Below are 144,179 nucleotides of genomic sequence, written 5' to 3'. Positions count from 1 at the left end.
TGGATGGATAAAAAGGAAACAAGAGGGCTGTCTCTAGAGAGTAGAACCGGAGAAGGGGGCCTCTTGGGCTTTTCTCTCTATGTCCTCTATACATTTTTATTTTTCCCAATGACCGTTTACACATTTTCTATGTGTAAAATAGAATAACATATTCTATGCCACAACAACACATTCTATGAATGTATTTTCAGTATTAAATAGTAAAGTAAAACAGAAAATTTAGCAAGCCAAATGCTAGAGGGTGGCTTTCGTGTTTTTGCTCCATAATTTTGAAAGCCCAAAATTGTGAAAATCTTACTAACTTAGAAATTGTTTCACTAGATTACAGAGGGTTAGCAAAGTGACTTTTAAGAGCAGACTGTATCCAGAGAGAAACAATTATGTGAGGTTTCCAAACTAAGATGAGTACAAGTTCATAAGTCAAATAAGGAACCCTGAGACAATATTGAAGCAAACACAGCGCAGATCGACCTCCAAAATAATCACACACACGTACAGAGATGAAATCAAATTAAAGCAGACATAGATTATTTAATTGGGGCACAAATTGTTTCCTTTGACTCATCGTGGAAAAGATGGATACTGCACGTCTTTTAAGACCTAGCAGAATTTGCACCGCATCTCTCCTGCTGTACTCAAGTGCTACCAATTCAGCCTGCTACAATTAGTAGCAGCCTGAAACCTGCCCAGATCTAAGGGTAGGGAACACAGATCACACCTCTTGATGGGAAGCGTATTCGATCCAGTTGCTGCTGTAACAGATATCACAAACTCAGTTGTTCAAAACAACAAATTTATTTATAATCTTAAAGTTCTGAAAGTCGGAAGTCCCATAAAGTTCTGCAAGTCGGAAGTCCAAAATGGGTCTCGCTGGGCTAAAATCAAGATGCCAACAGAGCTGCATTCCTTCTGGAGGCTCTAGAGGAGAACCTGTTCTTTGAGTTTACAAAAGTTTTAGAGGCTTCGTGCAATTCATGTCTCCTGGCCTTTTCCAGCAATGGCAGAATTCCAAACTTTGTTCCTGTCACCACCTCTCCTTCCCTGACTCTCCTGCTTCCGTCTTTCTCTGATAAGAAAACTTGGGATAGTAAAGTTGAACAGTGGGCATAATCTGATTTCAAGATCCTGAACTTAATCACATTTGCATAACCCCTATTGTTTCGAACGGAAACACATTCATGGTTCCAGGTTTTAGGACACGGAAATCCTTAGGGGGCACCATTCTGCCAACCACAGGGAGATGAGCAAAAGATCTGAGGCCATGTTTTAAAATTGCTATAAATGACAAAGAAACCATGATTTGCATATTCGTCAAGGACATTTTTCTAACAAACATTTGGAAGAGATTTCCAGTGCAAATTATACTTTCTTGCAGCTTAAAACTGGAAGAATTGGGATAAGAATAATGAATTTCCTTATTTCATTCTTGTTCCCTTGGGGTATGTAGGGGATACCTTACCATTAGGGGGAACACCTTGAGAGAAATATCTTAGGAGTAGGGACTCCTCCCTGCCCAAGGACAACTCTACTATCTCAGGAGATAAGACAGAGAATGTGTTTTCCCCCCAACCCAGACCAAGATGAGAGGGCTTTAACTCTTTCTTGCTCACTCTCTAATTTCTCTCATTCTTAAGAAAGGGACCTAGTTGGTAAGACATGGCTAGAGAATTACTACAGAATGAACTTCAAAGTAGGGTTAAACTGGCCTCTATCAGGGCCAACAGTTAATAGCATGACTTTCATAAAAGGACTCAAATTTTAGATTTTTGAAATAAACTACAGTAATTCGTACATTCCTGTGTTGGGTCTTAAACATGTTAGTTAAATGTAAATATTTAAAATATATCAATATTTGTCTAATATTTTAATATACCGTGCCCTTAAAAGTATGGGTCCAGGCTTTGCTAACCTCTGAGAAGTCGTTATTGGACAATGAAAACTGAAGGAGGTCCAAAACTATATTCTAGATATGTGCCCTATAAATAAAACACTTATTTTCTATGTTCTTCAGGATACTTATTAACTTTTACCAGATATAGGTGGTCAAGAAAACTTAAATGAACTATAAATATAAGGAACTTCGTTTCTTAATCAACATGCAGTACAAACCAAAAATTAGGAGGACAAGGTCAGCACTGTCCAACTCTTGGGTCAAAGAATAACATGAAAACTGCAAAAGGACAAAACTTAAAAATCATCATTAAGAACATTTTATATACATATATATATATATATATACACACATATATATATACTTCTAGATTACAACAATTAGACTCTGAGAAAAATTGATAGTCTTGAAGGCATAGCTTTAAAATTCAACGAAAAATCAAAAGGCAATATGCTTATATTTACTGAAAGCTTATCGTGGGTAGTACTTGCATCTAAGTATACTTCATTTAATCTTTTATTTTCTTTCTTTCTTTTTTTTTTTTTGTATGGGCAGGCAAACTAGGAATCAAACCGGGGTCTCCGGCATGGCAAGCTAGAACTCTGCCTGCTGTTCATTGCATCTTTCTTGTACTTATCAGGAACGTACTCTTATTTTCCCTTAATAGTACTTATGAGGTTGGTACCTTGTTTGCCCTGATCTTTTTGAAATGTTCAGCAGCATAACCATCCATTAAATGTTCTAAGTATGCATGTTTCCAAGAACTATTTGGCACTTTTAAACTAAATACCGACAATACATGCTAAAGTTTACCATATGGAAGCATTTTAATAAAGAGATGAATAATTGATGTTCTCTAGCCTGTAAAATTTCAGACGTGATTATGATACAGATGGTGGGTGCATCTCCTATTTTGATGGTAACTAATAAAACCAGTTAAAATGGATTGCATTAAATACCAAACATGACACATAAACAGAGCACGATACTTATACAGAGTCGAGCGCCTCAGTTTTAGATTGGAGGTGGGAGTCAACTGCAGTGTGTGTTGCCACAGTTCACGAAGCAGCGCCAAGTTGTTCCAACAACTGGTAAGTGGGATTGAACAAGTAAGGGCATTTATATTTCAACATTACTAAAACATAGCACCAATAAAGATCAGTTGGGCACATCGATGGTTGACAGGAAAATCCATCATTAATCATTTGTATGCTGTGGGCTTACAAGTATAATATGGTTGGATTGAGAGGCAAATATTTTAATGTAATGAAGAAACGACTTGCTGAGACAGGATAAGTGAAACCTATGACAGTTGCAAGAGTAGATACATACTCTAGAACTCCAATGATTTGGAAGATGATTTCTAAAATTAGTAAAAAAAAAAAAAAAGAGGTTGTTCTTATGAGCTCAAACAAAATTTCTTTAAAGACAAAAAGGTGGCTGCAGTTAAGTGCTAGGTGAAGACTTTCATGAGTTAGTGTCAGTTTCAATAGGACATATTACCCTCAACAACTCTTAAAGATATCTTTTTTAAAGTGACTGACTAGGTGTAAAATCAAGCCTGTAATCTGTCTGAAACACTTAGAACAATGATTACACTTGTATGGCTTCTCCCCTGTATGAATTCTTAAATGAGTCACAAGGGTTGGTTTCTGTGTAAAGGTTTTCCCACATTAACCGCATTTAAAAGGCTTCTCTTTAGTGTGAGTTCTCTGGTGCAAAGTAAGAGCTGTCAGTTGAAAAAAACTTTTCCCACAACTCTCACATCTATGAGGTTTTTCACCTGTATGAGTTGTCACATTTTTTTTAAGACTGCATCTAAGACGAAAATTCTTGCCACACTCTGGGCTTTTATAAGTTTCAACTTCAGAATGCCTTTTTTGATGCGCTCTAAGCGATGCCTGTCGAATGAATTGCATTTTACATACAGTGCACTGATAGGGTCTCTCCCCTGTGTGAAGTCGTTGGTGTCTAGAAAGATCTGAAATACGAAGGGAACTATACCCACATTCAGGGCACTTATGAAGTACTTTGCCTGAATGGGATTTCTGGTTCCCCAAAACGTGTGAATTCTGAGCAAAACAGTCTACACTCTGAGAATTAAGGGGTTTCCGACGTGGATACTTTTTTACTCGGGGACTAGGACTGAGAGCTTCTTCCAGGTTAGAGACCTCAGGTTTTTCTCCTAGAAAGTAGCTCTGATCATCTACAAGCTTTGTGAAATCTGAGTGTAGATCGTCTGAGTGGATTTCATGTTGATATTTGAAGTGTTTGTAACATTTTTGTGAAATGGGGTCATGGATAGGGGTATTCTCTAAGGTAAAAATAAATGAATATGTATCCTCTAGCTCTATCTGTTTTGAAGTATTTTCTTCATTTTCTCTCTCGTGATGAAAGCCTAAAAGAAAAACAGAAATTGCAGATGCCATCAGGTAGAAAGTGACGGAGTAACATGTATTGGGTTAACCTCTAGTGGAAAGATAGGAACTCCTAGAGAGTATCTCAAAGTTCTTGACCCTGAATAAGGCTGAACTTTTCTTTGCTTCTTTCTCTGGTGTTTAATGGACAATTTCTTACCTGTCTGAGAGTCAAGAAAGTGTGTCACTTCTCTGGAATTCTGTAAATCCTTCTCCAATGAGTATTCACCGTTGTCCAATGGGAAGCTCATGTTAGGATTTTGAATTGGATAGCCTGGTGAAAATAAAAATGGATAGTCTTGAATGCATAGCTTTAAAATTGAACGAAAAATCAGAAGGCAATATGCTTATATTTATTGAAAGCTTATCGTGGGTAGTACTTGCATCTAACTATACTTCATTTAATCTTTTCTTTTTTTACTTCCTTTTTTTTTCTTTTTTATGGGCAGGCAAACTAGGAATCAAACCGGGGTCTCTGGCATGGCAAGCGAGAACTGTGCCTACTGTTCATTGCATCTTTCTTGTACTTATTAGGAAAATTCTCTTATTTTCCCTTAATAGTACTTATGGGGTTGGTACCTTGATTGCCCTTATCTTTTTGAAATGTTCAGAAGCATATCCATCCATTAAATACTCTAACTATGTTCATGTTTCCAAGATCAATTTGGCACTTTTAAACTAAATACCGACAATATATGTTAAAGTTTACCATATGCAAGCATTTTAAAAAAGAGATGAATAATTGATGTTCTCTAGCCTGTAAAATTTCAGACATGTGATTATGATACAGATGGTGGGTGCATCTCCCATTTTGATGGTAACTAATACAACCAGTTAAATGGATTGTGTTAAATACCAAAAATGACACATAAACAGAGCACGATGCTTGTACAGAGTCGAGTGCCTCAGTTTCAGGTTGGAGGTGGGAGTCAATTGCAGTGTGTGTTGCCACAGTTCGTGAAGCAGCGCCAAGTTGTTCCAACAACTGGTAAGTGGGATTGAACAAGTAAGGTCATTTATATTTCAACATTACTAAAACATAGCACCAATAAAGATCAGTTGGGTACATCCATGGTTACAGGATAATCCATCATTACTCATTTATATGCTGTGGGCTTACAACTATAATATGGTTGGCTTGAGAGGCAAACATTATAATGTAATGAAGAAACGACTTGCTGAGACAGGATAAGTCAAACCTATGACAGTTGCAAGAGTAGATAAATACTCTGGCACTCATATGATTTGGAAACCGATTTCTAAAATTAGTAAAAAAAAAAAAAGAGGTTGTTCTTATAAGCTCAAACAAAACTTCTTTTAAGGGAAAAAATTTGCTGCTGTTAAGTGGTAGGTGAAGACTTTCATGAGTTAGTGTCAGTTTCAATAGGACATATTACCCTCAACAACTCTTAAAGATATCTTTTTTAAAGTGAATGACTTGGTGTACAATCACGCCTGTCCTCTGTCTGAAACATTTAGAACAATGATTACACTTGTATGGCTTCTCCCCTGTATGAATTCTTAAAAGAGTCACAAGGCTTGGCTTCTGTGTAAAGGTTTTCCCACAGTAACTGCATTTAAAAGGCTTCTCTTTAGTGTGAGTTCTCTGGTTCAAAGTAAGAGCTGTCAGTTGAACAAAACTTTTCCCACAACTCTCACATCTATGAGGTTTTTCACCTGTATGAGTTGTCACATGTCTTTTAAGACTGGATCTATGACGAAAATTCTTGCCACACTCTAGGCATTTATAAGTTTCAACTTCAGAATGTCTGTTTTGATGCACTGTAAGGTATGCCTGCTGAGCGAATTGCTTTTTACATACAGTGTACTCATAGGGTCTCTCCCCTGTGTGAATTCGTTGGTCTCTAGAAAGGACTGAAATACGAAGGAAACTTTCCCCACATTCAGGGCACTTGTGAAGTTCTTTGCCTAAATGGGATTTCTGGTTCCCCAAAACTTGTGAATTCTGAGCAAAACAGTCTACACTCTGAGAATTAAGGGGTTTCACACCTCGACACTTTTGTACACGGAGACTAGATTTGAGAGCTTCTTCCAGGTTAGAGACCTCAGGTTTTTCTCCTACAAAGTAGCTCTGATCATCTACAAGCTTTGTGAAATCTGAGTGTAGATCGTCTGGGTGGATTTCATGTTGATATTTCAAGTGTTTGTAATATTTTTCTGAAATGGGGTCATGGATAGGGGTACCCTCTAAGGTAAAAATAAATGAATATTTATCCTCGAGCTTTATCTGTTTTGAAGTATTTTCTTCATTTTCTCACTCGAGAAGAAAGCCTGAAAGAAAAACAGAAATTGCAGGTGCCATCAGGTAGAAAGTGAGCGAGTTACATGCATTGGGTTAACCTCTAGTGGAAAGATAGGAACTCCTAGAGAGTATCTCAAAGAGCTTGACCCTGAATAAGGCTGAACTTTAATTTCCTTCTTTCTCTGGTGTTTAATGGACAATTTCTTACCTGTCTCAGAGTGAAGAAAGTGTGTCACTTCTCTGGAATTCTGTAAATCCTTCTCCAATGAGTATTCACCGTTGTCCAATGGGAAGCTCATGTTAGGATTTTGAATTGGATAGCCTGGTGAAAATAAAAATGGATAGTCTTGAATGCATAGCTTTAAAATTGTACGAAAAATCAGAAGGCAATATGCTTATATTTACTGAAAGGTTATCATGGGTAGTACTTGCATCTAACTATACTTCATTTAAACTTTTCTTTCCTTGCCTTCTTTTTTTTTTTTTTTTTTTTTTTTTTTTTATGGGCAGGCAAACTAGGAATCAAACCGGGGTCTCTGGCATGGCAAGCGATAACTGTGCCTGCTGTTCATTGCATCTTTCTTGTACTTATTAGGAAAATACTCTTATTTTCCCTTAATAGTACTTATGGGGTTGGTACCTTGATTGCCCTTATCTTTTTGAAATGTTCAGAAGCATATCCATCCATTAAATACTCTAACTATGTTCATGTTTCCAAGAACTATTTGGCACTTTTAAACTAAATACCGACAATATATGTTAAAGTTTACCATATGCAAGCATTTTAATAAAGAGATGAATAATTGATGTTCTCTAATTGTAAAATTTCAGACATGTGATTATGATACAGATGGTGGGTGCATCTCCCATTTTGATGGTAACTAATACAACCAGTTAAAATGGATTGTGTTAAATACTAAAAATGACACATAAACAGAGCACAATGCTTGTACAGAGTCGAGTGCCTCAGTTTCAGGTTGGGGCTGGGCGTCAATTGCAGTGTGTGTTGCCACAGTTCATGAAGCAGCGCCAAGTTGTTCCAACAACTGGTAAGTGGGATTGAACAAGTAAGGTCATTTATATTTCAACATTACTAAAACATAGCACCAATAAAGATCAGTTGGGCACATCCATGGTTACAGGATAATCCATCATTACTCCTTTATATGCTGTGGGCTTACAACTATAATATGGTTGGCTTGAGAGGCAAACATTATAATGTAATGAAGAAACGACTTGCTGAGACAGGATAAGTCAAACTTATGACAGTTGCAAGAGTAGATAAAAACACTAGCAGTCATATGATTTGGAAGATGATTTCTAAAATTAGTAAAAAAAAGAGGTTGTTCTTATAAGCTCAAACAAAACTTCTTTTAAGAGAAAAAAGTTGCTGTGGTTAAGTTCTAGGTGAAGACTTTCATGAGTTAGTGTCAGTTTCAATAGGACATATTACCCTCAACAACTCTTAAAGATATCTTTTTTAAAGTGACTGACTTGGGGACTTCCTGGAAGATGGCGGCTTAGTAAGACGCGCGGATCTTAGTTTCTTCTCCAGGACACCTACTAGGGGAGTAGAAACGATACAGAAAGCGCCCAAAGCCACAACAGAGATAAAAAAGACAGCGTACCCCATCCTGGAACGGCTGGCTGGCTGAGAGAAGCAGCTCGGGTGAGATCGCCGAGGCGCGGGCCTTACCGGGCGGGGTGGCAAGCGGCCGGAGTTACTCCCTTCCCCCTTTCCGGGCCGGCTGGGAGAATTGGAGAGGTGGTCCCCTGAAACCAAGGCGACTGGCGCCCACACCACGCGCAGCCCCCGGACCAACTGAGAGAATTGGATCGGAAACCCCCAGGCCTCGGAGAACGGTGACCCCGTGACTCCCGGGGAACGTGCACTCTCTCGGGCGGGCCGCTGCCGCTGGCACCCTCCCGCCACGCTTGTTGCCCAGGGCTGACTAGGAAATTCGGACGGGCTCTTTCCCTGGCTGCGGCGACCAGCAACCCTCCCTGCGTTCGGACACCCTCCCTGCATTCGGACCCCGGGCCGGCTCAAGCCGCTTCGGCTAGCGAACCCCCAGGACGGCGAGAGTTTTCCAAAGTTTAAGGTCCCACAGCACCTTTTACTGGTGGGACCCGCAGACAAACGTGTGCCACGAGCGCCACCTACTGGGCAGGATAAGAAAAACAGAACCCAGAGATTTCACAGAAAAATATTACAACCTTGCTGGGTCCAACACCAAGAGAAATCTGAATAAATGCCCAGACACCAGCAGCAGAAGATAACTGTCCACGCTCAAAAGATTGAGAATATGGCTCAGTCAAAGGAACAAACCAATAGCTCAAATGAGACACAAGAGCTGAGACAACTAATGCTGAATATACGAACAGAAATGGAAAACTTCTTCAAAAATGAAATCGATAAATTGAGGGAGGACATGAAGAGGACATGGGCTGAACATAAAGAAGAAATAGAAAAACTGAAAAAACAAATCACAGAACTTATGGAAGTGAAGGATAAAGTAGCAAACATAGAAAAAATAATGGATAGCTACAATGATAGATTTAAAGAGACAGAAGATAGAATTAGTGATTTGGAGGATGGAACATCTGAATTCCAAAAAGAAACAGAAACTATAGGGAAATGAATGGAAAAATTTGAACAGGGTATCAGGGAACTCAAGGACAATATGAACCGCACAAATATACGTGTTGTGGGTGTCCCAGAAGGAGAAGAGAAGGGAAAAGGAGGAGAAAAACTAATGGAAGAAATTATCACTGAAAATTTCCCAACTCTTATGAAAGACCTAAAATTACAGATCCAAGAAGTGCAGCACACCCCAAAGAGATTAGACCCAAATAGGCGTTCTCCAAGACACTTACTAGTTAGAATGTCAGAGGTCAAAGAGAAAGAGAAGATCTTGAAAGCAGCAAGAGAAAAACAATCCATTACATACAAGGGAAACCCAATAAGACTTTGTGTAGATTTCTCAGCAGAAACCATGGAAGCTAGAAGACAGTGGGATGATATATTTAAAATACTAAAAGAGAAAAACTGCCAACCAAGACTCCTATATCCAGCAAAATTATCCTTCAAAAATGAGGGAGAAATTAAAACATTCTCAGACAAAAAGTCACTGAAAGAATTTGTGACCAAGAGACCAGCTCTGCAAGAAATACTAAAGGGAACACTAGAGTCAGATACAAAAAGACAGAAGAGAGAGATATGGAAAAGAGTGTAGAAAGAAGGAAAATCAGATATGATATATATAATACAAAAGGCAAAATGTTAGAGGAAAATATTATCCAAACAGTAATAACACTAAATGTCAATGGACTGAATTCCCCAATCAAAAGACATAGATTGGCAGAATGGATTAAAAAACAGGATCCTTCGATATGCTGTCTACAGGAAACACATCTTAGACCCAAAGATAAACATAGGTTGAAAGTGAAAGGTTGGGAAAAGATATTTCATGCAAATAACAACCAGAAAAGAATAGGAGTGGCTATACTAATATCCAACAAATTAGACTTCAAATGTAAAACAGTTAAAAGAGACAAAGAAGGACACTATATACTAATAAAAGGAACAATTAAACAAGAAGACATAACAATCATAAATATTTACGCACTGAATCAGAATACCCCAAAATACGTGAGGAATATACTGCAAACACTGAAAAGGGAAATAGACTCATATACCATAATAGTTGGAGACTTCAACTCACCACTCTCATCAAGGGACAGAACATCTAGACAGAGGATCAACAAAGAAATAGAGAATCTGAATATTACTATAAATGAACTAGACTTAATAGACATTTATAGGACATTACATCCCACAACAGCAGGATACACCTTTTTCTCAAGTGCTCATGGATCATTCTCAAAGATAGACCATATGCTGGGTCACAAAGCAAGTCTCAACAAATTTAAAAAGATTGAAATCTTACACAACACTTTCTCGGACCATAAAGGAATGATGTTGGAAATCAATAATAGGCAGAGTGCCAGAAAATTCACAAATACGTGGAGGCTCAACAACACACTCCTAAACAACGACTGGGTCAAAGAAGAAATTGCAAGAGAAATTAGCAAATACCTCGAGGCGAATGAAAATGAAAACACAACATATCAAAATTTATGGGACGCAGCAAAGGCAGTGCTAAGAGGGAAATTTATTGCTCTAAATGCCTATATCAGAAAAGAAGAAAAGGCAAAAATTCAGGAATTAACTATCCATTTGGAAGAACTGGAGAAAGAACAGCAAGCTAACCCCAAAGCAAGCAAAAGGAAAGAAATAACAAAGATTAGAGCACAAATAAATGAAATTGAAAACATGAAAACAATAGAGAAAATCAATAAGGCCAGAAGTTGGTTCTATGAGAAAATCAATAAGATTGATGGGCCCTTAGCAAGATTGACAAAAAGAAGAAGAGAGAGGATGCAAATAAATAAGATCAGAAATGGAAGAGGAGACATAACTACTGACCTCACAGAAATAAAGGAGGTAATAACAGGATACTATGAACAACTTTACGCTAATAAATACAACAATTTAGAGGAAATGGACGGGTTCCTGGAAAGACATGAACAACCAACTTTGACTCAAGAAGACATAGATGACCTCAACAAACCAATCACAAGTAAAGAAATTGAATTAGTCATTCAAAAGCTTCCTAAAAAGAAAAGTCCAGGACCAGATGGCTTCACATGTGAATTCTACCAAACGTTCCAGAAAGAATTAGTACCAATTCTCTTCAAACTCTTCAAAAAAATCGAAGTGGAGGGAAAACTACCTAATTCATTCTATGAAGCCAACATCACCCTCATACCAAAACCAGGCAAAGATATTACAAAAAAAGAAAACTAAAGACCAATCTCTCTAATGAATACAGATGCAAAAATCCTCAATAAAATTCTAGCAAATCGTATCCAACAACAACAACACATTAAAAGAATTATACATCATGACCAAGTAGGATTCATCCCAGGTATGCAAGGATGGTTCAACATAAGAAAATCAATTAATGTAATACACCATATCAACAAATCAAAGCAGAAAAATCACATGATCATCTCAATTGATGCAGAGAAGGCATTCGACAAGATTCAACATCCTTTCCTGTTGAAAACACTTCAAAAGATAGGAATACAAGGGAACTTCCTTAAAATGATAGAGGGAATATATGAAAAACCCACAGCTAATATCATCCTCAATGGGGAAAAATTGAAAACTTTCCCCCTAAGATCAGGAACAAGACAAGGATGTCCACTATCACCACTATTATTCAACATTGTGTTGGAGGTTCTAGCCAGAGCAATTAGACAAGAAAAAGAAATACAAGGCATCAAAATTGGAAAGGAAGAAGTAAAACTATCACTGTTTGCAGACGATATGATACTATACGTCGAAAACCCGGAAAAATCCACAACAAAACTACTAGAGCTAATAAATGAGTACAGCAAAGTAGCAGGTTACAAGATCAACATTCAAAAATCTGTAGCATTTCTATACACTAGCAATGAACAAGCGGAGGGGGAAATCAAGAAACGAATCCCATTTACAATTGCAACTAAAAGAATAAAATACCTAGGAATAAATTTAACTAAAGAGACAAAAAACCTATATAAAGAAAACTACAAAAAACTGCTAAAAGAAATCACAGAAGACCTAAATAGATGGAAGGGCATACCGTGTTCATGGATTGGAAGACTAAATATAGTTAAGATGTCAATCCTACCTAAATTGATTTACAGATTCAATGCAATACCAATCAAAATCCCAACAACGTATTTTTCAGAAATAGAAAAACCAATAAGCAAATTTATCTGGAAGGGCAGGGTGCCCCGAATTGCTAAAAACATCTTGAGGAAAAAAAACGAAGCTGGAGGTCTCGCGCTGCCTGACTTTAAGGCATATTATGAAGCCACAGTGGTCAAAACAGCATGGTATTGGCATAAAGATAGATATATCGACCAATGGAATCGAATAGAGTGCTCAGATATAGACCCTCTCATCTATGGACATTTGATCTTTGATAAGGCAGTCAAGTCAACTCACCTGGGACAGAGCAGTCTCTTCAATAAATGGTGCCTAGAGAACTGGATATCCATATGCAAAAGAATGAAAGAAGACCCATCTCTCACACCCTATACAAAAGTTAACTCAAAATGGATCAAAGATCTAAACATTAGGTCTAAGACCATAAAACAGTTAGAGGAAAATGTTGGGAGATATCTTATGGATCTTACAACTGGAGGCGGTTTTATGGACCTTAAACCTAAAGCAAGAGCACTGAAGAAGGAAATAAATAAATGGGAACTCCTCAAAATTAAACACTTTTGTGCATCAAAGAACTTCATCAAGAAAGTAGAAAGACAGCCTACACAATGGGAGACAATATTTGGAAATGATATATCAGATAAAGGTCTAGTATCCAGAATTTATAAAGAGATTGTTCATCTCAACAACAAAAAGACAGCCAACCCAATTACAAAATGGGAAAAAGACTTGAACAGACACCTCTCAGAAGAGGAAATACGGATGGCCAAGAGGCACATGAAGAGATGCTCAATGTCCCTGGCCATTAGAGAAATGCAAATCAAAACCACAATGAGATATCATCTCACACCCACCAGAATGGCCATTATCAACAAAACAGAAAATGACAAGTGCTGGAGAGGATGCGGAGAAAGAGGCACACTTATCCACTGTTGGTGGGAATGTCAAAGGGTGCAACCACTGTGGAAGGCAGTTTGGCGGTTCCTCAAAAAGCTGAATATAGAATTGCCATACGACCCAGCCATACCATTGCTAGGTATCTACTCAAAGGACTTAAGGGCAAAGACACAAACGGACATTTGCACACCAATGTTTATAGCAGCATTATTTACAATTGCAAAGAGATGGAAACAGCCAAAATGTCCATCAACAGAAGAGTGGCTAAACAAACTGTGGTATATACATACGATGGAATATTATGCAGCTTTAAGACAAGATAAACTTATGAACCATGTAATAACATGGATGGACCTAGAGAATATTATGCTGAGTGAATCCAGCCAAAAACTAAAGGACAAATACTGTATGGTCCCACTGATGTGAACGGACATTCGAGAATAAACTTGAAATATGTCATTGGTAACAGAGTTCAGCAGGAGTTAGAAACAGGGTAAGACAATGGGTAATTGAAGCTGAAGGGATACAGACTGTGCAACAGGACTAGATACAAAAACTCAAAAATGGACAGCACAATAATACCTAATTGTAAAGTAATCATGTTAAAACACTGAATGAAGCTGCATCTGAGCTATAGGTTTTTGTTTTGTTTTGTTTTGTTTTGTTTTGATTTTACTATTATTACTTTTATTTTTTTCTCTATATTAACATTCTATATCTTTTTCGGTTATGTTGCTAGTTCTTCTAAACCAATGCAAATGTACTAAGAAATGATGATCATGCATCTATGTGATGATGTTAAGAATTAATGATTGCATGTGTAGAATGGTATGATCTCTAAATGTTGGGTTAATTTCTTTTTTCCGTTAATTAAAAAAAAAAAAAGAGAAGGGATAATTGGAGATGAAGGGATACAGACTGTACAACGGGACTGGATATAAAAACTCAGAAATGGACAGCACAATACTACCCAATTGTAATGCCATTATGTTAAAACACTGAATGAAGCTGCATGTGAGGTATAGGTTTTTTGTTTTTGTTTTTTTGTTTTTTTTTCTTTCTATTATTGTTTTAATTCTTATTCTGTTGTCTTTTTATTTCTTTTTCTAAATTGATGCAAATGTACTAAGAAATGATGAATATGCAACTATGTAATGTTATTAAGAATTACTGATTGTACATGTAGATTGGAATGATTTCTAATTGTTTTGTTAATTCTTTTTTTAATTAATAAAAAAAAAAAAGTGACTGACTTGGTGTACAATCAAGCCTGTCCTCTGTCTGAAACATTTAGAACAATAATTACACTTGTATGGCTTCTCCCCTCTATGAATTCTTAAAAGAGTCACAAGGTTTGGCTTCTGTGTAAAGGTTTTCCCACAGTAACTGCATTTAAAAGGCTTCTCTTTAGTGTGAGTTCTCTGGTGCAAAGTAAGAGCTGTCAGTTGAACAAAACTTTTCCCACAACTCTCACATCTATGAGGTTTTTCACCTGTATGAGTTGTCACATGTCTTTTAAGACTGGATCTATGACGAAAATTCTTGCCACACTCTAGGCATTTATAAGTTTCAACTTCAGAATGTCTTTTTTGATGCATTCTAAGGTATGCCTGTCGAGTGAATTGCTTTTTACATACAATGCACTCATAGGGTCTCTCCCCTGTGTGAAGTCGTTGGTGTCTAGAAAGATCTGAAATACGAAGGGAACTATACCCACATTCAGGGCACTTATGAAGTACTTTGCCTGAATGGGATTTCGGGTTCCCCAAAACGTGTGACTTCTGAGCAAAACAGTCTACACTCTGAGAATTAAGGGGTTTCACACCTCGACACTTTTGTACACGGAGACTAGATTTGAGAGCTTCTTCCAGGTTAGAGACCTCAGGTTTTTCTCCTACAAAGTAGCTCTGATCATCTACAAGCTTTGTGAAATCTGAGTGTAGATCGTCTGGGTGGATTTCATGTTGATATTTCAAGTGTTTGTAATATTTTTGTGAAATGGGGTCATGGATAGGGGTACCCTCTAAGGTAAAAATAAATGAATATTTATCCTCGAGCTTTATCTGTTTTGAAGTATTTTCTTCATTTTCTCACTCGAGAAGAAAGCCTGAAAGAACATCAGAAATTGCAGGTGCCATCAGGTAGAAAGTGAGCGAGTTACCTGTATTGGGTTAACCTCTAGTGGAAAGATAGGAACTCCTAGAGAGTATCTCAAAGAGCTTGACCCTGAATAAGGCTGAACTTTTCTTTGCTTCTTTCTCTGGTGTTTAATGGACAATTTCTTACCTGTCTGAGAGTCAAGAAAGTGTGTCACTTCTCTGGAATTGTGTAAATCATTCTCCAATGAGTATTCAACGTTGTACAATGGGAAGCTCATGTTAGGATCTTGAATTGGATAGCCTGGTGAAAATAAAAATGGATAGTCTTGAATGCATAGCTTTAAAATTGAACGAAAAATCAGAAGGCAATATGCTTATATTTACTGAAAGCTTATCGTGGGTAGTACTTGCATTGAACTATACTTCATTTAATCTTTTCTTTTCTTTCCTTCTTTTTTTTTTTTTTTTTTTTTTTTATGGGCAGGCAAACTAGGAATCAAACCGGGGTCTCTGGCATGGCAAGCGATAACTGTGCCTGCTGTTCACTGCATCTTTCTTCTACTTATTAGGAAAATACTCTTATTTTCCCTTAATAGTACTTATGGGGTTGGTACCTTGATTGCCCTTATCTTTTTGAAATGTTCAGAAGCATATCCATCCATTAAATACTCTAACTATGTTCATGTTTCCAAGAACTATTTGGCACTTTTAAACTCAATACCGACAATATATGTTAAAGTTTACCATATGCAAGCATTTTAATAAAGAGATGAATAATTGATATTCTTTAGCCTGTAAAATTTCAGACATGTGATTATGATACAGATGGTGGGTGCATCTCCCATTTTGATGGTAACTAATACAACCAGTTAAAATGGATTGTGTTAAATACTAAAAATGATACATAAACGGAGCACAATGCTTGTACAGAGTCGAGTGCCTCAGTTTTAGGTTGGGGGTGGGAGTCAATTGCTGTGTATATTGCCACAGTTCATGAAGCAGCGCCAAGTTGTTCCAACAACTGGTAAGTGGGATTGAACAAGTAAGGTCATTTATATTTCAACATTACTAAAACATAGCACCAATAAAGATCAGTTGGGCACATCCATGGTTACAGGATAATCCATCATTAATCATTTATATGCTGTGGGCTTACAACTATAATATGGTTGGCTTGAGAGGCAAACATAATGTAATGAAGAAACGACTTGCTGAGACAGGATAAGTCAAACCTATGACAGTTGCAAGAGTAGATAAATACTCTAGCACTCATATGATTTGGAAGATGATTTCTAAATTTAGTAAAAAAAAAAGAGGTTGTTCTTATAAGCTCAAACAAAACTTCTTTTAAGGGAAAAAATTTGCTGCTGTTAAGTGCTAGGTGAAGACTTTCATGAGTTAGTGTCAGTTTCAATAGGACATAATACCCTCAACAACTCTTAAAGATATCTTTTTTAAAGTGAATGACTTGGTGTACAATCACGCCTGTCCTCTGTCTGAAACATTTAGAACAATGATTACACTTGTATGGCTTCTCCCCTGCATGAATTCTTAAAAGAGTCACAAGGCTTGGCTTCTGTGTAAAGGTTTTCCCACAGTAACTGCATTTAAAAGGCTTCTCTTTAGTGTGAGTTCTCTGGTGCATAGTAAGAGCTGTCAGTTGAACAAAACTTTTCCCACAACTCTCACATCTATGAGATTTTTCACCTGTATGAGTTGTCACATTTTTTTTAAGACTGCATCTATGACGAAAATTCTTGCCACACTCTAGGCATTTATAAGTTTCAACTTCAGAATGTCTTTTTTGATGCGCTCTAAGGTATGCCTTTCGAGCGAATTGCTTTTTACATACTGTGCACTCATAGGGTCTCTCCCCTGTGTGAAGTCCTTGGGGTCTAGAAAGGTCTGAAATACGAAGGAAACTTCCCCACATTCAGGGCACTTGTGAAGTTCTTTGCCTGAATGGGATTTCTGGTTCCCCAAAACTTGTGAATTCTGAGCAAAACAGTCTACACTCTGAGAATTAAGGGGTTTCACACCTCGACACTTTTGTACACGGAGACTAGATTTGAGAGCTTCTTCCAGATTAGAGACCTCAGGTTTTTCTCCTAGAAAGTAGCTCTGATCATCTACAAGCTTTGTGAAATCTGAGTGTAGATCGTCTGGGTGGATTTCATGTTGATATTTCAAGTGTTTGTAATATTTTTGTGAAATGGGGTCATGGATAGGGGTACCCTCTAAGGTAAAAATAAATGAATATTTATCCTCGAGCTTTATCTGTTTTGAAGTATTTTCTTCATTTTCTCACTCGAGATGAAAGCCTAAAAGAAAAACAGAAATTGCAGGTGCCATCAGGTAGAAAGTGAGCGAGTTACATGTATTGGGTTAACCTCTAGTGGAAAGATAGGAACTCCTAGAGAGTATCTCAAAGAGCTTGACCCTGAATAAGGCTGAACTTTTCTTTGCTTCTTTCTCTGGTGTTTAATGGACAATTTCTTACCTGTCTGAGAGTCAAGAAAGTGTGTCACTTCTCTGGAATTCTGTAAATCCTTCTCCAATGAGTATTCAACGTTGTACAATGGGAAGCTCAGGTTAGGATTTTGAATTGGATAGCCTGGTGAAAAGAAAAATGGATAGTCTTGAATGCATAGCTTTAAAATTGAACGAAAAATCAGAAGGCAATATGCTTATATTTACTGAAAGCTTATCGTGGGTAGTACTTGCATCTAAGTATACTTCATTTAAACTTTGCTTTCCTTTCCTTCTTTTTTTTTTTTTTTTTTTTTTTTATGGGCAGGCAAACTAGGAATCAAACCGGGGTCTCTGGCATGGCAAGCGAGAACTGTGCCTGCTGTTCATTGCATCTTTCTTGTACTTATTAGGAAAGTACTCTTATTTTCCCTTAATTGTACTTATGGGGTTGGTACCTTGTTTGCCCTTATCTTTTTGAAATGTTCAGAAGCATATCCATCCATTAAATACTCTAACTATGTTCATGTTTCCAAGAACTATTTGGCACTTTTAAACTCAATACCGACAATATATGTTAAAGTTTACCATATGCAAGCATTTTAATAAAGAGATGAATAATTGATGTTCTCTAGCCTGTAAAATTTCAGACATGTGATTATGATACAGATGGTGGGTGCATCTCCCATTTTGATGGTAACTAATACAACCAGTTAAAATGGATTGTGTTAAATACTGAAAATGACACATAAACAGAGCACGATGCTTGTACAGAGTCGAGTGCCTCAGTTTCAGGTTGGGGCTGGGCGTCAATTGCAGTGTGTGTTGCCACAGTTCATGAAGCAGCGCCAAGTTGTTCCAACAACTGGTAAGTGGGATTGAACAAGTAAGGTCATTTATATTTCAACATTACTAAAACATAGCACCAATAAAGATCAGTTGGGCACATCCATGGTTACAGGATAATCCATCATTACTCATTTATATGCTGTGGGCTTACAACTATAATATGGTTGGCTTGAGAGGCAAACATTATAATGTAATGAAGAAACGACTTGCTGAGACAGGATAAGTCAAACCTATGACAGTTGCAAGAGTAGATAAATACTCTGGCACTCATATGATTTGGAAACCGATTTCTAAAATTAGTAAAAAAAAAAAAAAGAGGTTGTTCTTATAAGCTCAAACAAAACTTCTTTTAAGGGAAAAAATTTGCTGCTGTTAAGTGGTAGGTGAAGACTTTCATGAGTTAGTGTCAGTTTCAATAGGACATATTACCCTCAACAACTCTTAAAGATATCTTTTTTAAAGTGAATGACTTGGTGTACAATCACGCCTGTCCTCTGTCTGAAACATTTAGAACAATGATTACACTTGTATGGCTTCTCCCCTGTATGAATTCTTAAAAGAGTCACAAGGCTTGGCTTCTGTGTAAAGGTTTTCCCACAGTAACTGCATTTAAAAGGCTTCTCTTTAGTGTGAGTTCTCTGGTTCAAAGTAAGAGCTGTCAGTTGAACAAAACTTTTCCCACAACTCTCACATCTATGAGGTTTTTCACCTGTATGAGTTGTCACATGTCTTTTAAGACTGGATCTATGACGAAAATTCTTGCCACACTCTAGGCATTTATAAGTTTCAACTTCAGAATGTCTGTTTTGATGCACTGTAAGGTATGCCTGCTGAGCGAATTGCTTTTTACATACAGTGTACTCATAGGGTCTCTCCCCTGTGTGAATTCGTTGGTCTCTAGAAAGGACTGAAATACGAAGGAAACTTTCCCCACATTCAGGGCACTTGTGAAGTTCTTTGCCTAAATGGGATTTCTGGTTCCCCAAAACTTGTGAATTCTGAGCAAAACAGTCTACACTCTGAGAATTAAGGGGTTTCACACCTCGACACTTTTGTACACGGAGACTAGATTTGAGAGCTTCTTCCAGGTTAGAGACCTCAGGTTTTTCTCCTACAAAGTAGCTCTGATCATCTACAAGCTTTGTGAAATCTGAGTGTAGATCGTCTGGGTGGATTTCATGTTGATATTTCAAGTGTTTGTAATATTTTTCTGAAATGGGGTCATGGATAGGGGTACCCTCTAAGGTAAAAATAAATGAATATTTATCCTCGAGCTTTATCTGTTTTGAAGTATTTTCTTCATTTTCTCACTCGAGAAGAAAGCCTGAAAGAAAAACAGAAATTGCAGGTGCCATCAGGTAGAAAGTGAGCGAGTTACATGCATTGGGTTAACCTCTAGTGGAAAGATAGGAACTCCTAGAGAGTATCTCAAAGAGCTTGACCCTGAATAAGGCTGAACTTTAATTTCCTTCTTTCTCTGGTGTTTAATGGACAATTTCTTACCTGTCTCAGAGTGAAGAAAGTGTGTCACTTCTCTGGAATTCTGTAAATCCTTCTCCAATGAGTATTCACCGTTGTCCAATGGGAAGCTCATGTTAGGATTTTGAATTGGATAGCCTGGTGAAAATAAAAATGGATAGTCTTGAATGCATAGCTTTAAAATTGTACGAAAAATCAGAAGGCAATATGCTTATATTTACTGAAAGGTTATCATGGGTAGTACTTGCATCTAACTATACTTCATTTAAACTTTTCTTTCCTTGCCTTCTTTTTTTTTTTTTTTTTTTTTTTTTTTTTTATGGGCAGGCAAACTAGGAATCAAACCGGGGTCTCTGGCATGGCAAGCGATAACTGTGCCTGCTGTTCATTGCATCTTTCTTGTACTTATTAGGAAAATACTCTTATTTTCCCTTAATAGTACTTATGGGGTTGGTACCTTGATTGCCCTTATCTTTTTGAAATGTTCAGAAGCATATCCATCCATTAAATACTCTAACTATGTTCATGTTTCCAAGAACTATTTGGCACTTTTAAACTAAATACCGACAATATATGTTAAAGTTTACCATATGCAAGCATTTTAATAAAGAGATGAATAATTGATGTTCTCTAATTGTAAAATTTCAGACATGTGATTATGATACAGATGGTGGGTGCATCTCCCATTTTGATGGTAACTAATACAACCAGTTAAAATGGATTGTGTTAAATACTAAAAATGACACATAAACAGAGCACAATGCTTGTACAGAGTCGAGTGCCTCAGTTTCAGGTTGGGGCTGGGCGTCAATTGCAGTGTGTGTTGCCACAGTTCATGAAGCAGCGCCAAGTTGTTCCAACAACTGGTAAGTGGGATTGAACAAGTAAGGTCATTTATATTTCAACATTACTAAAACATAGCACCAATAAAGATCAGTTGGGCACATCCATGGTTACAGGATAATCCATCATTACTCCTTTATATGCTGTGGGCTTACAACTATAATATGGTTGGCTTGAGAGGCAAACATTATAATGTAATGAAGAAACGACTTGCTGAGACAGGATAAGTCAAACTTATGACAGTTGCAAGAGTAGATAAAAACACTAGCAGTCATATGATTTGGAAGATGATTTCTAAAATTAGTAAAAAAAAGAGGTTGTTCTTATAAGCTCAAACAAAACTTCTTTTAAGAGAAAAAAGTTGCTGTGGTTAAGTTCTAGGTGAAGACTTTCATGAGTTAGTGTCAGTTTCAATAGGACATATTACCCTCAACAACTCTTAAAGATATCTTTTTTAAAGTGACTGACTTGGGGACTTCCTGGAAGATGGCGGCTTAGTAAGACGCGCGGATCTTAGTTTCTTCTCCAGGACACCTACTAGGGGAGTAGAAACGATACAGAAAGCGCCCAAAGCCACAACAGAGATAAAAAAGACAGCGTACCCCATCCTGGAACGGCTGGCTGGCTGAGAGAAGCAGCTCGGGTGAGATCGCCGAGGCGCGGGCCTTACCGGGCGGGGTGGCAAGCGGCCGGAGTTACTCCCTTCCCCCTTTCCGGGCCGGCTGGGAGAATTGGAGAGGTGGTCCCCTGAAACCAAGGCGACTGGCGCCCACACCACGCGCAGCCCCCGGACCAACTGAGAGAATTGGATCGGAAACCCCCAGGCCTCGGAGAACGGTGACCCCGTGACTCCCGGGGAACGTGCACTCTCTCGGGCGGGCCGCTGCCGCTGGCACCCTCCCGCCACGCTTGTTGCCCAGGGCTGACTAGGAAATTCGGACGGGCTCTTTCCCTGGCTGCGGCGACCAGCAACCCTCCCTGCGTTCGGACACCCTCCCTGCATTCGGACCCCGGGCCGGCTCAAGCCGCTTCGGCTAGCGAACCCCCAGGACGGCGAGAGTTTTCCAAAGTTTAAGGTCCCACAGCACCTTTTACTGGTGGGACCCGCAGACAAACGTGTGCCACGAGCGCCACCTACTGGGCAGGATAAGAAAAACAGAACCCAGAGATTTCACAGAAAAATATTACAACCTTGCTGGGTCCAACACCAAGAGAAATCTGAATAAATGCCCAGACACCAGCAGCAGAAGATAACTGTCCACGCTCAAAAGATTGAGAATATGGCTCAGTCAAAGGAACAAACCAATAGCTCAAATGAGACACAAGAGCTGAGACAACTAATGCTGAATATACGAACAGAAATGGAAAACCTCTTCAAAAATGAAATCGATAAATTGAGGGAGGACATGAAGAGGACATGGGCTGAACATAAAGAAGAAATAGAAAAACTGAAAAAACAAATCACAGAACTTATGGAAGTGAAGGATAAAGTAGCAAACATAGAAAAAATAATGGATAGCTACAATGATAGATTTAAAGAGACAGAAGATAGAATTAGTGATTTGGAGGATGGAACATCTGAATTCCAAAAAGAAACAGAAACTATAGGGAAATGAATGGAAAAATTTGAACAGGGTATCAGGGAACTCAAGGACAATATGAACCGCACAAATATACGTGTTGTGGGTGTCCCAGAAGGAGAAGAGAAGGGAAAAGGAGGAGAAAAACTAATGGAAGAAATTATCACTGAAAATTTCCCAACTCTTATGAAAGACCTAAAATTACAGATCCAAGAAGTGCAGCACACCCTAAAGAGATTAGACCCAAATAGGCGTTCTCCAAGACACTTACTAGTTAGAATGTCAGAGGTCAAAGAGAAAGAGAAGATCTTGAAAGCAGCAAGAGAAAAACAATCCATTACATACAAGGGAAACCCAATAAGACTTTGTGTAGATTTCTCAGCAGAAACCATGGAAGCTAGAAGACAGTGGGATGATATATTTAAAATACTAAAAGAGAAAAACTGCCAACCAAGACTCCTATATCCAGCAAAATTATCCTTCAAAAATGAGGGAGAAATTAAAACATTCTCAGACAAAAAGTCACTGAAAGAATTTGTGACCAAGAGACCAGCTCTGCAAGAAATACTAAAGGGAGCACTAGAGTCAGATACAAAAAGACAGAAGAGAGAGATATGGAAAAGAGTGTAGAAAGAAGGAAAATCAGATATGATATATATAATACAAAAGGCAAAATGTTAGAGGAAAATATTATCCAAACAGTAATAACACTAAATGTCAATGGACTGAATTCCCCAATCAAAAGACATAGATTGGCAGAATGGATTAAAAAACAGGATCCTTCGATATGCTGTCTACAGGAAACACATCTTAGACCCAAAGATAAACATAGGTTGAAAGTGAAAGGTTGGGAAAAGATATTTCATGCAAATAACAACCAGAAAAGAGTAGGAGTGGCTATACTAATATCCAACAAATTAGACTTCAAATGTAAAACAGTTAAAAGAGACAAAGAAGGACACTATATACTAATAAAAGGAACAATTAAACAAGAAGACATAACAATCATAAATATTTACGCACTGAATCAGAATACCCCAAAATACGTGAGGAATATACTGCAAACACTGAAAAGGGAAATAGACTCATATACCATAATAGTTGGAGACTTCAACTCACCACTCTCATCAAGGGACAGAACATCTAGACAGAGGATCAACAAAGAAATAGAGAATCTGAATATTACTATAAATGAACTAGACTTAATAGACATTTATAGGACATTACATCCCACAACAGCAGGATACACCTTTTTCTCAAGTGCTCATGGATCATTCTCAAAGATAGACCATATGCTGGGTCACAAAGCAAGTCTCAACAAATTTAAAAAGATTGAAATCTTACACAACACTTTCTCGGACCATAAAGGAATGATGTTGGAAATCAATAATAGGCAGAGTGCCAGAAAATTCACAAATACGTGGAGGCTCAACAACACACTCCTAAACAACGACTGGGTCAAAGAAGAAATTGCAAGAGAAATTAGCAAATACCTCAAGGCGAATGAAAATGAAAACACAACATATCAAAATTTATGGGACGCAGCAAAGGCAGTGCTAAGAGGGAAATTTATTGCTCTAAATGCCTATATCAGAAAAGAAGAAAAGGCAAAAATTCAGGAATTAACTATCCATTTGGAAGAACTGGAGAAAGAACAGCAAGCTAACCCCAAAGCAAGCAAAAGGAAAGAAATAACAAAGATTAGAGCACAAATAAATGAAATTGAAAACATGAAAACAATAGAGAAAATCAATAAGGCCAGAAGTTGGTTCTATGAGAAAATCAATAAGATTGATGGGCCCTTAGCAAGATTGACAAAAAGAAGAAGAGAGAGGATGCAAATAAATAAGATCAGAAATGGAAGAGGAGACATAACTACTGACCTCACAGAAATAAAGGAGGTAATAACAGGATACTATGAACAACTTTACGCTAATAAATACAACAATTTAGAGGAAATGGACGGGTTCCTGGAAAGACATGAACAACCAACTTTGACTCAAGAAGACATAGATGACCTCAACAAACCAATCACAAGTAAAGAAATTGAATTAGTCATTCAAAAGCTTCCTAAAAAGAAAAGTCCAGGACCAGATGGCTTCACATGTGAATTCTACCAAACGTTCCAGAAAGAATTAGTACCAATTCTCTTCAAACTCTTCAAAAAAATCGAAGTGGAGGGAAAACTACCTAATTCATTCTATGAAGCCAACATCACCCTCATACCAAAACCAGGCAAAGATATTACAAAAAAAGAAAACTAAAGACCAATCTCTCTAATGAATACAGATGCAAAAATCCTCAATAAAATTCTAGCAAATCGTATCCAACAACAACAACACATTAAAAGAATTATACATCATGACCAAGTAGGATTCATCCCAGGTATGCAAGGATGGTTCAACATAAGAAAATCAATTAATGTAATACACCATATCAACAAATCAAAGCAGAAAAATCACATGATCATCTCAATTGATGCAGAGAAGGCATTCGACAAGATTCAACATCCTTTCCTGTTGAAAACACTTCAAAAGATAGGAATACAAGGGAACTTCCTTAAAATGATAGAGGGAATATATGAAAAACCCACAGCTAATATCATCCTCAATGGGGAAAAATTGAAAACTTTCCCCCTAAGATCAGGAACAAGACAAGGATGTCCACTATCACCACTATTATTCAACATTGTGTTGGAGGTTCTAGCCAGAGCAATTAGACAAGAAAAAGAAATACAAGGCATCAAAATTGGAAAGGAAGAAGTAAAACTATCACTGTTTGCAGACGATATGATACTATACGTCGAAAACCCGGAAAAATCCACAACAAAACTACTAGAGCTAATAAATGAGTACAGCAAAGTAGCAGGTTACAAGATCAACATTCAAAAATCTGTAGCATTTCTATACACTAGCAATGAACAAGCGGAGGGGGAAATCAAGAAACGAATCCCATTTACAATTGCAACTAAAAGAATAAAATACCTAGGAATAAATTTAACTAAAGAGACAAAAAACCTATATAAAGAAAACTACAAAAAACTGCTAAAAGAAATCACAGAAGACCTAAATAGATGGAAGGGCATACCGTGTTCATGGATTGGAAGACTAAATATAGTTAAGATGTCAATCCTACCTAAATTGATTTACAGATTCAATGCAATACCAATCAAAATCCCAACAACGTATTTTTCAGAAATAGAAAAACCAATAAGCAAATTTATCTGGAAGGGCAGGGTGCCCCGAATTGCTAAAAACATCTTGAGGAAAAAAAACGAAGCTGGAGGTCTCGCGCTGCCTGACTTTAAGGCATATTATGAAGCCACAGTGGTCAAAACAGCATGGTATTGGCATAAAGATAGATATATCGACCAATGGAATCGAATAGAGTGCTCAGATATAGACCCTCTCATCTATGGACATTTGATCTTTGATAAGGCAGTCAAGTCAACTCACCTGGGACAGAGCAGTCTCTTCAATAAATGGTGCCTAGAGAACTGGATATCCATATGCAAAAGAATGAAAGAAGACCCATCTCTCACACCCTATACAAAAGTTAACTCAAAATGGATCAAAGATCTAAACATTAGGTCTAAGACCATAAAACAGTTAGAGGAAAATGTTGGGAGATATCTTATGGATCTTACAACTGGAGGCGGTTTTATGGACCTTAAACCTAAAGCAAGAGCACTGAAGAAGGAAATAAATAAATGGGAACTCCTCAAAATTAAACACTTTTGTGCATCAAAGAACTTCATCAAGAAAGTAGAAAGACAGCCTACACAATGGGAGACAATATTTGGAAATGATATATCAGATAAAGGTCTAGTATCCAGAATTTATAAAGAGATTGTTCATCTCAACAACAAAAAGACAGCCAACCCAATTACAAAATGGGAAAAAGACTTGAACAGACACCTCTCAGAAGAGGAAATACGGATGGCCAAGAGGCACATGAAGAGATGCTCAATGTCCCTGGCCATTAGAGAAATGCAAATCAAAACCACAATGAGATATCATCTCACACCCACCAGAATGGCCATTATCAACAAAACAGAAAATGACAAGTGCTGGAGAGGATGCGGAGAAAGAGGCACACTTATCCACTGTTGGTGGGAATGTCAAAGGGTGCAACCACTGTGGAAGGCAGTTTGGCGGTTCCTCAAAAAGCTGAATATAGAATTGCCATACGACCCAGCCATACCATTGCTAGGTATCTACTCAAAGGACTTAAGGGCAAAGACACAAACGGACATTTGCACACCAATGTTTATAGCAGCATTATTTACAATTGCAAAGAGATGGAAACAGCCAAAATGTCCATCAACAGAAGAGTGGCTAAACAAACTGTGGTATATACATACGATGGAATATTATGCAGCTTTAAGACAAGATAAACTTATGAACCATGTAATAACATGGATGGACCTAGAGAATATTATGCTGAGTGAATCCAGCCAAAAACTAAAGGACAAATACTGTATGGTCCCACTGATGTGAACGGACATTCGAGAATAAACTTGAAATATGTCATTGGTAACAGAGTTCAGCAGGAGTTAGAAACAGGGTAAGACAATGGGTAATTGAAGCTGAAGGGATACAGACTGTGCAACAGGACTAGATACAAAAACTCAAAAATGGACAGCACAATAATACCTAATTGTAAAGTAATCATGTTAAAACACTGAATGAAGCTGCATCTGAGCTATAGGTTTTTGTTTTGTTTTGTTTTGTTTTGTTTTGATTTTACTATTATTACTTTTATTTTTTTCTCTATATTAACATTCTATATCTTTTTCGGTTATGTTGCTAGTTCTTCTAAACCAATGCAAATGTACTAAGAAATGATGATCATGCATCTATGTGATGATGTTAAGAATTAATGATTGCATGTGTAGAATGGTATGATCTCTAAATGTTGGGTTAATTTCTTTTTTTCCGTTAATTAAAAAAAAAAAAAGAGAAGGGATAATTGGAGATGAAGGGATACAGACTGTACAACGGGACTGGATATAAAAACTCAGAAATGGACAGCACAATACTACCCAATTGTAATGCCATTATGTTAAAACACTGAATGAAGCTGCATGTGAGGTATAGGTTTTTTGTTTTTGTTTTTTTGTTTTTTTTTCTTTCTATTATTGTTTTAATTCTTATTCTGTTGTCTTTTTATTTCTTTTTCTAAATTGATGCAAATGTACTAAGAAATGATGAATATGCAACTATGTAATGTTATTAAGAATTACTGATTGTACATGTAGATTGGAATGATTTCTAATTGTTTTGTTAATTCTTTTTTTAATTAATAAAAAAAAAAAGTGACTGACTTGGTGTACAATCAAGCCTGTCCTCTGTCTGAAACATTTAGAACAATAATTACACTTGTATGGCTTCTCCCCTCTATGAATTCTTAAAAGAGTCACAAGGTTTGGCTTCTGTGTAAAGGTTTTCCCACAGTAACTGCATTTAAAAGGCTTCTCTTTAGTGTGAGTTCTCTGGTGCAAAGTAAGAGCTGTCAGTTGAACAAAACTTTTCCCACAACTCTCACATCTATGAGGTTTTTCACCTGTATGAGTTGTCACATGTCTTTTAAGACTGGATCTATGACGAAAATTCTTGCCACACTCTAGGCATTTATAAGTTTCAACTTCAGAATGTCTTTTTTGATGCATTCTAAGGTATGCCTGTCGAGCGAATTGCTTTTTACATACAGTGCACTCATAGGGTCTCTCCCCTGTGTGAAGTCGTTGGTGTCTAGAAAGATCTGAAATACGAAGGGAACTATACCCACATTCAGGGCACTTATGAAGTACTTTGCCTGAATGGGATTTCGGGTTCCCCAAAACGTGTGACTTCTGAGCAAAACAGTCTACACTCTGAGAATTAAGGGGTTTCACACCTCGACACTTTTGTACACGGAGGCTAGATTTGAGAGCTTCTTCCAGGTTAGAGACCTCAGGTTTTTCTCCTAGAAAGTAGCTCTGATCATCTACAAGCTTTGTGAAATCTGAGTGTAGATCGTCTGGGTGGATTTCATGTTGATATTTCAAGTGTTTGTAATATTTTTGTGAAATGGGGTCATGGATAGGGGTACCCTCTAAGGTAAAAATAAATGAATATTTATCCTCGAGCTTTATCTGTTTTGAAGTATTTTCTTCATTTTCTCACTCGAGAAGAAAGCCTGAAAGAAAAACAGAAATTGCAGGTGCCATCAGGTAGAAAGTGAGCGAGTTACATGTATTGGGTTAACCTCTAGTGGAAAGATAGGAACTCCTAGAGAGTATCTCAAAGAGCTTGACCCTGAATAAAGCTGAACTTTTCTTTGCTTCTTTCTCTGGTGTTTAATGGACAATTTCTTACCTGTCTGAGAGTCAAGAAAGTGTGTCACTTCTCTGGAATTGTGTAAATCATTCTCCAATGAGTATTCAACGTTGTACAATGGGAAGCTCATGTTAGGATTTTGAATTGGATAGCCTGGTGAAAATAAAAATGGATAGTCTTGAATGCATAGCTTTAAAATTGAACGAAAAATCAGAAGGCAATATGCTTATATTTACTGAAAGCTTATCGTGGGTAGTACTTGCATTGAACTATACTTCATTTAATCTTTTCTTTTCTTTCCTTCTTTCGTTTTTTTTTTTTTTTTTTATGGGCAGGCAAACTAGGAATCAAACCGGGGTCTCTGGCATGGCAAGCGATAACTGTGCCTGCTGTTCACTGCATCTTTCTTCTACTTATTAGGAAAATACTTTTATTTTCCCTTAATAGTACTTATGGGGTTGGTACCTTGTTTGACCTTATCTTTTTGAAATGTTCTGAAGCATATCCATCCATTAAATATTCTAACTATGTTCATGTTTCCAAGAACTATTTGGCACTTTTAAACTAAATACCGACAATATATGTTAAAGTTTACCATATGCAAGCATTTTAATAAAGAGATGAATAATTGATGTTCTTTAATTGTAAAATTTCAGACATGTGATTATGATACAGATGGTGGGTGCATCTCCCATTTTGATGGTAACTAATACAACCAGTTAAAATGGATTGTGTTAAATACTAAAAATGACACATAAACAGAGCACAATGCTTGTACAGAGTCGAGTGCCTCAGTTTTAGGTTGGGGGTGGGAGTCAATTGCTGTGTATATTGCTACAGTTCATGAAGCAGCGCCAAGTTGTTCCAACAACTGGTAAGTGGGATTGAACAAGTAAGGTCATTTATATTTCAACATTACTAAAACATAGCAGCAATAAAGATCAGTTGGGCACATCCATGGTTACAGGATAATCCATCATTAATCATTTATATGCTGTGGGCTTACAACTATAATATGGTTGGCTTGAGAGGCAAACATAATGCAATGAAGAAACGACTTGCTGAGACAGGATAAGTCAAACCTATGACAGTTGCAAGAGTAGATAAATACTCTAGCACTCATATGATTTGGAAGATGATTTCTAAATTTAGTAAAAAAAAAAGAGGTTGTTCTTATAAGCTCAAACAAAACTTCTTTTAAGGGAAAAAATTTGCTGCTGTTAAGTGCTAGGTGAAGACTTTCATGAGTTAGTGTCAGTTTCAATAGGACATATTACCCTCAACAACTCTTAAAGATATCTTTTTTAAAGTGAATGACTTGGTGTACAATCACGCCTGTCCTCTGTCTGAAACATTTAGAACAATGATTACACTTGTATGGCTTCTCCCCTGTATGAATTCTTAAAAGAGTCACAAGGCTTGGCTTCTGTGTAAAGGTTTTCCCACAGTAACTGCATTTAAAAGGCTTCTCTTTAGTGTGAGTTCTCTGGTTCAAAGTAAGAGCTGTCAGTTGAACAAACTTTTCCCACAAGTCTCACATCTATGAGGTTTTTCACCTGTATGAGTTGTCACATGTCTTTTAAGACTGGATCTATGACGAAAATTCTTGCCACACTCTAGGCACTTATATGTTTCAACTTCAGAATGTCTTTTTTGATGCACTCTAAGGTATGCCTGTCGAGCGAATTGCTTTTTACATACAGTGCCCTCATAGGGTCTCTCCCTGTGTGAATTCGTTGGTGTCTAGAAAGGTCTGAAATACGAAGGATACTTTCCCACATTCAGGGCACTTGTGAAGTTCTTTGCCTGAATGGGATTTCTGGTTCCCCAAAACTTGTGAATTCTGAGCAAAACAGTCTACACTCTGAGAATTATGGGGTTTCACACCTCGACACTTTTGTACACGGAGACTAGATTTGAGAGCTTCTTCCAGGTTAGAGACCTCAGGTTTTTCTCCTACAAAGTAGCTCTGATCATCTACAAGCTTTGTGAAATCTGAGTGTAGATCGTCTGGGTGGATTTCATGTTGATATTTCAAGTGTTTGTAATATTTTTGTGAAATGGGGTCATGGATAGGGGTACCCTCTAAGGTAAAAATAAATGAATATTTATCCTCGAGCTTTATCTGTTTTGAAGTATTTTCTTCATTTTCTCACTCGAGAAGAAAGCCTGAAAGAAAAACAGAAATTGCAGGTGCCATCAGGTAGAAAGTGAGCGAGTTACATGTATTGGGTTAACCTCTAGTGGAAAGATAGGAACTCCTAGAGAGTATCTCAAAGAGCTTGACCCTGAATAAGGCTGAACTTTTCTTTGCTTCTTTCTCTGGTGTTTAATGGACAATTTCTTACCTGTCTGAGAGTCAAGAAAGTGTGTCACTTCTCTGGAATTGTGTAAATCATTCTCCAATGAGTATTCAACGTTGTCCAATGGGAAGCTCATGTTAGGATTTTCAATTGGATAGCCTGGTGAAAATAAAAATGGACAGTCTTGAATGCATAGCTTTTAAATTGAACGAAAAATCAGAAGGCAATATGCTTATATTTACTGAAAGCTTATCGTGGGTAGTACTTGCATCTAACTATACTTCATTTAATCTTTTCTTTTCTTTCCTTCTTTTTTTTTTTTTTTTTTTTATGGGCAGGCAAACCAGGAATCAAACCGGGGTCTCTGGCATGGCAAGCGAGAACTGTGCCTACTGTTCTTTGCATCTTTCTTGTACTTATTAGGAAAATACTCTTATTTTCCCTTAATAGTACTTATGGGGTTTGTACCTTGTTTGACCTTATCTTTTTGAAATGTTCTGAAGCATATCCATCCATTAAATATTCTAACTATGTTCATGTTTCCAAGAACTATTTGGCACTTTTAAACTAAATACCGACAATATATGTTAAAGTTTACCATATGCAAGCATTTTAATAAAGAGATGAATAATTGATGTTCTCTAGCCTGTAAAATTTCAGACATGTGATTATGATACAGATGGTGGGTGCATCTCCCATTTTGATGGTAACTAATACAACCAGTTAAATGGATTGTGTTAAATACCAAAAATGACACATAAACAGAGCACGATGCTTGTATAGAGTCGAGTGCCTCAGTTTTAGGTTGGAGGTGGGAGTCAATTGCAGTGTGTGTTGCCACAGTTCATGAAGCAGCGCCAAGTTGTTCCAACAACTGGTAAGTGGGATTGAACAAGTAAGGTCATTTATATTTCAACATTACTAAAACATAGCACCAATAAAGATCAGTTGGGCACATCCATGGTCACAGGATAATCCATCATTAATCATTTATATGCTGTGGGCTTACAACTATAATATGGTTGGCTTGAGAGGCAAACATAATGTAATGAAGAAACGACTTGCTGAGACAGGATAAGTCAAACCTATCACAGTTGCAAGAGTAGATAAATACTCTAGCACTCATATGATTTCGAAGATGATTTCTAAAATTAGTAGAAAAAAAGAGTTTGTTCTTATAAGCTCAAACAAAACTTCTTTTAAGGGAAAAAATTTGCTGCTGTTAAGTGCTAGGTGAAGACTTTCATGAGTTAGTGTCAGTTTCAATAGGACATATTACCCTCAACAACTCTTAAAGATATCTTTTTTAAAGTGAATGACTTGGTGTACAATCACGCCTGTCCTCTGTCTGAAACATTTAGAACAATGATTACACTTGTATGGCTTCTCCCCTGTATGAATTCTTAAAAGAGTCACAAGGCTTGGCTTCTGTGTAAAGGTTTTCCCACAGTAACTGCATTTAACAGGCTTCTCTTTAGTGTGAGTTCTCTGGTGCAAAGTATGAGCTGTCAGTTGAAAAAAACATTTCCCACAACTCTCACATCTATGAGGTTTTTCACCTATATGAGTTGTCACATATCTTTTAAGACTGAATCTATGACGAAAATTCTTGCCACGCTCTAGGCATTTATAAGTTTCAACTTCAGAATGTCTGTTTTGATGCACTGTAAGGTATGCCTGCTGAGCGAATTGCTTTTTACATACAGTGCACTCATAGTGTCTCTCCCCTGTGTGAATTCGTTGTTCTCTAGAAAGGTCTGAAATACGAAGGAAACTTTTCCCACATTCAGGGCACTTGTGAAGTTCTTTGCCTGAATGGGATTTCTGGTTCCCCAAAACTTGTGAATTCTAAGCAAAACAGTCTACACTCTGAGAATTAAGGGGTTTCACACCTCGAAACTTTTGTACACGGAGACTAGATTTGAGAGCTTCTTCCAGGTTAGAGACCTCAGGTTTTTCTCCTAGAAAGTAGCTCTGATCATCTACAATCTTTGTAAAATCTGAGTGTAGATCGTCTGGGTGGATTTCATGTTGATATTTCAAGTGTTTGTAATATTTTTGTGAAATGGGGTCATGGATAGGGGTACCCTCTAAGGTAAAAATAAATGAATATGTATCCTCTAGCTTTATCTGTTTTGAAGTATTTTCTTCATTTTCTCTCTCGAGATGAAAGCCTAAAAGAAAAACAGAAATTGCAGATGCCATCAGGTAGAAAGTGAGCGAGTTACATGTATTGGGTTAACCTCTAGTGGAAAGATAGGAACTTCTAGAGAGTATCTCAAAGAGCTTGACCCTGAATAAGGCTGAACTTTTCTTTGCTTCTTTCTCTGGTGTTAAATGGACAATTTCTTACCTGTGTGAGAGTCAAGAAAGTGTGTCACTTCTCTGGAATTCTGTAAATACTTCTCCAATGAGTATTCAACGTTGTACAATGGGAAGCTCATGTTAGGATTTTGAATTGGATAACCTGGTGAAAATAAAAATGGATAGTCTTGAATGCATAGCTTTAAAATTGAATGAAAAATCAAAAGGCAATATGCTTATATTTACTGGAAGCTTATCGTGGGTAGTATTTGCATCTAAGTATACTTCATTTAATCTTTTCTTTTCTTTCCTTCTTTTTTTTTTTTTTTTTGTATGGGTAGGCAAACTAGGAATCAAATCGGGGTCTCCGGCATGGCAAGCTAGAACTGTGCCTGCTGTTCATTGCATCTTTCTTGTACTTATTAGGAAAGTACTCTTATTTTCCCTCAATAGTACTTATGAGGTTGGTACTTGTTTGCCCTTATCTTTTTGAAATGTTTAGAAGCATATCCATCCATTAAATATTCTAAGTATGTTCATGTTTCCAAGAACTATTAGGCACTTTTAATCTAAATGCTGACAATATATGCTAAAGTTTACCATATGCAAGCATTTTAATAAAGAGATGAATAATTGATGTTCTCCAGCCTGTAAAATTTCAGACATTTGATTATGATACAGAGGGTGGGTGCATCTCCTCTTTTGATGGTAACTAATACAACCAGTTAAAATGGATTGCGTTAAATACTAAAAATGATACATAAACAGAGCACGATGGTTGTACAGAGTCGAGTGCCTCAGTTTTGGTTAGGGGTGGGAGTCAATTGCTGTGTATATTACCACAGTTCATGAAGCAGCGCCAAGTTTTTCCAACAAGTGGTAAGTGGGATTGAAGAAGTAAGGTCATTTATATTTCAACATTACTAAAACATAGCACCAATAAAGATCAGTTGGGCACATCCATGGTTGACAGGATAATCCATCATTAATCATTTATATGCTGTGGGCTTACAACTATAATATGGTTGGCTTGAGAGGCAAACATTTTAATGTAATGAAGAAACGACTTTCTGAGACAGGATAAGTCAATTCTATGACCGTTGCAAGAGTAGATAAATACTCTAGCACTCATATGATTTGGAAGATGATTTCTAAAATTATGGAAAAAAAGAGGTTGTTCATATAAGTTCATACAAAACTTCTTTCAAGACAAAAAGGTTGCTGTGGTTAAGTGCTATGTGAAGACTTTGATGAGTTAGTGTCAGTTTCAATAGGACATATTTCCCTCAAAAACTCTTAAAGATATCTGTTTTGAAGTGAATGACTTGGTGTACAATCACGCCTGTCCTCTGTCTGAAACATTTTGAACAATGATTACACTTGTATGTCATCTCCCTTGTATGAATCTCAAATGAGTCACAAGGCTTGGCTTCTGTGTAAAGGTTTTCCCACAATAACTGCATTTAAAAGGCTTCTCTTTAGTGAGAGTTCTCTGGTACAAAGTAAGAGCTGTCAGTTGAAAAATCTTTTCGCACAACTCTCACATCTATGAGGTTTTTCACCTGTATGAGTTGTCACATTTTTTTTAAGACTGCATCTATGACGAAAATTCTTGCCACACTCTAGGCATTTATAAGTTTCAACTTCAGAATGCCTTTTTTGATGCGCTCTAAGGTATGCCTGTCGAGCGAATTCTTTTTACATACAGTGCACTCATAGGGTCTCTCCCCTGTGTGAAGTCCTTGGGGTCTAGAAAGGTCTGAAATACGAAGGAAACTTCCCCACATTCAGGGCACTTGTGAAGTTCTTTGCCTGAATGGGATTTCTGGTTCCCCAAAACTTGTGAATTCTGAGCAAAACAGTCTACACTCTGAGAATTAAGGGGTTTACCACCTGGACACTTTTGTTCATGGGGACTGGAATTGAGAGCTTCTTCCAGGTTAGAGACCTCAGGTTTTTCTCCTAGAAAGTAGCTCTGATCATCCACAAGCTTTGTGAAATCTGAGTGTAGATCGTCTGGGTGGATTTCATGTTGATATTTCAAGTGTTTGTAATATTTTTGTGAAATGGGGTCATGGATAGGGGTCTCCTCTAATGTAAAAATAAGAAATATGTATCCTCTAGCTTTATCTGTTTTGAAGTATTTTCTTCATTTTCTCTCTCGAGATGAAAGCCTAAAAGAAAAACAGAAATTGCAGATGCCATCAGGTAGAAAGTGAGTGAGTTACATGTATTGGGTTAACCTCTAGTGGAAAGATAGGAACTCCTAGAGAGTATCTCAAAGAGCTTGACCCTGAATAAGGCTGAACTTTTCTTTGCTTCTTTCTCTGGTGTTTAATGGACAATTTCTTACCTGTCTGAGAGTCAAGAAAGTGTGTCACTTCTCTGGAATTCTGTAAATCCTTCTCCAATGAGTATTCACCGTTGTCTAATGGGAAGCTCAAGTTAGGATTCTCAATTCGATATCCTGGTGAAAATAAAGACGGGAAGTACGATAATGAGCCACCACGGGAGACTTCTGGTTGATTCCTTGGACTATTGCCCCTTCAACATCTAATAACTTCACAATTGCAATTACTTCACCTTATCTTCCCACATGCGTTTTATTTTTTGAAATACAGGAGCAAAACCAAAAATCAGGACTAGTTTCCTCTATTCTATGGAAGGAGTGTGAATCAATTCTACACTTAGATTAGTGTGCTGAATTATTTCTACATTTATTTAGAATATATAATTCCTGAGGTTAAGCCAAAACAAAGTTTGTCATGTTAAAACTGAAAAAACTTTACGTTAAAGAGCACCAAGGAAAGAAATGTAGAAGTGGGTGTAATGAAACTGCTTACTGGAATATTTTCATGTAAGAGAACCTCAAGTTAAAATGATAACTAAACAGGGTTGGCAACCAGCAAGACCTGTCTTTATATGTTTGTTTCACCTGAAGACTATGGTGATTTTTCTTAAATTAGCCTGCATAATTACCAACGAGTGCTCTGATTATCAATCTAGAAAAAACAAAGATATTTTCCCACCAGTCACTCTCCCCTCGTGTCTTACACCATCCCTCTCCTCATTGAGACCAGATGAGTCTTATACCCTCTTTTCCAAATCCCTTCTGCATCTCTGGAAAAGTTTACTGGTCTGAAATGAAATAGTGGTTGGAAAATGCTAATTTTAGGACCTACTTTTGTAGGAAAATATTTATACATTAATATTATTCACTAATATCAGCAAGTAAGTTTGGCTAATGTTATTCCAAGGGCAATTTTTGACTTCCACACACTTTATCAAAACATAGGAAGTGGAGTAAAATACATTATTTCATAGTTTCACGGACAAAAGGTAATATATTAGATTTCCAGGAAAATAAAATGAATTACAGAGAAAGTACTCTTACATTCACTGTTTTGTTAATGCTTGGATTTCAAAGCTAAGCATTGGATGGAAGAGGACCGTGCTTCAGGTAAAGTAAGACTAGAGGTCATAGATGAAAGAAAGCTGCCATCTAGTAAAAGTGTGAGAGAATTGAATCATGGGACAGTGGAAATTATCAAAGTATTAGGGTGGCAGAAACTGGGAGGCGTAGAATATCCCATTATGACAGACACAGCAAAACACAGTCCAGAGCTACAGGAACTGTCCATATGGCTATTCCCATCCCTCACAGTATGGATATGAAGCAAGTGATGCTGTAGATTTAATTGAACACCCACTGGAAAATCAGACCCACAGAACTGCGCCTTGGGTGAAAGATTAGGTATAAGACCGCGTCAATGATGAAAAGTAGCCCTAGAGTCAGAATCTATGAGAAATAAGACCAGGAGTATCCTTCCTGGGAAGCAGCGTCTCATGGATTTCTCATAAGCTTCTGCCCTCAGGTCCATGTGCTATACTCAGGACAGCACATGTCCTGTCAAAGAAGGACATCAGACAAACTCAAAGAAGCCTGAGAACTTTCTACCTTAGTTCTTCTGTCCCAGCTTCCATAGAGCCTGGCCACAAATTGGGTGCATCAGGGCAGTGCCATGCCCTAGATGCATAGAACATGTGCCCAAACTTGAGCTTCTAATGGATGTTAACCTAAGGTACTTTTCAGTTCTATGCTAATCTACTCAGTGTTGCCTGCGTGACATTCGGTTCCATGGGCATCAGGTATATCCCAGCCTCAACTCCCTGGACTATTAAAGCCCTACTCCTGAAACTACACTGATTTCCAATCCCCTACTTATACTCCCAGCACTTATCAACTAGGCTACTTTCTATTGCCCTTTGAACAATCTCACACTTTTCTGACCCCAGTATCTGTATGCTACTATTATACACTGAATAAAGTACCATCACTATACACTCTCAAACATTAGGGACTCCCAAATTAATAGGCTAAGCCCTTGATCTTGAGGCTTGCTCTTATGAAACTTATTTCTGTAATGGAGAAGCTAAGAATACCTATAATTATGTGTAAGAGTGACTCCCAGAGAACGCTGTTGTTGCTCAGATGTGGTCACTCACTCTCTAAGCACAACTCTCCAAGTAAAATCATTACCCTCCTCCCTACATGGGACATGATGTCCAGGGGTGTGAGTCTCTCTGGCAACGTGGGATTGACAATGCCTACATGACCAAAACAGGGAAAAGAAATGTAACAAAACAAGGTATCAGTGGCTAAGAGATTTCAAATCAAGTCGAGTGGCTATTCTGGACATTACTCCTGTGCAAGCTTCAGCTAGATATTGCTGACTGCCATGGTATGCCGAGCCCCAACCTGTAAACCTTAAGGAATATCCAGGGATATATCAGAGACTCGTCTTACAAATGTTTCACTCAATACGTTTATTTTTCTGAAACCTAAAGCCTCCAGATGGTTCCTAGGCCCGATAAACCAGGAGTTACCAGTCTCTAGAAGAACATCATCCAGTTGGATGCCCCTACCCCATAATGTCAACAGCCCTTTTCAACATGAAGAAGTTAGAATGGACATTGTCCCAATATTTCTAAAGCTTGTGAGAAGGATCAAAGGAGGAGTTGCAATAGAGATGACAGGATTTTTTAAATGAGTGTGACTGCTGAATCATTTAAATGATAATTCCTTTCAGTCTCCAGGGTCTTGGAGCAGTTAGAGGGAAATACCTGAATTTGTGGAACTGTAACCTATGCCAAATGCTGAGATTTGTTCTATAACTCCTTATTAAAATGTACTTTGAAATTTACCGCTTTTTTGTATATATGTTCTATTTTACAATTAAAAAAATGTTTGAAAATACCATCACTAAAGTATAATCAAGGAACACTCCTTAGATGGTGTTTACAGGGTGGTGCGACGGTGGCCCAGTGGTAGAATTCTCACTGCCATGCTGGAGGCCCCGGTTCGATTCCTGGTACCTGCCCATGCAACAAATAAAAGGTGTTTGCAGATGTTCGTCCAACTTCTGCCTGCCAATATGGTGAAAATAGCCATGGTTCTTCTCATAAGAGAAAGATGAAACGGTTTGATGATAATACGCAGTATCATCAAACAGACAAATCATCTGACAGACATCTAGACAGGGACACTCTCATACACTGTGGTGGGTGCGTATGCTGGTACAATACTTTTGGAGGACAATTTGACAATATCTACTTAATTCTCAATGCATTGGCCAACTAATCAATTGATCCCCCTTCTAGCATTTGACCCTATCGACACATGCACCTAGAAGGATACTCACTGCATGTTTTATAGCTTAGTTCCAGGATTTTAGGTTTAATATTGAATGACAGTCAGAAGCGAAATCTCCATGTGTACTTCTGCCGGCGAGGCTCTTCTCATTAGCCTCTATGTCAGCCAGTCTGTGTTGGCCCAATAACCACTGCAGTGACAAGTTATTTTTACAGCAGCAGAGGTAAGAGAATTTATTTGCTCGTCAGAAGATAAAAATGAGGGCCTCAAAGATGGAAGCCAAAGCCCCTTTCCTGACATTCAATAATATTTTCTGTCTTTCACTCAAAACATCCACTAGAATATTAGTTTTCCAGTGATGATAATGCGTTGCCCAGGGTATACACTGCTTGACTTAATAAATGGAAGGAAAGAAAGAAAACACTAGCAGAAACATGGAAGCATGGGGTGTGTGACTTTTAAAATATATTCACAAATTCTTTGCTGTTCCTCACTTCAGGAGGTGAACCTTAATTCTCCTTCCATTACATGTTTTTGGGACTCAGTAATTCTCTCCTAATGAACCGAATATGGAAGAAGTGATGTCGTATTGAGACTCGGCTATAAAAGGCACTGCTGCTACGTCATTTGTCTCCCTTGGATTGCTGGCTTTGGGAGAAGGTGTGCGCTATGTCGTTGAGGACACTAGAGCAATTTATGGAAGGGCCCTCACACCAAGGCACTGAGACCTCCTGCCAACATCAGAGTGGAGAGCCAACTTCTGAATGGCTGCCCCAACCTAGTTAATCTTTCAGATGACTGCAGAACCTACTGTTCTCATGACAGTAAACAAGTTGCCTCTACTTTATAAAAATGTAGAAGCCTTAAACTAACGTTTGAGTAATTTATTATGCAGCAATAGATATCTAATACCAGAAGGGAAGAAGCAATCTGAGTTGAACAGAGAAGGTGCTTTGACTATGAATATCCCCGCCCCCGCAACATGCTCAGGTAATATCTTTAACATAATTCCATTAACAGAGACTCTGTGCCATTAAGTTGCCAATGGGCCATGAAAAAAAACACACTGGGTATTTGGATAGCTTACCATACATCACTTACTCCAGCAGGATAATCTGAAGAAATTAAAGCTACAAGAGTCTTCTGATACTTTTCAGACAGCCTTGTTCTCTCTCTATTCTGCTTTAAAATATTTTTTAACTTTTTAATGGTATAGTGCAATATATATACAAAGCAAAGAAACAAAAAAAGCGATAGTTTTCAAAGCGCTATTCCACAAGTAGTTACAGGACATATCCCAGAATTTGTCATGGGCTACTGTATGATTCTCTTGCATTTTTCCTTTCAGCTGCTCCAGAATATAGGAGGCTAGAAGGCTCAGATTTTTTTTTTATCATCACAATCGATTTTTTTTCTTTTTTTGAGAAAAATAACCTATATATATACAAAAAAGGCAATAAGTTTCAAAGCACAGCACCACAATTGGTTGTACAACATATTTCAGAATTCGGTATGGGTTACAATACTGGAGACTAAAAGAATTATCAATACAATGATTCAGCAATCATATTCATTTGTCAAACCCTAACTTCTCTGCATAATTCCACTATCAACTTTGATCTTTCTACCACTTTTTAGGGGTATTTGGACTATGCTCATTCTACCTTTTTCATGTTAGAAGGGCTGTCAATAAGGGGTTGGGAGATGGAACTTGCTGGTGTGCTGGAAAGGCTGGCCCTTTTAGGTTTCAGGACTTATCTGGTCCAGGGACCCATCTGGAAGTGGTAGGTTTCTGGAATGTTACCCTAATGTATGGAACCTTTGTAGAATCTTATATATTGCCCTAGGTGTTCTTTAGGATTGGCTGGAATGGTCCTGGTTGGGGTTTGGCAAGTTATGATAGGTACCAACATCTAACTGAAGTTTGAGTAAGAGTGATCTCTAGAGTAGCCTCTAGACTCTACTTGAACTCTCGCAGCCACTGATACCTTATTTGTAATACTTCTTTTCCCCCTTTTGGTCAGGATGGCATTGTTGATCCCACAGTGCCATGGCCAGGCTCATCCCTGGGAGTCATCTTCCATGTCACCAGACAGACTTTCACCCTTGGATGTCATGTCTCACGTAGGGGAGGGGGCATCAATTTCACTTACAGAGTTGGGATTAGAGAGAGTGAAGCCACATCTGAGCACCAAAAGAGGTCCTCCAGAAGTAACTCTTAGGCATACCTATAGGTGGTCTAAGCTTCTCTGCTGCCTACATAAGCGTCACAAGAGGAAGCCTCAGGATCAAGGGCATGGCCTATTGATTTGGGTGTCCCTAAAGTCTGACACAGTATCAGGGGATTCCCTGTTGGTAAGGTTTAATAGTTCCATATTTATCTCCTATCGCTCAAGGGTCTTTGCCATTACTTTTTGATTATCTGCTTACTATAATCTAGGATGTATTCAGGCATTGCATTAACCTATACGGGATTAAAGGACCTCTTTCTTATTCTGGGCTTCCTGTGTTTCTATTGTTCAAATGAGCTATACAGATAGGTTGAGTTAGATTATGCACTACAGAAAATTTCAGTTCCAGACCAAATAAACCTTTCTTCCTATGGTCTTAAAGAGTATGTGTGGTTCTAAAATATAGACAATGTCTTCCTTACCCCTATGTTCTGAATTACGTTAACACCAACCTGATCGGCTTTCGTTCTTATCTCTGAATATCAGGTTATAACTATATAAAACAGCCTCTCAAAATCTAGAAACAATAATTACCACTCGGGACTTAATGTGTCTGCTCTAAAAGCTTACAATCCAGGCCCCTCTTTACTTACAAACATTTTCTAAAGGACACCATACCATTGTTGTTCTTTTGTTTCTGGCTCATTTTGCTTCACCAAATGTCCCACCACATGCTCATTCACACCGTTGCACGCCTCAAGACTTCATTCCCTTTTGTAGAAGCACAACTTTCATTCATAAGTACACACCATCGTTCACCAATCTACTTCTCCCGTCAGTGCATGCTTCAGCCACCTGCACTCATTAGGCATCATATATAGTGCCCGAGTCCACAGTCCATCAAAATTCTCAATTTTAGATAATTTCATTGTTCCCAAGCGAAAGAAAACCAATGAACACACGCTTACTAAATAGGAAAACTAAACCTCCTAACTCTTGTCCCTCATCCCATTATTTACCTCTGCTATTGCTGTGGTAGGGCTGATGGTTTCCTTCTGAAAACAGTCCATAGCATGCAATAGCAGTTTCCCCCCTGTACCTTGGACTTCAACTCTCTTTGTATACACGAATCATACTTTTGCAAGAAGTAATTCTTGCAAAAACAAATTTATATTTCTAGCATTAATCAGTGGGACAGGTAGATCTATACAATCGCTTTCAAACTTGTTCTTCTGCAATACGGTAACATTACTTATGGACGCACTAGAGAACCACCTTCACATCCATCTATTCCCTTACACTGGAGTTCAACCTCATTAGATAACCGTTCATCCATCTCTACCTTCTATGTATCTCTAAGTCCCCTATATTGTGTATTAAAAGCCTCTGATTCTATTTTTATGATGGTCATAAGAGTGGAATCATCCAGTTTCTATCCTTTAGTGTCTGCCTTATTTCATTCAGCATTATGTCCTCAAGGCTCATCCATCTTGTCAGGTGCTTCAAGAAGTCATTTCGTCTTACTGCTGCATAATTTTCCAACGTATGTATATACCACATTGTGTTGACCCCCTCGTCCGTTGATGGGCATTTGGTTTGCTTCCATCTTTTGACGATAGTGAACAATGCTGCTATGAATAATGCTGCAGCGCAGGTATAGGCACAGGTTGGGAATGTTAAGTTGGGGTTTGTGAACGTGGGCGCCCAGTGGCCATGGTGTGGTGGTAGTTGTGGGAGTGCACAGGTCTGGGGGGCATAGCCGTGGTGGATGCTGGTGTAGGGCATGGGGCCCTTTGTGCGCCCGTGTAGAGCTGTGACAGCAGGTCAGCATTATGCCTTCGTGGAGAGGGGCAGATGTGACCTGACTTCGCAGGTTATCTCTTTCTCAGAGCTGGAAAGTGTGACTGAAGACCGTGCGCATGCACAGGTCTAGGAGTGCTGGAAACTAATATTCCCAGAGCTGAAGGATGTGATTGGGGGTGCAGGCACATGCGCGGGTCTAGGAGTACCCTAAACTGACTCGCAGAGATCCAGGGGAGGCGGGGTGAGGCTCTGAGCCTCTATGGGTGGGGGATGGGTGTAACCTGAGTATGAAGGTATGTGCTGTCAGTTTTATGCACTGGCAACAGCCTGCAGGCTACGGCGGGAGGGGGGCGGTAGTGCTCAGGAGGGGTGCAGGAGAGGTGGATTGGGCTGCACTTGGGATGGGGGTGTGGGGCAGGCATGCGCGCTGGGGGTTGGTGGGGCAGGGGCACTTGGAGAGTAGGGAGTGGGGGCGGGTGACAGGGTTCACATCTGTGGGGTGTGAGGTGAGTCGTGGGTTGGAGGGCGGTGATGGCAAGGGTAGCCTGCTCAAGGAACACGGCCTGGCTTACTTGCTAGTCTCCCTGTCTGTGCACTTCCGCAGGCTCCGCGCCTCTGCGCCTTCACTCCAGCTTTCTGCTTCTCAGTTCCTCAGCCTCTGCAACCAGGGCTCCCACATATGGTGCAGAAAGCTCTCCCAGGTCAGCTGCACTCTTGAATTGCCCTCTCAGTCACCTTCCCATCCCTTCTCTAACTTTTTCTGTGGAGCAGGCCTGAACTCGAGTTACCCTTTTAGGCCATCTCCCTGGAACTCCTTCTGCTTTAAATTTTCATTGCGTATATTCTTCACCATCAGAAAGATAAAAATTTGACGTTTTGCATAGACCTTTATGGTGAAACCTTACCAACTGAGATGAAAAAGCAAATACTTCACACTGAAAACATGTCCCAGTTTCATTATAGTACTTTTGAACCCCACATTTTCAAAAGCATAATGTATTTTATATTTTTAGGATTAGCACTTCTGTTGATTTCTAATGACTACAGACATTTTGATATTACTGCATATCTGTAGCAAGCAGAAGTGTCCAGTTGAGTTCCCACGAGGTTTCCTTTCTTTGTTTTAAACTAATGTCTTTCATAGATTATTTTCTGTTGCACAAATGGAATTCTTCACAGGTTGCATTACATTCAGCTCAGTTCCTTTTCCTAGTCAGCTGTTTAGTTAGGCAAGGGTATTTCCTAGTATTCGTATTTTATAGGCTTCCTGCTAGTAATCCCTTCAAACTCTTGAACGTGTTTTCTCTTCCTTTTTGATGCTCCCATTACCTAATATCTTAAGTTTTCACCCTGCAGCATTTCAGCGATCTTGTTTCTAACTTACTAAGTGTTCCTGTATATAAGGAGGACAGCAATACTCTTAATTTAAAAGCATAACCTCCTATGGCTAGATCTCTGTATATTTATCCAATCTTTGAATGCTAATTCATTATTTTAACACACCATAGACCCTAATATTACAGATTTCTTGAATTACCTCTATTAACTCTTGTCTTTCCTATCTCTATTGGAACCTTTCACAGTGAGAGGAGTCTAACTATAGGAAATGTTTGTACAGATGATTGTTAATGTGCTTCACATGCTCTCATTTCTCAGGAATATATATTTCTTCATACAATGTCTTGCTCCCAACAAAGGGATAAAAGGATTTAGCTTAGGTTTTTTGTTCATCAGTATGCAAATCCTTTAGTTATTTACTAATGGAGGATGTTTCCAAGATATATTTTTACCATGGTCCTTTTTGCAGGCAGGTATACACCTATATACATACATACATACATACATACATACATGCATGCATACATCTGTCAATCTATGCACACACACACACACACACACACACACACACACACACACAGTCATTCCATATATAGCAAACAACCTAGCTTTCAGCTGACAGGAAACATAATCTAGTAATTTGTCCCATTATTTCAAAAAATTTTTTCCATTCTACCACTATTCTATGCTTTCCATTCACTCTATATCACAAGAGATTCATTTACCACATCAAAGAAATGGTCATTTAAAAACACAGTAGTAGTTGAAGTCATTATGTAATAATGGAACAGTAAGTCTTACAGCATTTTGCAAAGCATAAAAATCAGTTTAAACCACAATGACAAAGGGGCCATCCATTATCACTCTCCAAACAGTATTTTTTACGTGTTTAATTAAGTCCTTCTTACTCTCACTTGTGTATGAAATACATGAAATTCCCCCACGCTTTGTTGAGTGAAGTATAAAATCAAGATTCATGTTGGTGTCTGGCATCATGTGTGATCTTTATACGTGGCACTGTTGCTAATCAGTCAATGTGGAGAATTGTAACGCACATGCAGAAAAACTTATATTAAAGGTTACCACCTGAGTTCTTCCACTTGTTGCGGACAAAAATATGGGGTTTTAAAAACTCTTAAATACACTATGAAATGTAGGGTCTGTAAAGATTGGAATATCAATGACAACATTTTAGATAATTCCCCTTTGATTACAGTATCTGTACATAGGTACCTGTTGGATTTTCCTCTTTATTACCTCTATTTAAAACAAGAGAGACTTCCAGAGAAGATGGTGGCTTAGTAAGAAGCGCGGATCTTAGTTCCTCCTCCAGAACAGCTACTAGGGAAGTAGAAAAGATACAGAACAGTTCCTGGAGCCACGATAAAGATCAAAAAGACAGCGTACCCCATCCTGGAATGGCTGACTGGCTGGGAGAACCCGCCCCAGTGAGATCGTCGAGGGGCGCGGCCTTCCCCGGGCCGGGGCGGCAAGCAGCCGGAGTCCCTTCCTTCCTCCTTCCCGGGCCAGCTGGGAGAAGTGGACAGGCGGTCCCCTCAAGCCGCGGCGGCTGGCAACCCCCCCACATGCGGCCCCCAAACCAACTGGGAGAATTGGATCGGAGATCCCCAGACTGTGGAGAATGGTGAACGGGGTCCCTTCCAGACACGTGACTTCCCGGTCCGGCTTGGAACGGTGCACTCTCCCGGGCCGCGGCGGCTGGTGCCCTCCCGCCACGCTTGGCGCTCCGGGCAGACTAGGAGATTCAGAGGGGCGCTCTCCCGGGCTGCGGCGGCCGGCGACCCTCCCTGCGTTCGGATCCCCGGGCCGGCTGGCACTCTTCCAAGCCGCTTCGGCTGGCGAACCTCCCCCACTGCGAGAGTTTTCCAAAGTTAAAGGAGCCACAGCAGCTTTTACTGGTGGGACCCGCAGACAAACGTGTGCCACAAGCGCCACCTACTGGACAGGATGAGAAAAACAGAACCCAGAGATTTCACAGAAAGATCTTTCAACCTGCAGGGTCCAACACCCAGGGAAATATGACTAAATGCCCAGACGCCAGCAGAAGATAATGGATCACGTTCAGAAAATTGAAAATATGGCCCAGTCAAAGGAGCAAACCAATAGTTCAAAGGAGATACAGGAGCTGAGACAACTAATGCTGAATATATGAACAGAAATGGAAAACCTCTTCAAAAACGAAATCGATAAATTGAGGGAGGACATGACAAAGAAATGGGTTGAACAAAAAGAAGAAATAGAAAAACTGAAAAAACAAATCGCAGAACTTATGGAAGTGAAGGATAACGTAGAAAAGATGGAAAAAACAATGGATACCTACAATGATAGATTTAAAGAGACAGAAGATAGAATTAGTGATTTGGAGGATGGAACATCTGAAGTCCAAAAAGAAACAGAAACTATAGGGAAAAGAATGGAAAAATTTGAACATTTTTCAAAAGGGAACTGAAGGACAATATGAACCGCACAAATATATGTGTTGTGGGTGTCCCAGAAGGAGAAGAGAAGGGAAAAGGAGGAGAAAACCTAATGGAAGAAATTATCACTGAAAACTTCCCAACTCTTATGAAAGACCTAAAATTACAGATCCAAGAAGTATAGCGCACCCCAAAGAGAATAGACCCAAAAAGGCGTTCTCCAAGACACTTACTAGTTAGAATGTCAGAGGTCAAAGAGAAAGAGAGGATCTTGAAAGCAGCAAGAGAAAAACAATCCATCACATACAAGGGAAACCCAATAAGACTATGTGTAGATTTCTCAGCAGAAACCAGGGAAACTAGAAGACAGTGGGATGATATATTTAAATTACTTAAAGAGAAAAACTGCCAACCAAGACATCTATATCCAGCAAAATTGTCCTTCAAAAATGAGGGAGAAATTAAAACATTCTCAGACAAAAAGTCACTGAGAGAATTTGTGACCAAGAGTCCAGATCTCCAAGAAATACTAAAGGGAGGAATAGAGTCAGATACAAAAAGACAGAAGAGAGAGGTATGGAGAAGGGTGTAGAAAGAAGGAAAGTCAGATAGGATATATATAATACAAAAGGCAAAATGGTAGAGGAAAATATTATCCAAACAGTAATAACACTAAATGTTAATGGACTGAATTCCCCAATCAAAAGACATAGACTGATTATCTTACCCTGTTTCTAACTCCTGCTGGACTCTGTTACCAATGACATATTTCAAGTTTATTGGAGCGGAAGGGATACAGACTGTGCAACAGGACTAGATACAAAAACTCAAAAATGGACAGCACAATAATACCTAATTGTAAAGTAATCCTGTTAAAACACTGAATGAAGCTGCATCTGAGCTATAGGGTTTTTTGTTGTTGTTTTTTACTATCATTACTACTTTTATTTCTTTTCTCTATATTAACATTTTATATCTTTTTCTGTTGTGTTGCTAGTTTCTCTAAACTGATGCAAATGTACTAAGAAACGATGATCATGCATCTACGCGATGATGTTAAGAATTACTGAGAGCATAGGTAGAACGGTATGATTTCTAAATGTTGTGTTAATTTCTTTTTTTATTTTTATTTTTTTTCTTTTTTTCTTTCTTTCCGTTAATAAAAAAATAAAAAAATTAAAAATAAAATAAAAAAAAGACATAGACTGGCAGAATGGATTAAAAAACAGGATCCTTCTATGTGCTGTCTACAGGAAACACATCTTAGACCCAAAGATAAACATAGGTTGAAAGTGAAAGGTTGGGAAAAGATATTTCATGCAAATAACAACCAGAAAAGAGCAGGAGTAGTTAAACTAATATCCAACAAATTAGACTTCAAATGTAAAACAGTTAAAAGGGACAAAGAAGGACACTATCTACTAATAAAAGGAACAATTAAACAAGAAGACATAACAATCATAAATATTTATGCACCGAACCAGAATGCCCCAAGATATGTGAGGAATACACTGCAAACACTGAAAAGGGAAATAGACACATATACCATAATAGTTGGAGACTTCAATTCACCACTCTCATCAATGGACAGAACATCTAGACAGAGGATCAATAAAGAAATAGAGAATCTGAATATTACTATAAATGAGCTAGACTTAACAGACATTTATAGGACATTACATCCCACAACAGCAGGAGACACCTTTTTCTCAAGTGCTCATGGATCATTCTCAAAGATAGACCATATGCTGTGTCACAAAGCTCGCCATGTGTAAGTTTTCTGCAAAGTGGTAAAATATAAAGAACTGACTGTTTCAATCTTATGCTATGTGCTCATGTATAAAGAACTCACTATGTGTCAGTGGTGTGCTAAGTTTTAAAGTATAAAGGACTCACTATGTGTCAGTCTGGTGCTTGGTAATAAAGTACAAAACACTCACTGTATGTCAGTACTGTGCTAAGTGTTAAAGTATAAAGAAATCACTGTCAAAAGTCCTAAAGCGTAAAGAACTTACCATGGGTCAGGTTTGGGCCAAGCATGAAAGAAAGAATGCTGAACAAGAAGATAACTTATTTTCTCTTTTGTCAAGCATGGCCCTTGCCTCTTTCAAGGTTTCTCTTAATCATAGGGCCTTATCTTTGGTGTTGATGATTTTTTTATTCATTCATCATCTTAGGGTTAAACTCCACTTGGTGTCTTCTTTAGATTGGGGCCACTGGACAAGATTCCCTCCCCCTAGGGACTTTCTGTATCTCAGAAGGTTTGAGTGCTGCTAAACTTTATCCCACACATGCTACGATAAAAGGCTGCTTGCCTGAGCATATTCTCTGGTGTTTAAAAGGTGGACATTATGACCGAAACTTTTACCTCATTTCTGACTTTGATACGATGTCTCTGCTGGGTGAATTTCTATGATGAATTTATAGATTCATGAATTTATAGACGGTTTATGCTAAGAGTGGAACTTTTCCCACACCAAAAACATCTGTATTGTTTATCATATTAGTGATATGCGTGGGTTTTCTCTTCAGTGTGAATATGCTGGTGCTTAATGAGGGCAGACCTAATTCTGAAAATTTCCCTACATTCCTAGGTATTTAAAACATTTCTCTCCCATAAAACTGCTCTTGTGATGGCCATAAGATTCTGAAGCTCTCATTTATAAACTCATTCATTCCTTTGTCCCTTGGCACATCTTTATGGGGTTTTACAACACTCCGTGCATACTCCTTTGACTCTTCATTTTCCGGGAGCATTTACTCTGGCCTGCACAGATACTACTTTGTCACGTGGTGCTTGTAATTCTAATGCTGGCACATCATTCCCAGTGTCACTTCTGAGTTTTAACCTTGTTGGAATAAACAGAAGAATCAGTCATGCCTGTCCCAGTACAAGGAAACCACAGGGATTGTGAGAATAGCGAGACCAATGTCATAATTTATAGGAAAAACTGATATCTAATCCCATCCAGACAAGATGGCACAGACCCGATTCTCTCAGCACATCCCTGATAAGCACTACCGGAAACGCTATAAAGAAGTCAAACCACAACCAGAGGAGAAATCTTAAAACTGGTAAAGGAGGGTCAACTGGTTTGGAACCCCAGCACGGCAAGAGTAACGTGGCACCAACTAACATGAAGAAGACACTCCAGATCCAGTGTTTTCTGATACTTAGCAATGCCCGAGAACACCACCCCAGTATGATTTTGCTTGCGCGGTACAAAAGGGAATCATTGTGAAAACATCAACCAAGCCTGAAACCTTTGGACCAGCAGGCCAACCTGGAGGCCAGCCCACAGAAAAGGTCAGAAGATGTACTCTCCTTCTACACTGGGTCTGAGACACCCAATGTAGGAGATTGTCATGTAAACTCTCAGAACTAGTGAATGGATCCCAGAGACCTTGAGGCCTGAGATTCCCAACCCAGCACAGGGGACAAAGTCATGGCAAAGGATCTAACAAGAGGCCCAGCCACAAGCTGTGGCTCAACCCAGGAAGTCTTTTTTTCCCTTCAGGTGTGAGTCTCCCCTTATCCACTGAGAGGTATCCGGGTGCCGGGACGGGGGAAAAAATCTTCCACCCCCAACCTTACACAGAACGTACAAGGACCAGAGGGAACATCAGTAGAAATAGTGAAAACAAGAAGGCCAATATTAACACCACAGAGGCACTGAAACAATTAAACTGTCCTCTGCATCATGGCCCAAGGTCGTGGGAAGGAACTTGCATGCTCTGCTAAAACAGGGTGTCTGCAACTGTAAATTTACATCATACACGAATCCAAGAACGACATCACTTGGGTGAGCATAGTTATCCTGGCCAAATGGAATAAAACTGGAAATCAATAACAGAAAAGCGAGGGCAAACGTCGCTATAAATTCGAAAAGGGAGAAATACACTTCCAGGTAATCTGTAATTCAAACAGGACATCACAATGACATTAAAACATACAGAGAAGAGAAAGAAAACAATAGTATAATATACGAAAATATGGAGAAAGTACCTAGAGCCATGCTTAGAAAGAAACGTACTGCCTTAAATGTTCACATTAGAAAGGAGGGAGGCCCCACTGAACTACGTTCTTACAACAATAAACTAGAACAAGCAAGCAAAAAACCTAACGGTAACAGAAGTAAGGAGAGATCACAATATAAGTCAAAAACGAGAGGAAATGAATGAAACCAAAGACTTTCTTTTGGCAGAACAAAATCAATAAAATCAATAAACTTTGAACCAAAATAAAAAAAAAGAGAGGGTACAAATCAAAAGTAACATGAAAAAAATGGAAGATATCACTACAATTTCTATTAAGAAAAGAATAATAAGGGATTACTACAAACAGATTTATCCTCACATGTTTGATAAGTTAGACGAAATGGGCCAATTCCTCAGAAATTCCCAACTACGAGAATTTCACTAGTATGAAATAGATAACCTCAACATCAGCGTATATATTAAAGAAATTTAATTTACAATTGACAAGGTCCTGGAAAAGAAATCCCCATGCTCACATGGTGTCCTTGGCAAATTCTTCAAAGCCTTAAAGAATTAAATCCAATTTTATACAACTTTTATAAAACATAGAAGGGGAGACGATCTGATACATACAGGATTTCTATGCTGAACGTTACAATTCTAAGAAGTAAACAAAGATGACCTCAAAGGGAAAGGGGCATGGTTACCTAGAGAGGCGATGGTCTCACGGACTTCTCGCATGACACCAATGTAGAGAACCTTCTGAGCGTGGTTCAGTATCTTCCACTCTTCCCGGGTAAAATATATGGCCACATCTTCAAATGTCAACGATTTCTAAAGAAGAGAATGGACTTTAGTGCAGGACCTTCCTCTCCCATAACAGTCCCGTCACCTGTCTCTAGTATGTGAAAGGCCAGAAAACTGAAGGAAGTATGTCAAGGATTTCCAAGACAAAGAGAAAGCAGAAAAGAAGGATCCAAAGGGATGCGTAAGCAGCCTGGGAGATCTTCATTCTCGTGATGACAATCCTAGCTGTCCAGGAGAGACCATGTGGAAGTAACAACGAACTTGCCTGAGAGCACCTGCTGAGCACAGGCAATTTCAAATGCTGATAAGGGAATGAACTGGAAAGTATTGCTCACCTGGGATTCAGGCAAGGTGGAATGCCATTCCATCTTCAACTGGTTGGTGCTCCTCTGTTCAGAAAGGGCCAGGATCAGTTCAGAAAGCCCTGCAGGAGATACAAAAGAGCTTGAGGAAATTCCTCTCTTTTTTGTTCATGAACATCTTGAACTGATTTCTACAACAGAGAATATCCAGACTCTTTCAGTAAAGGTGTTACATATTCACACGTGCGTGTGTAGTGCCCAGAAGTGTCCATCTCATTGGACATAAGAACCAAATATCTATCAACCCATAGAAATGAATCCCCCGTTGGCTCTTTCCCTTTTTCTCCCGAAAGTAATTAATTAATGCAAATACAATATTTGTACCTATCATGACCTGAAACGTTCTGTGATTTGGGCAACATTTAGAGGTGTTTGAAAAGGAAGAACTGCTGCCTACAGTGGAAAGTAGGAAATGCGGGACACTTTTCCTTTTATTGCTTTGTTTCCAGGTGCACCCCGCTATTCCTATTCTATCTCTAGGGGTATTTCTGATCCCAATTCTTCATCTCCCTTTTAAGGACAGGGTGTCTGCAAAACTTCCTGATAGGGCTTATCTTCTCCAATATACTAAGGAGCAGGTTATATGGTGTTAAGTTGTGTGGCTTGGGTATTTTGGGATCCTCACCAATCTCCTGTTGCTGGACTCCTGTACTCCCACCTTGGAGATGTCATAATTGACAACATGGCTGAGCACACAGAAAACACCCACGACATTCAAGCTGAACCAAATACTACCACCGCGCCAAGGAGCTGATCATTCTAAGGAAGCTCCTCACCTCTTTCTCCTGCAGGTTCTGTTTCTTTGTGAGGATTTGGGTCCAGCTTTTCCCGCTCTAGTCTGTATATATTCCAAATTTCTTCGTCCTGTTGCACACCCACTGGTTGGAACTTTGCCTTATGCCTCTTGAACCCAGGGACCTCTGCTGCTACCCCCAAGGGCACTGCCTGCATCCCCAGCTCATGGACCGTATCCTAGAAACAATCCTCATCTTCATTACCACAAAGCCACATTTGGTTTTGGAATGGTGGTGGAGGGGAAACACATTACAGTCCACAGTTGGGAAATGTGAGGCACTAAAGGAAGTAACTAAAAAACAGAAGACACACCAAGCCACCTTTTCCCCACAAAGGTCTATACTCACAAACTGCGGAAATTGGCATAAAGTGAAGCAAACTGTGGAGAACGCCAGACCTGCCACCTGCTGCCCCACCTCTGGGCCCTCAGCCACAGCTCAGCCCCCTAGCAGGCAGAAAGCAATTATTTTTTCTATGGCCATGATCAACCCTGCCGGAAGTTTAGAAACATGTGAACTGACACTCATTGGGTATAAGAGGAGCATTGAGTTCATGCAACTATTTATTTCTGTACTTCTTAGAACAACTTCCAAATGTCAGCGGGCACAATGGGTTTAAAGGAATGTCTGGTTCCTTGATGCCCACAGCAGCTTTAGAGCTATACGGATACTTTCCATGGTTTTGTATAAGCGTAGGCTGATGTCTCTGAGTCTGAAGTGACGTGTTGTGTCATGATACCATAAGCCAGGGTCAAGGAAATGTTTCTTCAGCTGCAGCGATAGATATTATTGATGCTTACCCCTTCCCGCACTCACCTCACTCCCGCCAACCCACGGGGTTACTCTTCCTCTACATGGAAACTCGAGTATCGCCCATAGGCACGCTGCAGGCAGGCAGCCTCCGAGTGTGTATCAGCCACACCCCCGGGTTCTATCTGCTCATAGGGTAGACTGAGGTTGCCTCAGGAGGTTAGAAGTGAGGCAGGTGCCTGGGTACCTGCTTGGGAAGACAGATCCACTGGCACTCAGGCCGAACGCCGCCGTGCAATGACGGTGCCACCGTCCATGAATGATGATGCCACCCACTGAAAATAAATGATTGAGTCCCGCACAGCCCCCATCCCCGCCACACTGCTGCCCCAGAGGCTGCCAAGGACGAGGTCCACCCCCATCTTCAGTGTTCTCTGAGAGAACTCAAAGAGAAAGTTTCCTCAGACAGTCTGTCCCGGCTTCCGTGGGGACCACGTCCCCTTTCCTCAGTCTCCACTACAAAGTTCACCCCCTCCCCTCTTGTGTGGGGAGCGATGCTGTGCGCCCTGCCCCTCTCTGGGAGTCCGTATCCCAGACCCACCGGTTCTGGCGAGCCCAGTGCCCAGGGTGAGGCAGCACACGTGCCTTGGTGAATCCGGCCTCAGCCGACCCCTCCCTCCCTACCGGGGATCCTGCTTCGAATCACCTTTCTTGGGTCGAGATTAAAGGAACTGATTCGTTGTCGGGGCCTTGGTGGCAGCTGCTGCCTTCCGTCTGCTCGTGGAGTCTCAGTGCAGCAGATGAGGAACCACCCTGAGGCTCCTTCACCTCCTTCGGAAAGGGTCTCCAGGCCCTCCTACAGCTAGAGGAGGCCTGGACACTGCTCTTTCCGTAGAAGACTGCGAGAATAGCGACGCTAGGGTTGCAGGCTCCTAGCCCGGCCCTGAAACCTACAGTGCGTCCACACTGTCCTGGCCAGGCGAAGAGCAGCGACGGGAGGCGTGAAGTTCCAGCATCCTCCTGGGCCAGTGCCAGTCCCCGGATGTTGTGGGTCCCGCGAGAAAACATGGGCTGGTTGGGAGGGGCCTCCCCGCCACTGCGCGTGCGCACTGTGCCTTTCGGTGGTATTGGAGAGCAGGAGCTGCCCCCCACCTCCCACCCCCCACCCCGATCTCCATCTCCTCCTCGAGGCAGATTGGGGGACGTGAGACCCCTCCTGAGAGCATGACTGTCATCACCCCTCTCCAGGAAAAAAAATCATAAACACCGAAACCCTTGCCCTGCTAACTTGCAAAACTATCCATTGAAGGTGACACCTGCTAACCCATTTTCCAGGTTTTCTTCACCCCTCTGTGGTGATACACGTTTCCACGTCCCTTATCTTAAAACCCCCACCTCCTTATGTATATTCATAAGAAGCTCCTTGCAAGTCAAATTCCTGTTTTAAGAACCAGCTCTAAGTAGCCTTAGCCACGCAGGAGGACATAAATACTAATTACAACCCTGATCTGAAAGTTACCTTTGCTTCATTACAATCATTAAAATCATGCCGGTAGGAGGGATTTAACTGCCATATGTGTAACATGTGTCACATATAGAAGCAGGATTTAGCATGACTTAGCCCTGCTCATGCTCTCCTAGAAACTGTCCATGATATTTTCCTCTCCTCACCCTGTTCCTTTCCCTGCCCCCAAGCCAACTCTCAAATTAGGAGACAAAAACCCATATGCTTAGCAGCTGGGGGAGCCTGATCTGAGGGCCATCTCTAGGCTCCTTGCTTTGGCAACTTCGTAAAGAACCTTATTCTCTCCCCGAAATCGTGGCGTCACGTGTTAGTTATTGTGCACATCGGGCAGAAGGGCCGGTTACGGCGGCCACGATTTTGGCGACCGTGAAGGGGCTGGGCAGTTTAGAGACCCAAGTGCGAAGCTCTACGGCCCTGTGTGGCAGACCCTTCCAGCCTTGTGTGGTCCCCTAGACTACTTCATCTAGAGGCTCGCCCACTTCATCCCCACGACTTCGTTGTCCATTTGCGCAACTCTATTTCGCCAGCGAAATTGTGTCAGGAAAGGATGTCTTTGGGTGAGTTAATCTTTCATCTTGATCTGGTGTTCATAGAGTCCCCATCTCACTAGGAATTGGGAAGTCGCACCTCTCCTGACTTGTCGGGACATAACTAGGATTGTGGGTTCAAGTCCCACCTTAGTGCGGTCTGACTGTCTGCTTAACAGTATGGACTGCTCTATTACTTCAGTTGGCCATGGGATCTAGCCCTGCTGATCCTGAGTGTTGATTCCTGTGTGTTTCCAATCCCTTTTCCAAGAGGGTGTCCACGCTGTTAAGAAACTGCTACGTTAAACCGTTTGCCTAGACTGAGACCATCTGAAAGTGCACCAAAATCTTGTAACCAGTAACTATGAGAACTCTTAGCAGTGCTGAAAGTAAATGCCCACTAAAATATATTCTGGATAGCTGGTCAGTTTACAGATGAGTCTTTGAAAGAGAAAAGAAGGAATTTTTTTTCAGGTTTTTTTTCTGCAAACCTACATGGCCTCGATATACATTAGAGTCTGGGGGGAAATGTCCAATGGAAGGATCTCTAAATGATAACACCATTTTACGACTCGAATTATACTGCAAAAGAGAGGAAAATGGCATGAGATCTCCTATATCCAATCATTTGTGACATTATGTCAAAGTAAAAATTTTCAAAAAACTTCTCAAATTTTGGTACAAAAAGAAGATGAAGAACAGGGACTTAAAATAGGGAAAGGTCAGGGCAAAACTTCTTGGATGTGTCCACATAAAAGAAAGAGGGGTTTCTAGATTCTTTCCCTGGTGAAGGTTTCTCTCTCGGAGGCATTTAGACTGTTCCTCAGCTCCCCAACTCCTTTCCCCGGGGAACAGGAGGAAGGTGAGGCGCCCTCGCCCCAAAGTGAATCCTCATCAGGTTCTTCTCCCAGCAAAGAAGGAATGGGCTCCCTACCCCACATCCAACAGGGTACAGATTTCCACCTAGGCGCCCCCCAACCCCAGGCAAGGCAATTTCTGCTCAGGCAGGTCCCCACCAGACTAGATGAACAGGGGCATTCAAGAGGATTCATTTTCACGCATACCCCCTTTTTTTCTCTCTATACTGCAAAAATAGCATAACCTCACACTGTGATAACCTGAGTAAAATCGAAAATGTTTATTCCACAGTATTTGCAACCTATAAAACCACCTTGGCAGACATTGAAGCACTTTTTTAAATAAGTATGAAAATCTCCACATTTTCTCTAGCACTTGCATCTTTCTGCTTATTATTTATTTTGAATCTGTAGCGTTTGTTGAAATGTTTCCATATAGCATATATTGTATTCAAAGTAAACAATCCATGTTTCACAATATCCTCACTTAGCAATACAATCATCATCACCCTCAATTTTAGACAATTTCCATTGCTCCAAAGGGAAAAATAACAGATAGACATATCCACAGCAAACAGAAAATCCCCAACTCCCCTTAACTGTTGTCTCCAACCCCCCCCAATTATTTACCCAAGTATTGTCGTGGGCCTAGTGATGTATTCCTGTAAATATAGATCATACCATGCAGAAAGTAGGTTTCCCCACATACCGTTCTATTACTGACTTTCTGGTCAAGTGTTGTGCTTTTGGAGTAGTTCATTCAATAACTCACTTATATTTGTAGTGCTAATCAGTGAGGGTACATGGCTCCAACAACCCCTTCCAATCATATTCTCATTCACTAGGGCACGATTACTCATAAACCCACTAATGAACTACTGTCACCTCTATCCATTCCCATACTTTCAAATTCAAACTCATTTACTAGTCTGTACATTTTAGGTAACGGTTCCCCCTTATGTAGCTTCTGTCTATCTCTAGGTCCCCTATATTTTACATTTTAACACTCCGCGTTGACCTTTTCCAGAGGATTCATATTAGTGAGATCGTACAGTATCTATCCATTTCTGTCTGGCTTATTTCGCCTAGTACTACGTCTTCAAGGATCATCCATGTATTCATATGCTTCAGGACTTCATTTCTTCTTACTGCTGCACAATATTCCATCATATGTACGTACCACATTTGTTTCTCCATTCTGTCTTGATGGACACATGGGCTGTTTCCATCTCTTGACAACTGTGAATAATATCGAGGCATTTGTAAGCATTCTTCCTACCCCGGAAGAAAACGTGGCTGGTAAATGAGAAAGCCAAAGTAGAAAGCGGGACTTTTCCACGAATTACAACCCAACAGCGCGGTTCAGGCTCCAGGAGCAATACTACTCAGCTTCTGAGCTACATTGGAACCCCAGTGAATACAGTGACTGAGCCAAATTAGACCAATATAAAAGTTTCATAATGAGAGGGCTGCAGAGGCGGGCCCCAAACCAAAAAAAATGGTAAGAAAAATCCAAAACATACTGCAGGGGCCAAAAGAGAACCCCCTCGTTTTACTTCAGAGAATTGTTGAGGCTGTTCAGCCAGATACTGACACAGACCCAGAACATCCCGATAACATGAGACTACTAAGTGTGACTTTCATCAACCAGAGGGCCCCAGACATCAGAAACAAAAGTGCAGAAATCGGGGGCGGGCCACGGTGGCTCAGCAGGTAAGACTGCTTGCCTGCCATGCCCGAGGACCCGGGTTCGATTTCTGGTGCCTGCCCATGTAAAAAAAAAAAGAAAGAAAAGTGCAGAAATCGGAAGGAGAGCTAGGAATGCCAATCTCACAGCTAATTGAGACCGTCTTCAAGGTTCTCAATAATAGTGATCAATTCCAGGAAACACAACTGAAGCAGCGATGGACCTAGTAGGCTGGTTTCAATAATGGGAATTCATTAAGTTTCAAGTTCACGGTTCTAAGGCTGTAATAATGTCCAAACTGAGGCATGCAGGGAAAGATTCCTTGATTCAGGAGAGGCCGATTCATGCAGAACACCTCTGTCAGCTGGGAGGGCACGTGGCTGGGATCTGCTCATCCTTTGGCTTTTGGTTTCAAACAGCTTCCTCAGGGATGGTTTCGTTCTGCATCGCCAAATGTCTCTTTGTTGGCTCTGAACTCTTTCCAAAATGTTGTCCCTTTCAAAGGACTCCGGTAAACGAATCAAGACCCACTCTAAACGGGCAGACTTCCTATCTCTATCTAATCAACCGCTCAGACCCACTATTGGGTGTGTCAGTCTCCCTGGAAACAATCTAATGGAGTCCTATTCTATGATATTGAATCAGGATTAAGGAAAGATGTCCTTCTTGGGTACATAACAGTTTCAAACCAGCGCAGGTACTTTTCTCCTTTAGCCAAAACATCACCATTTCCCACCAGGTACCCCAGATATTTATCCTGGGTGAAAAAGACCTGTGGACTTTCTTATCGGGAAAGGAGCTGCTCACTTCGTCTTAATTTGAAAGCTAGGGGTGCTATCTCCAAAGCCTCCAGCAGTAGTAGGACTTTCTGGAGCCTCAAATAACAAACCATTCTTACAGACCCTTGAATGCCAGATGGGAAATACATCTCTAAAACGCAGTTTTGTCTACATGCCTGAATGTCCTGGGCCTCTGCTTGGTTGAGACCTCTAGTCAAAGTAAATGCACAGGTGTTATACATCTTTTGTCAAATTTGTTCCCATGATTTTCATATTTTTCATGCCATTGTAAATGATATTTTTATTTTATTTCAATGTCTTCCCATTTATTGCTAACATACAGAGATACAATTATTTTAATATAATGATCTTGTATCCTCCAACCTTGCTAAACTTATGTTGTTAGTTATAATTGTGGTTTTGAAGGTTCCTTAGGATTTTCTAGATAAACATTTCAACCAGGAGCATATAGGGTTTTCCTTCATCCTTTCCAGTTGGGAACTGTTTCTTTTTTTTCCCTCCTTGTAATGGAAAAGATTAACGTCTAAAAAATACAGAATCTTCCACTCATGGTACACATCTACGTCTACTTAATTTTTTATTTGCTTTTATCAGAATTTTGTAGATTTCTGCATTTAGTTCTTGCACATTTTCTTAGATTTACTATTGTGCTGTTTTAAATGATACTGCTTTTGAAATTTTCCAACTTCTTGTGCGTTGTTCATATATAATAAGATATATTTTAGTATATTTATCCTGTATCCTGTATAACTGCTAAACTTAGGTCCTGATTCTATTAGCTTTTTGTAACATCTTTTAGGATTTTCGGTGTAGACAGTGAAGTCATCTATGAATACAGTCCGCTTTATTTCCTTTCCTTTACAAACTGTATGCTTTTTCATTCTTTTTTCTTGTTGAACCACTGCCTGTGACATCCAGCATGATGGTGAATCACAGTGCTGAGAACAGAGATCTTTGCCTTATGCCTAATCTTATGGGGAAAAAGTCAATACTTCTATTCCAAGCTTGCTGAGAGTTTTTATTAGTAATTGTTGTTGAATTATATCAAATACTTTTTCTACATCTCTTGAGATGTTTTTTCTTCCTTAATCTGTTGATCTAATGATTTGCATTCATTGGTATCTGAATTAAAATTTTCATTTTGACTTAATTGTAGGTTCACATGCAGTAGTGTGAAATAATATGGATACTCTTTTACCATTCACCCAATACTAACATCTTACAGAAATACTGTGCAATATTTATTGAGGATGTTGGCACTGATACAGTCAAGATCCAGAAGAGTTCCTTTATCACAAAGATTCCTTGTGTTGCCCAAGATCCAGAACCACACTCATCTCTTTCCTCACAGCCCTGACCCTAACTACTGGAAACCACTAGTATGGTCTCCAATTCTGTAATTTTGTCATCACAAGTATGATATATAAATTAAGTCGTTCAGAATGTAACCTTAGGGGGTTGGCTTTTTTTTACTCATCATAATTCTCTGTATGTGCATTCACAGTGATGCATATATCAGTAGTTTATTCTTTTGTAATTGTTGAGTAGTGCTCCATGACAGCTAAATTAAGTGGTTAAAGTTAACGTAGAATGGAACCACTGAAGGATGTTTCAGAGAACAGAAGGAATAACGTGGATATTGGTGAGCCACCAGGAGCCCTGGCACCTGAGACTTGTTGCACAATAGCATGGGTGAGGGTACACTTTATACAATTTACAGCCCCACCTGGACTCAGGCCGAACGCTGCCCTGCAATGGTGACGCCACCATCCATCAATGATGATGCCACCTCCCAATCTAAATAAGTGGTTGTATCCTGCCTAGCCCCCAGCCCCGCCAAGCTGCGGCCCCAGAGGCTGCTAAGGACACAGGAGACCTCTCTATCTGAAGTGTCCTCTGACAGAACACAAAGGGAAAATTAAAGTCCCTATTTCCTCCAGACCGCCTTTCTCAGTTTCTGTGGGGGCCACTTCTCCCTTCCTCAGTCTCTACTGCAAAGTCACCCTCTCCTGCCACTGTGGGGAGTGAAGCTGTGCGCCCCTGCTCCTCTGAGGGAGGCAGTATTCCAGACACACTGTCTGGCAGGGGCCTTGGAGAATCAGGCCGGCACTCGGCCCCTCCCTCATTCCCTGGGATCTCTCCTCAAACCACCATTCTTGAGTCGCAGTTTACGGACCGGGCACCAAACGGTAAAGATCTGATTCAAGGTCGAGGGGCTTGTCTTCTTCAGTCTTTAACAAGGTGCACATTCTGACAGAAACTTTTCCCATATACCTGGCATTTAAAGGGAATCTTTCCTGCATGAGTTCTTTGATGTGCATGGAGGTTTATGGTATGACTGAAGCTTTTCCAACACCAGGAGCATCTATATGGTTTTATTCTTTGGTGTGTCATTAAGTGCTTATTTAGATATAAACTACAACTAAAACCTCTAAAACATTATTGACACTTATGGGGTTTCTCTTCCGTGTGAACTCCCTGGTGCTTAATAATTTCCACCTAACTTCCACCTAACTGTGGAGTCTAAGTACAGCAGAAGTGGGGCTGCCACAGGGCTTCTTCACTTCACTGAGAAGCCGGTCTCCCTCAGAAATCGTCTCCAGGCCCACCTCCAGGCTAGAATAGGCCCAGAACCAGCTCCCTCTGTGGATGCGATGGAAAATTCCAACTCCAGGGCCTTGGGCTTCTAGCTTAGCCCTTAGGGGCGCAGGGTGTCCTTACTGTATCTGCCCCATAAAAGGCAGCTACCAGAGGTGTGAGGTCCTAGCATCCTCCTGGGGAATGGCCATCCGTGGTTGTTGTGGGGCCCACGAGAATATGCACGTTGGTTGGGACCGCCTCCCCACTGTGCTTGCTCTCTGTGCTCCCTTCCTTCCTGGGGGCCCTCCAAGAGAACTGGCGCTGTCACTCAGGGGCTTATAGGATGCCTCCTCCTGAAGGAAGCCGATTGTTTCCCATCAGTCCCTGGCTAGATCAGAGCCACAACTTCAATTTTTCAAAGCTATTATGCTCTGCAGGAGCTTCACTCACAACTATGTTCCTGTTTGATTCCTCTCAGCTAGGCATGTTTTAATCTTGTGAAGTAGCCAACATCCACAACAATTCCCTTCAGAGAACCCACGAAAATCATGCCTTCCACCAGTGGATATGTCTGTGACTTTCCACAGGGTGTGGAGTTGCCATAAATGTCAGGAAAATGGGGAAAACTTCAGAATTAAATCAATATTATTAAGCACCAGGGAATGAACACTGAGCAGAAACTAGATACATGCCAACTATGTTTTAAGAGGTTTAGTTTATAACTTAATAAGCATCTAATGAGACGCCAAGGAACATAACCCTAGAATTGTTCCTGCTGTGGGAAAAGCTTCAGTCACACCACAAATCTTCATGTATATCAAAAAATTCACATAGGAGAGAAGTCCATCAAATGCCAGGAATGTGGGGAAAGCTTCAGAATTAGGACTGAAATTATTAAGCACCAAGGCGTTTACACGGAAGAGAAGCCCCATATGTGTCAATAATGTTTTAGAGGTGTTAGTTGTCGTTTATATCTTAATAAGCACTTCATGACACACCAAAGAATAAAATCATATAGATGCCCCTGGTGTTGGTAAAGCTTCAGTCATACCACAAACCTCCATGCACATCAAAGAACTCACGCAGGAAAGATTCCCTTTAAATGCCAGGTATATGGGAAAAGTTTCTGTCAGAATGTGCACCTTGTTAAAGACTGGAGAAGACATTTATTGAGCCACCTTATTTTTGTGACATATGCAGGAGAAAAATTTGCAGGCTTTTGAGCCTTCTGAGACTCCAGAAAGTCCACAGGGAATAGGAAGTTTGCCTAGTGCCTACAGTCTAAAAAAAAGTCACCAAGTGGAGGTTGACCCTAAAGATGATGAAAGAATAAAAAATCATCCAAGCACTTAAACATAAAGATCTGTTATTAACAGAGACCTAGAGAGATGCAAAGGTCATTCTTGAGAAAAAGTAAATAAGTTGCCTGTCTTGTTCAGCCTCGCAACTTCAGCACCTAACACAAACGCGACACATAGTTTGTCCTTTATAAATAAATACGTAAATAAAGACACTATATCTATCAAAGAGCAGAACCTGCTCTGGCCATCTGAAAATTAGCTCTCAGTTTCCTCAAGTTCAGTGATCTTCATTTCCAGGGCGTCAGATAGTCAACACATACACGACACCCATGAGTCCTTGTCTCATTCTCTAGCAAGAGGAATAGAAGAGAAGAGTATTCCGTTCCTTTACAGGGAGCTCAGAGAGAACTAGTAATTGGAGACAGCTGCTCTGGCTGTCATTCTAATTGTACAAACTTCCAAGGCCAGGGCTCTGGGGACTTTACTCTGGTATAGGAAGGGATTCATAAGGTGCTATGGGAGAAGCACCTCCACGCAGCTTGCCTCTCCACCCATCGCACAATACAGCAGTGTCTGCTATTCAGGACTTCCAAGTAGTAGTGGCCTGAATGTTAACAGAGACCACCTGGGGGCCTTGCAAGAATGGGACACTTCCCGTTAATTCTCTCAAAACTGAGATTTTTGACATTATAGAATGTCAAAACCTGCTCTCGAAGGAAGCTAGAAATCTTCCTCACTCAGGGCCCACCACACATACTCAGGCAATGCTGTTTGACAGCTACTAAGATGTGCGTCATGAAAAGAAAATACTCTTCAAGCAAATTAGGAGAATAGAAGTTATGTAACATTATTGTTCCCGTAATCTTGGACTGATGATAGCATTTGGGTGTAAATGTATACTGAGAATCTAAGGGATTAAGGGAGAGGGATATAAGTATGCGTTTTGCCATGGGTCTTTCTTTTTTTGCGTGTGTATGCTGTATGGCGGGGTCACATTTCATTATTCTTCCATGTGAGTATCCTGTTATTGCAGCACCATTTGTTGAGTTTTGTTTGTTGGTTGGTTTTGTGGGTTTCTTTGTTTTGTTTGTCACTGATGATGTGTTGTTGCCATGGTAATCCTGCTTGTCATGGGATGTACGTGGGCCAGGAATCGAACCCAGGTCTGCCGCATGGCAGGCAAGAATTCTACCACTGAGCTACCTTTGACCCCCCTTTCCTGTGTTTTTTAAGCACAGAAGAATTTGTGTGTGTGTGTGAGGGGGTTGGTTTGTTCATTCCTAACATCTCTCAGAGCACTGGTATGGGACACCGGCTAGAGGGACATTGATTTAGTTAAGCCTTCAGCATTATAGTTTAATACTCAATGTCTTAATGGTAAATTGAGTTGTTAGGACAAAAACCAGAACCTACGTCACCTGACTCACAATCAAATGTCTTTTCCTCCACACTAAACCAGCCTTGCTGGTAGCAGAGAAACGTAACCATTCCTCAAATTAGGAAGTCGAATCTTAGGATGTTATGCTAAGCATTGGTGTTAGAGCTCAGCCAGAATCTGCGCGTCCACTTCTTAGGAGATGTGGAAAATTCCCTGCACAAGCCCAAGGAGAGGCTTTCACTTCTCCAAGTTCAAATCACCCAGTACTGTTTGGCATCTTCTCTTGTATCCACTAGGGTATCCAAGTGCTTTAGCAATAACAGTCTCTTTAACTTCCAGCAGCTTCCACAAATGGAGAAAGGGCATTCTAATGTATTTCTAAAGTACAATAAAAATAATCATAAGAATGTGAAATAAAAAGTCAGATACATGTAAATCATAAGACTAATTTCTGATATTGTTATTAGATTCAGTAGATTTAAAGGTGCACTTTCAACTTACTCCAAGTTTCCAAATGCTTCAACTCAATGTCTGAATTCACATTTGGGGGGTCCAAAAAGAAGCAATTCCCACACCAACACGTGAGTGTTGAGTCACACTTTGAATAGCACTGCTCAGACTCTGGTGGAGTGATGTGACATAAAAAGGAAAGGGTGTGCAGTTTTAGTGTTGGCAGATTCAATAAATATTTGTCATCAGAATGACATGAAATTCTTCTATGACAGCATTCCGAATTGCTTTATAGAAACTGTAGCATGCATTCATGGGGAATCAAGAGATTTGCACTGTAGTTGATTCACGCCCTTGGCCTTCATTCAGTTGTCACTGTTGGGAGTGAGTGGGGGGCAGTCCGAGTAAATACTCACAGCGTAGACCCAGCTCTGACTGATAGAGGTGGTATTGGGGGAACTGATGGTCAAAAATGTGAGCCACTTGATGACCCGTGTCCCTGGGATACATTTATTGTGACTGGAAAATTTCTAACTGGGTAAATGTGTGAGAACAGTATCAGAATGTACAGCTTGTGGAATCATTCCATAAGCACCCTTATCAAAACCCAGTCTTAGTTGGAGTCCCATCCTCTGCATCCCTATTCTTTGTTTTCTGCATTGCAGCCTCATCCCCATGTTAAAAAGAAGAGGGAGGTGGGAGGGAGTTTGGGCCCTCTTCCAGGTATGCATTTCACTCCGGTATAAGCCAGTGAGTTGCCTTTTCGGGGGGTTCATGGATTTCTTGAAGTCCATCTGGGTGAAACTAATGGGATTGGCTCTAGGCCTAGACCTGTCCTTCAACCAGACAAGCACCACTTTTAAACCTTTTCTAATATTGAAACCGAAAGAAAGATGTTCTTAGATCCAAGTGTATTGTAATCCCTCCTCCTCATCCAAAACAAATTTGAAAATACCCAGTTAAGTGATCTACCTGTAGTTCCAGTTCCAGCATTCCATCTGTAAAGATCTTGCACATGAAGATGCTTTCCCTGCTTATAATTCAGATAAACATGACCAAACTGTGTCCACCTTCTCTTTTATCCAATAGTTTTATGTCAGTCTGAGGTGGACATTACCCTCCTCAAACATTCACCTGCCTTCTTCATTTGAAAACGGGTTACCCATTGGGAACCAACTTAAATGTATATTAATAGGGACTGGTTGAATAAATTGAGAATCCATTCCATGGACTATGCGGCAGCCACTGAAAACAACTTGGTGAATTTCTGCGGGCTAGTGTGCAAAGATGGCCAATATAGATAAAATGAAGAAAACCAGCCTGTAGTACAATGTATATAATATGGTCTTACTTTTGAAAAAAACTGGAAAATATCTTTTTATGCTTAACTATCTGGATGGATAAAAAGGAAACAAGAGGGCTGTCTCTAGAGAGTAGAACCGGAGAAGGGGGCCTCTTGGGCTTTTCTCTCTATGTCCTCTATACATTTTTATTTTTCCCAATGACCGTTTACACATTTTCTATGTGTAAAATAGAATAACATATTCTATGCCACAACAACACATTCTATGAATGTATTTTCAGTATTAAATAGTAAAGTAAAACAGAAAATTTAGCAAGCCAAATGCTAGAGGGTGGCTTTCGTGTTTTTGCTCCATAATTTTGAAAGCCCAAAATTGTGAAAATCTTACTAACTTAGAAATTGTTTCACTAGATTACAGAGGGTTAGCAAAGTGACTTTTAAGAGCAGACTGTATCCAGAGAGAAACAATTATGTGAGGTTTCCAAACTAAGATGAGTACAAGTTCATAAGTCAAATAAGGAACCCTGAGACAATATTGAAGCAAACACAGCGCAGATCGACCTCCAAAATAATCACACACACGTACAGAGATGAAATCAAATTAAAGCAGACATAGATTATTTAATTGGGGCACAAATTGTTTCCTTTGACTCATCGTGGAAAAGATGGATACTGCACGTCTTTTAAGACCTAGCAGAATTTGCACCGCATCTCTCCTGCTGTACTCAAGTGCTACCAATTCAGCCTGCTACAATTAGTAGCAGCCTGAAACCTGCCCAGATCTAAGTGTAGGGAACACAGATCACACCTCTTGATGGGAAGCGTATTCGATCCAGTTGCTGCTGTAACAGATATCACAAACTCAGTTGTTCAAAACAACAAATTTATTTATAATCTTAAAGTTCTGAAAGTCGGAAGTCCCATAAAGTTCTGCAAGTCGGAAGTCCAAAATGGGTCTCGCTGGGCTAAAATCAAGATGCCAACAGAGCTGCATTCCTTCTGGAGGCTCTAGAGGAGAACCTGTTCTTTGAGTTTACAAAAGTTTTAGAGGCTTCGTGCAATTCATGTCTCCTGGCCTTTTCCAGCAATGGCAGAATTCCAAACTTTGTTCCTGTCACCACCTCTCCTTCCCTGACTCTCCTGCTTCCGTCTTTCTCTGATAAGAAAACTTGGGATAGTAAAGTTGAACAGTGGGCATAATCTGATTTCAAGATCCTGAACTTAATCACATTTGCATAACCCCTATTGTTTCGAACGGAAACACATTCATGGTTCCAGGTTTTAGGACACGGAAATCCTTAGGGGGCACCATTCTGCCAACCACAGGGAGATGAGCAAAAGATCTGAGGCCATGTTTTAAAATTGCTATAAATGACAAAGAAACCATGATTTGCATATTCGTCAAGGACATTTTTCTAACAAACATTTGGAAGAGATTTCCAGTGCAAATTATACTTTCTTGCAGCTTAAAACTGGAAGAATTGGGATAAGAATAATGAATTTCCTTATTTCATTCTTGTTCCCTTGGGGTATGTAGGGGATACCTTACCATTAGGGGGAACACCTTGAGAGAAATATCATAGGAGTAGGGACTCCTCCCTGCCCAAGGACAACTCTACTATCTCAGGAGATAAGACAGAGAATGTGTTTTCCCCCCAACCCAGACCAAGATGAGAGGGCTTTAACTCTTTCTTGCTCACTCTCTAATTTCTCTCATTCTTAAGAAAGGGACCTAGTTGGTAAGACATGGCTAGAGAATTACTACAGAATGAAATTCAAAGTAGGGTTAAACTGGCCTCTATCAGGGCCAACAGTTAATAGCATGACTTTCATAAAAGGACTCAAATTTTAGATTTTTGAAATAAACTACAGTAATTCGTACATTCCTGTGTTGGGTCTTAAACATGTTAGTTAAATGTAAATATTTAAAATATATCAATATTTGTCTAATATTTTAATATACCGTGCCCTTAAAAGTATAGGTCCAGGCTTTGCTAACCTCTGAGAAGTCGTTATTGGACAATGAAAACTGAAGGAGGTCCAAAACTATATTCTAGATATGTGCCCTATAAATAAAACACTTATTTTCTATGTTCTTCAGGATACTTATTAACTTTTACCAGATATAGGTGGTCAAGAAAACTTAAATGAACTATAAATATAAGGAACTTCGTTTCTTAATCAACATGCAGTACAAACCAAAAATTAGGAGGACAAGGTCAGCACTGTCCAACTCTTGGGTCAAAGAATAACATGAAAACTGCAAAAGGACAAAACTTAAAAATCATCATTAAGAACATTTTATATACATATATATATATATATACACACATATATATATACTTCTAGATTACAACAATTAGACTCTGAGAAAAATTGATAGTCTTGAAGGCATAGCTTTAAAATTCAACGAAAAATCAAAAGGCAATATGCTTATATTTACTGAAAGCTTATCGTGGGTAGTACTTGCATCTAAGTATACTTCATTTAATCTTTTATTTTCTTTCTTTCTTTTTTTTTTTTTGTATGGGCAGGCAAACTAGGAATCAAACCGGGGTCTCCGGCATGGCAAGCGAGAACTCTGCCTGCTGTTCATTGCATCTTTCTTGTACTTATCAGGAACGTACTCTTATTTTCCCTTAATAGTACTTATGAGGTTGGTACCTTGTTTGCCCTGATCTTTTTGAATGTTCAGCAGCATAACCATCCATTAAATGTTCTAAGTATGCATGTTTCCAAGAACTATTTGGCACTTTTAAACTAAATACCGAGAATACATGCTAAAGTTTACCATATGCAAGCATTTTAATAAAGAGATGAATAATTGATGTTCGCTAGCCTGTAAAATTTCAGACATGTGATTATGATACAGATGGTGGGTGCATCTCCTATTTTGATGGTAACTAATAAAACCAGTTAAAATGGATTGTATTAAATACCAAATATGACACATAAACAGAGCACGATACTTATACAGAGTCGAGCGCCTCAGTTTTACGTTGGAGGTGGGAGTCAACTGCAGTGTGTGTTGCCACAGTTCACGAAGCAGCGCCAAGTTGTTCCAACAACTGGTAAGTGGGATTGAACAAGTAAGGGCATTTATATTTCAACATTACTAAAACATAGCACCAATAAAGATCAGTTGGGCACATCCATGGTTGACAGGAAAATCCATCATTAATCATTTGTATGCTGTGGGCTTACAAGTATAATATGGTTGGATTGAGAGGCAAATATTTTAATGTAATGAAGAAACGACTTGCTGAGACAGGATAAGTGAAACCTATGACAGTTGCAAGAGTAGATACATACTCTAGCACTCCAATGATTTGGAAGATGATTTCTAAAATTAGTAAAAAAAAAAAAAAGAGGTTGTTCTTATGAGCTCAAACAAACTTCTTTAAAGACAAAAAGGTGGCTGCAGTTAAGTGCTAGGTGAAGACTTTCATGAGTTAGTGTCAGTTTCAATAGGACATATTACCCTCAACAACTCTTAAAGATATCTTTTTTAAAGTGAATGACTTGGTGTACAATCACGCCTGTCCTCTGTCTGAAACATTTAGAACAATGATTACACTTGTATGGCTTCTCCCCTGTATGAATTCTTAAAAGAGTCACAAGGCTTGGCTTCTGTGTAAAGGTTTTCCCACAGTAACTGCATTTAAAAGGCTTCTCTTTAGTGTGAGTTCTCTGGTTCAAAGTAAGAGCTGTCAGTTGAACAAAACTTTTCCCACAACTCTCACATCTATGAGGTTTTTCACCTGTATGAGTTGTCACATGTCTTTTAAGACTGGATCTATGACGAAAATTCTTGCCACACTCTAGGCATTTATAAGTTTCAACTTCAGAATGTCTTTTTTGATGCATTCTAAGGTATGCCTGTCGAGCGAATTGTTTTTTACATACAATGCACTCATAGGGTCTCTCCCCTGTGTGAAGTCGTTGGAGTCTAGAAAGATCTGAAATACGAAGGGAACTATACCCACATTCAGGGCACTTATGAAGTACTTTGCCTGAATGGGATTTCGGGTTCCCCAAAACGTGTGACTTCTGAGCAAAACAGTCTACACTCTGAGAATTAAGGGGTTTCACACCTCGACACTTTTGTACACGGAGACTAGATTTGAGAGCTTCTTCCAGGTTAGAGACCTCAGGTTTTTCTCCTACAAAGTAGCTCTGATCATCTACAAGCTTTGTGAAATCTGAGTGTAGATCGTCTGGGTGGATTTCATGTTGATATTTCAAGTGTTTGTAATATTTTTGTGAAATGGGGTCATGGATAGGGGTACCCTCTAAGGTAAAAATAAATGAATATTTATCCTCGAGCTTTATCTGTTTTGAAGTATTTTCTTCATTTTCTCACTCGAGAAGAAAGCCTGAAAGAAAAACAGAAATTGCAGGTGCCATCAGGTAGAAAGTGAGCGAGTTACATGTATTGGGTTAACCTCTAGTGGAAAGATAGGAACTCCTAGAGAGTATCTCAAAGAGCTTGACCCTGAATAAGGCTGAACTTTTCTTTGCTTCTTTCTCTGGTGTTTAATGGGCAATTTCTTACCTGTCTGAGAGTCAAGAAAGTGTGTCACTTCTCTGGAATTCTGTAAATCCTTCTCCAATGAGTATTCAACGTTGTACAATGGGAAGCTCATGTTAGGATTTTGAATTGGATAGCCTGGTGAAAATAAAAATGGATAGTCTTGAATGCATAGCTTTAAAATTCAACGAAAAATCAGAAGGCAATATGCTTATATTTACTGGAAGCTTATCGTGGGTAGTACTTGCATCTAACTATACTTCATTTAATCTTTTCTTTTCTTTCCTTCTTTTTTTTTTTTTTTTTTATGGGCAGGCAAACTAGGAATCAAACCGGGGTGTCTGGCATGGCAAGCGAGAACTGTGCCTGCTGTTCATTGCATCTTTCTTGTACTCATTAGGAAAATACTCTTATTTTCCCTTAATAGTACTTATTGGGTTGGTACCTTGTTTGCCCTTATCTTTTTGAAATGTTCAGAAGCATATCCATCCATTAAATACTCTATGTTCATGTTTCCAAGATCTATTTGGCACTTTTAAACTAAATACCGACAATATATGTTAAAGTTTACCATATGCAAGCATTTTAAAAAAGAGATGAATAATTGATGTTCTCTAGCCTGTAAAATTTCAGACATGTGATTATGATACAGATGGTGGGTGCATCTCCCATTTTGATGGTAACTAATACAACCAGTTAAATGGATTGTGTTAAATACCAAAAATGACACATAAACAGAGCACGATGCTTGTACAGAGTCGAGTGCCTCTGTTTTAGGTTGGAGGTGGGAGTCAATTGCAGTGTGTGTTGCCACAGTTCCTGAAGCAGCGCCAAGTTGTTCCAACAACTGGTAAGTGGGATTGAATAAGTAAGGTCATTTATATTTCAACATTACTAAAACATAGCACCAATAAAGATCAGTTGGGCACATCCATGGTTACAGGATAATCCATCATTAATCATTTATATGCTGTGGGCTTACAACTATAATATGGTTGGCTTGAGAGGCAAACATAATGTAATGAAGAAACGACTTGCTGAGACAGGATAAGTCAAACCTATGACAGTTGCAAGAGTAGATAAATACTCTAGCACTCATATGATTTAGAAGATGATTTCTAAATTTAGTAAAAAAAGAAAGAGGTTGTTCTTATAAGCTCAAACAAAACTTCTTTTAAGGGAAAAAATTTGCTGCTGTTAAGTGCTAGGTGAAGAGTTTCATGAGTTAGTGTCAGTTTCAATAGGACATAATACCCTCAACAACTCTTAAAGATATCTTTTTTAAAGTGAATGACTTGGTGTACAATCACGCCAGTCCTCTGTCTGAAACATTTAGAACAATGATTACACTTGTATGGCTTCTCCCCTCTATGAATTCTTAAAAGAGTCACAAGGTTTGGCTTCTGTGTAAAGGTTTTCCCACAGTAACTGCATTTAAAAGGCTTCTCTTTAGTGTGAGTTCTCTGGTGCAAAGTAAGAGCTGTCAGTTGAACAAAACTTTTCCCACAACTCTCACATCTATGAGGTTTTTCACCTGTATGAGTTGACACAGGTCTTTTAAGACTGGATCTATGACGAAAATTCTTGCCACACTCTAGGCATTTATAAGTTTCAACTTCAGAATGTCCTTTTTGATGCACTCTAAGGTATGCCTGTCCAGCGAATTGCTTTTTACATACAGTGCACTCATAGGGTCTCTCCCCTGTGTGAATTTGTTGGTGTCTAGAAAGGTCTGAAATACGAAGGAAACTTCCCCACATTCAGGGCAGTTGTGAAGTTCTTTGCCTGAATGGGATTTCTGGTTCCCCAAAACTTGTGAATTCTGAGCAAAACAGTCTACACTCTGAGAATTAAGGGGTTTCACACCTCGACACTTTTGTACACGGAGAATAGATTTGAGAGCTTCTTCCAGGTTAGAGACCTCAGGTTTTTCTCCTACAAAGTAGCTCTGATCATCTACAAGCTTTGTGAAATCTGAGTGTAGATCATCTGGGTGGATTTCATGTTGATATTTCAAGTGTTTGTAATATTTTTGTGAAATGGGGTCATGGATAGGGGTACCCTCTAAGGTAAAAATAAATGAATATTTATCCTCGAGCTTTATCTGTTTTGAAGTATTTTCTTCATTTTCTCACTCGAGAAGAAAGCCTGAAAGAAAAACAGAAATTGCAGGTGCCATCAGGTAGAAAGTGAGCGAGTTACATGTATTGGGTTAACCTCTAGTGGAAAGATAGGAACTCCTAGAGAGTATCTCAAAGAGCTTGACCCTGAATAAGGCTGAACTTTTCTTTGCTTCTTTCTCTGGTGTTTAATGGGCAATTTCTTACCTGTCTGAGAGTCAAGAAAGTGTGTCACTTCTCTGGAATTCTGTAAATCCTTCTCCAATGAGTATTCAACGTTGTACAATGGGAAGCTCATGTTAGGATTTTGAATTGGATAGCCTGGTGAAAATAAAAATGGATAGTCTTGAATGCATAGCTTTAAAATTCAACGAAAAATCAGAAGGCAATATGCTTATATTTACTGGAAGCTTATCGTGGGTAGTACTTGCATCTAACTTACTTCATTTAAACTTTTCTTTTCTTTCCTTCTTTTTTTTTTTTTTATGGGCAGGCAAACTAGGAATCAAACCGGGGTGTCTGGCATGGCAAGCGAGAACTGTGCCTGCTGTTCATTGCATCTTTCTTGTACTTATTAGGAAAATACTCTTATTTTCCCTTAATAGTACTTATTGGGTTGGTACCTTGTTTGCCCTTATCTTTTTGAAATGTTCAGAAGCATATCCATCCATTAAATACTCTATGTTCATGTTTCCAAGAACTATTTGGCACTTTTAAACTAAATACCGACAATATATGTTAAAGTTTACCATATGCAAGCATTTTAAAAAAGAGATGAATAATTGATGTTCTCTAGCCTGTAAAATTTCAGACATGTGATTATGATACAGATGGTGGCTGCATCTCCCATTTTGATGGTAACTAATACAACCAGTTAAATGGATTGTGTTAAATACCAAAAATGACACATAAACAGAGCACGATGCTTGTACAGAGTCGAGTGCCTCAGTTTTAGGTTGGAGGTGGGAGTCAATTGCAGTGTGTGTTGCCACAGTTCGTGAAGCAGCGCCAAGTTGTTCCAACAACTGGTAAGTGGGATTGAACAAGTAAGGTCATTTATATTTCAACATTACTAAAACATAGCACCAATAAAGATCAGTTGGGCACATCCATGGTTACAGGATAATCCATCATTAATCATTTATATGCTGTGGGCTTACAACTATAATATGGTTGGCTTGAGAGGCAAACATTATAATGTAATGAAGAAACGACTTGCTGAGACAGGATAAGTCAAACCTATGACAGTTGCAAGAGTAGACAAATACACCAGCACTCATATGATTTGTAAGATGATTTCTAAAATTAGTAAAAAAAAGAGGTTGTTCTTATAAGCTCAAACAAAACTTCTTTTAAGGGAAAAAATTTGCTGCTGTTAAGTGCTAGGTGAAGACTTTCATGAGTTAGTGTCAGTTTCAATAGGACATATTACCCTCAACAACTCTTAAAGATATCTTTTTTAAAGTGAATGACTTGGTGTACAATCACGCCTGTCCTCTGTCTGAAACATTTAGAACAGTGATTACACTTGTATGGCTTCTCCCCTGTATGGATTCTTAAAAGAGTCACAAGGCTTGGCTTCTGTGTAAAGGCTTTCCCACAGTAACTGCATTTTAAAGGCTTCTCTTTAGTGTGAGTTCTCTGGTGCAAAGTAAGAGCTGTCAGTTGAAAAAAACATTTCTCACAACTCTCACTTCTATGAGCTTTTTCACCTATATGAGTTGTGACATGTCTTTTAAGACTGGATCTATGACGAAAATTCTTGCCACACTCTAGGCATTTATAAGGTTCAACTTCAGAATGTCCTTTTTGATGCACTCTAAGGTATGCCTGTCCAGCGAATTGCTTTTTACATACAGTGCACTCATAGGGTCTCTCCCCTGTGTGAAGTCGTTGGTGTCTAGAAAGGTCTGAAATATGAAGGAAACTTTCCCCACATTCAGGGCACTTGTGAAGTTCTTTGCCTGAATGGGATTTCTGGTTCCCCAAACTTGTGAATTCTGAGCAAAACAGTCTACACTCTGAGAATTAAGGGGTTTCACACCTCGAAACTTTTGTACACGGAGACTAGATTTGAGAGCTTCTTCCAGGTTAGAGACCTCAGGTTTTTCTCCTAGAAAGTAGCTCTGATCATCTACAAGCTTTGTGAAATCTGAGTGTAGATCGTCTGGGTGGATTTCATGTTGATATTTCAAGTGTTTGTAATATTTTTGTGAAATGGGGTCATGGATAGGGGTACCCTCTAAGGTAAAAATAAATGAATATTTATCCTCGAGCTTTATCTGTTTTGAAGTATTTTCTTCATTTTCTCACTCGAGAAGAAAGCCTAAAAGAAAAACAGAAATTGCAGGTGCCATCAGGTAGAAAGTGAGCGAGTTACATGTATTGGGTTAACCTCTAGTGTAAAGATAGGAACTCCTAGAGAGTATCTCAAAGAGCTTGACCCTGAATAAGGCTGAACTTTTCTTTGCTTCTTTCTCTGGTGTTTAATGGACAATTTCTTACCTGTCTGAGAGTCAATAAAGTGTGTCACTTCTCTGGAATTCTGTAAATCCTTCTCCAATGAGTATTCAACGCTGTACAATGGGAGGCTCATGTTAGGATTTTGAATTGGATAGCCTGGTGAAAATAAAAATGGATAGTCTTGAATGCATAGCTTTAAAATTCAACGAAAAAACAAAAGGCAATATGCTTATCTTTACTGCAAGCTTATCGTGGGTAGTATTTGCATCTAAGTATACTTCATTTAATCTTTTCTTTTCTTTCCTTCTTTTTTTTTTTTTTTTGTATGGGTAGGCAAACTAGGAATCAAACCGGGGTCTCCGGCATGGCAAGCTAGAACTGTGCCTGCTGTTCATTGCATCTTTCTTGTACTTATTAGGAAAGTACTCTTATTTTCCCTCAATAGTACTTATGAGGTTGGTACTTGTTTGCCCTTATCTTTTTGAAATATTCAGAAGCATAACCATCCATTACATATTCTAAGCATGTTAATGTTTCCCAGAACTATTTGGCACTTTTAATCTAAATACTGACAATATATGCTAAAGTTTACCATATGCAAGCATTTTAATAAAGAGATGAATAATTGATGTTCTCTAATTGTAAAATTTCAGACATTTGATTATGATACAGAGGGTGGGTGCATCTCCTATTTTGATGGTAACTAATACAACCAGTTAAAATGGATTGCGTTAAATACTAAAAATGACACATAAACAGAGCACGATGCTTGTACAGAGTCGATTGCCTCAGTTTTAGGTTGGGGGTGGGAGTCAATTGCAGTGTGTGTTGCCACAGTTCATGAAGCAGCGCCAGGTTGTTCCAACAACTGGTAAGTGGGATTGAACAAGTAAGGTCATTTATATTTCAACATTACTAAAACATAGCACCAATAAAGATCAGTTGGGCACATCCATGGTTGGCAGGATAATCCATCAGTAATCATTTATATGCTGTGGGCTTACAACTATAATATGGTTGGCTTCAGAGGCAAACATTATAATGTAATGAAGAAACGACTTGCTGAGACAGGATAAGTCAAACCTATGACAGTTGCAAGAGTAGATAAATACTCTAGCACTCATATGATTTGGAAGTTGATTTCTAAATTTAGGAAAAAAAAGAGGTTGTTCATATAAGTTCATACAAAACTTCTTTCAAGACAAAAAGGTTGATGTGGTGAAGTGCTATGTGAAGACTTTCATGAGTTAGTGTCAGTTTCAATTGGACATATTTCCCTCAACAACTCTTAAAGATATCTTTTTTGAAATGAATGACTTGGTGTACAATCATGCCTGTCCTCTGTCTGAAACATTCTGAACAATGATTACACTTGTATGTCATCTCCCCTGTATGAATTCTCAAATGAGTCACAAGGCTTGGCTTCTGTGTAAAGGTTTTCCCACAGTAACTGCATTTAAAAGGCTTCTCTTTAGTGAGAGTTCTCTGGTACAACGTAAGAGCTGTCAGTTGAAAAATCTTTTTGCACAACTCTCAGATCTGTTAGGTTTTTCACCTGTATGAGTTGTCACATGTCTTTTAAGACTGGATCTATGACGAAAATTCTTGCCACACTCTAGGAATTTGTAAGTTTCAACTTCAGAATGCCTTTTTTGATGCGCTCTAAGGTATGCCTGTCGAGCGAATTGTTTTTACACACAGTGCACTCATAGGGTCTCTCCCCTGTGTGAATTCGTTGGTGTCTAGAAAGGTCTGAAATACGAAGGAAACTTACCCCACATTCAGGGCACTTGTGAAGTTCTTTGCCTGAATGGGATTTCTGGTTCCCCAAAACTTGTGAATTCTGAGCAAAACAGTCTACACTCTGAGAATTATGGGGTTTACCACCTGGACACTTTTGTTCATGGGGACTGGGATTGAGAGCTTCTTCCAGGTTAGAGACCTCAGGTTTTTCTCCTAGAAAGTAGCTCTGATCATCCACAAGCCTTGTGAAATCTGAGTGTAGATCGTCTGGGTGGATTTCATGTTGATATTTCAAGTGTTTTTAATATGTTTGTGAAATGAGGTCATGGATAGGGGTTCCCTCTAATGTAAAAATAAGGAATATGTATCCTCTAGCTTTATCTGTTTTGAAGTATTTTCTTCATTTTCTCTCTCGAGATGAAAGCCTAAAAGAAAAACAGAAATTGCAGGTGCCATCAGGTAGAAAGTGAGCGAGTTACATGTATTGGGTTAACCTCTAGTGGAAAGATAGGAACTCCTAGAGAGTATCTCAAAGAGCTTGACCCTGAAAAAGGCTGAACTTTTCCTTGCTTCTTTCTCTGGTGTTTAATGGACAATTTTTTACCTGTCTGAGAGTCAAGAAATTGTGTCACTTCTCTGGAATTCTGTAAATCCTTCTCCAATGAGTATTCACCGTTGTCTAATGGGAAGCTCAAGTTAGGATTCTCAATTCGATATCCTGGTGAAAATAAAGACGGAAAGTACGATAATGGGCCACCACGGGAGACTTCTGGTTGATTCCTTGGACTATTGGCCCCTCAACATCTTATAACTTCACAATTACAATTACTTCACCTAAACTTCCCACATGCGTTTTATTTTTTGAAATATGGGAGCAAAACCAAAAATCAGGACTAGTTTCCTCTATTCTATTGAAGGAGTGTGAATCAATTCTACACTTAGATTAGTGTGCTGAATTATTTCTACATTTATTTAGAATATATAATTCCTGAGGTTAAGCCAAAACAAAGTTTGTCATGTTAAAACTGAAAAAACTTACGTTAAAGAGCACCAAGGAAAGAAATGCAGAAGTGGGAGTAATGAAACTGCTTACTGGAATATTTTCATGTAAGAGAACCTCAAGTTAAAATGATAACTGAACAGGGTTGTCAACCAGCAAGACCTGTCTTTATATGTTTGTTTCACCTGAAGACTATGGTGATTTTTCTTAAATTAGCCTGCATAATTACCAACGAGTGCTCTGATTATCAATCTAGAAAAAACAAAGATATTTTCCCACCAGTCACTCTCCCCTCGTGTCTTACACCATCCCTCTCCTCATTGAGACCAGATGAGTCTTATACCCTCTTTTCCAAATCCCTTCTGCATCTCTGGAAAAGTTTACTGGTCTGAAATGAAATAGTGGTTGGAAAATGCTAATTTTAGGACCTACTTTTGTAGGGAAATATTTATACATTAATATTATTCACTAATATCAGCAAGTAAGTTTGGCTAATGTTATTCCAAGGGCAATTTTTGACTTCCACACACTTTATCAAAACATAGGAAGTGGAGTAAAATACATTATTTCATAGTTTCACGGACAAAAGGTAATATATTAGATTTCCAGGAAAATAAAATGAATTACAGAGAAAGTACTCTTACATTCACTGTTTTGTTAATGCTTGGATTTCAAAGCTAAGCATTGGATGGAAGAGGACCGTGCTTCAGGTAAAGTAAGACTAGAGGTCATAGATGAAAGAAAGCTGCCATCTAGTAAAAGTGTGAGAGAATTGAATCATGGGACAGTGGAAATTATCAAAGTATTAGGGTGGCAGAAACTGGGAGGCGTAGAATATCCCATTATGACAGACACAGCAAAACACAGTCCAGAGCTACAGGAACTGTCCATATGGCTATTCCCATCCCTCACAGTATGGATATGAAGCAAGTGATGCTGTAGATTTAATTGAACACCCACTGGAAAATCAGACCCACAGAACTGCGCCTTGGGTGAAAGATTAGGTATAAGACCGCGTCAATGATGAAAAGTAGCCCTAGAGTCAGAATCTATGAGAAATAAGACCAGGAGTATCCTTCCTGGGAAGCAGCGTCTCATGGATTTCTCATAAGCTTCTGCCCTCAGGTCCATGTGCTATACTCAGGACAGCACATGTCCTGTCAAAGAAGGACATCAGACAAACTCAAAGAAGCCTGAGAACTTTCTACCTTAGTTCTTCTGTCCCAGCTTCCATAGAGCCTGGCCACAAATTGGGTGCATCAGGGCAGTGCCATGCCCTAGATGCATAGAACATGTGCCCAAACTTGAGCTTCTAATGGATGTTAACCTAAGGTACTTTTCAGTTCTATGCTAATCTACTCAGTGTTGCCTGCGTGACATTCGGTTCCATGGGCATCAGGTATATCCCAGCCTCAACTCCCTGGACTATTAAAGCCCTACTCCTGAAACTACACTGATTTCCAATCCCCTACTTATACTCCCAGCACTTATCAACTAGGCTACTTTCTATTGCCCTTTGAACAATCTCACACTTTTCTGACCCCAGTATCTGTATGCTACTATTATACACTGAATAAAGTACCATCACTATACACTCTCAAACATTAGGGACTCCCAAATTAATAGGCTAAGCCCTTGATCTTGAGGCTTGCTCTTATGAAACTTATTTCTGTAATGGAGAAGCTAAGAATACCTATAATTATGTGTAAGAGTGACTCCCAGAGAACGCTGTTGTTGCTCAGATGTGGTCACTCACTCTCTAAGCACAACTCTCCAAGTAAAATCATTACCCTCCTCCCTACATGGGACATGATGTCCAGGGGTGTGAGTCTCTCTGGCAACGTGGGATTGACAATGCCTACATGACCAAAACAGGGAAAAGAAATGTAACAAAACAAGGTATCAGTGGCTAAGAGATTTCAAATCAAGTCGAGTGGCTATTCTGGACATTACTCCTGTGCAAGCTTCAGCTAGATATTGCTGACTGCCATGGTATGCCGAGCCCCAACCTGTAAACCTTAAGGAATATCCAGGGATATATCAGAGACTCGTCTTACAAATGTTTCACTCAATACGTTTATTTTTCTGAAACCTAAAGCCTCCAGATGGTTCCTAGGCCCGATAAACCAGGAGTTACCAGTCTCTAGAAGAACATCATCCAGTTGGATGCCCCTACCCCATAATGTCAACAGCCCTTTTCAACATGAAGAAGTTAGAATGGACATTGTCCCAATATTTCTAAAGCTTGTGAGAAGGATCAAAGGAGGAGTTGCAATAGAGATGACAGGATTTTTTAAATGAGTGTGGCTGCTGAATCATTTAAATGATAATTCCTTTCAGTCTCCAGGGTCTTGGAGCAGTTAGAGGGAAATACCTGAATTTGTGGAACTGTAACCTATGCCAAATGCTGAGATTTGTTCTATAACTCCTTATTAAAATGTACTTTGAAATTTACCGCTTTTTTGTATATATGTTCTATTTTACAATTAAAAAAATGTTTGAAAATACCATCACTAAAGTATAATCAAGGAACACTCCTTAGATGGTGTTTACAGGGTGGTGCGACGGTGGCCCAGTGGTAGAATTCTCACTGCCATGCTGGAGGCCCCGGTTCGATTCCTGGTACCTGCCCATGCAACAAATAAAAGGTGTTTGCAGATGTTCGTCCAACTTCTGCCTGCCAATATGGTGAAAATAGCCATGGTTCTTCTCATAAGAGAAAGATGAAACGGTTTGATGATAATACGCAGTATCATCAAACAGACAAATCATCTGACAGACATCTAGACAGGGACACTCTCATACACTGTGGTGGGTGCGTATGCTGGTACAATACTTTTGGAGGACAATTTGACAATATCTACTTAATTCTCAATGCATTGGCCAACTAATCAATTGATCCCCCTTCTAGCATTTGACCCTATCAACACATGCACCTAGAAGGATACTCACTGCATGTTTTATAGCTTAGTTCCAGGATTTTAGGTTTAATATTGAATGACAGTCAGAAGCGAAATCTCCATGTGTACTTCTGCCGGCGAGGCTCTTCTCATTAGCCTCTATGTCAGCCAGTCTGTGTTGGCCCAATAACCACTGCAGTGACAAGTTATTTTTACAGCAGCAGAGGTAAGAGAATTTATTTGCTCGTCAGAAGATAAAAATGAGGGCCTCAAAGATGGAAGCCAAAGCCCCTTTCCTGACATTCAATAATATTTTCTGTCTTTCACTCAAAACATCCACTAGAATATTAGTTTTCCAGTGATGATAATGCGTTGCCCAGGGTATACACTGCTTGACTTAATAAATGGAAGGAAAGAAAGAAAACACTAGCAGAAACATGGAAGCATGGGGTGTGTGACTTTTAAAATATATTCACAAATTCTTTGCTGCTCCTCACTTCAGGAGGTGAACCTTAATTCTCCTTCCATTACATGTTTTTGGGACTCAGTAATTCTCTCCTAATGAACCGAATATGGAAGAAGTGATGTCGTATTGGGACTCGTCTATAAAAGGCACTGCTGCTACGTCATTTGTCTCCCTTGGATTGCTGGCTTTGGGAGAAGGTGTGCGCTATGTCGTTGAGGACACTAGAGCAATTTATGGAAGGGCCCTCACACCAAGGCACTGAGACCTCCTGCCAACATCAGAGTGGAGAGCCAACTTCTGAATGGCTGCCCCAACCTAGTTAATCTTTCAGATGACTGCAGAACCTACTGTTCTCATGACAGTAAACAAGTTGCCTCTACTTTATAAAAATGTAGAAGCCTTAAACTAACGTTTGAGTAATTTATTATGCAGCAATAGATATCTAATACCAGAAGGGAAGAAGCAATCTGAGTTGAACAGAGAAGGTGCTTTGACTATGAATATCCCCGCCCCCGCAACATGCTCAGGTAATATCTTTAACATAATTCCATTAACAGAGACTCTGTGCCATTAAGTTGCCAATGGGCCATGAAAAAAAACACACTGGGTATTTGGATAGCTTACCATACATCACTTACTCCAGCAGGATAATCTGAAGAAATTAAAGCTACAAGAGTCTTCTGATACTTTTCAGACAGCCTTGTTCTCTCTCTATTCTGCTTTAAAATATTTTTTAACTTTTTAATGGTATAGTGCAATATATATACAAAGCAAAGAAACAAAAAAAGCGATAGTTTTCAAAGCGCTATTCCACAAGTAGTTACAGGACATATCCCAGAATTTGTCATGGGCTACTGTATGATTCTCTTGCATTTTTCCCTTCACCTGCTCCAGAATATAGGAGGCTAGAAGGCTCAGATTTTTTTTTTATCATCACAATCGATTTTTTTTCTTTTTTTGAGAAAAATAACCTATATATATACAAAAAAGGCAATAAGTTTCAAAGCACAGCACCACAATTGGTTGTACAACATACTTCAGAATTCGGTATGGGTTACAATACTGGAGACTAAAAGAAATATCAATACAATGATTCAGCAATCATATTCATTTGTCAAACCCTAACTTCTCTGCATAATTCCACTATCAACTTTGATCTTTCTACCACTTTTTAGGGGTATTTGGACTATGCTCATACTACCTTTTTCATGTGAGAAGGGCTGTCAATAAGGGGTTGGGAGATGGAACTTGCTGGTGTGCTGGAAAGGCTGGCCCTTTTAGGTTTCAGGACTTATCTGGTCCAGGGACCCATCTGGAAGTGGTAGGTTTCTGGAATGTTACCCTAATGTATGGAACCTTTGTAGAATCTTATATATTGCCCTAGGTGTTCTTTAGGATTGGCTGGAATGGTCCTGGTTGGGGTTTGGCAAGTTATGATAGGTACCAACGTCTAACTGAAGTTTGAGTAAGAGTGATCTCTAGAGTAGCCTCTAGACTCTACTTGAACTCTCGCAGCCACTGATACCTTATTTGTAATACTTCTTTTCCCCCTTTTGGTCAGGATGGCATTGTTGATCCCACAGTGCCATGGCCAGGCTCATCCCTGGGAGTCATCTTCCATGTCACCAGACAGACTTTCACCCTTGGATGTCATGTCTCACGTAGGGGAGGGGGCATCAATTTCACTTACAGAGTTGGGATTAGAGAGAGTGAAGCCACATCTGAGCACCAAAAGAGGTCCTCCAGAAGTAACTCTTAGGCATACCTATAGGTGGTCTAAGCTTCTCTGCTGCCTACCTAAGCGTCACAAGAGGAAGCCTCAGGATCAAGGGCATGGCCTATTGATTTGGGTGTCCCTAAAGTCTGACACAGTATCAGGGGATTCCCTGTTGGTAAGGTTTAATAGTCCCATATTTATCTCCTATCGCTCAAGGGTCTTTGCCATTACTTTTTGATTATCTGCTTACTATAATCTAGGATGTATTCAGGCATTGCATTAACCTATACGGGATTAAAGGACCTCTTTCTTATTCTGGGCTTCCTGTGTTTCTATTGTTCAAATGAGCTATACAGATAGGTTGAGTTAGATTATGCACTACAGAAAATTTCACTTCCAGACCAAATAAACCTTTCTTCCTATGGTCTTAAAGAGTATGTGTGGTTCTAAAATATAGACAATGTCTTCCTTACCCCTATGTTCTGAATTACGTTAACACCAACCTGATCGGCTTTCGTTCTTATCTCTGAATATCAGGTTATAACTATATAAAACAGCCTCTCAAAATCTAGAAACAATAATTACCACTCGGGACTTAATGTGTCTGCTCTTAAAGCTTACAATCCAGGCCCCTCTTTACTTACAAACATTTTCTAAAGGACACCATACCATTGTTGTTCTTTTGTTTCTGGCTCATTTTGCTTCACCAAATGTCCCACCACATGCTCATTCACACCGTTGCACGCCTCAAGACTTCATTCCCTTTTGTAGAAGCACAACTTTCATTCATAAGTACACACCATCGTTCACCAATCTACTTCTCCCGTCAGTGCATGCTTCAGCCACCTGCACTCATTAGGCATCATATATAGTCCTCAAGTCCACAGTCCATCAAAATTCTCAATTTTAGATAATTTCATTGTTCCCAAGCGAAAGAAAACCAATGAACACACGCTTACTAAATAGGAAAACTAAACCTCCTAACTCTTGTCCCTCATCCCATTATTTACCTCTGCTATTGCTGTGGTAGCGCTGATGGTTTCCTTCTGAAAACAGTCCATAGCATGCAATAGCAGTTTCCCCCCTGTACCTTGGACTTCAACTCTCTTTGTATACACGAATCATACTTTTGCAAGAAGTAATTCTTGCAAAAACAAATTTATATTTCTAGCATTAATCAGTGGGACAGGTAGATCTATACAATCGCTTTCAAACTTGTTCTTCTGCAATACGGTAACATTACTTATGGACGCACTAGAGAACCACCTTCACATCCATCTATTCCCTTACACTGGAGTTCAACCTCATTAGATAACCGTTCATCCATCTCTACCTTCTATGTATCTCTAAGTCCCCTATATTCTGTATTAAAAGCCTCTGATTCTGTTTTTATGATGGTCATAAAAGTGGAATCATCCAGTTTCTATCCTTTAGTGTCTGCTTATTTCATTCAGCATTATGTCCTCAAGGCTCATCCATCTTGTCATGTGCTTCAAGAAGTCATTTCGTCTTACTGCTGCATAATTTTCCAACGTATGTATATACCACATTGTGTTGACCCACTCGTCCGTTGATGGGCATTTGGTTTGCTTCCATCTTTTGACGATAGTGAACAATGCTGCTATGAATAATGCTGCAGCGCAGGTATAGGCACAGGTTGGGAATGTTAAGTTGGGGTTTGTGAACGTGGGCGCCCAGTGGCCATGGTGTGGTGGTAGTTGTGGGAGTGCACAGGTCTGGGGGGCATAGCCGTGGTGGATGCTGGTGTAGGGCATGGGGCCCTTTGCGCGCCCGTGTAGAGCTGTGACAGCAGGTCAGCATTATGCCTTCGTGGAGAGGGGCAGATGTGACCTGACTTCGCAGGTTATCTCTTTCTCAGAGCTGGAAAGTGTGACTGAAGACCGTGCGCATGCACAGGTCTAGGAGTGCTGGAAACTAATATTCCCAGAGCTGAAGGATGTGATTGGGGGTGCAGGCGCATGCGTGGGTCTAGGAGTACCCTAAACTGACTCGCAGAGATCCAGGGGAGGCGGGGTGAGGCTCTGAGCCTCTATGGGTGGGGGATGGGTGTAAAGTGGGTATGAAGGTATGTGCTGTCAGTTTTATGCACTGGCAACAGCCTGCAGGCTACGGCGGGAGGGGGGCGGTAGTGCTCAGGAGGGGTGCAGGAGAGGTGGATTGGCCTGCACTTGGGATGGGGGTGTGAGGCAGGCATGTGCGCTGGGGGTTGGTGGGGCAGGGGCACTTGGAGAGTAGGGAGTGGGGGCGGGTGACAGGGTTCACATCTGTGGGGTGTGAGGTGAGTCGTGGGTTGGAGGGCGGTGATGGCAAGGGTAGCCTGCTCAAGGAACACGGCCTGGCTTACTTGCTAGTCTCCCTGTCTGTGCACTTCCGCAGGCTCCGCGCCTCTGCGCCTTCACTCCAGCTTTCTGCTTCTCAGTTCCTCAGCCTCTGCAACCAGGGCTCCCACATATGGTGCAGAAAGCTCTCCCAGGTCAGCTGCACTCTTGAATTGCCCTCTCAGTCACCCTCCCATCCCTTCTCTAACTTTTTCTGTGGAGCAGGCCTGAACTCGAGTTACCCTTTTAGGCCATCTCCCTGGAACTCCTTCTGCTTTAAATTTTCATTGCGTATATTCTTCACCATCAGAAAGATAAAAATTTGACGTTTTGCATAGACGTTTATGGTGAAACCTTACCAACTGAGATGAAAAAGCAAATACTTCACACTGAAAACATGTCCCAGTTTCATTATAGTACTTTTGAACCCCACATTTTCAAAAACATAATGTATTTTATATTTTTAGGATTAGCACTTCTGTTGATTTCAAATGACTACAGACATTTTGATATTACTGCATATCTCTAGCAAGCAGAAGTGTCCAGTTGAGTTCCCACGAGGTTTCCTTTGTTTGTTTTAAACTAATGTCTTTCATAGATTATTTTCTGTTGCACAAATGAAATTCTTCACAGGTTGCATTACATTCAGCTCGGTTCCTTTTCCTAGTCAGCTGTTTAGTTAGGCAAGGGTATTTCCTAGTATTCGTATTTTATAGGCTTCCTGCTAGTAATTCCTTCAAACTCTTGAACGTGTTTTCTCTTCCTTTTTGATGCTCCCATTACCTAATATCTTAAGTTTTCATCCTGCAGCATTTCAGCGATCTTGTTTCTAACTTACTAAGTGTTCCTGTATATAAGGAGGACAGCAATACTCTTAATTTAAAAGCATAACCTCCTATGGCTAGATCTCTGTATATTTATCCAATCTTTGAATGCTAATTCATTATTTTAACACACCATAGACCCTAATATTACAGATTTCTTGAATTACCTCTATTAACTCTTGTCTTTCCTATCTCTATTGGAACCTTTCACAGTGAGAGGAGCCTAACTATAGGAAAGGTTTGTACAGATGATTGTTAATGTGCTTCACATGCTTTCATTTCTCAGGAATATATATTTCTTCATACAATGTCTTGCTCCCAACAAAGGGATAAAAGGATTTAGCTTAGGTTTTTTGTTCATCAGTATGCAAATCCTTTAGTTATTTACTAATGGAGGATGTTTCCAAGATATATTTTTACCATGGTCCTTTTTGCAGGCAGGTATACACCTATATACATACATACATACATACATACATACATACATGCATACATCTGTCTATCTATGCACACACACACACACACACACACACACACACACACACAGTCATTCCATATATAGCAAACAACCTAGCTTTCAGCTGACAGGAAACATAATCTAGTAATTTGTCCCATTATTTCAAAAAATTTTTTCCATTCTACCACTATTCTATGCTTTCCATTCACTCTATATCACAAGAGATTCATTTACCACATCAAAGAAATGGTCATTTAAAAACACAGTAGTAGTTGAAGTCATTATGTAATAATGGAACAGTAAGTCTTACAGCATTTTGCAAAGCATAAAAATCAGTTTAAACCACAATGACAAAGGGGCCATCCATTATCACTCTCCAAACAGTATTTTTTACGTGTTTAATTAAGTCCTTCTTACTCTCACTTGTGTATGAAATACATGAAATTCCCCCATGCTTTGTTGAGTGAAGTATAAAATCAAGATTCATGTTGGTGTCTGGCATCATGTGTGATCTTTATACGTGGCACTGTTGCTAATCAGTCAATGTGGAGAATTGTAACGCACATGCAGAAAAACTTATATTAAAGGTTACCACCTGAGTTCTTCCACTTGTTGCGGACAAAAATATGGAGTTTTAAAAACTCTTAAATACACTATGAAATGTAGGGTCTGTAAAGATTGGAATATCAATGACAACATTTTAGACAATTCCCCTTTGATTACAGTATCTGTACATAGGTACCTGTTGGATTTTCCTCTTTATTACCTCTATTTAAAACAAGAGAGACTTCCAGAGAAGATGGTGGCTTAGTAAGAAGCGCGGATCTTAGTTCCTCCTCCAGAACAGCTACTAGGGAAGTAGAAAAGATACAGAACAGCTCCTGGAGCCACGACAAAGATCAAAAAGACAGCGTACCCCATCCTGGAATGGCTGACTGGCTGGGAGAACCCGCTCCAGTGAGATCGTCGAGGGGCGCGGGCTTCCCTGGGCCGGGGCGGCAAGCAGCCGGAGTCCCTCCTTTCGTCCTTCCCGGGCCAGCTGGGAGAAGTGGACAGGCGGTCCCCTCAAGCCGCGGCGGCTGGCGACCCCCCCACATGCGGCCCCCAAACCAACTGGGAGAATTGGATCGGAGATCCCCAGACCGTGGAGAATGGTGAACGGGGTCCCTTCCAGACACGTGACTTCCCGGTCCGGCTTGGAACGGTGCACTCTCCCGGGCCCTCCCACCACGCTTGGCGCGCCGGGCAGACTAGGAGATTCAGAGGGGCGCTCTCCCGGGCTGCGGCGGCCGGCGATCCTCCCTGCGTTCGGATCCCCGGGCCGGCTGGCACTCTTCCAAGCCGCTTCGGCTGGTGAACCTCCCCCACTGCGAGAGTTTTCCAAAGTTAAAGGAGCCACAGCAGCTTTTACTGGTGGGACCCGCAGACAAACGTGTGCCACAAGCGCCACCTACTGGACAGGATGAGAAAAACAGAACCCAGAGATTTCACAGAAAGATCTTTCAACCTGCAGGGTCCAACACCCAGGGAAATATGACTAAATGCCCAGACGCCAGCAGAAGATAATGGATCACGTTCAGAAAATTGAAAATATGGCCCAGTCAAAGGAGCAAACCAATAGTTCAAAGGAGATACAGGAGCTGAGACAACTAATGCTGAATATATGAACAGAAATGGAAAACCTCTTCAAAAACGAAATCGATAAATTGAGGGAGGACATGACAAAGAAATGGGTTGAACAAAAAGAAGAAATAGAAAAACTGAAAAAACAAATCGCAGAACTTATGGAAGTGAAGGATAACGTAGAAAAGATGGAAAAAACAATGGATACCTACAATGATAGATTTAAAGAGACAGAAGATAGAATTAGTGATTTGGAGGATGGAACATCTGAAGTCCAAAAAGAAACAGAAACTATAGGGAAAAGAATGGAAAAATTTGAACATTTTTCAAAAGGGAACTGAAGGACAATATGAACCGCACAAATATATGTGTTGTGGGTGTCCCAGAAGGAGAAGAGAAGGGAAAAGGAGGAGAAAACCTAATGGAAGAAATTATCACTGAAAACTTCCCAACTCTTATGAAAGACCTAAAATTACAGATCCAAGAAGTATAGCGCACCCCAAAGAGAATAGACCCAAAAAGGCGTTCTCCAAGACACTTACTAGTTAGAATGTCAGAGGTCAAAGAGAAAGAGAGGATCTTGAAAGCAGCAAGAGAAAAACAATCCATCACATACAAGGGAAACCCAATAAGACTATGTGTAGATTTCTCAGCAGAAACCAGGGAAACTAGAAGACAGTGGGATGATATATTTAAATTACTTAAAGAGAAAAACTGCCAACCAAGACATCTATATCCAGCAAAATTGTCCTTCAAAAATGAGGGAGAAATTAAAACATTCTCAGACAAAAAGTCACTGAGAGAATTTGTGACCAAGAGTCCAGATCTCCAAGAAATACTAAAGGGAGGAATAGAGTCAGATACAAAAAGACAGAAGAGAGAGGTATGGAGAAGGGTGTAGAAAGAAGGAAAGTCAGATAGGATATATATAATACAAAAGGCAAAATGGTAGAGGAAAATATTATCCAAACAGTAATAACACTAAATGTTAATGGACTGAATTCCCCAATCAAAAGACATAGACTGATTATCTTACCCTGTTTCTAACTCCTGCTGGACTCTGTTACCAATGACATATTTCAAGTTTATTGGAGCGGAAGGGATACAGACTGTGCAACAGGACTAGATACAAAAACTCAAAAATGGACAGCACAATAATACCTAATTGTAAAGTAATCCTGTTAAAACACTGAATGAAGCTGCATCTGAGCTATAGGGTTTTTTGTTGTTGTTTTTTACTATCATTACTACTTTTATTTCTTTTCTCTATATTAACATTTTATATCTTTTTCTGTTGTGTTGCTAGTTTCTCTAAACTGATGCAAATGTACTAAGAAACGATGATCATGCATCTACGCGATGATGTTAAGAATTACTGAGAGCATAGGTAGAACGGTATGATTTCTAAATGTTGTGTTAATTTCTTTTTTTATTTTTATTTTTTTTCTTTTTTTCTTTCTTTCCGTTAATAAAAAAATAAAAAAATTAAAAATAAAATAAAAAAAAGACATAGACTGGCAGAATGGATTAAAAAACAGGATCCTTCTATGTGCTGTCTACAGGAAACACATCTTAGACCCAAAGATAAACATAGGTTGAAAGTGAAAGGTTGGGAAAAGATATTTCATGCAAATAACAACCAGAAAAGAGCAGGAGTAGTTAAACTAATATCCAACAAATTAGACTTCAAATGTAAAACAGTTAAAAGGGACAAAGAAGGACACTATCTACTAATAAAAGGAACAATTAAACAAGAAGACATAACAATCATAAATATTTATGCACCGAACCAGAATGCCCCAAGATATGTGAGGAATACACTGCAAACACTGAAAAGGGAAATAGACACATATACCATAATAGTTGGAGACTTCAATTCACCACTCTCATCAATGGACAGAACATCTAGACAGAGGATCAATAAAGAAATAGAGAATCTGAATATTACTATAAATGAGCTAGACTTAACAGACATTTATAGGACATTACATCCCACAACAGCAGGAGACACCTTTTTCTCAAGTGCTCATGGATCATTCTCAAAGATAGACCATATGCTGTGTCACAAAGCTCGCCATGTGTAAGTTTTCTGCAAAGTGGTAAAATATAAAGAACTGACTGTTTCAATCTTATGCTATGTGCTCATGTATAAAGAACTCACTATGTGTCAGTGGTGTGCTAAGTTTTAAAGTATAAAGGACTCACTATGTGTCAGTCTGGTGCTTGGTAATAAAGTACAAAACACTCACTGTATGTCAGTACTGTGCTAAGTGTTAAAGTATAAAGAAATCACTGTCAAAAGTCCTAAAGCGTAAAGAACTTACCATGGGTCAGGTTTGGGCCAAGCATGAAAGAAAGAATGCTGAACAAGAAGATAACTTATTTTCTCTTTTGTCAAGCATGGCCCTTGCCTCTTTCAAGGTTTCTCTTAATCATAGGGCCTTATCTTTGGTGTTGATGATTTTTTTATTCATTCATCATCTTAGGGTTAAACTCCACTTGGTGTCTTCTTTAGATTGGGGCCACTGGACAAGATTCCCTCCCCCTAGGGACTTTCTGTATCTCAGAAGGTTTGAGTGCTGCTAAACTTTATCCCACACATGCTACGATAAAAGGCTGCTTGCCTGAGCATATTCTCTGGTGTTTAAAAGGTGGACATTATGACCGAAACTTTTACCTCATTTCTGACTTTGATACGATGTCTCTGCTGGGTGAATTTCTATGATGAATTTATAGATTCATGAATTTATAGACGGTTTATGCTAAGAGTGAAACTTTTCCCACACCAAAAAGATCTGTATTGTTTATCATATTAGTGATATGCGTGGGTTTTCTCTTCAGTGTGAATATGCTGGTGCTTAATGAGGGCAGACCTAATTCTGAAAATTTCCCTACATTCCTAGGTATTTAAAACATTTCTCTCCCATAAAACTGCTCTTGTGATGGCCATAAGATTCTGAAGCTCTCATTTATAAACTCATTCATTCCTTTGTCCCTTGGCACATCTTTATGGGGTTTTACAACACTCCGTGCATACTCCTTTGACTCTTCATTTTCCGGGAGCATTTACTCTGGCCTGCACAGATACTACTTTGTCACGTGGTGCTTGTAATTCTAATGCTGGCACATCATTCCCAGTGTCACTTCTGAGTTTTAACCTTGTTGGAATAAACAGAAGAATCAGTCATGCCTGTCCCAGTACAAGGAAACCACAGGGATTGTGAGAATAGCGAGACCAATGTCATAATTTATAGGAAAAACTGATATCTAATCCCATCCAGACAAGATGGCACAGACCCGATTCTCTCAGCACATCCCTGATAAGCACTACCGGAAACGCTATAAAGAAGTCAAACCACAACCAGAGGAGAAATCTTAAAACTGGTAAAGGAGGGTCAACTGGTTTGGAACCCCAGCACGGCAAGAGTAACGTGGCACCAACTAACATGAAGAAGACACTCCAGATCCAGTGTTTTCTGATACTTAGCAATGCCCGAGAACACCACCCCAGTATGATTTTGCTTGCGCGGTACAAAAGGGAATCATTGTGAAAACATCAACCAAGCCTGAAACCTTTGGACCAGCAGGCCAACCTGGAGGCCAGCCCACAGAAAAGGTCAGAAGATGTACTCTCCTTCTACACTGGGTCTGAGACACCCAATGTAGGAGATTGTCATGTAAACTCTCAGAACTAGTGAATGGATCCCAGAGACCTTGAGGCCTGAGATTCCCAACCCAGCACAGGGGACAAAGTCATGGCAAAGGATCTAACAAGAGGCCCAGCCACAAGCTGTGGCTCAACCCAGGAAGTCTTTTTTTCCCTTCAGGTGTGAGTCTCCCCTTATCCACTGAGAGGTATCCGGGTGCCGGGACGGGGGAAAAAATCTTCCACCCCCAACCTTACACAGAACGTACAAGGACCAGAGGGAACATCAGTAGAAATAGTGAAAACAAGAAGGCCAATATTAACACCACAGAGGCACTGAAACAATTAAACTGTCCTCTGCATCATGGCCCAAGGTCGTGGGAAGGAACTTGCATGCTCTGCTAAAACAGGGTGTCTGCAACTGTAAATTTACATCATACACGAATCCAAGAACGACATCACTTGGGTGAGCATAGTTATCCTGGCCAAATGGAATAAAACTGGAAATCAATAACAGAAAAGCGAGGGCAAACGTCGCTATAAATTCGAAAAGGGAGAAATACACTTCCAGGTAATCTGTAATTCAAACAGGACATCACAATGACATTAAAACATACAGAGAAGAGAAAGAAAACAATAGTATAATATACGAAAATATGGAGAAAGTACCTAGAGCCATGCTTAGAAAGAAACGTACTGCCTTAAATGTTCACATTAGAAAGGAGGGAGGCCCCACTGAACTACGTTCTTACAACAATAAACTAGAACAAGCAAGCAAAAAACCTAACGGTAACAGAAGTAAGGAGAGATCACAATATAAGTCAAAAACGAGAGGAAATGAATGAAACCAAAGACTTTCTTTTGGCAGAACAAAATCAATAAAATCAATAAACTTTGAACCAAAATAAAAAAAAAGAGAGGGTACAAATCAAAAGTAACATGAAAAAAATGGAAGATATCACTACAATTTCTATTAAGAAAAGAATAATAAGGGATTACTACAAACAGATTTATCCTCACATGTTTGATAAGTTAGACGAAATGGGCCAATTCCTCAGAAATTCCCAACTACGAGAATTTCACTAGTATGAAATAGATAACCTCAACATCAGCGTATATATTAAAGAAATTTAATTTACAATTGACAAGGTCCTGGAAAAGAAATCCCCATGCTCACATGGTGTCCTTGGCAAATTCTTCAAAGCCTTAAAGAATTAAATCCAATTTTATACAACTTTTATAAAACATAGAAGGGGAGACGATCTGATACATACAGGATTTCTATGCTGAACGTTACAATTCTAAGAAGTAAACAAAGATGACCTCAAAGGGAAAGGGGCATGGTTACCTAGAGAGGCGATGGTCTCACGGACTTCTCGCATGACACCAATGTAGAGAACCTTCTGAGCGTGGTTCAGTATCTTCCACTCTTCCCGGGTAAAATATATGGCCACATCTTCAAATGTCAACGATTTCTAAAGAAGAGAATGGACTTTAGTGCAGGACCTTCCTCTCCCATAACAGTCCCGTCACCTGTCTCTAGTATGTGAAAGGCCAGAAAACTGAAGGAAGTATGTCAAGGATTTCCAAGACAAAGAGAAAGCAGAAAAGAAGGATCCAAAGGGATGCGTAAGCAGCCTGGGAGATCTTCATTCTCGTGATGACAATCCTAGCTGTCCAGGAGAGACCATGTGGAAGTAACAACGAACTTGCCTGAGAGCACCTGCTGAGCACAGGCAATTTCAAATGCTGATAAGGGAATGAACTGGAAAGTATTGCTCACCTGGGATTCAGGCAAGGTGGAATGCCATTCCATCTTCAACTGGTTGGTGCTCCTCTGTTCAGAAAGGGCCAGGATCAGTTCAGAAAGCCCTGCAGGAGATACAAAAGAGCTTGAGGAAATTCCTCTCTTTTTTGTTCATGAACATCTTGAACTGATTTCTACAACAGAGAATATCCAGACTCTTTCAGTAAAGGTGTTACATATTCACACGTGCGTGTGTAGTGCCCAGAAGTGTCCATCTCATTGGACATAAGAACCAAATATCTATCAACCCATAGAAATGAATCCCCCGTTGGCTCTTTCCCTTTTTCTCCCGAAAGTAATTAATTAATGCAAATACAATATTTGTACCTATCATGACCTGAAACGTTCTGTGATTTGGGCAACATTTAGAGGTGTTTGAAAAGGAAGAACTGCTGCCTACAGTGGAAAGTAGGAAATGCGGGACACTTTTCCTTTTATTGCTTTGTTTCCAGGTGCACCCCGCTATTCCTATTCTATCTCTAGGGGTATTTCTGATCCCAATTCTTCATCTCCCTTTTAAGGACAGGGTGTCTGCAAAACTTCCTGATAGGGCTTATCTTCTCCAATATACTAAGGAGCAGGTTATATGGTGTTAAGTTGTGTGGCTTGGGTATTTTGGGATCCTCACCAATCTCCTGTTGCTGGACTCCTGTACTCCCACCTTGGAGATGTCATAATTGACAACATGGCTGAGCACACAGAAAACACCCACGACATTCAAGCTGAACCAAATACTACCACCGCGCCAAGGAGCTGATCATTCTAAGGAAGCTCCTCACCTCTTTCTCCTGCAGGTTCTGTTTCTTTGTGAGGATTTGGGTCCAGCTTTTCCCGCTCTAGTCTGTATATATTCCAAATTTCTTCGTCCTGTTGCACACCCACTGGTTGGAACTTTGCCTTATGCCTCTTGAACCCAGGGACCTCTGCTGCTACCCCCAAGGGCACTGCCTGCATCCCCAGCTCATGGACCGTATCCTAGAAACAATCCTCATCTTCATTACCACAAAGCCACATTTGGTTTTGGAATGGTGGTGGAGGGGAAACACATTACAGTCCACAGTTGGGAAATGTGAGGCACTAAAGGAAGTAACTAAAAAACAGAAGACACACCAAGCCACCTTTTCCCCACAAAGGTCTATACTCACAAACTGCGGAAATTGGCATAAAGTGAAGCAAACTGTGGAGAACGCCAGACCTGCCACCTGCTGCCCCACCTCTGGGCCCTCAGCCACAGCTCAGCCCCCTAGCAGGCAGAAAGCAATTATTTTTTCTATGGCCATGATCAACCCTGCCGGAAGTTTAGAAACATGTGAACTGACACTCATTGGGTATAAGAGGAGCATTGAGTTCATGCAACTATTTATTTCTGTACTTCTTAGAACAACTTCCAAATGTCAGCGGGCACAATGGGTTTAAAGGAATGTCTGGTTCCTTGATGCCCACAGCAGCTTTAGAGCTATACGGATACTTTCCATGGTTTTGTATAAGCGTAGGCTGATGTCTCTGAGTCTGAAGTGACGTGTTGTGTCATGATACCATAAGCCAGGGTCAAGGAAATGTTTCTTCAGCTGCAGCGATAGATATTATTGATGCTTACCCCTTCCCGCACTCACCTCACTCCCGCCAACCCACGGGGTTACTCTTCCTCTACATGGAAACTCGAGTATCGCCCATAGGCACGCTGCAGGCAGGCAGCCTCCGAGTGTGTATCAGCCACACCCCCGGGTTCTATCTGCTCATAGGGTAGACTGAGGTTGCCTCAGGAGGTTAGAAGTGAGGCAGGTGCCTGGGTACCTGCTTGGGAAGACAGATCCACTGGCACTCAGGCCGAACGCCGCCGTGCAATGACGGTGCCACCGTCCATGAATGATGATGCCACCCACTGAAAATAAATGATTGAGTCCCGCACAGCCCCCATCCCCGCCACACTGCTGCCCCAGAGGCTGCCAAGGACGAGGTCCACCCCCATCTTCAGTGTTCTCTGAGAGAACTCAAAGAGAAAGTTTCCTCAGACAGTCTGTCCCGGCTTCCGTGGGGACCACGTCCCCTTTCCTCAGTCTCCACTACAAAGTTCACCCCCTCCCCTCTTGTGTGGGGAGCGATGCTGTGCGCCCTGCCCCTCTCTGGGAGTCCGTATCCCAGACCCACCGGTTCTGGCGAGCCCAGTGCCCAGGGTGAGGCAGCACACGTGCCTTGGTGAATCCGGCCTCAGCCGACCCCTCCCTCCCTACCGGGGATCCTGCTTCGAATCACCTTTCTTGGGTCGAGATTAAAGGAACTGATTCGTTGTCGGGGCCTTGGTGGCAGCTGCTGCCTTCCGTCTGCTCGTGGAGTCTCAGTGCAGCAGATGAGGAACCACCCTGAGGCTCCTTCACCTCCTTCGGAAAGGGTCTCCAGGCCCTCCTACAGCTAGAGGAGGCCTGGACACTGCTCTTTCCGTAGAAGACTGCGAGAATAGCGACGCTAGGGTTGCAGGCTCCTAGCCCGGCCCTGAAACCTACAGTGCGTCCACACTGTCCTGGCCAGGCGAAGAGCAGCGACGGGAGGCGTGAAGTTCCAGCATCCTCCTGGGCCAGTGCCAGTCCCCGGATGTTGTGGGTCCCGCGAGAAAACATGGGCTGGTTGGGAGGGGCCTCCCCGCCACTGCGCGTGCGCACTGTGCCTTTCGGTGGTATTGGAGAGCAGGAGCTGCCCCCCACCTCCCACCCCCCACCCCGATCTCCATCTCCTCCTCGAGGCAGATTGGGGGACGTGAGACCCCTCCTGAGAGCATGACTGTCATCACCCCTCTCCAGGAAAAAAAATCATAAACACCGAAACCCTTGCCCTGCTAACTTGCAAAACTATCCATTGAAGGTGACACCTGCTAACCCATTTTCCAGGTTTTCTTCACCCCTCTGTGGTGATACACGTTTCCACGTCCCTTATCTTAAAACCCCCACCTCCTTATGTATATTCATAAGAAGCTCCTTGCAAGTCAAATTCCTGTTTTAAGAACCAGCTCTAAGTAGCCTTAGCCACGCAGGAGGACATAAATACTAATTACAACCCTGATCTGAAAGTTACCTTTGCTTCATTACAATCATTAAAATCATGCCGGTAGGAGGGATTTAACTGCCATATGTGTAACATGTGTCACATATAGAAGCAGGATTTAGCATGACTTAGCCCTGCTCATGCTCTCCTAGAAACTGTCCATGATATTTTCCTCTCCTCACCCTGTTCCTTTCCCTGCCCCCAAGCCAACTCTCAAATTAGGAGACAAAAACCCATATGCTTAGCAGCTGGGGGAGCCTGATCTGAGGGCCATCTCTAGGCTCCTTGCTTTGGCAACTTCGTAAAGAACCTTATTCTCTCCCCGAAATCGTGGCGTCACGTGTTAGTTATTGTGCACATCGGGCAGAAGGGCCGGTTACGGCGGCCACGATTTTGGCGACCGTGAAGGGGCTGGGCAGTTTAGAGACCCAAGTGCGAAGCTCTACGGCCCTGTGTGGCAGACCCTTCCAGCCTTGTGTGGTCCCCTAGACTACTTCATCTAGAGGCTCGCCCACTTCATCCCCACGACTTCGTTGTCCATTTGCGCAACTCTATTTCGCCAGCGAAATTGTGTCAGGAAAGGATGTCTTTGGGTGAGTTAATCTTTCATCTTGATCTGGTGTTCATAGAGTCCCCATCTCACTAGGAATTGGGAAGTCGCACCTCTCCTGACTTGTCGGGACATAACTAGGATTGTGGGTTCAAGTCCCACCTTAGTGCGGTCTGACTGTCTGCTTAACAGTATGGACTGCTCTATTACTTCAGTTGGCCATGGGATCTAGCCCTGCTGATCCTGAGTGTTGATTCCTGTGTGTTTCCAATCCCTTTTCCAAGAGGGTGTCCACGCTGTTAAGAAACTGCTACGTTAAACCGTTTGCCTAGACTGAGACCATCTGAAAGTGCACCAAAATCTTGTAACCAGTAACTATGAGAACTCTTAGCAGTGCTGAAAGTAAATGCCCACTAAAATATATTCTGGATAGCTGGTCAGTTTACAGATGAGTCTTTGAAAGAGAAAAGAAGGAATTTTTTTTCAGGTTTTTTTTCTGCAAACCTACATGGCCTCGATATACATTAGAGTCTGGGGGGAAATGTCCAATGGAAGGATCTCTAAATGATAACACCATTTTACGACTCGAATTATACTGCAAAAGAGAGGAAAATGGCATGAGATCTCCTATATCCAATCATTTGTGACATTATGTCAAAGTAAAAATTTTCAAAAAACTTCTCAAATTTTGGTACAAAAAGAAGATGAAGAACAGGGACTTAAAATAGGGAAAGGTCAGGGCAAAACTTCTTGGATGTGTCCACATAAAAGAAAGAGGGGTTTCTAGATTCTTTCCCTGGTGAAGGTTTCTCTCTCGGAGGCATTTAGACTGTTCCTCAGCTCCCCAACTCCTTTCCCCGGGGAACAGGAGGAAGGTGAGGCGCCCTCGCCCCAAAGTGAATCCTCATCAGGTTCTTCTCCCAGCAAAGAAGGAATGGGCTCCCTACCCCACATCCAACAGGGTACAGATTTCCACCTAGGCGCCCCCCAACCCCAGGCAAGGCAATTTCTGCTCAGGCAGGTCCCCACCAGACTAGATGAACAGGGGCATTCAAGAGGATTCATTTTCACGCATACCCCCTTTTTTTCTCTCTATACTGCAAAAATAGCATAACCTCACACTGTGATAACCTGAGTAAAATCGAAAATGTTTATTCCACAGTATTTGCAACCTATAAAACCACCTTGGCAGACATTGAAGCACTTTTTTAAATAAGTATGAAAATCTCCACATTTTCTCTAGCACTTGCATCTTTCTGCTTATTATTTATTTTGAATCTGTAGCGTTTGTTGAAATGTTTCCATATAGCATATATTGTATTCAAAGTAAACAATCCATGTTTCACAATATCCTCACTTAGCAATACAATCATCATCACCCTCAATTTTAGACAATTTCCATTGCTCCAAAGGGAAAAATAACAGATAGACATATCCACAGCAAACAGAAAATCCCCAACTCCCCTTAACTGTTGTCTCCAACCCCCCCCAATTATTTACCCAAGTATTGTCGTGGGCCTAGTGATGTATTCCTGTAAATATAGATCATACCATGCAGAAAGTAGGTTTCCCCACATACCGTTCTATTACTGACTTTCTGGTCAAGTGTTGTGCTTTTGGAGTAGTTCATTCAATAACTCACTTATATTTGTAGTGCTAATCAGTGAGGGTACATGGCTCCAACAACCCCTTCCAATCATATTCTCATTCACTAGGGCACGATTACTCATAAACCCACTAATGAACTACTGTCACCTCTATCCATTCCCATACTTTCAAATTCAAACTCATTTACTAGTCTGTACATTTTAGGTAACGGTTCCCCCTTATGTAGCTTCTGTCTATCTCTAGGTCCCCTATATTTTACATTTTAACACTCCGCGTTGACCTTTTCCAGAGGATTCATATTAGTGAGATCGTACAGTATCTATCCATTTCTGTCTGGCTTATTTCGCCTAGTACTACGTCTTCAAGGATCATCCATGTATTCATATGCTTCAGGACTTCATTTCTTCTTACTGCTGCACAATATTCCATCATATGTACGTACCACATTTGTTTCTCCATTCTGTCTTGATGGACACATGGGCTGTTTCCATCTCTTGACAACTGTGAATAATATCGAGGCATTTGTAAGCATTCTTCCTACCCCGGAAGAAAACGTGGCTGGTAAATGAGAAAGCCAAAGTAGAAAGCGGGACTTTTCCACGAATTACAACCCAACAGCGCGGTTCAGGCTCCAGGAGCAATACTACTCAGCTTCTGAGCTACATTGGAACCCCAGTGAATACAGTGACTGAGCCAAATTAGACCAATATAAAAGTTTCATAATGAGAGGGCTGCAGAGGCGGGCCCCAAACCAAAAAAAATGGTAAGAAAAATCCAAAACATACTGCAGGGGCCAAAAGAGAACCCCCTCGTTTTACTTCAGAGAATTGTTGAGGCTGTTCAGCCAGATACTGACACAGACCCAGAACATCCCGATAACATGAGACTACTAAGTGTGACTTTCATCAACCAGAGGGCCCCAGACATCAGAAACAAAAGTGCAGAAATCGGGGGCGGGCCACGGTGGCTCAGCAGGTAAGACTGCTTGCCTGCCATGCCCGAGGACCCGGGTTCGATTTCTGGTGCCTGCCCATGTAAAAAAAAAAAGAAAGAAAAGTGCAGAAATCGGAAGGAGAGCTAGGAATGCCAATCTCACAGCTAATTGAGACCGTCTTCAAGGTTCTCAATAATAGTGATCAATTCCAGGAAACACAACTGAAGCAGCGATGGACCTAGTAGGCTGGTTTCAATAATGGGAATTCATTAAGTTTCAAGTTCACGGTTCTAAGGCTGTAATAATGTCCAAACTGAGGCATGCAGGGAAAGATTCCTTGATTCAGGAGAGGCCGATTCATGCAGAACACCTCTGTCAGCTGGGAGGGCACGTGGCTGGGATCTGCTCATCCTTTGGCTTTTGGTTTCAAACAGCTTCCTCAGGGATGGTTTCGTTCTGCATCGCCAAATGTCTCTTTGTTGGCTCTGAACTCTTTCCAAAATGTTGTCCCTTTCAAAGGACTCCGGTAAACGAATCAAGACCCACTCTAAACGGGCAGACTTCCTATCTCTATCTAATCAACCGCTCAGACCCACTATTGGGTGTGTCAGTCTCCCTGGAAACAATCTAATGGAGTCCTATTCTATGATATTGAATCAGGATTAAGGAAAGATGTCCTTCTTGGGTACATAACAGTTTCAAACCAGCGCAGGTACTTTTCTCCTTTAGCCAAAACATCACCATTTCCCACCAGGTACCCCAGATATTTATCCTGGGTGAAAAAGACCTGTGGACTTTCTTATCGGGAAAGGAGCTGCTCACTTCGTCTTAATTTGAAAGCTAGGGGTGCTATCTCCAAAGCCTCCAGCAGTAGTAGGACTTTCTGGAGCCTCAAATAACAAACCATTCTTACAGACCCTTGAATGCCAGATGGGAAATACATCTCTAAAACGCAGTTTTGTCTACATGCCTGAATGTCCTGGGCCTCTGCTTGGTTGAGACCTCTAGTCAAAGTAAATGCACAGGTGTTATACATCTTTTGTCAAATTTGTTCCCATGATTTTCATATTTTTCATGCCATTGTAAATGATATTTTTATTTTATTTCAATGTCTTCCCATTTATTGCTAACATACAGAGATACAATTATTTTAATATAATGATCTTGTATCCTCCAACCTTGCTAAACTTATGTTGTTAGTTATAATTGTGGTTTTGAAGGTTCCTTAGGATTTTCTAGATAAACATTTCAACCAGGAGCATATAGGGTTTTCCTTCATCCTTTCCAGTTGGGAACTGTTTCTTTTTTTTCCCTCCTTGTAATGGAAAAGATTAACGTCTAAAAAATACAGAATCTTCCACTCATGGTACACATCTACGTCTACTTAATTTTTTATTTGCTTTTATCAGAATTTTGTAGATTTCTGCATTTAGTTCTTGCACATTTTCTTAGATTTACTATTGTGCTGTTTTAAATGATACTGCTTTTGAAATTTTCCAACTTCTTGTGCGTTGTTCATATATAATAAGATATATTTTAGTATATTTATCCTGTATCCTGTATAACTGCTAAACTTAGGTCCTGATTCTATTAGCTTTTTGTAACATCTTTTAGGATTTTCGGTGTAGACAGTGAAGTCATCTATGAATACAGTCCGCTTTATTTCCTTTCCTTTACAAACTGTATGCTTTTTCATTCTTTTTTCTTGTTGAACCACTGCCTGTGACATCCAGCATGATGGTGAATCACAGTGCTGAGAACAGAGATCTTTGCCTTATGCCTAATCTTATGGGGAAAAAGTCAATACTTCTATTCCAAGCTTGCTGAGAGTTTTTATTAGTAATTGTTGTTGAATTATATCAAATACTTTTTCTACATCTCTTGAGATGTTTTTTCTTCCTTAATCTGTTGATCTAATGATTTGCATTCATTGGTATCTGAATTAAAATTTTCATTTTGACTTAATTGTAGGTTCACATGCAGTAGTGTGAAATAATATGGATACTCTTTTACCATTCACCCAATACTAACATCTTACAGAAATACTGTGCAATATTTATTGAGGATGTTGGCACTGATACAGTCAAGATCCAGAAGAGTTCCTTTATCACAAAGATTCCTTGTGTTGCCCAAGATCCAGAACCACACTCATCTCTTTCCTCACAGCCCTGACCCTAACTACTGGAAACCACTAGTATGGTCTCCAATTCTGTAATTTTGTCATCACAAGTATGATATATAAATTAAGTCGTTCAGAATGTAACCTTAGGGGGTTGGCTTTTTTTTACTCATCATAATTCTCTGTATGTGCATTCACAGTGATGCATATATCAGTAGTTTATTCTTTTGTAATTGTTGAGTAGTGCTCCATGACAGCTAACTTAAGTGGTTAAAGTTAACGTAGAATGGAACCACTGAAGGATGTTTCAGAGAACAGAAGGAATAACGTGGATATTGGTGAGCCACCAGGAGCCCTGGCACCTGAGACTTGTTGCACAATAGCATGGGTGAGGGTACACTTTATACAATTTACAGCCCCACCTGGACTCAGGCCGAACGCTGCCCTGCAATGGTGACGCCACCATCCATCAATGATGATGCCACCTCCCAATCTAAATAAGTGGTTGTATCCTGCCTAGCCCCCAGCCCCGCCAAGCTGCTGCCCCAGAGGCTGCTAAGGACACAGGAGACCTCTCTATCTGAAGTGTCCTCTGACAGAACACAAAGGGAAAATTAAAGTCCCTATTTCCTCCAGACCGCCTTTCTCAGCTTCTGTGGGGGCCACTTCCCCCTTCCTCAGTCTCTACTGCAAAGTCACCCTCTCCTGCCACTGTGGGGAGTGAAGCTGTGCGCCCCTGCTCCTCTGAGGGAGGCAGTATTCCAGACACACTGTCTGGCAGGGGCCTTGGAGAATCAGGCCGGCACTCGGCCCCTCCCTCATTCCCTGGGATCTCTCCTCAAACCACCATTCTTGAGTCGCAGTTTACGGACCGGGCACCAAACGGTAAAGATCTGATTCAAGGTCGAGGGGCTTGTCTTCTTCAGTCTTTAACAAGGTGCACATTCTGACAGAAACTTTTCCCATATACCTGGCATTTAAAGGGAATCTTTCCTGCATGAGTTCTTTGATGTGCATGGAGGTTTATGGTATGACTGAAGCTTTTCCAACACCAGGAGCATCTATATGGTTTTATTCTTTGGTGTGTCATTAAGTGCTTATTTAGATATAAACTACAACTAAAACCTCTAAAACATTATTGACACTTATGGGGTTTCTCTTCCGTGTGAACTCCCTGGTGCTTAATAATTTCCACCTAACTTCCACCTAACTGTGGAGTCTAAGTACAGCAGAAGTGGGGCTGCCACAGGGCTTCTTCACTTCACTGAGAAGCCGGTCTCCCTCAGAAATCGTCTCCAGGCCCACCTCCAGGCTAGAATAGGCCCAGAACCAGCTCCCTCTGTGGATGCGATGGAAAATTCCAACTCCAGGGCCTTGGGCTTCTAGCTTAGCCCTTAGGGGCGCAGGGTGTCCTTACTGTATCTGCCCCATAAAAGGCAGCTACCAGAGGTGTGAGGTCCTAGCATCCTCCTGGGGAATGGCCATCCGTGGTTGTTGTGGGGCCCACGAGAATATGCACGTTGGTTGGGACCGCCTCCCCACTGTGCTTGCTCTCTGTGCTCCCTTCCTTCCTGGGGGCCCTCCAAGAGAACTGGCGCTGTCACTCAGGGGCTTATAGGATGCCTCCTCCTGAAGGAAGCCGATTGTTTCCCATCAGTCCCTGGCTAGATCAGAGCCACAACTTCAATTTTTCAAAGCTATTATGCTCTGCAGGAGCTTCACTCACAACTATGTTCCTGTTTGATTCCTCTCAGCTAGGCATGTTTTAATCTTGTGAAGTAGCCAACATCCACAACAATTCCCTTCAGAGAACCCACGAAAATCATGCCTTCCACCAGTGGATATGTCTGTGACTTTCCACAGGGTGTGGAGTTGCCATAAATGTCAGGAAAATGGGGAAAACTTCAGAATTAAATCAATATTATTAAGCACCAGGGAATGAACACTGAGCAGAAACTAGATACATGCCAACTATGTTTTAAGAGGTTTAGTTTATAACTTAATAAGCATCTAATGAGACGCCAAGGAACATAACCCTAGAATTGTTCCTGCTGTGGGAAAAGCTTCAGTCACACCACAAATCTTCATGTATATCAAAAAATTCACATAGGAGAGAAGTCCATCAAATGCCAGGAATGTGGGGAAAGCTTCAGAATTAGGACTGAAATTATTAAGCACCAAGGCGTTTACACGGAAGAGAAGCCCCATATGTGTCAATAATGTTTTAGAGGTGTTAGTTGTCGTTTATATCTTAATAAGCACTTCATGACACACCAAAGAATAAAATCATATAGATGCCCCTGGTGTTGGTAAAGCTTCAGTCATACCACAAACCTCCATGCACATCAAAGAACTCACGCAGGAAAGATTCCCTTTAAATGCCAGGTATATGGGAAAAGTTTCTGTCAGAATGTGCACCTTGTTAAAGACTGGAGAAGACATTTATTGAGCCACCTTATTTTTGTGACATATGCAGGAGAAAAATTTGCAGGCTTTTGAGCCTTCTGAGACTCCAGAAAGTCCACAGGGAATAGGAAGTTTGCCTAGTGCCTACAGTCTAAAAAAAAGTCACCAAGTGGAGGTTGACCCTAAAGATGATGAAAGAATAAAAAATCATCCAAGCACTTAAACATAAAGATCTGTTATTAACAGAGACCTAGAGAGATGCAAAGGTCATTCTTGAGAAAAAGTAAATAAGTTGCCTGTCTTGTTCAGCCTCGCAACTTCAGCACCTAACACAAACGCGACACATAGTTTGTCCTTTATAAATAAATACGTAAATAAAGACACTATATCTATCAAAGAGCAGAACCTGCTCTGGCCATCTGAAAATTAGCTCTCAGTTTCCTCAAGTTCAGTGATCTTCATTTCCAGGGCGTCAGATAGTCAACACATACACGACACCCATGAGTCCTTGTCTCATTCTCTAGCAAGAGGAATAGAAGAGAAGAGTATTCCGTTCCTTTACAGGGAGCTCAGAGAGAACTAGTAATTGGAGACAGCTGCTCTGGCTGTCATTCTAATTGTACAAACTTCCAAGGCCAGGGCTCTGGGGACTTTACTCTGGTATAGGAAGGGATTCATAAGGTGCTATGGGAGAAGCACCTCCACGCAGCTTGCCTCTCCACCCATCGCACAATACAGCAGTGTCTGCTATTCAGGACTTCCAAGTAGTAGTGGCCTGAATGTTAACAGAGACCACCTGGGGGCCTTGCAAGAATGGGACACTTCCCGTTAATTCTCTCAAAACTGAGATTTTTGACATTATAGAATGTCAAAACCTGCTCTCGAAGGAAGCTAGAAATCTTCCTCACTCAGGGCCCACCACACATACTCAGGCAATGCTGTTTGACAGCTACTAAGATGTGCGTCATGAAAAGAAAATACTCTTCAAGCAAATTAGGAGAATAGAAGTTATGTAACGTTATTGTTCCCGTAATCTTGGACTGATGATAGCATTTGGGTGTAAATGTATACTGAGAATCTAAGGGATTAAGGGAGAGGGATATAAGTATGCGTTTTGCCATGGGTCTTTCTTTTTTTGCGTGTGTATGCTGTATGGCGGGGTCACATTTCATTATTCTTCCATGTGAGTATCCTGTTATTGCAGCACCATTTGTTGAGTTTTGTTTGTTGGTTGGTTTTGTGGGTTTCTTTGTTTTGTTTGTCACTGATGATGTGTTGTTGCCATGGTAATCCTGCTTGTCATGGGATGTACGTGGGCCAGGAATCGAACCCAGGTCTGCCGCATGGCAGGCAAGAATTCTACCACTGAGCTACCTTTGCCCCCCCCTTTCCTGTGTTTTTTAAGCACAGAAGAATTTGTGTGTGTGTGTGAGGGGGTTGGTTTGTTCATTCCTAACATCTCTCAGAGCACTGGTATGGGACACCGGCTAGAGGGACATTGATTTAGTTAAGCCTTCAGCATTATAGTTTAATACTCAATGTCTTAATGGTAAATTGAGTTGTTAGGACAAAAACCAGAACCTACGTCACCTGACTCACAATCAAATGTCTTTTCCTCCACACTAAACCAGCCTTGCTGGTAGCAGAGAAACGTAACCATTCCTCAAATTAGGAAGTCGAATCTTAGGATGTTATGCTAAGCATTGGTGTTAGAGCTCAGCCAGAATCTGCGCGTCCACTTCTTAGGAGATGTGGAAAATTCCCTGCACAAGCCCAAGGAGAGGCTTTCACTTCTCCAAGTTCAAATCACCCAGTACTGTTTGGCATCTTCTCTTGTATCCACTAGGGTATCCAAGTGCTTTAGCAATAACAGTCTCTTTAACTTCCAGCAGCTTCCACAAATGGAGAAAGGGCATTCTAATGTATTTGTAAAGTACAATAAAAATAATCATAAGAATGTGAAATAAAAAGTCAGATACATGTAAATCATAAGACTAATTTCTGATATTGTTATTAGATTCAGTAGATTTAAAGGTGCACTTTCAACTTACTCCAAGTTTCCAAATGCTTCAACTCAATGTCTGAATTCACATTTGGGGGGTCCAAAAAGAAGCAATTCCCACACCAACAAAGTGTGAGTGTTGAGTCACACTTTGAATAGCACTGCTCAGACTCTGGTGGAGTGATGTGACATAAAAAGGAAAGGGTGTGCAGTTTTAGTGTTGGCAGATTCAATAAATATTTGTCATCAGAATGACATGAAATTCTTCTATGACAGCATTCCGAATTGCTTTATAGAAACTGTAGCATGCATTCATGGGGAATCAAGAGATTTGCACTGTAGTTGATTCACGCCCTTGGCCTTCATTCAGTTGTCACTGTTGGGAGTGAGTGGGGGGCAGTCCGAGTAAATACTCACAGCGTAGACCCAGCTCTGACTGATAGAGGTGGTATTGGGGGAACTGATGGTCAAAAATGTGAGCCACTTGATGACCCGTGTCCCTGGGATACATTTATTGTGACTGGAAAATTTCTAACTGGGTAAATGTGTGAGAACAGTATCAGAATGTACAGCTTGTGGAATCATTCCATAAGCACCCTTATCAAAACCCAGTCTTAGTTGGAGTCCCATCCTCTGCATCCCTATTCTTTGTTTTCTGCATTGCAGCCTCATCCCCATGTTAAAAAGAAGAGGGAGGTGGGAGGGAGTTTGGGCCCTCTTCCAGGTATGCATTTCACTCCGGTATAAGCCAGTGAGTTGCCTTTTGGGGGGGTTCATGGATTTCTTGAAGTCCATCTGGGTGAAACTAATGGGATTGGCTCTAGGCCTAGACCTGTCCTTCAACCAGACAAGCACCACTTTTAAACCTTTTCTAATATTGAAACCGAAAGAAAGATGTTCTTAGATCCAAGTGTATTGTAATCCCTCCTCCTCATCCAAAACAAATTTGAAAATACCCAGTTAAGTGATCTACCTGTAGTTCCAGTTCCAGCATTCCATCTGTAAAGATCTTGCACATGAAGATGCTTTCCCTGCTTATAATTCAGATAAACATGACCAAACTGTGTCCACCTTCTCTTTTATCCAATACTTTTATGTCAGTCTGAGGTGGACATTACCCTCCTCAAACATTCACCTGCCTTCTTCATTTGAAAACGGGTTACCCATTGGGAACCAACTTAAATGTATATCAATAGGGACTGGTTGAATAAATTGAGAATCCATTCCATGGACTATGCGGCAGCCACTGAAAACAACTTGGTGAATTTCTGCGGGCTAGTGTGCAAAGATGGCCAATATAGATAAAATGAAGAAAACCAGCCTGTAGTACAATGTATGTAATATGGTCTTACTTTTGAAAAAAACTGGAAAATATCTTTTTATGCTTAACTATCTGGATGGATAAAAAGGAAACAAGAGGGCTGTCTCTAGAGAGTAGAACCGGAGAAGGGGGCCTCTTGGGCTTTTCTCTCTATGTCCTCTATACATTTTTATTTTTCCCAATGACCGTTTACACATTTTCTATGTGTAAAATAGAATAACATATTCTATGCCACAACAACACATTCTATGAATGTATTTTCAGTATTAAATAGTAAAGTAAAACAGAAAATTTAGCAAGCCAAATGCTAGAGGGTGGCTTTCGTGTTTTTGCTCCATAATTTTGAAAGCCCAAAATTGTGAAAATCTTACTAACTTAGAAATTGTTTCACTAGATTACAGAGGGTTAGCAAAGTGACTTTTAAGAGCAGACTGTATCCACAGAGAAACAATTATGTGAGGTTTCCAAACTAAGATGAGTACAAGTTCATAAGTCAAATAAGGAACCCTGAGACAATATTGAAGCAAACACAGCGCAGATCGACCTCCAAAATAATCACACACACGTACAGAGATGAAATCAAATTAAAGCAGACATAGATTATTTAATTGGGGCACAAATTGTTTCCTTTGACTCATCGTGGAAAAGATGGATACTGCACGTCTTTTAAGACCTAGCAGAATTTGCACCGCATCTCTCCTGCTGTACTCAAGTGCTACCAATTCAGCCTGCTACAATTAGTAGCAGCCTGAAACCTGCCCAGATCTAAGGGTAGGGAACACAGATCACACCTCTTGATGGGAAGCGTATTCGATCCAGTTGCTGCTGTAACAGATATCACAAACTCAGTTGTTCAAAACAACAAATTTATTTATAATCTTAAAGTTCTGAAAGTCGGAAGTCCCATAAAGTTCTGCAAGTCGGAAGTCCAAACTGGGTCTCGCTGGGCTAAAATCAAGATGCCAACAGAGCTGCATTCCTTCTGGAGGCTCTAGAGGAGAATCTGTTCTTTGAGTTTACAAAAGTTTTAGAGGCTTCGTGCAATTCATGTCTCCTGGCCTTTTCCAGCAATGGCAGAATTCCAAACTTTGTTCCTGTCACCACCTCTCCTTCCCTGACTCTCCTGCTTCCGTCTTTCTCTGATAAGAAAACTTGGGATAGTAAAGTTGAACAGTGGGCATAATCTGATTTCAAGATCCTGAACTTAATCACATTTGCATAACCCCTATTGTTTCGAACGGAAACACATTCATGGTTCCAGGTTTTAGGACACGGAAATCCTTAGGGGGCACCATTCTGCCAACCACAGGGAGATTAGCAAAAGATCTGAGGCCATGTTTTAAAATTGCTATAAATGACAAAGAAACCATGATTTGCAGATTCGTCAAGGACATTTTTCTAACAAACATTTGGAAGAGATTTCCAGTGCAAATTATACTTTCTCGCAGCTTAAAACTGGAAGAATTGGGATAAGAATAATGAATTTCCTTATTTCATTCTTGTTCCCTTGGGGTATGTAGGGGATACCTTACCATTAGGGGGAACACCTTGAGAGAAATATCTTAGGAGTAGGGACTCCTCCCTGCCCAAGGACAACTCTACTATCTCAGGAGATAAGACAGAGAATGTGTTTTCCCCCCAACCCAGACCAAGATGAGAGGGCTTTAACTCTTTCTTGCTCACTCTCTAATTTCTCTCATTCTTAAGAAAGGGACCTAGTTGGTAAGACATGGCTAGAGAATTACTACAGAATGAACTTCAAAGTAGGGTTAAACTGGCCTCTATCAGGGCCAACAGTTAATAGCATGACTTTCATAAAAGGACTCAAATTTTAGATTTTTGAAATAAACTACAGTAATTCGTACATTCCTGTGTTGGGTCTTAAACATGTTAGTTAAATGTAAATATTTAAAATATATCAATATTTGTCTAATATTTTAATATACCGTGCCCTTAAAAGTATGGGTCCAGGCTTTGCTAACCTCTGAGAAGGCGTTATTGGACAATGAAAACTGAAGGAGGTCCAAAACTATATTCTAGATATGTGCCCTATAAATAAAACACTTATTTTCTATGTTCTTCAGGATACTTATTAACTTTTACCAGATATAGGTGGTCAAGAAAACTTAAATGAACTATAAATATAAGGAACTTCGTTTCTTAATCAACATGCAGTACAAACCAAAAATTAGGAGGACAAGGTCAGCACTGTCCAACTCTTGGGTCAAAGAATAACATGAAAACTGCAAAAGGACAAAACTTAAAAATCATCATTAAGAACATTTTATATACATATATATATATATATACACACATATATATATACTTCTAGATTACAACAATTAGACTCTGAGAAAAATTGATAGTCTTGAAGGCATAGCTTTAAAATTCAACGAAAAATCAAAAGGCAATATGCTTATATTTACTGAAAGCTTACCGTGGGTAGTACTTGCATCTAAGTATACTTCATTTAATCTTTTTTTTTCTTTCTTTCTTTTTTTTTTTGTATGGGCAGGCAAACTAGGAATCAAACCGGGGTCTTCGCCATGGCAAGCTAGAACTGTGCCTGCTGTTCATTGCATCTTTCTTGTACTTATTAGGAACGTACTCTTATTTTCCCTTAATAGTATTTATGTGGTTGGTACCTTGTTTGCCCTTATCTTTTTGAAATATTCAGAAGCATAACCATCCATTAAATGTTCTAACTATGTCATGTTTCCAAGAACTATTTGGCACTTTTAAACTAAATACCGACAATATATGCTAAAGTTTACCATATGCAAGCATTTTAATAAAGAGATGAATAATTGATGTTCTCTAGCCTGTAAAATTTCAGACATTTGATTATGATACAGAGGGTGGGTGCATCTCCTATTTTGATGGTAACTAATACAACCAGTTAAAATGGATTGCGTTAAATACTAAAAATGACACATAAACAGAGCACGATACTTATACAGAGTCGAGCGCCTCAGTTTTAGGTTGGGGGTGGGAGTCAACTGCAGTGTGTGTTGCCACAGTTCATGAAGCAGCGCCAAGTTGTTCCAACAACTGGTAAGTGGGATTGAACAAGTAAGGGCATTTATATTTCAACATTACAAAATCATAGCACCAATAAAGATCAGTTGGGCACATCCATGGTTGACAGGAAAATCCATCATTAATCATTTATATGCTGTGGGCTTACAAGTATAATATGGTTGGATTGAGAGGCAAATATTTTAATGTAATGAAGAAACGACTTGCTGAGACAGGATAAGTGAAACCTATCACAGTTGCAAGAGTAGATAAATACTCTTGAACTGCTATGATTTGGAAGATGATTTCTAAAATTAGTAAAAAAAAGAGGTTGTTCTTATGAGCTCATACAAAACTTCTTTAAAGACAAAAAGGTTGCTGCGGTAAGTGCTAGGTGAAGACTTTCATGAGTTAGGGTCAGTTTCAATAGGACATATTTCCCTCAACAACCCTTAAAGTTATCTTTTTTAAAGTGACTGGCTTGGTGTACAATCAAGCTTGTCCTCTGTCTGAAACATTTAGAACAATGATTACACTTGTATGGCTTCTCCCCTGTATGAATTCTTAAATGTGTCACAAGGGTTGACTTCTGTGTAAAGGTTTTCCCACAGTAACTGCATTTAAAAGGCTTCTCTTTAGTGTGAGTTCTCTGGTGCAAAGTAAGAGTTGTTAGTTGAAAAAAACTTTTCCCACAACTCTCACATCTATGAGGTTTTTCACCTGTATGAGTTGTCACATGTCTTTTAAGACTGCATCTATGACGAAAATTCTTGCCACACTCTAGGCATTTATAAGTTTCAACTTCAGAATGTCTTTTTTGATGTGCTCTAAGGGATGCCTGTCCAGCCAATTGCTTTTTACATACAGTGCACTGATAGGGTCTCTCCCCTGTGTGAAGTCGTTGGTGTCTAGAAAGATCTGAAATACGAAGGAAACTATCCCCACATTCAGGGCACTTATGAAGTACTTTGCCTGAATGGGATTTCTGGTTCCTCAAAACGTGTGAATTCTGAGCAAAACATTCTACACTCTGAGAATTAAGGGGTTTCCGAAGTCGATACTTTTGTACTCGGGGACTAGGATTGAGAGTTTCTTCCAGGTTAGAGACCTCAGGTTTTTCTCCTAGAAAGTAGCTCTGATCATCTACAAGCTTTGTGACATCTGAGTGTAGATCATCTGGGTGGATTTCATGTTGATATTTCAAGTGTTTGTAATATTTTTGTGAAATGGGGTCATGGATAGGGGTACCCTCTAAGGTAAAAATAGATGAATATGTATCCTCTAGCTTTATCTGTTTTGAAGTATTTTCTTCATTTTCTCTGTCGAGATGAAAGCCTAAAAGAAAAACAGAAATTGAAGATGACATCAGGTAGAAAGTGAGGGAGTAACATGTATTGCGTTAACCTCTAGTGGAAAGATAGGAACTCCTAGAGAGTATCTCAAAGAGCTTGACCCTGAAAAAGGCTGAACTTTTCTTTGCTTCTTTCTCTGGTGTTTAATGGACAATTTCTTACCTGTCTGAGAGTCAAGAAAGTGTGTCACTTCTCTGGAATTGTGTAAATCCTTCTCCAATGAGTATTCACCGTTGTCCAATGGGAAGCTCATGTTAGGATTCTGAATTGGATAGCCTGGTGAAAATAAAAATGGATAGTCTTGAATGCATAGCTTTAAAATTCAACGAAAAATCAAAAGGCAATAAGCTTATATATACTGAAAGCTTATCGTGAGTAGTACTTTATCTAAGTATGCTTCATTTAATCTTTTCTTTTCTTTCTTTCTTTTTTTTTTTGTATGGGCAGGCAAACTAGGAATCAAACCGGGGTCTCCGGCATGGCAAGTGAGAACTCTGCCTGCTGTTCATTGCATCTTTATTGTACTTATTAGGAAAGTACTCTTATTTTCCCTTAATAGTAGTTATGAGGTTGGTACCTTGTTTGCCCTTATCTTTTTGAAATGTTCAGAAGCATAACCATCCATTAAATGCTCTAAATATGTTCATGTTTCCAAGAACTATTTGGCACTTTTAAACTAAATACCGACAATACATGCTAAAGTTTACCATCTGCAAGCATTTTAATAAAGAGATGAATAATTGATGTTCAATAGACTGTAAAATTTCAGACATGTGATTATGATACAGATGGTGGGTGCATCTCCTATTTTGATGGTAACTAATACAACCAGTTAAAATGGATTGCGTTAAGTAATAAAAATGACACATAAACAGAGCACGATGCTTGTACAGATTCGAGTGCCTCAGTTTTAGGTTCTGGGTGGGCGTCAATTGCAGTGTGTGTTGCCACAGTTCATGAAGCAGCGCTAACTTGTTCCAAGAACTGGTAAGTGGGATTGAACAAGTAAGGGCATTTATATTTCAACATTACTAAAACATAGCACCAATAAAGATCAGTTGGGCACATCTATGGTTGACAGGATAATCTATCATTAATCATTTATATGCTGTGGGCTTACAACTATAATATGGTTGGCTTGAGAGGCAAACGTTTTAATGTAATGAAGAAACGACTTGCTGAGACAGGATAAGTCAAACCTATGACCATTGCAAGAGTAGATAAATACTCTAGCACTCATATGATTTGGAAGATGATTTCTAAAATTAGTAAAAAAAAAAAAAAAAAGGAAGTAGTTCTTATAAGCTGAAACTAAACTTCTTTTAAGACAAAAAGGTTGCTGCTCTTAAGTCCCAGGTGAAGACTTTCATGAGTTAGGGTCAGTTTCAATAGGACATATTTCCCTCAACAACTCTTAAAGATATCTTTTTTAAAGTGACTGACTTGGTGTACAATCAAGCTTGTCCTCTGTCTGAAACATTTAGAGCAATGATTACACTTGTATGGCTTCTCCCCTGCATGAATTCTTAAAAGAGTCACAAGGTTTGGCTTCTGTGTAAAGGTTTTCCCACAGTAACTGCATTTAAAAGGCTTCTCTTTAGTGTGAGTTCTCAGGTGCAAAGTAAGAGCTGTCAGTTGAAAAAAACGCTTTCCCACAACTCTCACATCTATGAGGTTTTTCACCTGTATGAGTTGTCACATGTCTTTTAAGACTGCATCTATGACGAAAATTCTTGCCACACTCTAGGCATTTATAAGTTTCAACTTCAGAATGTCTTTTTTGATGCGCTCTAAGGTATGCCTGTCGAGGGAATTGCTTTTTACATACAGTGCCCTCATAGGGTCTCTCCCCTGTGTGAAGTCCTTGGGGTCTAGAAAGGTCTGAAATACGAAGGAAACTTTCCCCACATTCAGGGCACTTGTGAAATTCTTTGCCTGAATGGGATTTCTCGTTCCCCAAAACTTGTGAATTCTGAGCTAAAGAGTCTACACTCTGAGAATTATGGGGTTTCCTCCTGGACACTTTTGTTCATAGGGACTAGGATTGAGAGCTTCTTCCAGGTTAGAGACCTCAGGTTTTTCTCGAGAAAGTAGCTCTCGTCATCTATAAGCTTTGTGAAATCTGAGTGTACATCATCTGGGTGGATTTCATGTTGATATTTCAAGTGTTTGTAATATTTTTGTGAAATGGGGTCATGGATAGGGGTACCCTCTACGGTAAAAATAAATGAAAATGTATCCTCTAGTTTTATCTGTTTTGAAGGATTTTCTTCATTTTCTCTCTCGAGATGATAGCCTAAAAGAAAAACAGAAATTGCAGATGCCATCAGGTAGAAAGTGAGGGAGTAACATGTATTGCGTTAACCTCTAGTGGAAAGATAGGAACTCCTAGAGAGTATCTCAAAGAGCTTGACCATGAAAAAGGCTGAACTTTTCTTTGCTTCTTTCTCTGGTGTTTAATGGGCAATTTCTTACCTGTCTGAGAGTCAAGAAAGTGTGTCACTTCTCTGGAATTGTGTAAATCCTTCTCCAATGAGTATTCACCGTTGTCCAATGGGAATCTCATGTTAGGATTTTGAATTGGATAGCCTGGTGAAAATAAAAATGGACAGTCTTGAATGCATAGCTTTAAAATTCAACGAAAAATCAAAAGGCAATATGTTTATGTTTACTGAAAGCTTATCGTGGGTAGTACTTGCATCTAAGAATACTTCATTTAATCTTTTCTTTACTTTCTTTCTTTTTTTGAATGGGCAGGCAAACTAGGAATGAAACTGGGGTCTCCGGCATGGCAAGTGAGAACTCTGCCTGCTGTTCATTGCATCTTTATTGTACTTATGACGAAAGTACTCTTATTTTTCCTTAATAGTACTTATGAGGTTGGTACCTTGTTTGCCGTGATCTTTTTGAAATGTTCAGAAGCATAACCATCCATAAATGCTCTAACTATGTTCATGTTTCCAAGATCTATTTGGCCCTTTTAAACTAAATACCGACAATATATGCTAAAGTTTATCATATGCAAGCATTTTAATGAAAAGATGAATAATTGATGTTCTCCAGCCTGTAAAATTTCAGACATGTGATTATGATACAGATGGTGGGTGCATCTCCTATTTTGATGGTAACTAATACAACCAGTTAAAATGGATTGCGTTAAATACTAAAAATGACACATAAACAGAGCACGATGCTTGTACAGAGTCGAGTGCCCCAGTTTTAGGTTGGAGGTGGGAGTCAATTGCAGTGTGTGTTGCCACAGTTCATGAAGCAGCGCCAAGTTGTTCTAACAACTGGTAAGTGGGATTGAACAAGTAAGGGCATTTATATTTCAACATTACTAAAACATAGCAGCAATAAAGATCAGTTAGGCCCATCCATGGCTCACAGGATAACCCATCATTAATCATTTATATGCTGTGGGCTTACATCTATAATATGGTTGGCTTGAGTGGCACATATTTTAATGTAATGAAGAAACGACTTGCTGAGACAAGATAAGTGAAACCTATGACAGTTGCAAGAGTAGATAAATACTCTAGCACTCACATGATTTGGAAGATGATTTCTAAAATTAGTAAAAAAAAAAGAGGTTCTTATGAGCTCAAACAAAACTTCTTTCAAGGCAAAAAGGTTGCTGCGGTTAAGTGCTAGGTGAAGATTTTCATGATTTAGTGTCAGTTTCAATAGGACATATTTCCCTCAACAACTCTTAAAGATATCTTTTTTAAAGTGACTGACTTGGTGTACAATCAAGCTTGTCCTCTGTCTGAAACATTTAGAGCAATGATTACACTTGTATGGCTTCTCTCCTGTATGAATTCTTAAATGAGTCACAAGGCTTGGCTTCTGTGTAAAGGTTTTCCCACAGTAACTGCATTTAAAAGGCTTCTCTTTAGTGTGAGTTCTCTGGTGCAATGTAAGAGCTGTCAGTTGAAAAAACTTTTCCCACAACTCTCACATCTATGAGGTTTTTCACTTGTATGAGTTGTCACATGGCTTTTAAGACTGGATCTATGATGAAAATTCTTGCCATACTCTAGGCATTTATAAGTTTCAACTTCAGAATGTCTTTTTTGATGCGCTCTAAGGTATGCCTGTCGAGCGAATTCTTTTTACATACAGGGCACTCATAGGGTCTCTCCCCTGTGTGAAGTCCTTGGGGTCTAGAAAGGTCTGAAATACGAAGGAAACTTTCCCCACATTCAGGGCACTTGTAAAGTTCTTTGCCTGAATGGGATTTCTGGTTCCCCAATACTTGTGAATTCTGAGCAAAACAGTCTATACTCTGAGAATTATGGGGTTTCCCTTATGGACACTTTTGTTCATGGGGACTGGGATTGAGAGCTTCTTCCAGGTTAGAGACCTCAGGTTTTTCTCCTAGAAAGTAGCTCTGATCATCCACAAGCTTTGTGAAATCTGAGTGTAGATCGTCTGGGTGGATTTCATGTTGATATTTCAAGTGTTTGTAATATTTTTGTGAAATGGGGTAATGGATACGGGTACGCTCTAAGGTAAAAATAATGAATATGTATCCTCTAGTTTTATCCGTTTTGAAGTATTTCCTTCATTTTCTCTCTCGACATGAAAGCCTAAAAGAAAAACAGAAATTGCAGATGCCATCAGGTAGAAAGTGAGCGAGTTACATGTATTGGGTTAACCTCTAGTGGAAAGATAGGAACTCCTAGAGAGTATCTCAAAGAGCTTGACCCTGAAAAAGGCTGAACTTTTCTTTGCTTCTTTCTCTGGTGTTTAATGGACAATTTCTTACCTGTCTGAAAGTCAAGAAAGTGTGTCACTTCTCTGGAGTTCTGTAAATCCTTCTCCAATGAGTATTCACCATTGTCCAATGGGAAGCTCATGTTACGATTTTGAATTGGATAGCCTGGTGAAAATAAAAATGGATAGTCTTGAATGCATAGCTTTAAAATTCAACGAAAAATCAAAAGGCAATATGCTTATATTTACTGAAAGCTTATCGTGCGTAGTACTTGCATCTAAGTATCTAAGTATACTTCATTTAAACTTATCTTTCTTTCTTTGTTTTTTTTTTTTTTTTTCGTATGGGCAGTCAAACGTGGAATCAAACCGGGGTCTCCGGCATGGCATGCGAGAACTCTGCCTGCTGTTCATTGCATCTTTATTGTACTTATTAGGAAAGTACTCTTATTTTCCCTTAATAGTACTTATGAGGTTGGTACCTTGTTTACCCTTATCTTTTTGAAATGTTCAGAAGCATAACCATCCATTAAATATTCTAAGCATGTTCATGTTTCCAAGAACTATTTGGCACTTTTAATCTAAATACTGACAATATATGCTAAAGTTTACCATATGCAAGCATTTTAATAAAGAGATGAATAATTGATGTTCTCCAGCCTGTAAAATTTCAGTCATTTGATTATGATACAGATGGTGGGTACATCTCCTATTTTGATGGTAACTAATACAACCAGTTAAAATGGATTGCGTTAAATACTAAACATGACACATAAACAGAGCACGATGCTTGTACAGAGTCGAGTGCCTCAGTTTTAGGTTGGGGGTGGGAGTCAATTGGAGTGTGTGTTGCCACAGTTCATGAAGCAGCGCCAAGTTGTTCTAACAACTGGTATGTGGGATTGAACAAGTAAGGGCATTTATATTTCAACATTACTAAAACATAGCAGCAATAAAGATCAGTTAGGCCCATCCATGGCTCACAGGATAACCCATCATTAATCATTTATATGCTGTGGGCTTACAACTATAATATGGTTGGCTTGAGAGGCAAACATTAATATGTAATTAAGAAACGATTTGCTGAGACAGGATAAGTCAAACCTATGACAGTTGCAAGAGTAGATAAATACACTAGCACTCATATGATTTGGAAGATGATTTCTAAAATTAGTAAAAAAAAAGAGATTGTTCTTATAAGTTCATACAAAACTTCTTTCAAGACAAAAAGTTTGCTGTGGTTAAGTGCTATGTGAAGACTTTCATGAGTTAATGTCAGTTTCAATAGGACATATTTCCCTCAAAAACTCTTAAAGATATCTTTTTTAAAGTGACTGACTTGGTGTACAATCACGCCTGTCCTCTGTCTGAAACATTTAGAACAATGATTACACTTGTATGTCTTCTCCCCTGTATGAATTCTAAAATGAGTCACAAGGCTTGGCTTCTGTGTAAAGGTTTTCCCACAGTAACCGCATTTAAAAGGCTTCTCTTTAGTGTGGGTTCTCTGGTGCAAAGTAAGAGCTGTCAGTTGAAAAAACTTTTCCCACAACTCTCATATCTATGAGGTTTTTCACCTGTATGAGTTGTCACATGTCTTTTAAGACTGCATCTATGATGAAAATTCTTGCCACACTCTAGGCATGTATAAGTTTCAACTTCAGAATGTCTTTTTTGATGCGCTCTAAGGTATGCCTGTCGAGCGAATTCTTTTTACATACAGGGCACTCATAGGGTCTCTCCCCTGTGTGAAGTCGTTGGTGTCTAGAAAGGTCTGAAATACGAAGGAAACTTTCCCCACATTCAGGGCACTTGTGAAGTTCTTTGCCTGAATGGGATTTCTGGTTCCCCAAAACTTGTGAATTCTGAGCAAAACAGTCTACACTCTGAGAATTATGGGGTTTACCACCTGGACACTTTTGTTCATGGGGACTGGGATTGAGAGCTTCTTCCAGGTTAGAGACCTCAGGTTTTTCTCCTAGAAAGTAGCTCTGATCATCCACAAGCTTTGTGAAATCTGAGTGTAGATCGTCTGGGTGGATTTCATGTTGATATTTCAAGTGTTTGTAATATGTTTGTGAAATGAGGTCATGGATAGGGGTCCCCTCTAAAGTAAAAATTAGAAATATGTATCCTCTAGCTTTATCTGTTTTGAAGTATTTTCTTCATTTTCTCTCTCGAGATGAAAGCCTAAAAGAAAAACAGAAATTGCAGATGCCATCAGGTAGAAAGTGAGTGAGTTACATGTATTGGGTTTACCTCTAGTGGAAAGATAGGAACTCCTAGAGAGTATCTCAAAGAGCTTGACCCTGAAAAAGGCTGAACTTTTCCTTGCTTCTTTCTCTGGTGTTTAATGGACAATTTGTTACCTGTCTGAGAGTCAAGAAATTGTGTCACTTCTCTGGAATTCTGTAAATCCTTCTCCAATGAGTATTCACCGTTGTCTAATGGGAAGCTCAAGTTAGGATTCTCAATTCGATATCCTGGTGAAAATAAAGACGGGAAGTACGATAATGAGCCACCACGGGAGACTTCTGGTTGATTCCTTGGACTATTGGCCCCTCAACATCTTATAACTTCACAATTGCAATTACTTCACCTAAACTTCCCACATGCGTTTTATTTTTTGAAATATGGGAGCAAAACCAAAAATCAGGACTAGTTTCCTCTATTCTATGGAAGGAGTGTGAATCAATTCTACACTTAGATTAGTGTGCTGAATTATTTCTACATTTATTTAGAATATATAATTCCTGAGGTTAAGCCAAAACAAAGTTTGTCATGTTAAAACTGAAAAAACTTACGTTAAAAAGCACCAAGGAAAGAAATGTAGAAGTGGGAGTAATGAAACTGCTTACTGGAATATTTTCATGTAAGAGAACCTCAAGTTAAAATGATAACTGAACAGGGTTGTCAACCAGCAAGACCTGTCTTTATATGTTTGTTTCACCTGAAGACTATGGTGATTTTTCTTAAATTATCCTGCATAATTACCAGCGAGTGCTCTGATTATCAATCTAGAGAAAACAAGGACAATTTCCCACCAGTCACTCTCCCCTCATGTCTTACACCATCCCTCTCCTCATTGAGACCAGATGAGTCTTATACCCTCTTTTCCAAATCCCTTCTGCATCTCTGGAAAAGTTTACTGGTCTGAAATGAAATAGTGGTTGGAAAATGCTAATTTTAGGACCTACTTTTGTAGGAAAATATTTATACATTAATATTATTCACTAATATCAGCAAGTAAGTTTGGCTAATGTTATTCCAAGGGCAATTTTTGACTTCCACACACTTTATCAAAACATAGGAAGTGGAGTAAAATACATTATTTCATAGTTTCACGGACAAAAGGTAATATATTAGATTTCCAGGAAAATAAAATGAATTACAGAGAAAGTACTCTTACATTCACTGTTTTGTTAATGCTTGGATTTCAAAGCTAAGCATTGGATGGAAGAGGACCGTGCTTCAGGTAAAGTAAGACTAGAGGTCATAGATGAAAGAAAGCTGCCATCTAGTAAAAGTGTGAGAGAATTGAATCATGGGACAGTGGAAATTATCAAAGTATTAGGGTGGCAGAAACTGGGAGGCGTAGAATATCCCATTATGACAGACACAGCAAAACACAGTCCAGAGCTACAGGAACTGTCCATATGGCTATTCCCATCCCTCACAGTATGGATATGAAGCAAGTGATGCTGTAGATTTAATTGAACACCCACTGGAAAATCAGACCCACAGAACTGCGCCTTGGGTGAAAGATTAGGTATAAGACCGCGTCAATGATGAAAAGTAGCCCTAGAGTCAGAATCTATGAGAAATAAGACCAGGAGTATCCTTCCTGGGAAGCAGCGTCTCATGGATTTCTCATAAGCTTCTGCCCTCAGGTCCATGTGCTATACTCAGGACAGCACATGTCCTGTCAAAGAAGGACATCAGACAAACTCAAAGAAGCCTGAGAACTTTCTACCTTAGTTCTTCTGTCCCAGCTTCCATAGAGCCTGGCCACAAATTGGGTGCATCAGGGCAGTGCCATGCCCTAGATGCATAGAACATGTGCCCAAACTTGAGCTTCTAATGGATGTTAACCTAAGGTACTTTTCAGTTCTATGCTAATCTACTCAGTGTTGCCTGCGTGACATTCGGTTCCATGGGCATCAGGTATATCCCAGCCTCAACTCCCTGGACTATTAAAGCCCTACTCCTGAAACTACACTGATTTCCAATCCCCTACTTATACTCCCAGCACTTATCAACTAGGCTACTTTCTATTGCCCTTTGAACAATCTCACACTTTTCTGACCCCAGTATCTGTATGCTACTATTATACACTGAATAAAGTACCATCACTATACACTCTCAAACATTAGGGACTCCCAAATTAATAGGCTAAGCCCTTGATCTTGAGGCTTGCTCTTATGAAACTTATTTCTGTAATGGAGAAGCTAAGAATACCTATAATTATGTGTAAGAGTGACTCCCAGAGAACGCTGTTGTTGCTCAGATGTGGTCACTCACTCTCTAAGCACAACTCTCCAAGTAAAATCATTACCCTCCTCCCTACATGGGACATGATGTCCAGGGGTGTGAGTCTCTCTGGCAACGTGGGATTGACAATGCCTACATGACCAAAACAGGGAAAAGAAATGTAACAAAACAAGGTATCAGTGGCTAAGAGATTTCAAATCAAGTCGAGTGGCTATTCTGGACATTACTCCTGTGCAAGCTTCAGCTAGATATTGCTGACTGCCATGGTATGCCGAGCCCCAACCTGTAAACCTTAAGGAATATCCAGGGATATATCAGAGACTCGTCTTACAAATGTTTCACTCAATACGTTTATTTTTCTGAAACCTAAAGCCTCCAGATGGTTCCTAGGCCCGATAAACCAGGAGTTACCAGTCTCTAGAAGAACATCATCCAGTTGGATGCCCCTACCCCATAATGTCAACAGCCCTTTTCAACATGAAGAAGTTAGAATGGACATTGTCCCAATATTTCTAAAGCTTGTGAGAAGGATCAAAGGAGGAGTTGCAATAGAGATGACAGGATTTTTTAAATGAGTGTGGCTGCTGAATCATTTAAATGATAATTCCTTTCAGTCTCCAGGGTCTTGGAGCAGTTAGAGGGAAATACCTGAATTTGTGGAACTGTAACCTATGCCAAATGCTGAGATTTGTTCTATAACTCCTTATTAAAATGTACTTTGAAATTTACCGCTTTTTTGTATATATGTTCTATTTTACAATTAAAAAAATGTTTGAAAATACCATCACTAAAGTATAATCAAGGAACACTCCTTAGATGGTGTTTACAGGGTGGTGCGACGGTGGCCCAGTGGTAGAATTCTCACTGCCATGCTGGAGGCCCCGGTTCGATTCCTGGTACCTGCCCATGCAACAAATAAAAGGTGTTTGCAGATGTTCGTCCAACTTCTGCCTGCCAATATGGTGAAAATAGCCATGGTTCTTCTCATAAGAGAAAGATGAAACGGTTTGATGATAATACGCAGTATCATCAAACAGACAAATCATCTGACAGACATCTAGACAGGGACACTCTCATACACTGTGGTGGGTGCGTATGCTGGTACAATACTTTTGGAGGACAATTTGACAATATCTACTTAATTCTCAATGCATTGGCCAACTAATCAATTGATCCCCCTTCTAGCATTTGACCCTATCAACACATGCACCTAGAAGGATACTCACTGCATGTTTTATAGCTTAGTTCCAGGATTTTAGGTTTAATATTGAATGACAGTCAGAAGCGAAATCTCCATGTGTACTTCTGCCGGCGAGGCTCTTCTCATTAGCCTCTATGTCAGCCAGTCTGTGTTGGCCCAATAACCACTGCAGTGACAAGTTATTTTTACAGCAGCAGAGGTAAGAGAATTTATTTGCTCGTCAGAAGATAAAAATGAGGGCCTCAAAGATGGAAGCCAAAGCCCCTTTCCTGACATTCAATAATATTTTCTGTCTTTCACTCAAAACATCCACTAGAATATTAGTTTTCCAGTGATGATAATGCGTTGCCCAGGGTATACACTGCTTGACTTAATAAATGGAAGGAAAGAAAGAAAACACTAGCAGAAACATGGAAGCATGGGGTGTGTGACTTTTAAAATATATTCACAAATTCTTTGCTGTTCCTCACTTCAGGAGGTGAACCTTAATTCTCCTTCCATTACATGTGTTTGGGACTCAGTAATTCTCTCCTAATGAACCGAATATGGAAGAAGTGATGTCGTATTGGGACTCGGCTATAAAAGGCACTGCTGCTACGTCATTTGTCTCCCTTGGATTGCTGGCTTTGGGAGAAGGTGTGCGCTATGTCGTTGAGGACACTAGAGCAATTTATGGAAGGGCCCTCACACCAAGGCACTGAGACCTCCTGCCAACATCAGAGTGGAGAGCCAACTTCTGAATGGCTGCCCCAACCTAGTTAATCTTTCAGATGACTGCAGAACCTACTGTTCTCATGACAGTAAACAAGTTGCCTCTACTTTATAAAAATGTAGAAGCCTTAAACTAACGTTTGAGTAATTTATTATGCAGCAATAGATATCTAATACCAGAAGGGAAGAAGCAATCTGAGTTGAACAGAGAAGGTGCTTTGACTATGAATATCCCCGCCCCCGCAACATGCTCAGGTAATATCTTTAACATAATTCCATTAACAGAGACTCTGTGCCATTAAGTTGCCAATGGGCCATGAAAAAAAAACACACTGGGTATTTGGATAGCTTACCATACATCACTTACTCCAGCAGGATAATCTGAAGAAATTAAAGCTACAAGAGTCTTCTGATACTTTTCAGACAGCACTTGTTCTCTCTCTATTCTGCTTTAAAATATTTTTTAACTTTTTAATCGTATAGTACAATATATATACAAAGCAAAGAAACAAAAAAAGCGATAGTTTTCAAAGCGCTATTCCACAAGTAGTTACAGGACATATCCCAGAATTTGTCATGGGCTACTATATGATTCTCTTGCATTTTTCCCTTCACCTGCTCCAGAATATAGGAGGCTAGAAGGCTCAGATTTTTTTTTATCATCACAATCGATTTTTTTTCTTTTTCTGAAAAAATAACCTATATATATACAAAAAAGGCAATAAGTTTCAAAGCACAGCACCACAATTGGTTGTACAACATACTTCAGAATTCGGTATGGGTTACAATACTGGAGACTAAAAGAAATATCAGTACAATGATTCAGCAATCATATTCATTTGTCAAACCCTAACTTCTCTGCATAATTCCACTATCAACTTTGATCTTTCTACCACTTTTTAGGGGTATTTGGACTATGCTCATTCTACCTTTTTCATGTGAGAAGGGCTGTCAATAAGAGGTTGGAGATGGAACTTGCTGGTGTTCTGGAAAGGCTGGCCCTTTTAGGTTTCAGGACTTATCTGGTCCAGGGACCCATCTGGAAGTGGTAGGATTCTGGAATGTTACCCTAATGTATGGAACCTTTGTAAATCTTATATATTGCCCTAGGTGTTCTTTAGGATTGGCTGGAATGGTCCTGGTTGGGGTTTGGCAAGTTATGATAGGTACCAACGTCTAACTGAAGTTTGAGTAAGAGTGATCTCTAGAGTAGCCTCTAGACTCTACTTGAACTCTCGCAGCCACTGATACCTTATTTGTAATACTTCTTTTCCCCCTTTTGGTCAGGATGGCATTGTTGATCCCACAGTGCCATGGCCAGGCTCATCCCTGGGAGTCATCTTCCATGTCACCAGACAGACTTTCACCCTTGGATGTCATGTCTCACGTAGGGGAGGGGGCATCAATTTCACTTACAGAGTTGGGATTAGAGAGAGTGAAGCCACATCTGAGCACCAAAAGAGGTCCTCCAGAAGTAACTCTTAGGCATACCTATAGGTGGTCTAAGCTTCTCTGCTGCCTACATAAGCGTCACAAGAGGAAGCCTCAGGATCAAGGGCATGGCCTATTGATTTGGGTGTCCCTAAAGTCTGACACAGTATCAGGGGATTCCCTGTTGGTAAGGTTTAATAGTTCCATATTTATCTCCTATCGCTCAAGGGACTTTGCCATTACTTTTTGATTATCTGCTTACTATAATCTAGGATGTATTCAGGCATTGCATTAACCTATACGGGATTAAAGGACCTCTTTCTTATTCTGGGCTTCCTGTGTTTCTATTGTTCAAATGAGCTATACAGATAGGTTGAGTTAGATTATGCGCTACAGAAAATTTCAGTTCCAGACCAAATAAACCTTTCTTCCTATGGTCTTAAAGAGTATGTGTGGGTCTAAAATATAGACAATGTCTTCCTTACCCCTATGTTCTGAATTACGTTAACACCAACCTGATCGGCTTTCGTTCTTATCTCTGAATATCAGGTTATAACTATATAAAACAGCCTCTCAAAATCTAGAAACAATAATTACCACTCGGGACTTAATGTGTCTGCTCTAAAAGCTTACAATCCAGGCCCCTCTTTACTTACAAACATTTTCTAAAGGACACCATACCATTGTTGTTCTTTTGTTTCTGGCTCATTTTGCTTCACCAAATGTCCCACCACATGCTCATTCACACTGTTGCATGCCTCACGACTTCATTCCCTTTTGTAGAAGCACAACCTTCATTCATAAGTACACACCATCGTTCACCAATGTACTTCTCCCGTCAGTGCATGCTTCAGCCACCTGCACTCATTAGGCATCATATATAGTGCCCGAGTCCACAGTCCATCAAAATTCTCAATTTTAGATAATTTCATTGTTCCCAAGCGAAAGAAAACCAATGAACACACGCTTACTAAATAGGAAAACTAAACCTCCTAACTCTTGTCCCTCATCCCATTATTTACCTCTGCTATTGCTGTGGTAGCGCTGATGGTTTCCTTCTGAAAACAGTCCATAGCATGCAATAGCAGTTTCCCCCCTGTACCTTGGACTTCAACTCTCTTTGTATACACGAATCATACTTTTGCAAGAAGTAATTCTTGCAAAAACAAATTTATATTTCTAGCATTAATCAGTGGGACAGGTAGATCTATACAATCGCTTTCAAACTTGTTCTTCTGCAATACGGTAACATTACTTATGGACGCACTAGAGAACCACCTTCACATCCATCTATTCCCTTACACTGGAGTTCAACCTCATTAGATAACCGTTCATCCATCTCTACCTTCTATGTATCTCTAAGTCCCCTATATTCTGTATTAAAAGCCTCTGATTCTGTTTTTATGATGGTCATAAAAGTGGAATCATCCAGTTTCTATCCTTTAGTGTCTGCCTTATTTCATTCAGCATTATGTCCTCAAGGCTCATCCATCTTGTCATGTGCTTCAAGAAGTCATTTCGTCTTACTGCTGCATAATATTCCAACGTATGTATATACCACATTGTGTTGACCCACTCGTCCGTTGATGGGCATTTGGTTTGCTTCCATCTTTTGGCGATAGTGAACAATGCTGCTATGAATAATGCTGCAGCACAGGTATAGGCACAGGTTGGTGATATTAAGTTAGGGCTTGTGAACGTGGGCGCCCAGTGTCTAGGGTGGTGGTAGTTGTGCGAGTGCACAGGTCTGGGGGGCGTAGCCGTGGTGGATGCTGGTGTAGGGCATGGGGCCCTTTGTGCACCCGTGTAGAGCTGTGACAGCAGGTCAGCATTATGCCTTCGTGGAGAGGGGCAGATGTGACCTGGCTTCGCAGGTTATCTCTTTCTCAGAGCTGGAAAGTGTGACTGAAGACCGTGTGCATGCACAGGTCTAGGAGTGCTGGAACTAATATTCCCAGAGCTGAAGGATGTGATTGGGGGTGCAGGTGCATGCACGGGTCTAGGAGTACCCTAAACTGACTCGCAGAGATCCAGGGGAGGCGGGGTGAGGCTCTGAGCCTCTATGGGTGGGGGATGGGTGTAACCTGGGTATGAAGGTATGTGCTGTCAGTTTTATGCACTGGCAACAGCCTGCAGGCTACGGCGGGAGGGGGTTTTAGTGCTCAGGAGGGGTGCAGGAGAGGTGGATTGGCCTGCACTTGGGATGGGGGTGTGGGGCAGGCATGCGCGCTGGGGGTTGGTGGGGCAGGGGCACTTGGAGAGTAGGGAGTGGGGGCGGGTGACAGGGTTCACATCTGTGGGGTGTGAGGTGAGTCGTGGGTTGGAGGGCGGTGATGGCAAGGGTAGCCTGCTCAAGGAACACGGCCTGGCTTACTTGCTAGTCCCCATCTCCCTGTCTGTGCACTTCCGCAGGCTCCGCGCCTCTGCGCCTCCACTCCAGCTTTCTGCTTCTCAGTTCCTCAGCCTCTGCAACCAGGGCTCCCACATATGGTGCAGAAAGCTCTCCCAGGTCAGCTGCACTCTTGAATTGCCCTCTCAGTCACCCTCCCATCCCTTCTCTAACTTTTTCTGTGGAGCAGGCCTGAACTCGAGTTACCCTTTTAGGCCATCTCCCTGGAACTCCTTCTGCTTTAAATTTTCATTGCGTATATTCTTCACCACCAGAAAGATAAAAATTTGACGTTTTGCATAGACGTTTATGGTGAAACCTTACCAACTGAGATGAAAAAGCAAATACTTCACACTGAAAACATGTCCCAGTTTCATTATAGTACTTTTGAACCCCACATTTTCAAAAGCATAATGTATTTTATATTTTTAGGATTAGCACTTCTGTTGATTTCTAATGACTACAGACATTTTGATATTACTGCATATCTGTAGCAAGCAGAAGTGTCCGTTGAGTTCCCACGAGGTTTCCTTTGTTTGTTTTAAACTAATGTCTTTCATAGATTATTTTCTGTTGCACAAATGAAATTCTTCACAGGTTGCATTACATTCAGCTCGGTTCCTTTTCCTAGTCAGCTGTTTAGTTAGGCAAGGTATTTCCTATATTCGTATTTTATAGGCTTCCTGCTAGTAATCCCTTCAAACTCTTGAACGTGTTTTCTCTTCCTTTTTGATGCTCCCATTACCTAATATCTTAAGTTTTCATCCTGCAGCATTTCAGCGATCTTGTTTCTAACTTACTAAGTGTTCCTGTATATAAGGAGGACAGCAATACTCTTAATTTAAAAGCATAACCTCCTATGGCTAGATCTCTGTATATTTATCCAATCTTTGAATGCTAATTCATTATTTTAACACACCATAGACCCTAATATTACAGATTTCTTGAATTACCTCTATTAACTCTTGTCTTTCCTATCTCTATTGGAACCTTTCACAGTGAGAGGAGTCTAACTATAGGAAATGTTTGTACAGATGATTGTTAATGTGCTTCACATGCTCTCATTTCTCAGGAATATATATTTCTTCATACAATGTCTTGCTCCCAACAAAGGGATAAAAGGATTTAGCTTAGGTTTTTTGTTCATCAGTATGCAAATCCTTTAGTTATTTACTAATGGAGGATGTTTCCAAGATATATTTTTACCATGGTCCTTTTTGCAGGCAGGTATACACCTATATACATACATACATACATACATACATACATACATGCATACATCTGTCTATCTATGCACACACACACACACACACACACACACACACACACAGTCATTCCATATATAGCAAACAACCTAGCTTTCAGCTGACAGGAAACATAATCTAGTAATTTGTCCCATTATTTCAAAAAATTTTTTCCATTCTACCACTATTCTATGCTTTCCATTCACTCTATATCACAAGAGATTCATTTACCACATCAAAGAATGGTCATTTAAAAACACAGTAGTAGTTGAAGTCATTATGTAATAATGGAACAGTAAGTCTTACAGCATTTTGCAAAGCATAAAAATCAGTTTAAACCACAATGACAAAGGGGCCATCCATTATCACTCTCCAAACAGTATTTTTTACGTGTTTAATTAAGTCCTTCTTACTCTCACTTGTGTATGAAATACATGAAATTCCCCCATGCTTTGTTGAGTGAAGTATAAAATCAAGATTCATGTTGGTGTCTGGCATCATGTGTGATCTTTATACGTGGCACTGTTGCTAATCAGTCAATGTGGAGAATTGTAACGCACATGCAGAAAAACTTATATTAAAGGTTACCACCTGAGTTCTTCCACTTGTTGCGGACAAAAATATGGGGTTTTAAAAACTCTTAAATACACTATGAAATGTAGGGTCTGTAAAGATTGGAATATCAATGACAACATTTTAGACAATTCCCCTTTGATTACAGTATCTGTACATAGGTACCTGTTGGATTTTCCTCTTTATTACCTCTATTTAAAACAAGAGAGACTTCCAGAGAAGATGGTGGCTTAGTAAGAAGCGCGGATCTTAGTTCCTCCTCCAGAACAGCTACTAGGGAAGTAGAAAAGATACAGAACAGCTCCTGGAGCCACGACAAAGATCAAAAAGACAGCGTACCCCATCCTGGAATGGCTGACTGGCTGGGAGAACCCGCTCCAGTGAGATCGTCGAGGGGCGCGGGCTTCCCTGGGCCGGGGCGGCAAGCAGCCGGAGTCCCTCCTTTCGTCCTTCCCGGGCCAGCTGGGAGAAGTGGACAGCGGTCCCCTCAAGCCGCGGCGGCTGGCGACCCCCCCACATGCGGCCCCCAAACCAACTGGGAGAAATTGGATCGGAGATCCCCAGACCGTGGAGAATGGTGAACGGGGTCCCTTCCAGACACGTGACTTCCCGTCCGGCTTGGAACGGTGCACTTCCCGGGCCCTCCCCACGCTTGGCGCGCCGGGCAGACTAGGAGATTCAGAGGGGCGCTCTCCGGGCTGCGGCGGCCGGCGCCCTCCCTGCGTTCGGATCCCCGGGCCGGCTGGCACTCTTCCAAGCCGCTTCGGCTGGTGAACCTCCCCCACTGCGAGAGTTTTCCAAAGTTAAAGGAGCCACAGCAGCTTTTACTGGTGGGACCCACAGACAAACGTGTGCCACAAGCACCACCTACTGGACAGGATGAGAAAAACAGAACCCAGAGATTTCACAGAAAGATCTTTCAACCTGCAGGGTCCAACACCCAGGGAAATATGACTAAATGCCCAGACGCCAGCAGAAGATAATGGATCACGTTCAGAAAATTGAAAATATGGCCCAGTCAAAGGAGCAAACCAATAGTTCAAAGGAGATACAGGAGCTGAGACAACTAATGCTGAATATATGAACAGAAATGGAAAACCTCTTCAAAAACGAAATCGATAAATTGAGGGAGGACATGACAAAGAAATGGGTTGAACAAAAAGAAGAAATAGAAAAACTGAAAAAACAAATCGCAGAACTTATGGAAGTGAAGGATAACGTAGAAAAGATGGAAAAAACAATGGATACCTACAATGATAGATTTAAAGAGACAGAAGATAGAATTAGTGATTTGGAGGATGGAACATCTGAAGTCCAAAAAGAAACAGAAACTATAGGGAAAAGAATGGAAAAATTTGAACATTTTTCAAAAGGGAACTGAAGGACAATATGAACCGCACAAATATAGTGTTGTGGGTGTCCCAGAAGGAGAAGAGAAGGGAAAAGGAGGAGAAAACCTAATGGAAGAAATTATCACTGAAAACTTCCCAACTCTTATGAAAGACCTAAAATTACAGATCCAAGAAGTGCGCACACCCCAAAGAGAATAGACCCAAAAAGGCGTTCTCCAAGACACTTACTAGTTAGAATGTCAGAGGTCAAAGAGAAAGAGAGGATCTTGAAAGCAGCAAGAGAAAAACAATCCATCACATACAAGGGAAACCCAATAAGACTATGTGTAGATTTCTCAGCAGAAACCAGGGAAGCTAGAAGACAGTGGGATGATATATTTAAATTACTTAAAGAAAAAACTGCCAACCAAGACATCTATATCCAGCAAAATTGTCCTTCAAAAATGAGGGAGAAATTAAAACATTCTCAGACAAAAAGTCACTGAGAGAATTTGTGACCAAGAGTCCAGATCTCCAAGAAATACTAAAGGGAGGAATAGAGTCAGATACAAAAAGACAGAAGAGAGAGGTATGGAGAAGGGTGTAGAAAGAAGGAAAGTCAGATAGGATATATATATACAAAAGGCAAAATGGTAGAGGAAAATATTATCCAAACAGTAATAACACTAAGTGTTAATGGACTGAATTCCCCAATCAAAAGACTAGACTGATTATCTTACCCTGTTTCTAACTCCTGCTGGACTCTGTTACCAATGACATATTTCAAGTTTATTGGAGCGGAAGGGATACAGACTGTGCAACAGGACTAGATACAAAAACTCAAAAATGGACAGCACAATAATACCTAATTGTAAAGTAATCCTGTTAAAACACTGAATGAAGCTGCATCTGAGCTATAGGGTTTTTTGTTGTTGTTTTTTACTATCATTACTACTTTTATTTCTTTTCTCTATATTAACATTTTATATCTTTTTCTGTTGTGTTGCTAGTTTCTCTAAACTGATGCAAATGTACTAAGAAACGATGATCATGCATCTACGCGATGATGTTAAGAATTACTGAGAGCATAGGTAGAACGGTATGATTTCTAAATGTTGTGTTAATTTCTTTTTTTATTTTTATTTTTTTTCTTTTTTTCTTTCTTTCCGTTAATAAAAAATAAAAAAATTAAAAATAAAATAAAAAAAAGACATAGACTGGCAGAATGGATTAAAAAACAGGATCCTTCTATGTGCTGTCTACAGGAAACACATCTTAGACCCAAAGATAAACATAGGTTGAAAGTGAAAGGTTGGGAAAAGATATTTCATGCAAATAACAACCAGAAAAGAGCAGGAGTATCTAACTAATATCAACAAATTAGACTTCAAATGTAAAACAGTTAAAAGGGACAAAGAAGGACACTATCTACTAATAAAAGGAACAATTAAACAAGAAGACATAACAATCATAAATATTTATGCACCGAACCAGAATGCCCCAAATATGTGAGGAATACACTGCAAACACTGAAAAGGGAAATAGACACATACCATAATAGTTGGAGACTTCAATTCACCACTCTCATCAATGGACAGAACATCTAGACAGAGGATCAATAAAGAAATAGAGAATCTGAATATTACTATAATGAGCTAGACTTAACAGACATTTATAGGACATTACATCCCACAACAGCAGGAGACACCTTTTTCTCAAGTGCTCATGGATCATTCTCAAAGATAGACCATATGCTGTGTCACAAAGCTCGCCATGTGTAAGTTTTCTGCAAAGTGGTAAAATATAAAGAACTGACTGTTTCAATCTTATGCTATGTGCTCATGTATAAAGAACTCACTATGTGTCAGTGGTGTGCTAAGTTTTAAAGTATAAAGGACTCACTATGTGTCAGTCTGGTGCTTGGTAATAAAGTACAAAACACTCACTGTATGTCAGTACTGTGCTAAGTGTTAAAGTATAAAGAAATCACTGTCAAAAGTCCTAAAGCGTAAAGAACTTACCATGGGTCAGGTTTGTGCCAAGCATGAAAGAAAGAATGCTGAACAAGAAGATAACTTATTTTCTCTTTTGTCAAGCATGGCCCTTGCCTCTTTCAAGGTTTCTCTTAATCATAGGGCCTTATCTTTGGTGTTGATGATTTTTTTATTCATTCATCATCTTAGGGTTAAACTCCACTTGGTGTCTTCTTTAGATTGGGGCCACTGGACAAGATTCCCTCCCCCTAGGGACTTTCTGTATCTCAGAAGGTTTGAGTGCTGCTAAACTTTATCCACACATGCTACGATAAAAGGCTGCTTGCCTGAGCATATTCTCTGGTGTTTAAAAGGTGGACATTATGACCGAAACTTTTACCTCATTTCTGACTTTGATACGATGTCTCTGCTGGGTGAATTTCTATGATGAATTTATAGATTCATGAATTTATAGACGGTTTATGCTAAGAGTGGAACTTTTCCCACACCAAAAACATCTGTATTGTTTATCATATTAGTGATATGCGTGGGTTTTCTCTTCAGTGTGAATATGCTGGTGCTTAATGAGGGCAGACCTAATTCTGAAAATTTCCCTACATTCCTAGGTATTTAAAACATTTCTCCCATAAAACTGCTCTTGTGATGGCCATAAGATTCTGAAGCTCTCATTTATAAACTCATTCATTCCTTTGTCCCTTGGCACATCTTTATGGGGTTTTACAACACTCCGTGCATACTCCTTTGACTCTTCATTTTCCGGGAGCATTTACTCTGGCCTGCACAGATATACTTTGTCACGTGGTGCTTGTAATTCTAATGCTGGCACATCATTCCCAGTGTCACTTCTGAGTTTTAACCTTGTTGGAATAAACAGAAGAATCAGTCATGCCTGTCCCAGTACAAGGAAACCACAGGGATTGTGAGAATAGCGAGACCAATGTCATAATTTATAGGAAAAACTGATATCTAATCCCATCCAGACAAGATGGCACAGACCCGATTCTCTCAGCACATCCCGGATAAGCACTACCGGAAACGCTGTAAAGAAGTCAAACCACAACCAGAGGAGAAATCTTAAAACTGGTAAAGGAGGGTCAACTGGTTTGGAACCCCAGCACGGCAAGAGTAACGTGGCACCAACTAACATGAAGAAGACACTCCAGATCCAGTGTTTTCTGATACTTAGCAATGCCCGAGAACACCACCCAGTATGATTTTGCTTGCGGTACAAAAGGGAATCATTGTGAAAACATCAACCAAGCCTGAAACCTTTGGACCAGCAGGCCAACCTGGAGGCCAGCCCACAGAAAAGGTCAGAAGATGTACTCTCCTTCTACACTGGGTCTGAGACACCCAATGTAGGAGATTGTCCTGTAAACTCTCAGAACTAGTGAATGGATCCCAGAGACCTTGAGGCCTGAGATTCCCAACCCAGCACAGGGGACAAAGTCATGGCAAAGGATCTAACAAGAGGCCCAGCCACAAGCTGTGGCTCAACCCAGGAAGTTTTTTTTCCCTTCAGGTGTGAGTCTCCCCTTATCCACTGAGAGGTATCCGGGTGCCGGGACGGGGGAAAAAATCTTCCACCCCCAACCTTACACAGAACGTACAAGGACCAGAGGGAACATCAGTAGAAATAGTGAAAACAAGAAGGCCAATATTAACACCACAGAGGCACTGAAACAATTAAACTGTCCTCTGCATCATGGCCCAAGGTCGTGGGAAGGAACTTGCATGCTCTGCTAAAACAGGGTGTCTGCAACTGTAAATTTACATCATACACGAATCCAAGAACGACATCACTTGGGTGAGCATAGTTATCCTGGCCAAATGGAATAAAACTGGAAATCAATAACAGAAAAGCGAGGGCAAACGTCACTATAAATTCGAAAAGGGAGAAATACACTTCCAGGTAATCTGTAATTCAAACAGGACATCACAATGACATTAAAACATACAGAGAAGAGAAAGAAAACAATAGTATAATATACGAAAATATGGAGAAAGTACCTAGAGCCATGCTTAGAAAGAAACGTACTGCCTTAAATGTCACATTAGAAAGGAGGGAGGCCCCACTGAACTACGTTCTTACAACAATAAACTAGAACAAGCAAGCAAAAAACCTAACGGTAACAGAAGTAAGGAGAGATCACAATATAAGTCAAAAACGAGAGGAAATGAATGAAACCAAAGACTTTCTTTTGGCAGAACAAAATCAATAAAATCAATAAACTTTGAACCAAAATAAAAAAAAGAGAGGGTACAAATCAAAAGTAACATGAAAAAAATGGAAGATATCACTACAATTTCTATTAAGAAAAGAATAATAAGGGATTACTACAAACAGATTTATCCTCACATGTTTGATAAGTTAGACGAAATGGGCCAATTCCTCAGAAATTCCCAACTACGAGAATTTCACTAGTATGAAATAGATAACCTCAACATCAGCGTATATATTAAAGAAATTTAATTTACAATTGACAAGGTCCTGGAAAAGAAATCCCCATGCTCACATGGTGTCCTTGGCAAATTCTTCAAAGCCTTAAAGAATTAAATCCAATTTTATACAACTTTTATAAAACATAGAAGGGGAGACGATCTGATACATACAGGATTTCTATGCTGAACGTTACAATTCTAAGAAGTAAACAAAGATGACCTCAAAGGGAAAGGGGCATGGTTACCTAGAGAGGCGATGGTCTCACGGACTTCTCGCATGACACCAATGTAGAGAACCTTCTGAGCGTGGTTCAGTATCTTCCACTCTTCCCGGGTAAAATATATGGCCACATCTTCAAATGTCAACGATTTCTAAAGAAGAGAATGGACTTTAGTGCAGGACCTTCCTCTCCCATAACAGTCCCGTCACCTGTCTCTAGTATGTGAAAGGCCAGAAAACTGAAGGAAGTATGTCAAGGATTTCCAAGACAAAGAGAAAGCAGAAAAGAAGGATCCAAAGGGATGCGTAAGCAGTGGGAGATCTTCATTCTCGTGATGACAATCCTAGCTGTCCAGGAGAGACCATGTGGAAGTAACAACGAACTTGCCTGAGAGCACCTGCTGAGCACAGGCAATTTCAAATGCTGATAAGGGAATGAACTGGAAAGTATTGCTCACCTGGGATTCAGGCAAGGTGGAATGCCATTCCATCTTCAACTGGTTGGTGCTCCTCTGTTCAGAAAGGGCCAGGATCAGTTCAGAAAGCCCTGCAGGAGATACAAAAGAGCTTGAGGAAATTCCTCTCTTTTTTGTTCATGAACATCTTGAACTGATTTCTACAACAGAGAATATCCAGACTCTTTCAGTAAAGGTGTTACATATTCACACGTGCGTGTGTAGTGCCCAGAAGTGTCCATCTCATTGGACATAAGAACCAAATATCTATCAACCCATAGAAATGAATCCCCCGTTGGCTCTTTCCCTTTTTCTCCCGAAAGTAATTAATTAATGCAAATACAATATTTGTACCTATCATGACCTGAAACGTTCTGTGATTTGGGCAACATTTAGAGGTGTTTGAAAAGGAAGAATGCTGCCTACAGTGGAAAGTAGGAAATGCGGGACACTTTTCCTTTTATTGCTTTGTTTCCAGGTGCACCCCGCTATTCCTATTCTATCTCTAGGGGTATTTCTGATCCCAATTCTTCATCTCCCTTTTAAGGACAGGGTGTCTGCAAAACTTCCTGATAGGGCTTATCTTCTCCAATATACTAAGGAGCAGGTTATATGGTGTTAAGTTGTGTGGCTTGGGTATTTTGGGATCCTCACCAATCTCCTGTTGCTGGACTCCTGTACTCCCACCTTGGAGATGTCATAATTGACAACATGGCTGAGCACACAGAAAACACCCACGACATTCAAGCTGAACCAAATACTACCACCGCGCCAAGGAGCTGATCATTCTAAGGAAGCTCCTCACTCTTTCTCCTGCAGGTTCTGTTTCTTTGTGAGGATTTGGGTCCAGCTTTTCCCGCTCTAGTCTGTATATATTCCAAATTTCTTCGTCCTGTTGCACACCCACTGGTTGGAACTTTGCCTTATGCCTCTTGAACCCAGGGACCTCTGCTGCTACCCCCAAGGGCACTGCCTGCATCCCAGCTCATGGACCGTATCCTAGAAACAATCCTCATCTTCATTACCACAAAGCCACATTTGGTTTTGGAATGGTGGTGGAGGGGAAACACATTACAGTCCACAGTTGGGAAATGTGAGGCACTAAAGGAAGTAACTAAAAAACAGAAGACACACCAAGCCACCTTTTCCCCACAAAGGTCTATACTCACAAACTGCGGAAATTGGCATAAAGTGAAGCAAACTGTGGAGAACGCCAGACCTGCCACCTGCTGCCCCACCTCTGGGCCCTCAGCCACAGCTCAGCCCCCTAGCAGGCAGAAAGCAATTATTTTTTCTATGGCCATGATCAACCCTGCCGGAAGTTTAGAAACATGTGAACTGACACTCATTGGGTATAAGAGGAGCATTGAGTTCATGCAACTATTTATTTCTGTACTTCTTAGAACAACTTCCAAATGTCAGCGGGCACAATGGGTTTAAAGGAATGTCTGGTTCCTTGATGCCCACAGCAGCTTTAGAGCTATACGGATACTTTCCATGGTTTTGTATAAGCGTAGGCTGATGTCTCTGAGTCTGAAGTGACGTGTTGTGTCATGATACCATAAGCCAGGGTAAGGAAATGTTTCTTCAGCTGCAGCGATAGATATTATTGATGCTTACCCCTTCCCGCACTCACCTCACTCCCGCCAACCCACGGGGTTACTCTTCCTCTACATGGAAACTCGAGTATCGCCCATAGGCACGCTGCAGGCAGGCAGCCTCCGAGTGTGTATCAGCCACACCCCCGGGTTCTATCTGCTCATAGGGTAGACTGAGGTTGCCTCAGGAGGTTAGAAGTGAGGCAGGTGCCTGGGTACCTGCTTGGGAAGACAGATCCACTGGCACTCAGGCCGAACGCCGTGCAATGACGGTGCCACCGTCCATGAATGATGATGCCACCCACTGAAAATAAATGATTGAGTCCCGCACAGCCCCCATCCCCGCCACACTGCTGCCCCAGAGGCTGCCAAGGACGAGGTCCACCCCATCTTCAGTGTTCTCTGAGAGAACTCAAAGAGAAAGTTTCCTCAGACAGTCTGTCCCGGCTTCCGTGGGGACCACGTCCCTTTCCTCAGTCTCCACTACAAAGTTCACCCCCTCCCCTCTTGTGTGGGGAGCGATGCTGTGCGCCCTGCCCCTCTCTGGGAGTCCGTATCCCAGACCCACCGGTTCTGGCGAGCCCAGTGCCCAGGGTGAGGCAGCACGTGCCTTGGTGAATCCGGCCTCAGCCGACCCCTCCCTCCCTACCGGGGATCCTGCTTCGAATCACCTTTCTTGGGTCGAGATTAAAGGAACTGATTCGTTGTCGGGGCCTTGGTGGCAGCTGCTGCCTTCCGTCTGCTCGTGGAGTCTCAGTGCAGCAGATGAGGAACCACCCTGAGGCTCCTTCACCTCCTTCGGAAAGGGTCTCCAGGCCCTCCTACAGCTAGAGGAGGCCTGGACACTGCTCTTTCCGTAGAAGACTGCGAGAATAGCGACGCTAGGGTTGCAGGCTCCTAGCCCGGCCCTGAAACCTACAGTGCGTCCACACTGTCCTGGCCAGGCGAAGAGCAGCGACGGGAGGCGTGAAGTTCCAGCATCCTCCTGGGCCAGTGCCAGTCCCCGGATGTTGTGGGTCCCGCGAGAAAACATGGGCTGGTTGGGAGGGGCCTCCCCGCCAGCTGCACGTGCGCACTGGCCTTTCGGTGGTATTGGAGAGCAGGAGCTGCCCCCCACCTCCCACCCCCCACCCCGATCTCCATCTCCTCTCGAGGCAGATTGGGGGACGTGAGACCCCTCCTGAGAGCATGACTGTCATCACCCCTCTCCAGGAAAAAAAATCATAAACACCGAAACCCTTGCCCTGCTAACTTGCAAAACTATCCATTGAAGGTGACACCTGCTAACCCATTTTCCAGGTTTTCTTCACCCCTCTGTGGTGATACACGTTTCCACGTCCCTTATCTTAAAACCCCCACCTCCTTATGTATATTCATAAGAAGCTCCTTGCAAGTCAAATTCCTGTTTTAAGAACCAGCTCTAAGTAGCCTTAGCCACGCAGGAGGACATAAATACTAATTACAACCCTGATCTGAAAGTTACCTTTGCTTCATTACAATCATTAAAATCATGCCGGTAGGAGGGATTTAACTGCCATATGTGTAACATGTGTCACATATAGAAGCAGGATTTAGCATGACTTAGCCCTGCTCATGCTCTCCTAGAAACTGTCATGATATTTTCTCTTCACCCTGTTCCTTTCCCTGCCCCAAGCCAACTCTCAAATTAGGAGACAAAAACCCATATGCTTAGCAGCTGGGGGAGCCTGATCTGAGGGCCATCTCTAGGCTCCTTGCTTTGGCAACTTCGTAAAGAACCTTATTCTCTCCCCGAAATCGTGGCGTCACGTGTTAGTTATTGTGCACATCGGGCAGAAGGGCCGGTTACGGCGGCCACGATTTTGGCGACCGTGAAGGGGCTGGGCAGTTTAGAGACCCAAGTGCGAAGCTCTACGGCCCTGTGTGGCAGACCCTTCCAGCCTTGTGTGGTCCCTAGACTACTTCATCTAGAGGCTCGCCCACTTCATCCCACGACTTCGTTGTCCATTTGCGCAACTCTATTTCGCCAGCGAAATTGTGTCAGGAAAGGATGTCTTTGGGTGAGTTAATCTTTCATCTTGATCTGGTGTTCATAGAGTCCCCATCTCACTAGGAATTGGGAAGTCGCACCTCTCCTGACTTGTCGGGACATAACTAGGATTGTGGGTTCAAGTCCCACCTTAGTGCGGGTCTGACTGTCTGCTTAACAGTATGGACTGCTCTATTACTTCAGTTGGCCATGGGATCTAGCCCTGCTGATCCTGAGTGTTGATTCCTGTGTGTTTCCAATCCCTTTTCCAAGAGGGTGTCCACGCTGTTAAGAAACTGCTACGTTAAACCGTTTGCCTAGACTGAGACCATCTGAAAGTGCACCAAAATCTTGTAACCAGTAACTATGAGAACTCTTAGCAGTGCTGAAAGTAAATGCCCACTAAAATATATTCTGGATAGCTGGTCAGTTTACAGATGAGTCTTTGAAAGAGAAAAGAAGGAATTTTTTTTCAGGTTTTTTTTCTGCAAACCTACATGGCCTCGATATACATTAGAGTCTGGGGGGAAATGTCCAATGGAAGGATCTCTAAATGATAACACCATTTTACGACTCGAATTATACTGCAAAAGAGAGGAAAATGGCATGAGATCTCCTATATCCAATCATTTGTGACATTATGTCAAAGTAAAAATTTTCAAAAAACTTCTCAAATTTTGGTACAAAAAGAAGATGAAGAACAGGGACTTAAAATAGGGAAAGGTCAGGGCAAAACTTCTTGGATGTGTCCACATAAAAGAAAGAGGGGTTTCTAGATTCTTTCCCTGGTGAAGGTTTCTCTCTCGGAGGCATTTAGACTGTTCCTCAGCTCCCCAACTCCTTTCCCCGGGGAACAGGAGGAAGGTGAGGCGCCCTCGCCCCAAAGTGAATCCTCATCAGGTTCTTCTCCCAGCAAAGAAGGAATGGGCTCCCTACCCACATCCAACAGGGTACAGATTTCCACCTAGGCGCCCCCCAACCCCAGGCAAGGCAATTTCTGCTCAGGCAGGTCCCCACCAGACTAGATGAACAGGGCATTCAAGAGGATTCATTTTCACGCATACCCCCTTTTTTTCTCTCTATACTGCAAAAATAGCATAACCTCACACTGTGATAACCTGAGTAAAATCGAAAATGTTTATTCCACAGTATTTGCAACCTATAAAACCACCTTGGCAGACATTGAAGCACTTTTTTAAATAAGTATGAAAATCTCCACATTTTCTCTAGCACTTGCATCTTTCTGCTTATTATTTTTTTGAATCTGTAGCGTTTGTTGAAATGTTTCCATATAGCATATATGTATTCAAAGTAAACAATCCATGTTTCACAATATCCTCACTTAGCAATACAATCATCATCACCTCAATTTTAGACAATTTCCATTGCTCCAAAGGGAAAAATAACAGATAGACATATCCACAGCAAACAGAAAATCCCCAACTCCCCTTAATGTTGTCTCCAACCCCCCCCAATTATTTACCCAGTATTGTCGTGGGCCTAGTGATGTATTCCTGTAAATATAGATCATACCATGCAGAAAGTAGTTTCCCCACATACCGTTCTATTACTGACTTTCTGGTCAAGTGTTGTGCTTTTGGAGTAGTTCATTCAATAACTCACTTATATTTGTAGTGCTAATCAGTGAGGGTACATGGCTCCAACAACCCCTTCCAATCATATTCTCATTCACTAGGGCACGATTACTCATAAACCCACTAATGAACTACTGTCACCTCTATCCATTCCCATACTTTCAAATTCAAACTCATTTACTAGTCTGTACATTTTAGGTAACGGTTCCCCCTTATGTAGCTTCTGTCTATCTCTAGGTCCCCTATATTTTACATTTTAACACTCCGCGTTGACCTTTTCCAGAGGATTCATATTAGTGAGATCGTACAGTATCTATCCATTTCTGTCTGGCTTATTTCGCCTAGTACTACGTCTTCAAGGATCATCCATGTATTCATATGCTTCAGGACTTCATTTCTTCTTACTGCTGCACAATATTCCATCATATGTACGTACCACATTTGTTTCTCCATTCTGTCTTGATGGACACATGGGCTGCTTCCATCTCTTGACAACTGTGAATAATATCGAGGCATTTGTAAGCATTCTTCCTACCCCGGAAGAAAACGTGGCTGGTAAATGAGAAAGCCAAAGTAGAAAGCGGGACTTTTCCACGAATTACAACCCAACAGCGCGGTTCAGGCTCCAGTAGCAATACTACTCAGCTTCTGAGCTACATTGGAACCCCAGTGAATACAGTGACTGAGCCAAATTAGACCAATATAAGAGTTTCATAATGAGAGGGCTGCAGAGGCGGGCCCCGAACCAAAAAATATGGTAAGAAAAATTGAAAACATACTGCAGGGGCCAAAAGAGAACCCCCTTGTTTTACTTCAGAGAATTGTTGAGGCTGTTCAGCCAGATACTGACACAGACCCAGAACATCCCGATAACATGAGACTACTAAGTGTGACTTTCATCAACCAGAGGGCCCCAGACATCAGAAACAAAAGTGCAGAAATCGGGGGCGGGCCACGGTGGCTCAGCAGGTAAGACTGCTTGCCTGCCATGCCCGAGGACCCGGGTTCGATTTCTGGTGCCTGCCCATGTAAAAAAAAAAAGAAAGAAAAGTGCAGAAATCGGAAGGAGAGCTAGGAATGCCAATCTCACAGCTAATTGAGACCGTCTTCAAGGTTCTCAATAATAGTGATCAATTCCAGGAAACACAACTGAAGCAGCGATGGACCTAGTAGGCTGGTTTCAATAATGGGAATTCATTAAGTTTCAAGTTCACGGTTCTAAGGCTGTAATAATGTCCAAACTGAGGCATGCAGGGAAAGATTCCTTGATTCAGGAGAGGCCGATTCATGCAGAACACCTCTGTCAGCTGGGAGGGCACGTGGCTGGGATCTGCTCATCCTTTGGCTTTTGGTTTCAAACAGCTTCCTCAGGGATGGTTTCGTTCTGCATCGCCAAATGTCTCTTTGTTGGCTCTGAACTCTTTCCAAAATGTTGTCCCTTTCAAAGGACTCCGGTAAACGAATCAAGACCCACTCTAAACGGGCAGACTTCCTATCTCTATCTAATCAACCGCTCAGACCCACTATTGGGTGTGTCAGTCTCCCTGGAAACAATCTAATGGAGTCCTATTCTATGATATTGAATCAGGATTAAGGAAAGATGTCCTTCTTGGGTACATAACAGTTTCAAACCAGCGCAGGTACTTTTCTCCTTTAGCCAAAACATCACCATTTCCCACCAGGTACCCCAGATATTTATCCTGGGTGAAAAAGACCTGTGGACTTTCTTATCGGGAAAGGAGCTGCTCACTTCGTCTTAATTTGAAAGCTAGGGGTGCTATCTCCAAAGCCTCCAGCAGTAGTAGGACTTTCTGGAGCCTCAAATAACAAACCATTCTTACAGACCCTTGAATGCCAGATGGGAAATACATCTCTAAAACGCAGTTTTGTCTACATGCCTGAATGTCCTGGGCCTCTGCTTGGTTGAGACCTCTAGTCAAAGAAAATGCACAGGTGTTATACATCTTTTGTCAAATTTGTTCCCATGATTTTCATATTTTTCATGCCATTGTAAATGATATTTTTATTTTATTTCAATGTCTTCCCATTTATTGCTAACATACAGAGATACAATTATTTTAATATAATGATCTTGTATCCTCCAACCTTGCTAAACTTATGTTGTTAGTTATAATTGTGGTTTTGAAGGTTCCTTAGGATTTTCTAGATAAACATTTCAACCAGGAGCATATAGGGTTTTCCTTCATCCTTTCCAGTTGGGAACTGTTTCTTTTTTTTCCCTCCTTGTAATGGAAAAGATTAACGTCTAAAAAATACAGAATCTTCCACTCATGGTACACATCTACGTCTACTTAATTTTTTATTTGCTTTTATCAGAATTTTGTAGATTTCTGCATTTAGTTCTTGCACATTTTCTTAGATTTACTATTGTGCTGTTTTAAATGATACTGCTTTTGAAATTTTCCAACTTCTTGTGCGTTGTTCATATATAATAAGATATATTTTAGTATATTTATCCTGTATCCTGTATAACTGCTAAACTTAGGTCCTGATTCTATTAGCTTTTTGTAACATCTTTTAGGATTTTCGGTGTAGACAGTGAAGTCATCTATGAATACAGTCCGCTTTATTTCCTTTCCTTTACAAACTGTATGCTTTTTCATTCTTTTTTCTTGTTGAACCACTGCCTGTGACATCCAGCATGATGGTGAATCACAGTGCTGAGAACAGAGATCCTTGCCTTATGCCTAATCTTATGGGGAAAAAGTCAATACTTCTATTCCAAGCTTGCTGAGAGTTTTTATTAGTAATTGTTGTTGAATTATATCAAATACTTTTTCTACATCTCTTGAGATGTTTTTTCTTCCTTAATCTGTTGATCTAATGATTTGCATTCATTGGTATCTGAATTAAAATTTTCATTTTGACTTAATTGTAGGTTCACATGCAGTAGTGTGAAATAATATGGATACTCTTTTACCATTCACCCAATACTAACATCTTACAGAAATACTGTGCAATATTTATTGAGGATGTTGGCACTGATACAGTCAAGATCCAGAAGAGTTCCTTTATCACAAAGATTCCTTGTGTTGCCCAAGATCCAGAACCACACTCATCTCTTTCCTCACAGCCCTGACCCTAACTACTGGAAACCACTAGTATGGTCTCCAATTCTGTAATTTTGTCATCACAAGTATGATATATAAATTAAGTCGTTCAGAATGTAACCTTAGGGGGTTGGCTTTTTTTTACTCATCATAATTCTCTGTATGTGCATTCACAGTGATGCATATATCAGTAGTTTATTCTTTTGTAATTGTTGAGTAGTGCTCCATGACAGCTAAATTAAGTGGTTAAAGTTAACGTAGAATGGAACCACTGAAGGATGTTTCAGAGAACAGAAGGAATAACGTGGATATTGGTGAGCCACCAGGAGCCCTGGCACCTGAGACTTGTTGCACAATAGCATGGGTGAGGGTACACTTTATACAATTTACAGCCCCACCTGGACTCAGGCCGAACGCTGCCCTGCAATGGTGACGCCACCATCCATCAATGATGATGCCACCTCCCAATCTAAATAAGTGGTTGTATCCTGCCTAGCCCCCAGCCCCGCCAAGCTGCGGCCCCAGAGGCTGCTAAGGACACAGGAGACCTCTCTATCTGAAGTGTCCTCTGACAGAACACAAAGGGAAAATTAAAGTCCCTATTTCCTCCAGACCGCCTTTCTCAGTTTCTGTGGGGGCCACTTCTCCCTTCCTCAGTCTCTACTGCAAAGTCACCCTCTCCTGCCACTGTGGGGAGTGAAGCTGTGCGCCCCTGCTCCTCTGAGG

At 40.4% G+C, this 144,179-nt stretch overlaps 7 protein-coding genes, 1 long non-coding RNA gene and 7 pseudogenes across 8 annotated transcripts; all 15 read right to left on the bottom strand.

The window, feature by feature from the left end:
• Positions 1 to 3,332: 3,332 nt before the first annotated feature.
• On the bottom strand, positions 3,333 to 4,559 carry LOC143671737 (uncharacterized). The gene is given in 2 exon segments (XM_077146931.1): positions 3,333 to 4,289; positions 4,469 to 4,559. Coding segments are annotated over 2 exon segments (984 nt in total). The 3' UTR covers positions 3,333 to 3,396.
• Positions 4,560 to 5,707: 1,148 nt separating this feature from the next.
• Positions 5,708 to 6,890, bottom strand: LOC143671736 (uncharacterized). Its single transcript, XM_077146930.1, is given in 2 exon segments — positions 5,708 to 6,600; positions 6,780 to 6,890. Coding segments are annotated over 2 exon segments (984 nt in total). The 5' UTR covers positions 6,871 to 6,890.
• A 7,583-nt stretch (positions 6,891 to 14,473) lies between these two features.
• Positions 14,474 to 15,627, bottom strand: LOC143671735 (uncharacterized). Its single transcript, XM_077146929.1, has 2 exons — positions 15,537 to 15,627; positions 14,474 to 15,339 (listed from the first exon to the last, which is right to left on the bottom strand). Exons 1-2 carry the CDS (start codon positions 15,625 to 15,627, stop codon positions 14,474 to 14,476), a joined length of 957 nt encoding a protein of 318 aa, XP_077003044.1.
• Positions 15,628 to 16,778: 1,151 nt separating this feature from the next.
• Positions 16,779 to 18,799, bottom strand: LOC143671734 (uncharacterized; annotated as a pseudogene).
• A 299-nt stretch (positions 18,800 to 19,098) lies between these two features.
• Positions 19,099 to 20,261, bottom strand: LOC143671733 (uncharacterized). The gene is given in 2 exon segments (XM_077146927.1): positions 19,099 to 19,991; positions 20,171 to 20,261. Coding segments are annotated over 2 exon segments (984 nt in total).
• Positions 20,262 to 20,979: 718 nt separating this feature from the next.
• Positions 20,980 to 29,019, bottom strand: LOC143671732 (uncharacterized). The gene is made up of 3 exons (XM_077146926.1): positions 28,929 to 29,019; positions 27,815 to 28,731; positions 20,980 to 21,009 (listed from the first exon to the last, which is right to left on the bottom strand). Exons 1-3 carry the CDS (start codon positions 29,017 to 29,019, stop codon positions 20,980 to 20,982), a joined length of 1,038 nt encoding a protein of 345 aa, XP_077003041.1.
• A 1,149-nt stretch (positions 29,020 to 30,168) lies between these two features.
• On the bottom strand, positions 30,169 to 33,636 carry LOC143671731 (uncharacterized; annotated as a pseudogene).
• A 2,218-nt stretch (positions 33,637 to 35,854) lies between these two features.
• Positions 35,855 to 54,634, bottom strand: LOC143670620 (uncharacterized). The gene is made up of 4 exons (XR_013169410.1): positions 54,297 to 54,634; positions 52,020 to 52,108; positions 51,585 to 51,711; positions 35,855 to 35,963 (listed from the first exon to the last, which is right to left on the bottom strand). It is a non-coding gene; the product is annotated as an uncharacterized LOC143670620 (long non-coding RNA).
• Positions 54,635 to 69,481: 14,847 nt separating this feature from the next.
• Positions 69,482 to 71,492, bottom strand: LOC143671730 (uncharacterized). The gene is given in 3 exon segments (XM_077146925.1): positions 69,482 to 70,374; positions 70,554 to 70,667; positions 71,471 to 71,492. Coding segments are annotated over 3 exon segments (1,029 nt in total).
• Positions 71,493 to 71,785: 293 nt separating this feature from the next.
• Positions 71,786 to 75,245, bottom strand: LOC143671729 (uncharacterized; annotated as a pseudogene).
• A 1,145-nt stretch (positions 75,246 to 76,390) lies between these two features.
• On the bottom strand, positions 76,391 to 96,225 carry LOC143671728 (zinc finger protein 613-like; annotated as a pseudogene).
• Positions 96,226 to 111,070: 14,845 nt separating this feature from the next.
• On the bottom strand, positions 111,071 to 112,233 carry LOC143671727 (uncharacterized). Its single transcript, XM_077146924.1, has 2 exons — positions 112,143 to 112,233; positions 111,071 to 111,963 (listed from the first exon to the last, which is right to left on the bottom strand). The coding sequence occupies exons 1-2, from the start codon at positions 112,231 to 112,233 to the stop codon at positions 111,071 to 111,073; spliced, it is 984 nt and encodes a 327-aa protein (XP_077003039.1).
• A 1,151-nt stretch (positions 112,234 to 113,384) lies between these two features.
• On the bottom strand, positions 113,385 to 114,936 carry LOC143671726 (uncharacterized; annotated as a pseudogene).
• A 746-nt stretch (positions 114,937 to 115,682) lies between these two features.
• LOC143671725 (uncharacterized) lies at positions 115,683 to 117,695 on the bottom strand (annotated as a pseudogene).
• Positions 117,696 to 117,999: 304 nt separating this feature from the next.
• On the bottom strand, positions 118,000 to 137,780 carry LOC143671724 (zinc finger protein 613-like; annotated as a pseudogene).
• Between the last annotated feature and the right edge of the window lie 6,399 nt (positions 137,781 to 144,179).

The sequence above is a fragment of the Tamandua tetradactyla genome, chromosome X (genome assembly GCF_023851605.1).
Source record: "Tamandua tetradactyla isolate mTamTet1 chromosome X, mTamTet1.pri, whole genome shotgun sequence".
Classification (NCBI taxonomy): domain Eukaryota; kingdom Metazoa; phylum Chordata; class Mammalia; order Pilosa; family Myrmecophagidae; genus Tamandua; species Tamandua tetradactyla.
The sequence above is the reverse complement of the archived record's forward strand: the minus strand, read 5'-3'. Positions and strand labels throughout refer to the sequence as shown.

Coding starts and splice junctions, on each gene's coding strand:
- LOC143671735 (XM_077146929.1), bottom strand. CDS start 15,627: ATGAGCTTCCCATTGTACAACGTTGAATACTCATTGGAGAATGATTTA. Junction 15,340..15,536: donor CTTTCTTGACTCTCAGACAG/GTAAGAAATTGT, acceptor TTCTCGAGTGAG/AAAATGAAGAAAATACTTCA.
- LOC143671732 (XM_077146926.1), bottom strand. CDS start 29,019: ATGAGCTTCCCATTGTACAACGTTGAATACTCATTGGAGAATGATTTA. Junction 28,732..28,928: donor CTTTCTTGACTCTCAGACAG/GTAAGAAATTGT, acceptor TTCTCGAGTGAG/AAAATGAAGAAAATACTTCA. Junction 21,010..27,814: donor CCAATCTACATGTACAATCA/GTAATTCTTAAT, acceptor CCCACTTACCAG/TTGTTGGAACAACTTGGCGC.
- LOC143671727 (XM_077146924.1), bottom strand. CDS start 112,233: ATGAGCTTCCCATTGGACAACGGTGAATACTCATTGGAGAAGGATTTA. Junction 111,964..112,142: donor CTTTCTTGACTCTCAGACAG/GTAAGAAATTGT, acceptor TTTTTCTTTTAG/GCTTTCATCTCGACAGAGAA.